General features: G+C 35.2%; 1 protein-coding gene across 1 annotated transcript; it reads left to right on the top strand.

Annotated features, from left to right (window-relative positions):
• Nucleotides 1-40,276: 40,276 nt before the first annotated feature.
• Nucleotides 40,277-104,673, top strand: LOC149545195 (26S proteasome regulatory subunit 8 homolog A-like). The gene is made up of 9 exons (XM_089790572.1): nucleotides 40,277-40,669; nucleotides 59,315-59,412; nucleotides 73,728-73,952; nucleotides 74,109-74,171; nucleotides 74,355-74,518; nucleotides 102,284-102,440; nucleotides 102,969-103,067; nucleotides 103,898-104,008; nucleotides 104,106-104,673. The coding sequence occupies exons 1-9, from the start codon at nucleotides 40,426-40,428 to the stop codon at nucleotides 104,244-104,246; spliced, it is 1,302 nt and encodes a 433-aa protein (XP_089646698.1). The 5' UTR covers nucleotides 40,277-40,425; the 3' UTR covers nucleotides 104,247-104,673.
• Nucleotides 104,674-144,179: the final 39,506 nt, after the last annotated feature.

Below are 144,179 nucleotides of genomic sequence, written 5' to 3'. Positions count from 1 at the left end.
ATTTTAATTTTCATAAACCCTAGTTTTACATTATGGCATCGAGTTCAAAGAAAGTAGAGGGAAAGGAAGTTTTGAATGTTTAGTTAGTAAGTAATGAAGTCAAGCAATTCATTTTCAAAGCTATCCCTGACATTTCTTATAAGAAAGACCCTTCTGGCACATTATTAATGATTTTGCTAAATGTAATAATGGTGCAAGATGTAAGAAAATGCTACAACTATAAGATAGGGAGCATTGGGGATATGGAAATTAGGGATGCATATGAAAAACTTTGTGACAATGGTGTTTTGAAAGAAGAATTCAAAATTGTTGAGAGAAAGGGGTTAACATGAGTCCTAGATTTTCCAAATGTATTTAAGATAGAATGGATAAGAATTGCGCTTAGCCAAATCCATGATGGTTCTTTATGGTTGGAGAACAAACCTATCAATATTACTAAGAGAATAATCCATACGGTTATTGGGTACCCAACCCTAGATTAGCCTAAGACACTGAGAAGTGATTCAAAGGAAATGATTGAAAAGAACATTGGAGCTATCTGGAACAAGAGAGGCATGACAAAAGATACAATCATTGATCCTCTAATAAACTTTTCTATATGGGTCATATCACACAAGTTCTATCAATCGAGTAGATTGAACAGTGTGCCCTATATAGCTGTGGATGTTAGATACAAGATTGTCAAGAAAGATCATACATATGATCTAGCAGAGCTACAATTGCAACAATTGATGTAAAACTTTGGAGCAATCAGGAAAACTAAGAGTGCACAATGCAAATTTGGGTCTATATTGATTTGTATATTATTTTATGTGCAAAACACATTCCCCTCATTTGGTACTGTGGGATGGAAAACAAATAGATCAGTAGTTGTATAGATTGGTGAGTTTATTGAGTAGTTAGGAGAGAATTTTGAATCCCTAATGACAAGTTACTTTGAAGATTTTAAGTAGTCAATGAAAAATAGACTAAGAATACTAGTATCCTTAGTTGAGAAACACTATGATGACATTTTTTTTCTTGTGGATGCTGATTCTACATTTGTACAAGCTACTACACCAAGGGTGAGATGGTTGAGACCCTTAGGTTATGAAATAAATGTGGATGAAGCCTTTGTAGCCATAATAGCTTAACTTGCAGAAGAGGTAGATAAAAGTGCAAAAATATTTGGAAATTATGAAGTGGCAAAGTCCAAGATCACCATGGAATTGAAGACTACTTCAGTTATCAAGAAGAAGGACAAGCTGGTGAAGAAGTTGAAAGCTAAGTTTGGAGAGGATGTCAGAGAGGAAGAAAAAGAAGAAGAAGAGGATGAAGATGAAGAAGAATCCCAAACATAAGAACCTTTAGCATTGACTTAGGTTATGGGAGAAGACAAAGAAGTGGAGGAGACTACAGGTGCCGAGGGAGAAGAAGCCGAGGAAGCACCTAATCCTATCAAGCCAAAGAAGAGGAAGGCCAAGGCACAACTTGTGGCAAGGCCTAAGAAAATCACCAAACCAAGTCATCCAAAGCCCACTACACCTATAACAAGAGTCAACACACGAGCAATCACAAAAAATGACAAGGAAAAGAAAAAGCAAATCGAACAAGGAGGTTAAGAGCAAAAGAAACCAAGAAGAAAGTATATTGCACAACTAGATTCTGAAGAGGGGAAAATAGAATCAGATGACATTAGCCAATTCAAGGTGGTGAGTCATAACCCTCTTTCATATCTTGAAAATTTATGTGAAAATGTTAAGAATAATGTAGATCTATCAAGATTCAGTCATATTGATTTTGATAAATTGGGTAAAGTGGAGAAAAATCAAGTGGAGGAGGCCCTATATGCCATGATGGAAAAATTCAATATAACACCATTAGGATTTGCCAACTCTGTACCTAAGAGTCTATATGACATAGTTGAGCAAAAATGGCATTATTTTCTAAATCTAGAAAAACAAATTAGGGAGACCACACTAGCCCAAGTGATGCCTAAATTAACTAAGGCACAAGTTGCTAAGGTTGTAAAGAAGTATGTTGTTAGGTTCACACCTAAATATCGAGCCTTTGGTATTTTGCAAAATAATATTGAAGATGTAGTAAAAAAGTCCACACAAATATGGAAAGTAACATATGGATTGACTACAGTAAAGAAAGGAGAACCTAAACTTATTGAGGTTGATGATGATGAAGAGAAAAATAACATAGTTAGAGGAGAAATAGAAATGGAATTAAATGACAAGGAAAAAGTTGAGCCTGAGTAGCTAGAATAACAGAGTGTGCAAGACACACAATTGCCAAGTGTTAACCCTCCACATGACACAACCAAGATAACTAGAACAATAACTATCAAAGATGTTTCTGATATATCAGCTCAGAACATCAATCAAAATATTAAAGAATATTTGAAGAAGATATTAGATCAATCTACACTACAAGCTAAACTTTGCAATAATCCTATTTTGATCAGTGTAGATGAGCTATAAAATTCAATGATTGATGTTGCAAGGGAAAAGGTGAATCCACAAAAACCACCTTCCATCATCCCTATAATCATTAATGTACAACCTTTGATCCAAATGCCAAAGGATACATCTATCAAGGTTGATACAATTACCAAAATTGATATTGATAAGAAGAAGATAGTAGAAGAACAAGCCACCACTATAGGACAACAGGAAACAGGTCAGATAGACCTATCTACACAAGGACAAGGTGTAAGTCAAGACATAGTGGAAAAATAGGCCAAGCCTGAAGAGAGAGAAATGACACCACAATTGAAGGATCAAACTACCATCCAAGCCCTGGTAACCTTACTAGTATCTGACACTCCTTCCACACAAACTCTTTAGAAGCTGAGCATGCTACTCCATTGCAGATCTCAATGCTAAGCCCAAGTTCATCAAAGGCTAAAAAGGTAATTCATTATCGAGATGCAAGCCTTGATGAAGAAATTATTATACCCAAATATGATTATGATACCATGACATTAGAAGAAATAGGCATATTACAACAGGCCCTAGAAAGGAAAAAGCATCAAGAAATGCTTAGGAGGAAACACAGACAGAAGCAGGCACTACAGGACATCAAAGACATCTTTTTAGATGAATTTAGTCTGCTAACTCTGGATGAGACCAAGCCACTACTAGAATAAATGTCAGATATAGTGGAGAATATCAGTAATGAAGACCTTGATACTAATGCTAAATTGTTAGAATGGTCAGAAAAGAAATTCCAAACCAAAGTAAATGAGAAAATATCTAGTGACATAGCACTCACACAAGTTGCATTGGCAACTAAGGTTGAGGATGTGAAGAAGGTACTTGAGAACATATTCTCATTGTACACTAAATTTTTCAACCCATCACTCTTCACCCAAGAGACCAAAAGTCATATTGTGAGTCTGGAAAGTCAAATTCTTGCATCATGTGCAAAACTACCAATGAATCTAGCTCAGAGCGAGAAGCATTTCAAGACATTGCTTCAAACATAAAGTCAGTTAGTTGTACTGATAGCAGATGAGGCCAACATAAGGGCCAAACTAACTAGCATCCAAGCAACCCTCAACCCCATATGAAAATATTGCACAAGGAGCTAGGCTATGTTGAAACTCTACAGAAGAAAGACCCTAATCTTTCTACCTTAGATGGTCTAGTTCACCTTGTTGCTGAGCTTGCCATCCAAATCAAGTCATTGGATGTTGAATGTGATAACTAGGATGCAGCCCTCAAGATGATATTAGATGTCCATAAATATTTTTTGGACAAACACACTATAAGTATAGAGTCCATTGACATAAGTGTCAAAAAGGGGTAGATATATTTTTGAAGGGGAGACTAAAGAAAAGGGGGAGATAATTTTTGGGGAGAAATTGAGAAAAATAGAGCAAACGGGGAGAATGACACAAGAAGATATCAGATGAAAGAGTATTAGCAAAATAGAGCATGAAGTCAAAGTGTATCAGTTGAGACACATTTACTCAACAAGAGTACAAAATTTTCATTTCATAATAGATATATCAGCTCGGGGGGAGTTATCAAATTTTGAGGTATCTAAGTTATTACAAAATTTTGAAATTTTGACGTTTTGTATATAAGTCAAGTTAAGATATGTTATGCTCGAGAGATCAAGGATATCAATGTATATTCAAGTGTTTTTGACACTCATGTCAAAGGGGGAGATTTTTTTTTATCTCAGATTGATTTTGACAAGTGAGTGTCAACACAATTAAGTTACTTAGTTCATGCTAAACTAGTAGTACATGTCGAGCACAACATGTAAATATTAGACCATGCCGAGTCATAGTGAGTGTCGAGTCACTCATGTGCTGAGTCACTCAAGTGTTTAGTAGATAGACTATGCCAAGTGACACAGGAGAAAAGTAAATAGTAAATTCCGAGCAATACAGATGTTGAGTCATAGTAAAAAGATTAGTGTATGCTGAGCATCAGAGACTTCAGATGCCAAGTGAAACAGTTTTTGACATATTTGTTTATAATGACACAAAAAACTATGTAAACCATTTTTGAGCTAACTTAAGATTAGATTTAGATATTTTGGAGATAAGAACCAATCTCTAGTTGGATTCCCTATGCAATTACATGTAGCCAATCAGAAAATGGGAAGGTTTAAGCGGAAAAATGGATGAATCTTAGCTGTAGATTCATACCTCACCCTAAGTTGCTAAAGTCTTCTTAAGGAGGACGAAATCCTAAACTCTCAAGGAGTGTGTAAGGAATTGAAGGAGCAAAGAGGATAGTTTACATTCACAAACAAAGCATTCATGGTGACTTAGAAATTTATGAAGTGAAATTACATTGCAGAATCAGTAGTCCTAACAAGCTGTACGAAATCCTTTAACAGGGTGCTTACTTAGTTGTAAGTTAAAGTCCTTTAACCAAGCACACTTCTAACATGGTGTTGAAATCCTCTAACAAGGTGAGACCTAACAATCTTTGTAAGCCTTTAAAAAGGCAGACCTTTCACAAGGTAGATCATGTTTCATGGTCAAAACATTGTAACCTTTATTGGATACACTTTATTGTTGTAGTAGTGAAGATTTATGGGTGTCATCCCCACCCTAGTTTTACCTTCTCACTTAGAGGGTTTTTGGGTAATCATGTCTGGTGTTGTGTGTGTGAATGCTTGCATGTTTACATTATTTAGATGTATATGCTTTACATATTATTTCGATTTATCTACTAAATGTATGAGATTGATTTATGGTGAAATTTTTATGGGTCCAAATTGTTAATTTGTGGTGACTGATCAGGGAAGTATTATACATACTTCATAAATTCTTTGGGGTATATGGCTAACATGTTGTAACCCTAAAGTAGCATAAAAATACCTATATAAAAGGGCTTAGGGTTAGGGATTATTTCATTTTGTAGTGATGTGAAATTGGTTCTTGTGGAAGTATTGAGTTGTAAGGGATTATGGATTGTAATCAGGTTGTAATCACTTTATCATAATAATATTGGACTTGCTGTTTGGTGGATGTAGCCTATGAATTGGGTGAACCACGTTAAATCTTGGTGTCTTAAAAAAATTTTGGTCATGGCTAATGTTGTGGTCGACATATGGTTGACATATGGCCGACATGTTGTAACCCTAAAGCAACATAAAGTACTTGTATAAAAGGGCTTAGGGTTAGGGATTATTTCATTTTGTAGTGATGCAAAATTGGCTCTTGCAGTGGTACTAAGCTATAAGGGATTTCGGATTGTAATCAGGTTGTAATCACTAGATCATAATAATATTGGACTTGTCATTTGGTGGACGTAGCCTAGGGATTGGGTGAACCATGTTAGTCTTGTGTTCTTTCTGTGTAATCTATTATTTTCTGATATTGGTTATATTTACATGTAATTTGTTATTTATGTCTGTGGTTTAATCCTAACAAGTGGTATAAGAGGCAGGTTATTTTTTCAGTTATCCTCTATAGGAAATTCTCACAGTTGAGTGGGAGTCTCACAGTTGAGTGGGAGCGATGGCAAACAAGGGTAAGCTAAGGGTTGACAGGTTTAATGGGTAGAACTTTCAGTTATGGAAGATGCAAATGGAAGACTATCTTTATTAGAAGGATTTATGGAAGCCGTTGGAAGGCAAAACCAAGAATCAGGGATCTATGTCAAATGATGAATGGGATCTTTTAGATAGAAAGACACTTGGAAGCATTTGATTATGCCTAGCACAATCTGTGGCATTTAATAATACAAAAGTAAAGACAAAAAAAGAGTTGATGAAAACCCTAGTGACACTATATGAAAAGCCCTTCGCTTCAAACAAGGTATTTCTCAAGAAGTGTTTATTTAATACGAAAATGGCAGAAGGTGAATCTATTGCAGATCATTTAAAATATTTTAACACTATTACTAGTCAGTTATCTTCTATGAGTATCAATTTTGAAGAAGGAATTAGGGCTCTCTTGATTTGTGTTCTTTGCCTGAAAGCTAGAATGGCTGTGAGTAAATATGTTCCTGGGTCTAGTACCCTAAAATATGATGATGTGATCGATGTTGTTTTGAGTGAGAAAACTCATAGGAAATCCTTAGGTGGATCTACATTAGGAAGTGCTTTGAACACACAAAGTAGAGGTAGAACGACTGAAAGATGAAGTAAATCTAAAAATTATGGAAAATTAAGAGGAAAGTCAAAGGGGAGGAGGTCTTAATCGAGAGGACCAAACAACTACTAGTACTGTGGGAAACTAGGTCATAAAAAGAAAGATTGTTGGAATCGAAAGAAAAATGAAGGAGATAAATGAGATGGAGACAAGGAGGCAAATGTGGTAAGTAACAAATTTGAAGAGGATGCTTTTCTTATGTCTTTAGAAAGTGTTGATGATTCATGGGTTTTAGATTCTAGTGCTTCATTTCATGCTACACCTCATAGAGGTTATTTCATTAATTATGTCCAAGGCTGAATAGGAATTTAATTTCAGTAGGGCAACTCGGTGATGAGGGTTGTGTAGTTATTTTTAATGATAAAAATTGGAAGATTCCCTTGTAGTAGTAAAAGGTGTGAAATTAGGCACCTTATATCTTTGTACAGGTCATATTGTTCCTTCTACTTTAATTGTTTCAGAGAAAAATGAATGTCCAGGAACAATTGTTGCAGTTGAGCAGGGAGAACAAATAGCTACTGTAGATTCTGATACAACATTGTGGCACAATAGACTTGGCCACATGAGTGAGAAATGTATGAAAGTACTTCATTCAAATAAATTTTTACCAAGTCTAAAATGTGTTAATATGAGTTTCTATGAAATTTGTGTTTATGGAAAACAAAAGAGAGTGAGTTTTGTGAAGACTAGGAAGGAAAACAAAAATGAGAAATTAGAGCTTGTGCATATCGATGTATGGGGACTGGCTCAGGTATCTTCCCTTGGAGGCTCTCATTATTATGTTACATTTATTGATGATGCAACAAGAAAGGTATGGGTTTATTTCCTTAGGCAGAAATCTAATGTATTTCAAACTTTTAAAAAATGGAAATGCTTGGTTGAAAATGAGACTAGCAAGAAATTAGAATGTCTTAGATCTAATAATGGTGGTGAGTATTGCAGTCATGAATTTGAAGATTATTGCTCCACTAATGGTATTTGTAGATAAAAAATTGGTCTAAAGATTCCACGGGAAAATGGAGTGGGTGAATGCATGAACAGGACTATAATGGAGCGTGCAAGGAGCATGAGGTTGCATGTTGGGTTGCCCTTACACATGTGGGTAGAGGCTGTCAATACTACTGTATATTTGATTAATAGAGGTCCCTTTACTCCTTTGGGTTGTGGTATTTTAGAGGAAGCATGGACTGGTAAGAAAGTGAGTTATTCTTTTCTCAAAAACTTTGGTTGTGAAGCATTTGCTCACATAGATTCTGAAAATAGAACCAAGCTGGAAGCTAAGTCAAACAAATGTGTATTTTTTGGATATGGCATTAATGATTTTGGTTATAGGCTTTGGGATTTTGAAAATCATAAAATTGTAAGAAGCGAGGATGTCATATTCAATGAGAAAGTGTTGTACAAAGTTTTGTTGCAGCAACATGAGAAGAAAGAAGATGATTATGTAGTGCTGGATGATACTCCACAAGATGATGTTTGAGCCATTCCTCATGATGTGCAACAATCGCAACAACAAATACCAGACACACCAATGAATGTTAGATGATCAACAAGGAAAATTAGACCTCCAAAAAGATTTTTTCCCTCTTTCTATTCAATTTTACTTACTAATGCTAGTGAACCTAAATGTTATGATGAAGCAATGTAGGTGGATACTAAGATTCAGTGGGAGTCTACAATGAAAGATGAAATGGACTCTTTGCTAAAGAATAAGACATGGGATTTATGTAAGTTGCATGTAGGTAAAAGAGTTTTATAGAATAAGTAGGTTTATAGGTTGAAAGAAGAGGAAGGAGGTAAGAAAAGATTTAAAGCCAGGTTAGTTGTCAAAAGATTTGCACAAAAAAAAGAAATTGATTTTGATGAGATATTTTCTCTTGTTGTTAAAATGACTTCTATCCGTATTGTTTTAAGTCTTGTGGCTACTAAATATTTTCATTTAGAGTAGCTTGATGTTAAAACAACCTTCCTTCATGGTGATTTGGATGAAGAGATATACATGGCTTAGCCACAGGGATTTCCGGTCAAAAGTAAGGAAAACTTAGTGTGCAAATTGAAGAAAAGTTTATATGGCTTGAAGCAAGCACCTCGGTAATGGTATCTAAAATTTGACAGTTTTATGCATGAGCATGGTTACAATAGGTGTCATTCAGATCATTGTGTCTACTTTAAGAAGTTGGATGATGATAGCTACATTATCTTATGCTTATATGTTGATGATATGCTTGTAGCTAGGTCTAACATAGATCACATTAAGGGGTTGAAACACCAATTAGCACATGCATTTGCTATGAAGGATTTGTGGGTAGCAAAACAAATCTTTCGCATGAAAATTTGTAGAGATAGGGAGAATAGGACATTGATACTATCTTAGGCTGATTATGTTAAGAAGATGTTGCAAAGTTTCTCCATGGAGAATGCTAAAGTTGTCAGCACACCTTTACCTAGTCATTTGAAGTTGACTAAGGAGATGTGTCCCAAGACACAAGAAGAGAAGGATAAGATGTCCAAGGTACCCTATGCTTCAGTTGTAGGAAGCTTGATGTATGCTAAGGTATGTACTAGGCCAGATATTGTACATGTAGTGGGATTCGTTACCATGTATATGAGTCATCCAGGAATTGAGCATTGGAATGTAGTCAAATGGATTCTTAGATATTTGAGAGGAACATCCAATAAGTGTTTACACTTTGGGGGCTCTACTCCTAATTTACAAGGCTATGTTGACTCAAATTTGGCCAAGGATATTTATATGAGGTGAAGTACTACAGGTTATGTCTTTACTATTGGTGGGGCAGCCGTGAGCTAGGTTTCTAGGTTACAAAAGGTTAATGTTTTATCCACTACAGACGCAGAGTATGTTGCTACTACAAAGGCATCCAAGGAGATGATATGGCTTCAACTCTCCTTGGAAGAATTGGGACACCCTCAGAGGGATAATTATTTGTTTACAGATAGTCAAAGTACTATTCATCTTGCAAAGAATTCTGCTCTACATTCAAAGACCAAACACATATAGTTGAGGTACCATTTCATTCAATCAGTTTTGGAGGATGGACAATTAAAGTTGGACAAGATACATACATATGACAATCCAACAGATATATTGATAAAGATAGTCACAAGGGAGAAGCTAAAATCCTCTTCAGCTTCGATTGGTCTTCTAGACTGAATAGGAATACAAGAACATTAGAGTCTAGGGGGTTTGGTCCATTGGGAACCTCCTGGCATAGCAGCATAGCTACATGATTAGTCTCCAAGTGGGAGATTGTTATCTAGTGTGGAGTCTGATTAGTCCCCAAGTGGGAGATTGTTAGTTTGTGGTGACTGATCAGGGAAGTTGGTTCTTGTAGCGGTATTGAGCTATAAGGGATTACAGATTGTAATCAGGTTGTAATCACTGGATCATAATAATATTGGACTTGCTATTTGGTGGACGTAGCCCAGGGATTGGGTGAACCATGTTAAATCTTGGTGTCTTGTGTTCTTTTCTGTGTGATCTATTATTTTTTGATATTGGTTGTATTTGCATGTAATTGTTATTTCTGTTTGTGGTTTAATCCTAACACAAGTTTGAACTACTGATTCACCGCCCCCCTCTCTTAGAAGTTCACCTTTCCTATTGCAATTCCAACATTATTATATAATATAATAATATATTATAACATATTACTTGTATGCTTAAAGATGATTAAATAATGGTTATTTATATTATTAATATATTAACTAATGATGATTAATTATAGAGACATGTCTCTTCATGAGACATGTCTCCTCCTCTCATATTCATGAGTCTTCAAATTTGCATTTGGAAGACATCAATCACATTAGCAATGTTAGTACATTTGCAGAAAATGATCCATGTTACTTAACATGGCTGACCTTGTTACTTAATAGGACCGACCTGGCCTTGTGGTCATAAATTTTGAAGTTTTTGCTGAGAATGTCCAATTTGGAGAGAAAATGTGAGGTCAAAATTTTGGTTTTGGGGAGATATTGGCTCGGAAGTCCACTAAATTAGGCAATTTCCAACAACTTGGGCTCTCTACATCACAACATCAAAGACTTATTTCTTTTGCAAAACATTGCAGATTTCTTCTTAATGCATTCTCCCTAGCCCATTGCCATTCATTTTGGCTTTGTTTTGATCATAACTTGGAGGATCAAAATCTCAGCTCCAAATGATTTTAAGGGTTGAAATCCTCTAAGAGGATTTCCACCAGTACTTGGCTCTTTCCTCATTACTCAAAACTCATCTTACTTGGTGCAAGTTTCCCTCATTTTTACTTTGCAACCCTTTGCTTGCTTAGTTCAATCAAACTTGGATCAATATAAGGGGCAAAATTCTTAAGATCATAGGATTTTGGTGGTAGGAATCCTATAATCAGAGGATTTTAACCATGCACTTGAATTCTCTTTTAATGTCCTTACAAAAATTCACTCCTCATGAACATTGTTGCCATAATTTCTTTGCTCCAACTTCTAGAATATTGAATTCATGCGTTGACTCTATTTGGAGGCCTTTTGAGGATGTTAGAATTTTGAACTTTGGAAGATAAATGTATTGGAAATTCTTTGATCAAAGGATTTTTTCTAAACCACATTGACTTATTGCATCTTAAGCAATCATTTCTTGACATCATTTTTCACTTTCTCCACTTTCATAGCCTCTTTGTTTCCTAGATTAGATTTGGATGAAGTGCAGGGGAGGGGGTAGAAGTCTAGATTTAAGAGGAATGAAGGGGTGGAAGTCCTTTGATTGAAGGATTCCCACCACCTTACACTTAGCCTTTACTCAACCTATTGATAATCTCTAAAACAATTTGGAGCAAAATTGTACCCTATCATCAACAAAGATTACTAAGAAACTCTATTGCGCAGGATCTCGTCCGGTTTACCTAAAGATATCAATGAAGTGGTCTACATAGTTGAGAATAATTTTTAAATAAACTGTCTTGTAGAATTTAATAATAATATAGTGGAATTCACGACCTAATTGTTGATTTCTCTATCATCTATGGTCTCCCAATCATATTAATGTTGACATGAAGTACATATAAAGTTGCTTCTTTTCTTTGTCGTGTTGATTTGTTTGATTCTTTCTTTCACAAAGTTAAACATTTCCATTAATTTTTTGTTTCAATTTTTTTGATATTTAAAAGAGAATCATTGATTCATTGTTCGAAGAATAAGTTCCATAGCAAGTAGATCCACAAATGAGATTGACTAGTTTCCTCAATGCCCTAGGATGGAAAGCTTATAGTCAGTACAAATAGAGGACCTATAACTTCGAAACCACTTCGCTCAAATTAATATTTCTTCATGTTGAAAGAAATTATTATATTCAAGTAATTGGTGATTTATCGAAAGAGAGATGGTGTCATTTATTGAAAAGTTTGAGAGTATTAGAACTCTCTTGGATATCATGGGAAACTTTACTTCAAAGAACTTTGGAATAATTTTACTTATGTCTGGGCATCTTTTTTAAATTAATAATTTCATTGCAAACCCTTTTTCTAACCCTTGACCTCTAACCAATTTAGTTATTCAAATATTTATATTGAACTCTTGTATTTGATCAATCAATCTACATCTTCTTCTTGTAGTCTTAGTTTTTCTGAAGATATCTTTAATTCTTGCATTGGGGACATATGCTATTACATTAGGGCCCACAAAGTATGGTCTAAGAGCTTTCACAACTTTCACCAAGGCATATGCTTGTTTCTCATTGATATCATAATCTAGTTTTGAGCTTTGTAGACTATTGCTAAAAAATGCAATAGGTTATTCATATCCTTCCCTATTCCGCTAAAGCATAACTTCAGCATTAGTTTAGTATGATGCTAAGGAAAATATCTGAAATGGCTTTGCAAAATCTGGAGCTTTAAGAACAAGGGCTTCTTTAATTTCTTTTTGTCTCTGAGCAAATGTTTTTAAGGCTTCATCATCCTGTTGTGGTGTCCACAACACATGCCCCATTCCTCAATAAGAATGGGGACCTCCTACCTTTGTCGACTCCTGGACTCACAGTTTGAGAGTTGGGAGAAGGTATTTGATTATAATTAGAGTGTCAAATTTTTTGAAAAAAACAAAACAAAAATAATATATTAAAAAAAAATCAAATTTCCCAACGCACACACGGGTCAGATGCACACTGCACCTTGGCGCTCGCACCATGGCCCGCCATGCACCCGGCTCGCCATAGGGATTATAAAACCCCCCCTTTCCTTTCATTTCATACTAAATTTCTCAACTACTAAAGTCTTGCAAGGTAACCATCGTGCCCGCTAACTCTTTGAGCGTGGCGCAATGCACGCCTATGCCCTCTAACTCTTTGAGAGTAGCGCAATGCACACCGATGCTCGCACTCTATTGCATCCTCCGTGGAGTAAATCTGCCCCCGCTCTCCTATGACTTGTGTGCCACCTTCCACCTATGCCTTCTTGCGCGCGGCGCAAACGCTCACCTAAACCACCTTCCACCCGTGCCGCCTATTTTTAGCGCCTCGCGCCCAAACCCGTGTGCCTTCGTAAATCAGTGTTGCGCACCTCCCGCCGCTATGCTAATGTGCCCGTGTGCAGTGCGCACTCACACCTGCACCCCACCATACCTCCATGCGCCCCACGCACATGCACACTCCAAACCTTCACACGTGACACTTAAAACAACACCTGCGCACTTCAACAAATGCGCCACCCCTTTCAAGCCCTCGCACGCCTACTTGAAACCCTTGCTCTGCACCTCTTGCGCACGAATCCACCTCATACCCCCACACCCCTTTTTTTTCTTTTTTTTTAAATGAAAAAATAATATATATATTATATAATATAAAAATATTCAAAATAACTAAAGGGGACTTTTTTTTTCCTATGCTTTTTTTTAAATGTTATATTTTACGCTTTATTTTTCAACTAATAATGTTTTTCTTGTGTCATCCAAATAATCAAATGGCATCCACATCTGGAGTAGCACCCAAGCCTGTAGTCTTCAAGTTCCAAGGCATACCATCCAAATCAAGATTTCACGATGATTATGTCGAGATCTAAGATACTAACCTGGGACACACTGATTTAGGGAAATTCTTGAAAACTTGTAATAAACCAATCGAGAGATTAGATCTGGTATCTGCTTTGATACATTTTGGGTTCGTGAATGTAGCGTCACATCCCATAGCAGTGCAATCAGCAAAACTAGTAATTATTATGGCACAACATTTTATTTATGAAGAGAGAGTGGTGAAAAGTGCGACAGGAGAAATGGTTCTTGATCTTCGACCTGAAAACATTGAGAGGGTCTTCCATCTCCCAAGAGCAAATCAATTCGTTAGGCTCTCTTACAAATTAGCAGAGAGATGGTATAGGGAACATACAAAGCAGGTGACAGATATTATACAATCATCTTATCTCATTGAGAGACCTCCTCAAGGAAGGATAACAGGCAAAGTGGATATGACTCGGGGATATATGAAAGAGGATATTGGTTACTCCATCATCCTTTTGAGCAGAGTCATGGGTTTATATGTAGCAAGCCACCTCAATACCTTCATGATCAACTTTATTGAGACCATCAAAACATCAAATATACCATTGGACTAGGCCACCACACTAAGTGAAAACTTGTGTGAGCAATTGAGGATGGTTAAGGACAAGAAGAAGTTTTATATGATGTCTTACATAGTGTACCTGCTTGTAGCAAGGGCAACAGATTATCATAGATTGTATAGAAAGGGCAACATGCAGGATCCTAATGCCTAGCCTTACATAGTCTACCCTCAACTGGTGAAGAAGAAACTATCTGCTCAAAGCAAGGAATATAGAATCGTGAATGATGCGTTCATTTTTGTGATCATTCAATTCATTGAAGGAGTATGGGAAGAGGCTATCTGATGAAGCAAAAGCATAGATAAAAACTCTCGAGACCTATTTCATTCAGTTTAAGACATTCACATACCTGCAGGTAGGTGGTGCCACTATCAACCCCAAAAAAACTCCCCAGATATCCGAGTGATAAGTTGGTGCTCTTGGAGATTTCCTGATAGATTGAATCTGCATATGAAAGGGTGAAGAGACAAAGAAGACCTTGTTGGACATGGCCTCTCATCATTGGACCATACCAAGTAAAGCGAAAGCAAGACATTCTAAATTTTGAATGGGAATGGGAAAATTATCCCCTTGAGGAGTATAATTCTCCTAGGATACATTTTGATAATGTTGGGAAAGTAGAGAGTATGGCTGGAAAAGAGTTTCATCATGAAAATGCTATTGAAGATCATTGGATGAACATGAAAAATGACTACGATATCCGCATATGGGATTATGGTAGGATGACTTTGTATCTGGTAGAGAAGACCCTCAATCTAAATATTCCAAAGGAAATAAGGCAACAAGATTCTAAGGAACTATTGGACCCCCTGTTCAACTTAGAAAAAATTAGAGAAAGACCCATTATGAATGCAAAAGTTGACAGGGAGGAGGGCGATGATATTAATCATTGGGCAAGACATGTGGTTAGAATGATGAAGGAATGGATCAAGCAACCTTTTTCACTTGATCCCATGCCTGACACTGTAGTCTTCCATGCTCAAGCCCACCTTGAGAAAGGTAGAGGAAGGAAAGTTACAGTTCCTACTTTTGCACTCCAATCTCCCATCAGGCCAGAGACAGTACACCAACTTGACCACCCAGTTGGATACTATCATCCTCTAGAGAGGATAGGAAAGAATAAAAAGGAAGAGGACTTCCCCGCAAAGAATTAAAGCAAAATAGCGTGAAGTGCAAGCACCTTCCCATCAGCAACAAGAAGAGGTACAAGGATCTGAGGATATCAGAGCTTCTCAAGTCCAGGATAATCATCCACTACCTCCCTTTGTGCCTACCCAATCAAAAGAGGAAGAGAGTCAGCAAGTTTCTATCCCTCTGGCGCAAGAAGAACAAGTTTCCCCTTCTGCCTCTATAAAACAAAAGAAGATTAAGATCCGAATGAAGAAAAGGCAAAGGGTGACTAAGAGAATGGTGCCTTTAACTTCTGTTCCTGAAACCATCCCAGAAGAAGAAGAGGAGGAAGAAGAGGAGACAGATGAAGAGGAAGAAGTGCCCATACAAAGAAGAACCTAGCTAGCTAGAGCCATGGAGGAAGAAAGGAGAAGGAGTACCTCGAGCATATCACCATCCACTCAAAAAATACCCTTACAAGTCTCTTCTTCGAAAGATGAAGTGCAACAATGGGTAGATGAGAAAAGTGAAGAAGGGGATGATGTATTTAAAATGTTTGATTTTGACTTCATGCCTATGGGAATGACGTTAATTGATGGCAAGATTAGGTGTACTCCTACTAGTCAATCTCAACAGGAAGGCTGGACGCAGATACCACCAGGTACACAAGGTCCCGATCCTGCTCACCCATCGTCACCACAAGCTACAGTGGTAGATAAAGGTTCGGTTACTCCTCCACTTCCAAAATCAGAGGAACAAGTTTAGAAGGAACTATGGCAAGAGGAGCAACTAGAACAAAGGGCAACTGATGAAGCGTCAAAGGAGGGACAAATAGCCGAGTATTCTCAATCATGTCCCCAAGATACTGAGGTGCAAGCTATTGGATCCATTGAGACCGAGCAAACAGAAGGAGAGCCCTCTTAGATAGAAACAACTCTAAGGAGGAGTGATAAGGGGAAGAAAGTTATAGAATATACTCCCTTGTCTTTAATAAGAAGACCTCCTGTTGAACACACTCGGCTGCAAAAGGAAGTGATAAGAAGCTCCAGACCCTGATTCCAAGCCTTGGAGGAAGACATTTATGAGATTGCAAAAAAATTGAATAAACCTGAGTCCCCGACACGTGAGGGAATACCATTGGCATTTGTTACAAGTACACGAAATAGCTCAGATTTGTTTGCACAGGTAGTTATTCCTCCTGGAGATACAGATGTAGAAAGCCTTGGTCCCAAGGATTATCAATTGGAAAATATCATGTTGGGAAAACCCACACAGGATGCATCCTGATTAATGGTGACCATGGGAATTAAGGAAATCATGAAGAATATGGGGGAGGATGAGATGGAAATCCAAGCACTTTGAAGGCAGGTTGAGATCCTAAAGGGATATTTGGCCGAATTCGTTGGCCCTCTTGATCCTGAGCGCCCTGAGAAGACCTTGAATATTATTCTTAGATAAGGAGGAGCAGTCCATATGGATCCATTTTTGAGATCCTGTCAGTAATGGCGGGAGAGTTTTGAGGAAAAAGGTGTCATGATTATCACAAAAAACCTAAAGATGCTACACGCTACATTAGAAAATATGAATAAAATGGTGGCAATTTTGAAGCAGGACTTCAGCATTATTGATGAAGTACGGGTCTGGAGCAAAGATTTACGGACTCTACAAACCATAAAGGGACAAAGGTACTGAGATTTGATTGATGTATATACGGGAGATGAATTAGATATGATTGATGACTAGATAGAAAAGATAGTAGATAGTAACAAGGTAATGGAAACATTACATGATGAAATTCATCGGCTCAACAATCAGGCTCGAGAGAAAATTTTGGAAGCAGATAGACACTATAGTGATGCCTATTTGGATATTTTTGAAGATAAGGAACACAAGAGATTGCTAACTGTAGATACAGTAGTGGAGAATTTTAAGATTTTTGTGGAGGTTGATGATGAGGAGGACATTCGACAGGCCTTCAAAACTGAGGAAGCATTGTTTGAGTTGGATACCAAACTTGGGGATTTTGTTGATACTCGAGTTGAGGTAGACAATTACAGATGAAAGGTCAAGGACAAATATGAGGCTTTGGATTTTTTGGATGCGGCTAAAATCACTAAGATTATAGAGAAATTCAAGCGCAAACATCCAAACATACCTTTGGGACGAAGAAGAACAAAACCCAGATGCCAGAATTTTAGTTTTGACACTTAATGAAATTTTGAGATTTTGACCTAGTCGAGGTCCGCAGCTCTGCAGATCCACAGGTACGCAGGTCCGTAGCTCCACAAATTCTAGAAGTGCGCTGACAGTTAACTATTAGTTCCAAAAATAGAGCTTTCCATGCATCGAAAATGCATTCTGATGGTAGTTTAGCTCTGACTAACGCCTTGTGAAGGATCAACTTCTAATTTTGGCATCTCCAAACACTTCCACTTCAACTCGGAGCTTTTGCATGCTTTTCTCTCATAATTTCTTTGTTTTTTTGACATGTAAAGGCTTGTGCATCTGATTAATGAATATAAAATGGATGGAGTTCTACTAAGCACCAGTTAGATAGGTAATTTGTATATAATTAGTTTATTTTATTAGTTTAAAAGCATCTTATTGCATGAAGATATCTCTCACTCTCAACACAAATTGAGGAGATGATTTCTTATAAATACCCTATTGTAATATGTAAAGAGGGCTGTCATTATTATGCAATAAAGTTATGCTTTTGGTGCTCGCATTTGGAGTGTAGTCATTCTTGCCTGAATATGTCATTGTTTTGTGAATTTTATTCATGAGATTGTGATTGAGCCAAAGGTTTATTGCATTGTTTCTGGTTGTGTGATCTTTTATTTATGGTGTTTGCGACAGATTTATGAATTTCGCTGACGTATTGAGCTCAAGAAGGAATCACCAAATTGTGCCTACATAACTCTCTGTCTCGCATGAGCGCACTTTTTGTGGCCTTGCGCTTTGATATAGAGTGAAACATCACTCAGTTATTGAAATTTCCCACCAACAATTGCATCAGTGGAATCTAGGAAGCGTTGTTCCTATTTTCATTGGTTACCTACTGGTTTCTTCAAAAGCTTAACTCATAGTGTGTTGTTTTCTATAGTTTATGTCCTTTAGGATTTCAATTTCAAGTTATTTGCGTTCAAAATTCAAGTTATTTGCTTTTAGTTCTCATTATTTTCTTTATTAACCCCCTTGTTAGAATAGGATTTCATACTAGTTGCACAGTTAGATTGCATTCATAAAAAATACAAAATAACAAAAACATAGTTCTTTTTAGTGTTATTTTTGAAACAGCATGCAGATTCTTCATTTATTCGAAGTCAGAATGAACCAGCAAACGCCTCCTCATGAACAATCACATTTATCTTCAACGAAGCGGATTTCAATGCGTCGTAAGACAACCCGAAACCTTGGAGTTGATTCACAAGATCGGCTTTTCAAGAGAGGAATTCAATTCCTTCCATTTAGCATCATGTAAAATGACATCTCAATACATCCCAAATTATTTTAGCTCCCTTTTAAGCATCTTGGATATGGGTTTAATTATTTCTGCAAAATTTGACACAATTTTTCTTAAAAAATTAATCTATCCAAAGAATGATTGAGTAGCTTTGATAGTTTTGGGAATTTTTATGCTATCAATAGTTGTAACTCTCTTAGAATCTATTCTTACTCCACTCTTTGAAAAAATATGTCCTAATGGTTTCCCTTTTGTGACCCCAAATTGGCATTTCTTAGGATTAAGAGATATCCCATATTCAAGAGCCATTTTAATGATCATTTCTAGATGTTTACCATGATCGTCAACCTTTCAAGAATAAGTAGTGAGATCATCTTGATAAACTACCAAGATCTTATCAATTAATCTTCCAAAGGTGACATCCATAGCTCTCTAAAATGTTTCCCCAACATTTGTCAGTCCAAAAGGCATTGTATTTTTCTTATTCATTGACCTTCACTTTGATGCAGAGCCACACCTTGGAAAACTCAGGAGGAATCAGTCACTCAACTGAGTTGCTTCAAGGGGCATCTACAACTTTCAAGATCGGACTAAAACCAAACTCAATAGTTGATCATCTGATTCTCCTTATACATATCAAAATGAGAACATGCGACATAAATCTCAAGAACCTATTGTCGCAATATTGGTATGGTATTCCACTCCATACAAACCAATCTAATTCTTCCACTCTGGTTATTTAAATGCATGCATGAAAACTATCCCCTTCAAAGGAAAGATTGAATATCAAAGCCACTACAAACTGATTTCCATCAAAAATCGATATTTACAACATCATGTCATATGTCGACATGCAAGATCAAACTTGAAATTCAAATCGGATGTCACCTTGAACCTCTCTGTTATGAATTTGGACTGCCATTTCATGTTTGATCAGATACTTATCACAATCATAAGTAATCCATCCCGGTGAATAGTTAAACAAATTCACCAATCTAACTCTTAGATTCCATGTGGCTGCATGTACTTCCTAATGTTGATAATAGAAAATCAAAATAAGGAAATAAAACCCTTTATAGATCCCCCAGTACTCTAGAACTGGTCGTAGAGAGTTATTAGTCTATCATTTGTAAGAACGACTGTCAAAACAGTTATAGCTCAAGCAAATGTTCCAATTCGATTCCTTTATTATGCCCCACAAAATCTACAAATTCTGAGAAGATTTTTGACAACAAAACTTGTACACGATCTTCATAACCAGTACTGGGGTGGTTTGACACAGGTACGGCTTCCAATCATTTATCAAACCAGAACATCGATTCTTTCCAGATTTCGAATTGCAAAAGATGGAGAATACGTAAAAACACACATCCAGCTAAAAGAAACTGAAAGTCCACATCAAAAATCAAAACTTTCCATCTCTATCTACTTTGAATCCTTTCAATGCCGACTAGAGAGAAGAAACCTGAAAAAAAAAGACAATAAAATTGATTTCCTTCCAACCTAAACGCAAGAAACTAATACAAAAGCTGAAACCTTTCCTTCCCCATGAATTCGATCTTCCTTCACATAAAAAAACTGTCTCCCCACAAACCAACTTTTTCTCTCTAGAAGAAGGAATCTGAAACGTTCTTTTCTTACCAATATTAGATAGTCGTTTTCTAAATTAGGAATATTCCAAAAAAATTGCCTACTACCTATTATTGGATTCTGAAAATCATTAAACACTCCACCTACGAATTAAAAACTATTCTAATTTAAGATCCACACACCTAGTCCTAGGTGGCTATATCTGGAGAGCTTATCGAACTGCTACTCTAGGTATGCCACCACATGTAGGACGTTACTACAAACTTCAAAAACTAAAAGCATTTAAAACATAACATTAAATTTCCTATTACATTTTCAACAATGTTGCCTCCTATAGCGTTTCTCTTCTCTGCCACTGTAGCACACTTGATTATACCCAAAAACATCGTCCATCATGGATAACAATCCATTCCCTATTACCTTTTCCAGTAGGGTCTCCATATTTGGGAAAGCATATTTGTCTTCTAATGATGAAATGTTTTAGTTTCTAAAATCCACACAAAGTCTTATATCTCCATTCTTCTTCCTAATAGTGATCAAGTTGGAGACCCAAGATGAATATCTAATAGGCTCAATTAGCAAGCATCTCTTGTTTTTATTAATTCTTCTTTCATTTTAGGAGCCAAAAGTGGATTTATTGGTCTTTATTTTTGTCTAAAAGGTTTCTCATCAGGTTTTAAAAGTATTTCATGCTGAGACAAATCTTCTTGGTATGCCTGTAACTCATCATAGGACCATGCAAACACATGCATGTACTTCCTTGAGTTATCAACACTGATCTTATTTTTGCTTGCATATTTTTTTCAATAGAAACCTCCCTTGGGGAATGTTCATTTCCAAGGTTAACTTTCTCAAGCTGTTCTTGCATAACAATGGGTGAATGCACCTTAAGATTTCTATGTTCATCAAATATATACTCTAAATTTGCCAACCCTTTTGGTATCTTATTTGTCTTAAGTTGCATAATTTCTTCTCCCGAAATAATATCCTTTCCCTCTCTCTTTTTTTCGATAAGCTCATTCCAATTGATACCAAAATCTTGATAATCCTTTTCACATGTCAAGAATTGTAACAAATCTTTGTCATTCTCAAAGACTTGTCAATTATGAATATTTTTTGGAATAGATGGTATATTCTTCATTTAAACCTCAACAACCTCTTGTAATGGGATATCAATCTGATTAATGACTAGATTGGCCATTATGTTAGCCAAAAAAAAAAATTCCTATCAATCCAATTATTTTAAAATGCATCAAAAAATTCTAGCAAATCCCACACATAATTCCAATATCTTTTCAACCTTGAATTTCTTATCATAAATTTATCTTGAACTTGATAGATTATTAATTCAAAGTCATCAAAAATTGAAAGTAACTTTATATTATGAAACTTGACAATATTCAACCCTAAAATCAATGCTTCATATTCAACAATATTGTTGGTACATTCAAAATTTACAAGAAAAGCATACTTGAATATCTTACCTAATGGTGATTTAAGAACAACAGCAACTTTGTTGCGCTCTTTACTACATGCTACATCAAAATGCATTTTCCATAATCCATCATCTTTTAATTGCATAGGATCTTTGCTCTTGCCTTCTATAACTTGACTAGGTTTATTCACATTCATCTCAAAATTATCCATATCCATTTGACAAAAATGTATTATGTTATCAGGTTGAAACATTTCCACAAGATATTCATATCTCAGCTCTTTATCAATTCTAATATTATGTCTATTAATAGGAATGGTTTCATAGGATATGTCTAATTGTATATGACCTTTGACTAAATTTGACCATTGTCTTGAAAGAAGCATACCATAATAGGTAGGAACTTTGACTACAGTAATATCTATTTTATAAGAGGTATCAAGGGAGGCAGGAAATCTAAAATCAACATTCTTAACAACTCCCACCATAGGGATAAATATGTTAGCCATAGCATATCACTTCACATAGGGGATGTATGTTTTTAATCCCATCTCTCTCATTACTTCAATATGCATTATATCCATAGCTCCTCTTGATTCTACCATATAGTTTCTTACCAATTTATTATTTATCAACAAAGTTGAGTAAAAAGGATCCACTTTTGGGGCACTCTCATTCATATTTGTCCCTACGTAGACAACGAGAGGTTCACTAGGATTAACACATCCTTCTTTGTTAGTCTTAGAAAAAATATTTAAGACTTCTTTTCCATATTAAGGAATTTTAACAATTTCTAAAAGTGGTAAAGAGATTTTAAACTAAGATAAAGCATTAGAAATAAATGAATTATTACTCACCAATTACTTACCTACTGTAGGGTGTGTTACTTATGTATCCACTTGTTGTTGATCATCATATGTTCCTTTTCCTTCATTATTTTTATGAAAAGGGGGCACTTCTACCTTTCTTGCTACATCTGGATTAGCAATCATGTTCCTTAGTTTATATATGCTTCTCACTTGTTCAACTACTTTAATTGTATGATAACTTCTTTCTTCTATATAGGATATCTAGAATATAGGTTTTTCATCATCATTAGTGAAAAATTGTTCAGTGTTTTGATACCTTATCCTTCTCGCATGAACATCAGCGATATATTCTTCCTCAAAAGAATCATCTTCTCCCCAAAAAGGTTTAGATGATAATGTATCAATAGTATGGTGGTTATTTTTGTGATGAGTTTCCTCTTCTAACACATTCATAGCTATCAAACATTGCTCTGACATATGAGGAAGTTTGCATACCTCACACTAATGACCATTTTCCACATAATTACTATTATTATTCAAAGGATTAGGTGTTTCATTATTTTTCATTGGCTTACCATCCTTCCAAGGTGTATTATAGGGCATATCCAGTCATCTATATTTTTTGGCCTTATAATAGGGTTTTTCATTCCTACTGAATCTTGTTCCTTCATTCTTATTGCATTTTACATGAAAATCTTTGATCATACCTAAAATATTTTCAATCAAGTCCTCATCTTTAGTTGGCTTTGGGTTTTCGAGATCAAAAAATCATGGATCATCTCTTTTGCCAACTCTTTCAATAGCTTTCCTGTCATTTTCAGTTGTCATCGCCTCCTTGGAAGCTTCTTACAAAGTGCAAGGTCTATGTGACCTTATCTCATAAAGAGTTTTACTTTCAAAAGAACTTGAACAAAAATTTATCAAGAATGAATCAACTAGTCTGATATCTTACAAAATTATATTTAACACCTTATTAAATCTTTTATTAAATTCAAAATTAGGTTCATTAGGATTCTTCTTTACGATGGCCAATTCATGTGAAGCAAAAGAAGTGTTTGTATGATCTCCAAATTATTTTAGAAACAAGTCTACAAATTCCTGCCAACTCAATATAGACCCATCAGGAAGTCCTCCATACTATTCATCTACATCACTAGTCAAGGATTGCACCAATAACTTCATAAAAACATCTTCATTATTTTTCTCAAATTCCTCCACTATATTTTTTAGATTGATAACATGTGTCTCAACAGATTGAGTTTCTTCCCCTAAAAATTTAGGTATGACATTAGTTCTCAAATCATTTGATATCATATTTGAGTATCCAACTATCCTTGTGAAATCTAATTGCTTATATCTTTCAATTATCATTCGGGCTCTTACCTAGTGATAATGGGAGTTTTGATGCCTTTGATTATTTTTCACATTGTTTTGATTATTATGATTATTTTTCTCCAATACTTTTCAGTCTTATCATTTTTATTCTTATTTTAATTGGGAATGCAACTAGTTTATCCACCCATTTATATAAAGGATTCCTCCTTAGAGTGTTAAATGAATAAATTTTAGTTTTGTGAGGAGTGTATTTAGCTGACTCACTTTTTCTCTCATAGTCTTTGGATCAATGATGTCATCATTCTTGATACCTGTTGAATAGAAAGAAATAACAAGAAAATATGTGGGGGTGTGATGTAAGAGGGAGAATATAGGACCTATCCTTGACCCAAATTCCCAAAAGGAAACATCCAAATTGATTAATTACAAAGAAGTGATCAATGCACAAATGAATCAAACAATGAAGAGTATGAAGAAAGGGGGCAATCCAATAATCTACTATAGAAAGTATGTACTTGAAACCTTGAATGAAATATAATGCAAATACTAACCTTAAAGTAGGGCAAAATTGGAAAATGTTGATTTTAGAAGTTTGCATATAGTTTTGGGAAATTTTGTGACTTACTCTAGATTGGAAATGCTAAGACAGAGAAAACCAAGAAAAAATGTGTCGTTCTAAAGTCAGGTTGACCTTTGCCTAGATAGTAGGGCACAATCTTACCCGTTTATTTCTGACCTTGACCTGCACTACTTCGACAAAAATTTTATTTGTGGATCTTGGTAGTTCGACGAAAAGGGTATCCAAATTTGCACTGATATTTGTTGTCTTGTATCTATACCTACAAGAAAAAAGGTTTTTTATTTGCATGGGGAGGTTTTCTTGGTCAAACCCTAGTTTGGAATCAACCTTGAAATGTAATAGAAATTGCAATATGTATAAACAAGTAAATGGATCTATTCACCTTACATATGTTAAAATTCTTGTGGAGGTTTTGATTCCTTAAAACCACAAGTATGGATGCTCCAAATTAATGTAGAATTGTTTAGGATGTCTCAAATCAATGGCATTAGATCTTCAACACCAATCTTGAATGTATCTTTGCATAGGAAGAGGCTTGAATGGAAATGGATAAAGAAATTTTCAACAAGAGGGCTCCATAGAGATTGAATCCTTCAATGGCTAACAATGGATCTCCTTGATGAATAGGATCTTGAATGATCAAATGCTTGATCATGAAAGTGTATATCTTCATTTCATCTCTTGGAATTGATCACTAGGTAGGTATGTCATAGAGAATGAATCTCAAAAAGAGAAAGAAAGGCTTCCTTATATAGTGATCTAGGGCACAAACTTATAGAGAAGTCGACATTGGAAACTTAAATCTTGATTAATCTTAACCCCTAGAAATGGATCTAGATTAAATGCAATTTAAGAGTTTACCATTCTGAAACCCAAAATAGCCAACCCAAAAGAGGGAAAATGAAACTTTCAAAGCTTGATATCTCGAAGCCTCCATAACTTGAAATTTAGACCTAGGGTCAAGGTCGAGGTCAACTCTACCCTAGGTTAGGTTTGAGATTGACTCTACCCTAGATTAGGGTTGAGGTCATCCTTGAACTAGGTCAAGGTTGAGGTTGACCTTGACCCTTCAAATCATCATTGACCAAAAAAGTCAAAGTCTTCAGTTTCTCAAAGAAAGTTGTCAAAAAGAGGCTGGAAACAAGGAAAGAAAAGAAAAACATGGGGGAACAACCAGATCCATACAAAGACCTAATCAAGGTGCTTAACATGACCCCAAACCACTTATTGGGAGGGCTAAGCTCTCTTAACATGGAAGTGCTTCCATTTTAAGATGATACATTAAGCCCCCACTTTAGCAAGAGTATGGACTTGATGCAAACTCTTGGTAAAGGAGATCATAATGAAAAGATCATCTTATTAAAATCAAAAGGACAAAGAAATCCTCAAGCCTCCAGGGACTCAAGTCTTCGTCAACTCTAAGATCACAATAAGAGAGACATCTCTAGAAAAAGAGAAAGAGAGAAAGAGTGTGATTATCTCGCCCAATGAGAACTTATGTCCCATTGTGAACCACACAAGGAAACAACGCAACTAGAAATATGGAATTGAACTGCCTAGTGAATGTGGCTACTTACTAGTCAACCCATCAAGGATTCACCCTCAAGAATAGTATATTCCATAAAAGTAAAACCAAAAACAAAAGAGATCCAATATTAAAGACACCTTCGACCTTAAGCGATCAAAAAATTTGAAATTGGAGGGATCAAGAGATCCTCAAATATAAATCCATACTTTAAGGATTAGTCATTGATCTAAAAAGGGAGAAAAGGTATAGTGAAAAATAATATATGTGTATCAAAAAGTTTGTGTGTGCAATAGGTGAGTAGAGTGTATGCCCCCATGTTAAAGTCATTGATAACACTTTAACAGGAGCAATGAATTTAATGAAACTAAACAACTATATTGATTACATTTCCACTATGAGATGCCCCCAGATGAAGACAAATCAAGGGAAATACTACATAAACATATAGAGAACACAAAAGAGATCTACCTACAATAGGATCAGTATGATCATAAGTTTATATATATATATATATATATATGGTACTATTGCAAATGAATTGACATCATTCCCCAAAGAAAGTAGAACTACAATCACAAAGGAGGAAAGATCACATAAGAGATACGAAGAAGAATCTTTTCAGATCATGACCTAGAGACCAAAAAGAATCAGTGCTACCAAGTCGCAGAGATTACAAAAGGAAACATGTACAAATAATAGCATAGGTATAAAATAACATGAAACAACATATGGAAGAATAGAGATACATATAGAGGAATGATACAACAAGTGTGATTCTTTTATAACCTTGCACCAAAAGAGAAACAAGGGTCGCATAAAATAATCTAACAAGATTTAGCAAACACATTATGGAAGAAGCGCAATAAAATAGACAAAAACACAAAAAGCTACCATAAAGGACAAGCCAATCAAGCATGCCACCTACTCTCCCCATCTCATTCTATATCATGTAGGGAAGGTGGGTAACTTGCAAGAGGGACTATATCCAATATAGTAGGAATGATAGCCAGTTCCAAACAAGGATCCTCTTGAGAATCATAATGTTCGATACTAGGTATAAGTGTCAATTATGATGAAAACATATTAAGTAAATCAATGTCAATGTCAATAGTTTCATATTCATCATTAACATCATCAAGAGTATCTTCTTCATCCAGATTAATCAAAATAAGATCTAAGATACAAATGGAATCATCATAATCATGCATCTCAATATCATTATTAGCAACAACTTCTTCTAATATATCATGCATAGTTTTATCTGAAGAAGGTAAAGATTTTGAAGAATAGAATTATGAGCTTTAGCTTGGGCATGACACTTCTTACGACATTCATTAGAAGATCGATTACATTTCGTCTTATTTTAAATTCATTGAGAACTAGGAGGAACAATTACTGGATCCTTCATAGGTTCTATAAGAGGATTAATAGGGTTATCAATAGACAAACAAGCAATAGTAGGAGTTTGATTAATAGATGTAGAAGCCATAGACAAAGGAGGTATGAGAGGTGTAGGAAAAAGACCATGATTAAGATCCATAGGAGGTAATCTTAAGATCCATAGGAAGTAAGCTTAACTCAAGAATCTTACGATGCTAATAGACTTGATATGAGCAAAAATGATGATCAGGTCAAGAAGGACATGAATTAGGTAATGAAGGCCAAAAGAAATCAAGAGAAATACAATCTCTTGGCCTAGAAGGTTGAAATAAACTATGATTGATTGTATTCACTTCTTCATCACGAACAAATTTGAGACATTTATGGATAGACGAAGCAACAACATGCATAGCATTTAACCATGGAAAACCAAGCTTAACTTGAAACTAATCCAAAGTAGGAACAACAACAAAGGTAGTGTTCACAATTTTACCAGAAAGCTCAACCGATAAATTAATAGAACCAAATGATGGATAAAGAAAACCATTACAAGTTTGAATCCACACAATAGATATATCACAATAATCACATTGCAAGCATTTCATAAAAATATTTTCTTTAGTAATAACATTGATTAAGGATGTAGGATAACCAAGAAAACCACGAGTAGGTATCTAAGTAATCCTAGCATAAATATGTGAGGATTAAACCACAGGCAGAAGTAACAATTACATGAAAATACAAACAATATCAGAAAATAATAGATCACACAGAAAAGAACACAAGACACCAAGATTTAACATGGTTCACCCAATCCCTAGGCTACGTCCACCAAACAACAAGTCCAATATTTTTACAATCCAGTGATTACAACCTGATTAAAATCCATAATCCCTTATAGCTCAATATCGCTGCAAGAACCAATTTTTGCATCACCTTATGAAACAATCCCTAACCCTAAGCCCTTTTATACAAGTATTTTTACTGCTTTAGGGTTATAATTAATAATTACATGTCGGCCCCAAATCTCGATAAAATAAGGCCAAAAATATTTTTTTCCAAAGAATTTATGATGTACAGTGATTCCCTGATCAGTCACCACAAACTAACAAAATATAAAGGGGACCATCAGGAGCTTTAATAGTCTCAAAATCATCAAAGGTAATCAAAAGTTCCTTTTACTCTTAGGTTGTTGTCGAGGTTTAGGCCGAGTCTTCAATTTAGGCTTAAGTTTTGGTTGAGGTTGAGGTGGAACTTGAGATTAAAGTTGAGTTTGAGGCTGAGGTGGAGATACATATCAAACAACATGGTCCACTTGATTAACAATGTGATTAAGATTATCCATCTTTGAATCATACACAATATCCATGAAGATGGTTGAGCAATGGTATTAGTATCATGTATAAGTAAATGATTCATATAGAGTTGGAGATTTTGATTAGGAGAAGAAATAGATTTGTTCCCACTACCATCAAAACTATCAATAGATAAGGCACTAGATTCAATTAAGTCTTGAACCTTATATTTTAAAGAATAACATATCTCAGTATCATGACCATTCGGACAATGATATTGATAAAAAACTTTAGGATCAAAAGATTTAGATGTAATCGTAGAAGGTAAAAGAGGATGAAAAGGAGGTAAAGTAATCATATCATTAGTTGACAACCTATTCATAATAGAATGTAAATATTTTGAAAGAGGAGTAAACATATGATTTAATCGAAAAGCAGTGGATCCAGAAGTGGCATTGTGAGATGCAACAACAACTTGATCAGCAACTGCATTTGCTTTTTTGGTTATCTTGACATAGTTGTTGAATTTTTGAAATTTGGTGGGATTAGGAGCAACATCACTTTTATCAATAGAAATAAAATCCATTGGAGTGTTTCTCTCAAATTGACTCACTTGTAATTCATAATGATGAAGCATTGCATAAAGTTGTTGAAAAGAGGTAAATTCAGTAAGCATAATCTTATCTTTAATATCCTTTTGTAAATTTGAAATAAACATACGTTGAATATCAATATCAAGAACAAGATAGGAAATCTAAGCATGTAAATGCTTAAATCTACCAATAAATTCAATCAATTTTTCTTTAGCACTTTGTTTATAATGCATCAAATCAATCAAAGACACTTGTGGGTCAATGTTGTTTTGAAATTGTTGAATAAAAGCACTAGAAAGTTGTGGAAATAAATCAATAGAATAAGAAGGCAAGGAACAAACCATTATAAGGCCTTGTCGTGAAAGGTTCTAGCAAACAACTTGGCTAAAATTCCTATGATCATGAGCATAATCACTACAAAGGATTTGAAATGTTTTAACATGATGACTAGGGCCTCCCTTACCATTGTAATTCTCAAGATGAGGCATATCAACTTGCTGAGGAACAAGAGTACAAATGATATTTTAGGACAAAGGACTTCCCATGTCACATGTAGGAGTAATAAACTTGTTTTGAGTCAAGGATGCAAGTTGTTGTTGTAAAAATGACATAGTCTGAGCCAAACTAGTAAGTGTTGAATCATTAGAAGAAATAAAAGGAATAACAACATTAGAAACACTTGGTAAAGTGTATAAAGCTGCAAGAATGGAAGACACAACTGGAGGAACACTTGGAACTATAGTTGGCAAAGGATTAGAATAAGTAAAAGGAACATTATGATAAGATGGTTGTGATGTATAAAGGGACATAGGAGGAACACTCATAGGAATAAAGGGAACCATCATAGTGACCAAAGAAGGAGTATAGGTAGGAATACTAGGTAAACGAATAGAAGAAGGTTCTACACTAGTGACAGGAGGAATCAACCCTAAATCTTGAGCTTCTTGAGCAAAAGTTTTAACATTTGAATGCACAAGGTGAGTAATACCATGCAAGAGGTTAACACCTTGATCACTATCATGAAGAACTTTCTTAAGAGCCTTTATAGCTTGAATAGAGTCTTGATTATGGTTTTCTTGTATGAGCCAATAACCCACTTTATCAAGTTCAGTTGAAAGTTTTTGGACTTATTTAGGAGGAACTCTTAAAGCATCATCCTCATCATGAGATGAGTGAGAAGAGTTTTTCTCCATAATAGGATTGAAGTAATGAATAATCAAATTATCATTTGAGATCCTAAGAAAAGGAGAAGAAGACTCGGGATCAAAGACACCCATAAGTCAATGACTTCATCTAGCTAGAATATTATAAGTAGGACTAGAAGTAGAAAAACTTATAAACCAATGCAATGCAAATGAACTAAACAAAGACATCATAAAGCATAAATATTTTTGTATTTTGAAAGAGATTTTGCAATTTTTTTTTGTATTTTTGAAATATAAATGAAAGAAATCTAATCTTATAAGCATGTAAATCTAACACAAAAAAGAAAGAGTTGTCATAAATGAGTTCACCAAAATGAATAGAAATAAATATGGAATGGAGGAAAATATCTAGGGATATGATGGAAGAAGCAGAATATAGTACCTATCCTTAACCCAAATTCCCAAAAGGAAAGATCCAAATTGATTAATGACAAAGAAGTGACCAATGCACAAATGAATCAAATAATGGACAATATGAAGAAATGAGGGAATCCAATAATCTACTATGGAAAGTACATACTTGAAACCTTGAATGAAATAGAATTCAAATACTAACCTTAAAGTAGGGTAAAATTGGGAAATGCTGATTTTTGATGTTTGCATGCAGTTTCAGGAAATTTTGTGACTTACTCTAGATTGGAAATGCCAAAATGGAGAAAACATAGAAAATTTGTGTCCTTCTAAAGTTAGGTTGACCTTGACCCAGACTGTGAGGCACAATCTTACCCCTTTATTTCTAACCTTGACTTGCATTGCTCCAACAAAAATTTTGTTCATAGATCTCAAAAGTTTTTCGAAAAGGGTATCCAAATCTTGCATTAATATTTGTTGTCCTATATTTGCACTTGCACTTGAAAAATAGTTTTTTTGTTTGGACAGGGAGGTTTTCCTTGGTCAAACCCCAGTTTGGAATCAACCTTGAAATGTAATTGAAATTGCAATATGTATAAACAAAGTAAATGTAACTATTCACCTTGCTTATGTTGAAATCCTTGTGGAGGATTTGAATCCTTGAATCCACAACTATGGGTGTTCCAAATGAATGTAGAATTGTGTAGGATGTCTCAAATCAATGGCATTAGATCTTCAACACCAATCTTGAATGGATCTTTGCATAGGAAGAGGCTTGAATGAAAATGGATAGAGAAATCTTCAACAAGAGGGCTCCATAGAGATTGAATCCTTCAATGGCTAATAATGGACCTCCTTGATGAATAGGATCTTGAATGCTTGAATTCTTGATCATGAAAGTGTATATCTTCATCTCATCTCCTGGAATTGATTGCTAGGTAGGTATGTCATAGAGAACATATCTCAAAATGAGAGAGAAAGACTTCCTTATATAGTGATTTAGGGAAAGAACTTCTAGAGAAGTTGACATTGAGAATTAAATCCCAATTAATCTCAACCCTTAGAAATGGACCTGGATTAAATGATTTTTAAGAGTCTACCATTTTGAAACCTGAAACAACTAACCTAGAAGCGGCAAAATAAAACTTTCCAAAGCCTGATATCTTGAAACCTCTCAAACTTAAAATTTGGACCTGGGGTCAAGTCGAGGTTGATTCTGCCCTAAGTTAGGGTTAAGGATGTCCTTAACCTAGGTCAAGGTCAAGGTCAACCTTGACCCTTCAGGTCATTATTGACCCAAAAAGTCAAAGTCTTTAGTTTCTTAGAGAAAGTTTTCATAGAGAGGCTGGAAATAAGGAGAAATAGCCATATCCATGCAAAGACCTAATCGAGGCACTTAACATGACCCCAGACCACTTACTTAAAGGGATAAACACTCTTAACATGGAAGTGCTTCCATTTTAAGATGACACACCTGCTCTTTACAATAATTCATGGGAAACCTTCTTCAGGACTTTAAGTGCTTTGCTAGGACATAATAAGATTGAAGAGCTTCAGTGAGTTTTTGTGAATCTTCATTTTTCTCATCCTCTTCTTCATTTATCTCATCATCTACATGATGAGTTTCATGTTGTTCTTGATTAAGAAATGAACCCACATCGTGAAACAAATTTTCCTCTTCTTGGTCATTATCCTCCTGATCATTAACATACAATTCCCTTTCTTTGTTAGCAAACTTCTTGTATCCTGTGAATGACATGTCAGCAATCTGCTTGCCCTTTTTGCTCCTTTTCTTGGGAGTGTATTTGAGGTATTCAATTCTAGAATGGATAGATCTCCTTCCCCACATCTATTTTAAGGGATAGACGTCTATCAGACTTATACTTCTCAACTACTAACAATTGATCATTCATACATGAATATATTATTTAATTGTAAAGCCACCACCTCACTTAAGAGGAAAGAATGAAAGATCTTTTGGGTTTCTTTCTCCAGTAGAGTATACTTCAAACAAGATATTATTCCTTCTCTGGTTTGTAAAACTAAAAATAATTTTATAGGTAACCTCGCAATGAAAATTGTGAGCAACTCTCCTCAACAGAGTTGCCAATTTGTTAGTTCTCAAAATTATTGGTTGAAAACCTACACTACTTGATATTGGGAAATCAACACAATTTTGGTCAATGAAGAAGGTTGAAAATATACTTACACAACCTTCACCCTTTAGGCTCTGCAAAACCTAGGTGGTTGTACCTTATTATCTCAACTCTTATAGAGGAGAAATTTGCTAATGCAGACTTAAAATTAATACTCTTGAGTAGGCAAGTGCTTTCTCAAGGATAAATCAGATGATAATATTCTTGAAAATTAAAATGTGAAGTGATATATAAAAGCAAGAGAATGAGACAAAGAATTTTACCTTCCATTGAATTGCACTTTTCCTTAGAAAGAATAAAAGACCAGTCCTTTCTTGATGAGAGAATAGAGTCAATAAAAATGTTTGTTATAATCATCCAATCACTTGGAGATAGGCACACATCTATCAATCACTGGACAAAAAACTTGAGATTATAAAACCCTACTTAATTGAATTTAACTTCAATAGTAGTGAAGACCAATTACACAAAACCCATGCATAGATTCTGCTTATCGAGGATTTTATTTCTTCAATTTTAGTCCATCAACTATAATATAAATCCAAAAAGATGACTTGCAAATGTCAACAATTATGATTTATTCCCAAACTTTAGAAGAGAAACATAGTATTTTTATTAATTATAAAAATAAGTACAATTTAGCAGTGACTGGTTATAAAGTCTATCCCTATACTGCATATTCATATATTTGTATCTCGATATATTTATCTATTTTCTTATATCTATTACATCTTGGTACCCTTTCTTATATAAAATGAAAGGGTCCAAGAAAGCTTTAGACCTTAATAGAAAAACTAACTAATAACTTGTTAATCCCAGATTGGTTTTAACATATGAGTGACAATATACTTAATTCATTTACTTAGTTCATGTGGAACAAGTAATACATGTCAAGAATAAGTTGTCGGATAGTATATGCCGAGAAAGATATATTCAGTAAGTGTTGAGTAACTAGTAAGTGCCAAGTCACTCGAGTGCCGAGAATATTGTAAGTGTCAAGTCATTCAGATGCCGAGTGATCAATGGATGTCAAGTCATTCAGAGACTAAGTTACAACATTGAAGTTGCAGTTGATGTCGAGCATCAAATACTTCAAGTGTCGAGTAATACAATTTTAGCATAGTTGTTTGTAATGGCACAAACTACTATGTAAACCATTTTTGAGCTAACTTGAGGATTTTTTTGCGATCCTCGATGATAAGGATGAATTTTTATTAAGAATCCCTATTTAATACATGCAACAAATCAAAAAAAGGGAAGGATTAAGTGACAATATGGTTGAATCACAACCATTGATTCATACCTAACCCTTAGTCACCTAGGTCTTCTTAAGGAGACAAACCTTACACTCTTTGTGAACGTGGAAGGAGAAAAAGAGTGAAGTTTTCATGTGCAAATAGAGCACTCATGGTGACTAAGGAATTGTGAATTGAGATACATTGCAGAATCAACTAGAGGAGAACAGACGGAAGGAATTAGAAGACAACAAAGATACATCTGATCAATAAGGATCAAGTATACATTAGGAGAGAGGTGATCTGTCACCAAGCAACAAAGTGCTAACCAAAGGATCATTGCTGAGACATTCTAACAGGTGAATCAATTAAATCTCTTAACAGAGTAGTCTTAATAGGCTATTGTAAATCCTTTAATAGGGTGCTTACTTCATTGTAAGTCAAAGTCCATACACACTTCTAACAATGTGTTGAAATCCTTTAACAAGGTAAGATCTAAGAATCTTGTAAAGCCTTTAACAGGGCAGACCTTTCATAAGGTAGATCATGTTTCATGATCAAAACATTGTAACCTTCATTGGATACACTTTATTATTGCAACAGTGGAGATTTGTGGGTGTCATCCCCACCCCACTTTTACCTTCTCCTTGGAGGGTTTATGGGTAATGTTTATTTACTTTTATGCTATGGATTTATATGCTTAATTTGGTATTTTAGTTCACATATATAGATTTTGAGATGGATGTATGGTGAATGATTTGAAGTTTGAAGTTTGAAGTGCTAATTCACACCACCCCCCCCCCCATCTCGAAGTTTACTTTCCCTATTGTATTTCCAACATAACTAATTGCATCCATTCACAATTTTTTACAATGATAAGATTTTTTAAGAAGCTTTTAAACAAACTATCATAATTCTCAAATCATATCAAGAATTTCTTCAAAGTATTGGTTCCCACGAAGGTCTTCAAAATTGGCCAAGATGGCTTTGACCTCGACTCTATCTTCTTCAAGCTCTAGCTCCTACACATTGCTAATGTAGCTAGCATAATTCTTCTACAAATCCCAAGCTATTATGTACATGTTGTTAAGAATATCAAGTTGGTCCTCCTCCACTAGTGACAAATCTAGCTGCATGAATGGTTTTGGATCGTCCTAATCATTTTATGCTTGAATGGGTAGTCTCATGGTGAAAAAGGCTTTAAAAACTACACAAGAACAAAACAACAAATTTGCAATACAAGGGCATTCCAAGAGAATGTTGCCCTATAATGTCCTTAGCCAACAACGATCAGTAAATGCATTAAACTCGAACCAACATATCACACACACAAATGCAAAGAAATTGTCACATCTAATTTTGTGCTAATTTAAGACATAATGCAAATGTACTTAGATTTAAATATTGATGTCCTTTTATTGGAGTTGAAAAAGATATCTTCAGAATGCAAATCTTCACCAATTCATCCTAATGAATAGACATAGTATGTGAAATCATGAAATTAGAATGCCAAGAAATCTAGTTTTGCGAATTGGCCACATCAGACAGAGAGAACCATCTTGAATGTGAAATCATGAAATCAGAACCCATTGAATCCTTATTGAGCAAAATTGTGAAATCAAAAATGCCTTGTGACATCATTCCCAAAATCAAAAATATAGAAGTGCTTTAGAACATCATTCTCAAAATTGCAAAATCGAAACCTTGTGTATCATCTCTTTGCAAAATTACAAAATTAGAAACTTTGACAAATGAACATAAAAATGTTTTTTTTTTATTGAAAGAATTTCAAGGCTCCATCAGGGTCATCTCAATGAAATGGGGAGTTTATTAAAATAGCTATCACAAGCACAAATAAATTCATAGCTTATCCAATAAAATAGTCTCGATGACAAAATTTTGGCCATGGGCTTTTTTTTCACACAAAGCATAACATGGAATTGGACAACTTCTTGACATCATGAGACAACATTTCAATGTTAGACCTAGGATTCAACAAGTTTCTAGCAATGGGAGACAATGTTTAGATGATAGCTAACATTCTAGTTCACATAAACACATAATCAAGCCATTCTTTGGGGACCAAAAAGTTATTGAATTACGACCATCAAAATTGTACAACTTTACAGTAATGTGAGACAATGATAGGGAGGTTGGATGAACCAATCACGAGTTTATGCTACTAGTCTTCTTGAAAGACTTCAGGGGTGTCTTCACCACACCACTTGAAACCTATAGGATCTTTACTGTCTATGGATCCTTGGTCTCTTTAGCCAACCCAACTACCAAGAAAGATTCACCAATCAAGCCAAAACTTGATGCATCCTTGTTTTACTAGCAATAGCCCTTAAACCTCCTTAAAGGCTTGTAACATCGATATTCTTGAATTAACCTTACAAAGGTGTGGAGATGTCTTTAAAGACTACAATACAACCAAATAGGGGTGTTAGAGAGTCCCACCTAGTTCAACTTTTCATTCGATTTCAACAACTTTTCATAAAACATGCTTAAAAGGGTACTAGCCCAATTAGGTCTCCTACTTTGAGAATATAGGGATCTTCTCCTAATTCTTCCAAAGAAACCCTATAACTTTTCTTGGGATTCTTGAATCATATGCCAACCCCCCAAGGATTTTTGGTGTCTTGGAATCACCACCTTCTATACAATACCCTAACTCAATTTGAGTGAAATTAAGGGTTTTTTTGGGCTCTCAGTTTCTCCTCTACAAGTTGGAGAGTTTTAAGCTAGTAAATGGATTTGTGTGACCACTCCCTCTTCACCAAATCTTGGAAAGAATCCTATCTTCAAATTCCTAAAGGAATTTTGGTTCTAGATATGTACCTTTGCAAGTTATGTTGTTTACAACTTAGTCTTCCCTGGTGGGCTCACCACAGACTTGCCAAGGGAAAGACATTAAAAATAACTCCTCTACATTTTAGGGCCCAAGCTTTTTCACCATATATGTACATGGAGTATACTTACTATTCCCAAGAGACTATTCTAAAAGGACAGTGGGAAAGTGAGTTAGAACTCCATCTTTGCAAACTGCCTGGATAGGACCAATGATAGTGCCAAAACAAAACAATTTACAAAAAGAAAGAAAATATCGACAAAAATCCTAATTAATGCTACATAGAATCAAGAAAAAATCTAAAATACTCCATACATGTGTTACAATGCCAACTTAATCCTCTAACTACCCACTATCATGAAATTACACATAAAATGCACACAAAACCAGTTCAAATCTTTATCGCTCAAACTTCTCTCCATACAATGGGTGTCCAACCCTGCACTTAGGTCAAGGCATGCCTTATTTAGGGTGGTTAGGTGTTTACTTACCCCTTAGGGCTCTTTATTAGTGAGTTGCAAGATTTGGACAATGTTGTTTGAGCAACATTTCAAAGTTGTAAAATTGCAAAATGCAACTTTTACATTTTTTTGGCAATTTCTTGAAAAAAACTAACCAAATAAGTTCAAATTCTAATTAAACTTTACCAAATACCTTAACCATGGTTTAAACATGGTTCTAACCCATCTTAGACCCCACTAACCTCATGCTGACATCATCATCAACTTTGTGCAAATCAGGAGGCTTTACAACTTGTTGATCCCTAATTGCACCTACAAGTGTCCTAAGACTCTTCAAACAAAACCCTATTGCACTCCTACCATGGTCCGCCTGACCTTAAACTAAAATACCTCCAAAATGCCCTAGGGGCACACACAAAAAACAAAAACAAAACTTGAATTGATTAAGCAACCCTTAGGTGCTCCTGTACTAGACAATTTTCCAACAAGAAAAAATTCTAACAATTATCCTATTGACTAAATAAATTAATTTATATGTTTTAAAATAAATTTGAATAAATTATAAAATTTAAGAAAATTAGTCAATATGCTGATTAATTGATACTTTTCTATGTAATAAATTTAAGTTGGATGCATAAGTATTATTAATACTAACAAAAAATATTACTTAACATAATTCATAGGTTCATTTTGTTATGTTTCAAACTTAAAAGAATGTTGAAAGTCATCATCTCAAAACATTACAAAGTAAGTTAAAAAAAAAAGAAAAAGAAAAAAATGACATTTTTTTGGGGCCTGTGAGAAAGCTTCAAATTCACAAAACACTATTGGGGAATTTATTTTGCGAGGGCTTCTCAACAATTTGCAATTATACTCGACAAACATTTGGGTAGATGAAGAGTTGGGAGCCACATTTTCGAGCACAAACAAGTTTCGATGGGTGACCTCCCCACAAGTTACCTTTGTGACCATCACCTAGATGCAATGAGTGCTAAGTGCTCAATTCATTCTCATGAGAGATGGGTTCTTGGGAACTACTACTCATGAAGCATGGGTCCATGAGTTTGACTCAAATTACTACATAGTTGAACCTAATAAAAACATCACAACTTGCCCAATCTATTGACATTGAGGCTACTAAGCATAGAATGACATGCTACATTGAGAAAGACTAGAAGCATTAAGCCATATAAATGAAACAAAGAGGATTGTTAAAATTAACAAAACATGCACAAATAAACTCATAGTTTACCCAACATCATTATTATTCGTAGTAACTTTAGATGACCCAAAATGGTATCATTTGCATAAACTATTTCCATCCAATTCTTAGGCAAGCAAGAGTTATATTCTTTTATACTCCTCTTGCAAATGTGATGAAATCCATTTAATTTCTTAACCTCAATACACTCCATTTAAAAAAAAAGCAATGTATTTGTATATCTTTCACCATGTCATGGATCTTTAATACGAGCCATAAACTGACACCTTAGAATGAGTCTGATTTGGAAACTAGGGAAATTGTTGAACTTAGGTAGTACACACATTTTTCCTTTAAGTTGGACAGTTTAAACCATTTTGACGAATAACAAAACACCATGAAAGTTAAAATAAATTCATGACCTATTGACATAAAAACACTAAGAATAAAGGAATATGTTAAATTGAAGAAGGCTTGAAGTATTGGACCATCTCAATGAAATAGAGAGAGTCTATTAAAATTAGCATAAAAAACACAATTGAACTCATAGCTTTCCAACACTAATCGTTATAATAAACTTAACCAATGGAAAATGAGCTCACTTGCATAAATTAGTTTCATCTAATACTTAGGCTATTAGAAAGTTATATTATTATCTCACTCTCTTGTCAATTCTATGGATAGCCATATCATGTAACTCTCTCTCTCTCTCTCTCTCTCTCTCTCTTTGAGGATCCATGTAGACTATACCCTATAAGACGTGACATTGCAAAGACTAGGGTTGAAACACACACACATATTACATTGATGAAGATTAAAAGTTTTGGGCCATCTCAATGAAAAATGAAGTCTATTTAAATAACCATCACAAGCACAAATAAACTCATAGCTAACCCAATACAAATCTTCCCACTCTCTTTTGGTTAGTTTCAATGACAAATTTCTGGCCCTAGACAATTTCTTCATACAAAATATACCATGGAATTAGACAACTTGTCGACATCACGAGACAACATTTCAATGTTAGACCTAGGATTCGACAAGTTTCTAATAATGTGAAACAACATTTAGACAATAGCAAACATTCTACACAATCAAACCATTCCTTAGAGACCAAAAAGTTGTTGAATTATGACCATCAAAATTACACAACTTTACAATAACATGAGATAATAGGAAAAATTCAAACAAATAACCTATTGACTAAATAAATCGATTTATATATTTTAAAATAAATTTGAATAAATTATAAACTTATAAAAAATTAATCAATATCATTTAATAAAATTTAAGATGAATGCATAACTATTAGTTTAAAATAAATTAGAATAAATTATAAACTTAAAAGAAAATTAATCAATATCATTTAATAAAATTTAAGATGAATGCAGGAAAGGAAGGATAATAATATATATATATTTTTATCGTACATAATTCCAGGTTCATTTTGTTATATTTCAAACTTAAAAAAAACTGTGAGAGTCGTCGTCTCAAAACATTAAGAAGATAAAACAGAAAAAGAAAAAGTGGGCATTTTTCTGGAACCTGTGAAAAAGCTTCAAATCCACGAAACACTGTTGGGGTATTTATTTTGCGAGGGCGTCTCAACAGTCTGCAATTATACTCGGCAAACATGCGGGTAGACGAAGAACTGTCAGCCATATTTCCGAGCAAAAACAGCACCAGTGCGATAACTTCTATGGAAACCCTGAAGGAAAAACAGCAGGACCAGATGAAAAACAAGAAAATGGTTAAGCAGGGCGAGGGTTTGCGTCAATATTATATGCAGCATATTCACGACCTTCAACTTCAGGTCCGGCAGAAGACGCACAATCTCAATCGCCTCGAGGCTCAGCGCAATGATCTTAATTCCAAAGGTAACAGAAATGATTCGCTTCAATTATCTTTGGCAGCGACATATTTTTACAAGGCATCTATTTTTCCTATTTATTTTGTATTTGGTGTTTTTTTAGTATATTAAATTAATTTTCCATATCGTTGATTCAATTTCAGTTTGGATTTGTACGTCACCTCTCTTCTGTCAAATTCACTCCGTAGTCGTTCCTGGACTTATCTGTTAAGCATACGAAGGGGTATATTTTCCTTTACTCACATGGAAATTATACAGGTGTCCTTGCTTAGGTACAGGGTATGAATTCTTTAAAATATTCGTGGCATTCGTACCTTTCCTTGGCCTTTGGTAAAAGGGTAGTATTTCTTTTGTTAAATTATCTAGTCGCCTCATTTGAGTACACGGTGTGAAAATTAACACTATTACAGCCACTGATTATTAATCTCCTAGCGTAAATGATTATTAAACTGCCGTAAATAAATTCACAGCTAATATTGAAAAATAACACAACTGCAACTTCACCAATAAAGTACGGAAAGAAATTCACAACACAAAGAATATAATATTTTTGGACAAATGGTCTTTGGAAAAATGCCTAAGGGAAAACCAGTTTTGAAGATAGAAAATATATTAACTTTAGCAAATCAAGAGATACAAAATTCCTTGCCTCTTCCTGGCAGAATTCAAACAACCTCCTAATTTCTCCTGCTGATATTCTCCATTGCTATCCTCAACGCTATCACTGCGCTCTTGCTAACACTGCAAGACTATATGTTATCACCGCAAACTCATTTGCTAACACTACAAATGCTTCTCCAACTCGTCGTGTTCCTCTGTTCCTCTGTTCTGTTCACCAAATGCCTCCCTTGACCCCCCTTTTATACCACCTAACCAAGAGGTTTCTAGTTGCTTCTTGATCAAGACAACCTAACCAAGAAGTTTCTAGTTACTTCTTGATAACAACCTAACCAAGAAGTTTCTAGTTGCTTCTCGATTAAAACAACCTAACCAATAGGTTACTAGTTGCTTCTAGGAGTCAATTAATTAACAAATATTGTCGTAGCTAACAATTATTTGCCAATTAATCATATATGGATGAACAACTATCCAAGCTACCTAAAACTAACACTCCCTCTTAGTGAGGAAGCTATTCTACATGACACCCAACTTATCTCTGAAGAAGATGAATTTCGCCTTCCCCAATGCCTTAGTCAGAATATCTGCTACCCGCTCCTCTGTAGGTATGTATTGTAGCTGAACAACCCCCATTGTACAAAATCTCTAATGTTTATATGTTTAGACCTATCATGAAATATTTAATTCTCAGACAACTTGATGCAATTCTGATTATCGCAATGCATCATAGTAGTCTCAACCTTTTGACCAAACAAGGCTACTAACAACTTCCGAAGCCATATAGCTTTACATGTCGCTATCCTAGCTGCTATGTATTCTACTTCTAGTGAACTTAGAGCCACAAATTTCTGCTGCCTACTGAACCAAGATAGAACTTCTGATCCTAAACTAAAACAATACCTTGAAATGCTCCTTTTGTCCGTTGCACTTCCTACCCAATTTGCATTAGTATAGCCCATCAACTTGATACCTTCACCTCGAACATATCTAATCCCATACTCAATTGTACCACGCAAGTAATGCAATACATGCTTGGCCGCTGTCTAATGCACTATCTTTGGTTCAACCATGAACTGACTAAGAGAGTTCACTGCAAATGCAATGTTTGGCTTGCTGTTGACCAAGTACATAAGCAAACCAATCAATTGTCTGTATAAGGTGGGATCTACATCCTTCTCCTTAGATGTATATGCCTTCCTCCAATTCGTGATCACGGGTGTAGACATGGCTTTACAATCCTCCATCTCGAATCTCTTCAAGATTTTAATGCGATATTTCCCTTGACCAAGGAAAATCTCTCCATCTATCTGCTGCACCTCCATGCCTAGAAAGTAGTGCATAAGTCCTAAGTCCTTCATCTCAAACTCTTCTACAAGGTCCCTCTTGCAGTCTTCTATGAGCCCTAGTGAACCTGTAAGAAACAAGTCATTCACATAAAGAACAAAAATGAGAATCTCACCACCAACCACCAAGTAGTAGAGTTTAGCATCCGCTTCACTCTACACAAAGCCCATTTTTCTTGCAAGTATGTGTCAATGCGCTCATACCATGCTTTGGGAGCCTGTTTGAGTCTGTACAATGCTTTCTTCAATCTGCAAATGTGGGTCTCTTTGCCGTGTGCTACAAAGCCTTGTGGTTGCTCTATGTATACCTCTTTCTTTAACTCACCATTAAGGAATGCTGTCTTGACATCCATTTGATGGATCTGCCATCTCATCTATGCTATAAATGCGATTACAGCTCGTATAGAAGTATATTTGGCCACTGGAGCAAATGTCTCCTTGTAATCTATTCCCTCCTTTTGAGAGAACCCCTTGGCCACGAACCTTGCCTTGTATTTCTTGATGCTACCATCTGCACCATGCTTTATCTTATAGATCTAGCGTAACTACTGCTCTATTTGTTGATCTAGGAACTACCTCCCACACATCATTTTGCATAAATGAGTTATACTCCTCAACCCTAGCATCTTGCCATATCTGACGCTCTGCAGCCTCTTGATAGTTGGAAGGTTCACTATCTACCAATTGACTAACTAATGCCATATAGTCGTTGGATTTGGTTGGTTGTCTCCGCTATCTAGTACTCTTCCTAGGAGCTCCCACAAACTCCTAAGTATCTCTTAGTGTCTCTTGAACCTCGCGGTTCCTGCTGCCAACTGTAGAGGATGAAATATCAACCTCTAAGTCTTCTAGATGCATTTCCCATTGCACTTGTTGCTCCATGCTTTGTGAATTTTCACCACTTGAGCCTACACTTGTACTGGTAACTATACTTGTGCTTTGCTACCCTTGACTAGGCTTTGGAGCTTATGTTGGCTGCTCACTCTGATCATTTGGTGGCAAATTTGTGGACCTTCTAAATGCCTTGTCCTCCACGAACTTAACATCATGTCTGACAATAATTCTTCTAGGCCCAGGGATAAAAATGCTATATGCTTTTGAGGTTTCACTGTACCTAACAAAGTACCCCCTCTCTGCAGTCTGATCTAACTTGGTACGTGTATCACTTGGAATATGACAATATGCCAAACTCCCAAATATTTTGAAATGGCTAACATCAGGCTTCTTTCCTGTGAAAGCTTCCTCTGGTGGCATCCTCCCTAGTACCTTGTGTGGAACCCTATTCTGAATGTAGACTGTTGTACTACATGTTTCTGCCCATAAGTAGTGGGGCATATCCTGGTCATGTAGCATGGCTCTTGCCGCCTCCGATATAGAACGGTTCTTCCTCTCAACAACTCCATTTTGCTGTGGATTGTAAGGAACAATCCACTCTCTTTTGATTCCTTACCTGGTATAGAACTCTTGGAAGTTATTTCCTTTATACTTGCCTCCATTGTATGACTGAAAATCCTTTTATCTTCCTTCCTGTTGAGTTCCCCACTAGAGCCTTGAACTCTTGGAATCGATTGAAAACCTCATCCTTAGTCTTCAAGAAGTATATCCAGGTCTTCTTAGAGAAATCATCTATAAAAGTAACATAGTACTCATATCCTTTGGTAGACTTTGTCGACATCGGTCCACATAGATTTGAATGTACTAGATCAAGAACACCTTTAGATCTGGTGTCACTCCTTGGAAAAGATGTTTGCAAATTTCCCCAACACGCATCCCTTACATACATCATCATGCTCTGTGCTCACCTTTGGAACACTTGTCACCATCTCACGAAGCAATTTGAGTGCTCCATGATGAATATGGCCCATCCTCTTATGCTATAGCTCTCCAAGATCTCTAGGATTACAGCTGCTCATGAGTGCCTTAGGAATAGCAAAATGCAACCTATAAAGATGACCATTCCTAACTCCAATAGTTATGGGTGATTTCCAATCCTTGTGCTTAATCAACACGTGTCCCTCTAAAGAGTACATTATACCCCCTATCCTAAAGAATAGATATAAAAATCAAATTCATACCTAATCCTGACACATGCAACACATCATGAACTGGAATTATCTTTCCATTATCCCTCTGAAACTGAACAGTCTTTTTCCCAACCAAGTTGAGTTTGGACAAGTTTCCCATAGAAATCTGGATATTGGTGTTCTCCTCCTTATAACTGGAGAAGTACTCTCTAACTCCTGTCATATGAAATGATGCCCCACTATCTATATACCAGATAGTTTGTGAGGTTGAGCTTACTATACAAGCTATAAGTGCAAGCTCATCTTCCAGTCTATTGGAGAGTTCTTTTGCACTTGCTGAAGCTGCTACCCGCTTCTTTGCCTTCTTCCTTTCTGGGCAATCACTGACATAGTGATCATACTCGTGACATCCAAAGCACTTGACCTTAGAAAGGTCTTTCTTCTTCTTCTCACTTTGTGAATTCGATCCTTTGCTAGATCCTTTCTTTGCTTTCCCTTTCCTTGCTAGGGCAACATTCTCTTGTTCCACCTCACTTTTCTGACTCTTGTTGGTCCCATTGACAAGACTTAGTCTAAACTCCTCCTGAGTGAAATCAGTCCATAGTCGATCCCAACTCGGTAAGGTATCTCATCCACTAATAACTTGAACAAAGACACTCCACTGCTTGGGAAACCCATTTAGGGCTATTCTCACTAGCTCATCATCACTGGGACTATCTCCAACAGCTGCTAACTTGTCCTTGACAAGTCTAAGCCTGGTGAGGTAACTTGTAACGTCTTTTCTCTGGTTCATCCGGGTATCCTTCAGCTTCTCTCTGAGAATCATCTTCCTATTGGTGGTAGCATTCTGGTACAGATTCAAAATGGCATCCCACATCTTCTTCGTCGTATCTAGCTTTGAGATATGTGGAACAATATAATCCTTGACACCATCAAGGATAATCCTCCTCGCCTTGGCATCGTCCTTATATGTTGCAATCTGTGTCGCATCCATTGGTATAGCTACAACACTGGTAACACAATCCTTGATACCATTCTCTTCCAACAATAAAGGAATTCTGACATTCTAGACACCAAAATTTGAGGCACCATCCAATCTGTCTTGATCTCTCAAACCAGTTGAAGCCATCTCAAGGGATCAAAGCAATAATAATTCTGAAGTGATCAACCCTTATTTCTTTCCTAGGGCAAAACACTTCTACCCTCAACACCGCTCTGATACCATGTGAAAATTAACACTTCTGCAACTCTTGATTATTAATCTCCTATTGTAAATGATTATTAAACTGCCGTAAATAAATTCACAACTAATATCAAAAAATAACACAACTGCATCTTCACCAATAAAATAGGGAAAGAAATTCACAACACAAAGAACATAATATTTTTGGACAAATCGTCCCTGGAAAAACCCCTAAGGGAAAACCAGTTCTGCAAATGGAAAATATATTAACTTTAGTAAATCAAGAGATACAAAATTCCTTGCCTCTTATTGGCAGAATTTAGACAACCTTCTAATTTCTCTTGTTGATATTCCCCACTGCTATCACCAATGCTATCACTGTGCTCTTTCTAACATTGCAAGACTGTTTGTTATCACTACAAACTCATTTGCTAACACTACAAATGCTTCTCCAACTCGTTGTGTTCCTCTGTTGCTTTGTTCAGTTCACCAAATGCCTCCTTTGACCCCCCTTTTATACTACCTAACCAAGAGGTTTCTAGTTGCTTCTTGATCAAGATAACCTAACTAAGAAGTTTCTAGTTACTTCTTGATAACAACCTAACTGTTATCATGCTTTTAACACCCACGTTCTAAACTCCCAAGCTAACTCTGCAAAGTCGATTTGGGTTGGTTTTTAATCGCTGATGATAGATTATGAACTCTAACCCATGAAGAAGATAGAGTTATGAAGCTATGCTGAGGTGGAACCATCAAATTCAGAACTTCAATTTTTTGCTTCATTTTAAGATTGGGTTTGCAAAAGGCTGAATTGTTAATACATTCCAAGGTGCAGCATATCTACTTCAACTTAGTGTTCGAGTCTGCAGAGTCAAAATTTTTGACAGCATTAAAATAACAGTAACAATGCGGGTGGCATAACTTTTAACTCCACCATTGGATCTGATCAAATTTTGGATATGTTGTTCAAAATCAAATTTTCTAAACGTCCACCAAGGCGATCTTCAAAATTTGGCCAAAGTCAAAAGTTATGATGGACTGAATGCAGGTCTGTCAACACATCAGCAAATACAGATATGCCACAGTCAGAAAAAAAAGTCATGTTTCGGGGCCCACAACTTTTAATCCGACCATTGGATTGAGCTGAATTTCGGATATGCTTGAGGAAACCTAATTATCTAAATTCTCTCCAAGCCGTTTTGCAAGATTCTTGACGGATCAAAAGTTATGACTATTTAAGTGCAGCAGTATATTACTAGTGACAGTTACAAAATCATGATAGCAATCTGTAACTAGCATATGCCACTTGTCCAAGAATGCATATGGGATTCATTTTAAATTTGGTAAAAGATTTGTTATAACTTATGAAACTTTAAAGTGGCTCAGCTATTAAAATTCCAAAGGGGCAAGAAGAAGATTATTCTTGAGAATAATTAAATTGATTTTTCAAGAAACGGTTATGGAAACCAAAAGACAACCCAAAGTTATTATTTATTGCAAGATTTAGATGTAAGAAAGGAGGGTTCCTCTTTTTGGAGGCAGAAGTTCTATAGCTGCTGCTACAGGGAGAAGAGATTTCTATTTTGTAACAGAGGGAGCAGTTTCATTTTATGCAGATTGATTGTAATAAGGGGATGGAACAGTACTATTATTGTTTTATCATGTTTCTGAAATAAAGAGGGACATTAGTGTGTTTGATTTTACAGTCATATACATTTGTGTTTCTGATCTGAAAGGATTTTGAAGTCCTTTTATTTCTATTTTAGATGTAGTTCTTTATTATTATGTTAGATGTGAGATATGTAATCTTATGGTTATGTATTCACACTTTTGCATAAAGATGTTTACAGCTATCTCTCTCTCAATTTTATCTGTAATATGGAAACATGGTAGATAGTCCTGTGGCTGTTTACTAGTTTTTCATTCATTTCAAGTTTAGCAATCTTTTAATCGCATTTATTCCATATTGATGGATGAATGTCTGAAAAACCCTTTGTGTCTTCAGGTTAAAGACATAACCAGATATCACATTTATTGAATATCTTTTAAGAGGGAGCTGTACCTCTCAGAGGAAAGCTATCAATATCATGATAGTATTTCCAATTGTTAGTGGCAATTGTTCTTCTATTTGGGCATCTTGAGTCATTCTTTGTATTTAATTCTGGAAGGATAAAACTGTTTACTAACAGTTTTTGGCAGCTCCGCTGGGGAAGAAAGCAAGCTCCAGTGCTTTTCTTTTCTTGGAAATCTGAAGGTTACCTCCTCGAGGACGGAGATTGGCGACTCTGTATTTCAAACCCGTTGAATCTTGATTTTGGAGTTCTAGTGTTTATTATGGCTGTGGTTGCCACTTAGCCATGGGGGGCTCAGATCAGACCGTTTGCCTTGGTCCAATATTTAGCCCTGCCTAAAAGATCATGGGAATACCTTCCCAAGTTTTCTGGAGATAAGACTCAGGATCCAAATGACCACATTAAAGCAGTCATTGTCGCATGTGGTATTCTTGCTGTGCAAGAAGAAAATGTATCCATCAGGCTGTTTGTTCAAAGCCTTGTGGGAAATGCTGCTGATTGGTTCCAGAATTTACCAGATAGTTGCATCACTTGCTGGAATGATCTTGAGGTAAAATTTTTATAGAGGTTTATGCCTGCGGTTGATGTTGTTAAGTTGCCATTAAATTTCTTTCAAATTTAGATCAAAGAAGGGGAAGCCATGAGAGATTTTGTTGATAGATTTAATAGAAGTGTTGGTAAGATTCCTCTAACTAGTGAGCCAAGTGAGAATAACCAGTTGTGTATATTCATTGGTGCCATGCAATCTGAAGTTAAATTCTTGCTTCTACGATTAAAGTTGCAGAGGTTGCAAGATGCACAAAGGGAGGCTATTAGTTTAGATGATGACATGTTTTAAAGTGGAATGAAGTGTAAAGAAATTGCACAGGCAGAAATTTGTCTCTATGCGCAGCAACAGTATCCAAAGGTAAAGCATAAGCAAAAAAGTTATGTTCTCAAAGCAGTAAAATTAACACCTAGTGTTTCAGTTTGTCAGAATCTAACGGTCTTTAATGATGAAGATTTCCTAACCTCTCCTGTGAGTGAAAGTACTCCTTGTAGTATAGCTGGAGCCTATCATTTACATGTTGAGCATAGTGATGAAGATTGTCATGAACCTACACTTGCTGAAAATGATTCTTTGGATATGGTAGAGGAACCTGTCTCGCATGCTGAAATTAATGATCAGCATCTTCCTCAGTCATCTGATATGATGACTTGCTTTGTTGGGCTTTCCATTGAAGGGGAACTTGGTGATAATCAGCTGCATGAAAGCTCATTACTGGCTATGCCCTTGCAGGAACTCGAATCTTTTTCTTTTGAAATATCTAATGCTGTCCCAGCCATTGGTGATAATAAGGAAAATGTGATAACTCAGCATGAACAACAAGGCAGCGATTATCTTGATACATGGAGGGAAAATAAAATTTGCCATCTTCATTATGCTTCTCAAGGAGAAAGATCAAATCTTGAATTACCATAGGAGCAAGAAGACCCCCTGGATGGCATTGTTGATGTTGAAACAAGTAAGAGCTTCCTGCCAGGTGTTTTCTTTTCTGAATTAGACTCTTTTGGATTTGATATTTCTGATGTATATTCAGCCGGCCTCTTTAATCAAGAAAGTGTAATGGATCATCAAGATCAAGAAAAACTTAAGGGTGGTAATGCTGAAACTGAATTTTTTTTGCATACTGCTTATGAATGCTTCTATTTTGGTTACATGGAGATCAGTGAAGAATTTCTACAGCCCAAAGCATCTCAAGATCTTGAGAGGACTAAAATGCAAGAATCATTTGATTTTGAAGTTGATACGAGTAATGAATTATTTGAATATGAGGTGTTTGATTTCTATGAAAGAGAAAATAAAGATTTCCTTGAAATTCTAGAAGATTGTGATCAGCCTATTCTAGAACATGTTTACTTTGAAAATAGGCTTGGTGTTGATATCAAAGAGAAATCAGATTTAAAAAGTTATTCTCATTCTGAAAATCTGATCAAAAGAGGAAGTTGTGAAATAAATTTTCAGCATCATGTCAGTCAAATCAAAATGTTGTAGCCATGTGGAGATCAAGCATTGAGGGAACACGAAAAATCAGAATTCTATGGGGTTGTATGGCTATTTGGAATTGGCATAGTCATTCAAAGGTTTTTCCAAAACATGATATTCAGATCCATGCTTTTATCAGCTGCTCGATGGTTGCTTGGAGTGGTGCATCTCATTTTCCAGCCACTTTTCCGCATATATTTTTCCGAACCAGTTAATGGTTTTTCATGAGCAGTCAGGTACATTTTTTTGAGTCTGGGCAGTTTGCCCAGTTCTTTGTACATAAATTTTTGGTTGTGCTTAGTTTTAGTTTGCTGGTTTTTGGCTTGCTGTTAGCTTTGTGCTTTGGTGTTCTCTGTGTCCTTCCCTTTCTCTGCAAATTTTCTCCTTTCTTTGTTCCCATGACTCTGTTGCCCAATTGCTAGACACTGGTCTCAACCAGAGATTGCTGGATTCTTTGTGTCCCTCACGGCCCACATCCCCAGTCAGAGCTAGTTGTTACCATGCTTTTAGCACCCACGTTCTAAACTCCCAAGCTAACTCTGCAAAGTCGATTTGGGTTGGTTTTTAATTGCTGATGATAGATTATGAACTCTAACTCGTGAAGAAGATAGAGTTATGAAGATATGCTGAGGTGGAACCATCAAATTCAGAACTTCAATTTTTTGCTTCATTTTAAGATTGGGTTTGCAAAAGGTTGAATTGTTAATACATGCCAAGGTGCAGCATATCTACTTCAACTTCGTGTTCGAGTCTGCAGAGTCAAAATTTTTGACAATTTTAAAATAACAGTAACAATGCGGGTGGCATAAATTTTTACTCCACCATTGGATCTGATCAAATTTTGGATATGTTGTTCAAAATCAAGTTTTCTAAAGGTCCATCAAGGCGATCTTCAAAATTTGGCCAAAGTCAAAAGTTATGATGGACTGAATGCAGGTCTGTCAACACATCAGCAAATACAAATATGCCACAGTCAGAAAAAACAGTCATGTTTCGGGGCCCACAACTTTTAATCCGACTATTGGATTGAGCTGAATTCTGGATATGTTTGAGGAAACCTAATTATCTAAATTCTCTCCAAGCCGTTTTGCAAGATTTTTGATGGATCAAAAGTTATGACTGTTTAAGTGCAGCAATATATTACCAGTGACAGTTACAAAATCATGATAGCAATCTGTAACCAGCATATGCCACTTGTCCAAGAATGCACATGGGATTCATTTTAAATTTGGTAAAAGATTTGTTATAATTTATGAAACTTTAAAGTAGCTCAGCTATTAAAATTCCAAAGGGGCAAGAAGAAGATTATTCTTGAGAATAATTAAATTGATTTTTCAAGAAATGGTTATGGAAACCAAAAGACAACCCAAAGTTATTATTTATTGTAAGATTCAGATGTAAGAAAGGAGGGTTCTTCTTTTTGGAGGCAGAAGTTCTATAGCTGCTGCTACAGGGAGAAGAGATTTCTATTTTGTAACAGAGAGAGCAGTTTCATTTTATGCAGATTGATTGTAATAAGGGGATGGAACAGTACTATTATTGTTTTATCATGTTTCTGAAATAAAGAGGGACATTAGTGTGTTTAATTTTACAGTCATAGATTTGTGTTTCTGATCTGAAAGGATTTTGAAGTCCTTTTATTTCTATTTTAGATGTAGTTCTTTATTATTATGTCAGATGTGATATATGTAATCTTATGGTTATGTATTCACACTTTTGCATAAAGATGTTTACACCTTTCTCTCTCTCAATTTTCTCTGTAATATGGAAACATGGTAGATAGTCCTGTGGCTGTTTACTAGTTTTTCATTCATTTCAACTTTAGCAATCTTTTAATCGCATTTATTCCATATTGATGGATGAATGTCTGAAAAACCTTTTGTGTCTTTAGGTTAAAGACATAACCAGATATCACATTTATTGAATATCTTTTAAGAGGGAGCTGTACCTCTCAATTTAGAGGAAAGCTATCAATATCATGATAGTATTTCCAATTGTTAGTGGCAATTGTTCTTCTATTTGGGCATCTTGAGTAATTCTTTGTATTTAATTCTGGAAGGACAAAACTGTTTACTAACACTAACCAAGAAGTTTCTAGTTGCTTCTCAATTAAAACAACCTAACCAATAGGTTACTAGTTGCTTCCAGAAGGAGTCGATTAATTAACAAATATTTGTCGTAACTCTAACAATTATTTGCCAATTAATCACATATGGATGAACAACTGTCCAAGCTACCTAAAACTAACACATAGAGGGACATTATTTTTCTTTAATCTCATTCGCGGGTCGGACTTAGCCTTGTTCAAGGTATTTTGAGAAAATTTTCTCTTGTGATAAGCCTAAGGGTATGCTATATATCAAATTCACCTGGACACAACTTGATCGAAACTAGGCATTTATATAGAGGGGCCTCTTTCCTCTAATTCAGTAGCCTTCACTGTGTGACAAACTTAGGAGTAAGTTTTTGGTCAAGTGTGCTTGAGTTCTTATGTTCAGATTCTTGAGGTATCCTCGAAGTAAGTTTTTTCTCAAATGCGCTTGGGTTCTCGTGTTCGGATTACTGAGGTATCCTCCTCGACATTCTCCTAGAATTGCACTCAACCTCATCAGATGGCTATTTCGGTTTCTTTTCTGTTGAAATTAACAAGGGCATGCATTTGGCCTCAATGCCAAAGGGTAAATCTCTTCTCAAATTGACTTGATTTGCATGTTGGTGTATGTCACACCCAACAAGTTGGATGTGATATTTTAGTCAATTTCAACATTTCTTTATAATCTTGAATTGAATACAAGCTCTGTTATTGAAGGTCGGTTATCTTAGCCATTTGGGCTCTTCCCCTTCAACAAGGCTTTTACAAACACCTTATTTATTTGACTTTCTTTGGAAGGAGGGGCTTAGTCCATTTTTTTAAAGCTTTGGTTTATGCATTTCTCTCTCCATTCTCCTAGGATTGCACCCAACTTCATTAGATGGGTATTTTGATTCCTTTCCGTTGAATTTAACAGGGTATGCATTTGGCCTTGATGCCAAGTGCAACTCTTTTTCCAAATTCTCTTGCCTCACTACCCCCAACAAGTTTGGTGTAGTATTATAGACAATTTCAACATTTTTAATTAATTTTATTATTGAATATGAGCTTTGTTATGGAAGGTCAAATATCTTAGCTTTTTGGACTTTTCCTTGTCAACAAGACATTCAAAAACACCTTATTATATGACTCCTTGAAAGAGGGTTTTACTTCTCAATTCTTAGCTTGCTTATTGTTGATGTGAGTACACTACAACATGCAAAATCAAATTTTCAATGTTTCAGAGTAAAACATCAAACATCTTATCTGTTTGGGCTCTTCCTTTTCAACAAGACATTTAGAAACACCTTATTTATATCACTCCTGGAAAGAGGGTTTTACTTCTCAATTCTTATCCCGCTTACTGTTGATCTGAGTTTTATTCCACTACAACATGCGAAATCAAATATTCAATGTTTCATAGTGAAACATCAAACACTCAATCCTCTCTTGATATAAGGTCATATCTCATGCTAAGCTTGCAAAGTAAGATCATTAACTGTGGATACTCGCTCAATAAAATAATGTGATTTATGGGTAATTACTTAGGGAACTCACACATTTATTCAATGGACATCAACTACTTGCTTCTCTAAAGATTTAGCTTCACAATGTGCAATGAAAATGTATTTTGAAATTTCAACTCTCCTCCCAAATTAAAACTCAAACTTGACTTCTAATTCTACTTCTACCTCAAACTAGGAATGCAAGGAGTTATTGATGACTTGGACTCTACTAGATGTAACTTAATCAACTCCACCCATCTAGTGCAAGCTTCTAAAGAACACTTAAATCAATATGATTTTCCAACCCCTTCAAATTGATGCAAACTGAAGAGGAATATCAATTGAAGTCAAGTGCTTTCATTCATCGACTTGCCACACAAGAAACTTCTACCATCAAGAAGAGGCTAGTCGCCTAGATTTGTTGACTTAATCAAGTAAACATCCACGATTAGTTCCATCCAACTATAGTACTTTTAAACAACATGAATTGAAATCTTGAACTAAGTGAAAGATTGAGGAAACCATGCAACACTTCAAATCAATATTAAGTAATTCACCATGAGGAATCAACAATGAACTATCCATTACTTCAAAAGCATCATAGCAACAATTTGATCAAGCCTCTCCCTTAGCTAACCTATTCTATTTCTGCTACCAGTTCTCTAATTTCTAATTCCTCTACTATTAGCTCTCCCTTTCTATCTTTTTAACCCCTTACAAATGAGAAGGCCTTCGCCTTTTATAGATGTCCAATTACAACAAAGGGCCAAGATGATTCAAGATCAAGGCCCATTGGCCAATATTTAACCCTGCCAAATTACAAACAATTACATTGACTGATGTATATGCCTTTCTTCATTTGCTGTCTTGAAGACTAATAAAGAATATGATTTCTCCTATCATTGACATTTCAAATTCCTTCCTCATCTCTTCCGCAAACGACTTGCTTAATGCTTCATTTCCACCTAATATTATGTCATCAGCAAAAAATCTGCAATCAATATCCAGTCTTTACTTTCAGATTTTAGATATACATTGCTATTGTCGCTAGTTCTTTTGAAACCTATTTGAATAAGATAAACATGCAGCCTTTCATACCGTACTCTTGGCGCTTGTTTCAGTCCACACAATGCTTTGTGCTCTTTGCATACCATGTCTTTACCTTTTTCGGTAGCAAAGCCTCCAGGCTGTTCAATGTATACTTCTTTTAAGTTTTTGACACACAAAAAAGCAAATTTCACATCCATTTATTAAACTTTAGAATCTTTACAAGCAGCATATGCGAAAAGCATCTTTAGACTTTCAAGTCTAGCAAAGGTCTAACCATAGTCCAATCCTTCTTTTTGTGCATTTCCTTTGCATACTAGCCTTGCCTTGTTTCTAATCACTTTTCCTTTCTCATTCAACTTATTCGTAAAAATCCATTATGTACCTATAACATTCTTTTCAGTAGGGCTGGGTATATGCCTTTCTTCATTTGCTGTCTTGAAGACCAATAAAGAACATGATTTCTCCTATCATTGACATTTCAAATTCCTTCCTCATCTCTTTTGGAAACAACCTGCTTAATGCTTCATTTCCACCTAATATTATGTCATCAACAAAAAATTCAGCAATCGATATCTTGTCTTCACTTTCAAATATACATTGCTATTGGCACTAGTTCTTATGAAACCTATTTGAATAAGATAAACATGCAGCCTTTCATACCATGCTCTTGGTGCTTGTTTTAGTCCATACAATGCTTTGTGCTCTTTGCATACCATGTCTTTACCTTTTTCAGTAGCAAAGCCTCCAGGCTGTTTACTGTATACTTCTTTTAACACAAAAAAGCAAATCTCACATCCATTTGATAAACCTTAAAATCTTTGTAAGCAGCACATGCCAAAAGTATCTTTACACTTTTAAGTCTAGCAACTGGTGCAAAGGTCTAACCATAGTCCAATCCTTCTTTTATTTTATTTCCTTTGCATACTAGCCTTGCCTTGTTTCTAATCACTTTTCCTTTCAAATTCAACTTATCTCTGAAAATCCATTATGTACCTATAACATTCTTGTCAGTTTCTTAACCCAATCATCATTTTTAACAATCTTGGGTTTGAATTCATATAGTATACAAGTTTTTTCCCTTACATTAGTCCTTGTTATCACTCTAACGCTTTTATCTCGAATAATCTTATCTTGAGAGTGGTTAAGTTTCACCTTGTTATATAGGCAACTTCAGGGACCAAAAGGCAGGAGGGCCGACCTGACCTTTTGGTCATAAATTTTGAAGTTTTTGCTGAGAATATCCATTTTGGAGGGAAAGTGTGAGGTCAGAATTTTTTCTTTTTGGGCGATATTGGCTTGGAAATCCACTAAATCAGGCGATTTCCAACAGCTTGGGCTCTCCAAATCACAACATCAAACACTTATTTCTTTTGCAATACTTCACGGATTTCTTCTTAATACTTTTTCCCCAGCTGATTGCCATTCATTTTGGATTTGTTTTGATCATAACTAGAAGGATCAAAATCTCAGCTCCAAATGATTTTAAGGGTTGAAATCGTCTGAGAGGATTTCCACCAGCTCTTGGCTCTTTCCTCATTACTCAAAACTTATCTTACTTGGTGCAAGTTTCCTTTTTTTAGTTCGCAGCCCTTTGCTTTCTTAATTCAATCAAACTTGGATCAATACAAGGGGCGAAATTCTTAAGATCATAGGATTTTGGTGGCAGGAATCCTGTGATCAGAGGATTTCAGTCACGCACTCGACTTCTCTTTTAATGTCCTTACAAAAATTCACTCCGCATAAACATTGCTTTCGTAATTTCTTTGCTCCAACTTCTAGAATATTGAACTCATGTGTTGGACTCTATCTGGAGAACTTTTGAGGATGTCGGAATTTTGGACTTGGGAAGATAAATGTGTTGGAAATGCTTTGGTCAGAGGATTTTTGCCAAACCACATTGACTTATTGCAGCTTAAGCAATCATTTCTTGACATCATTTTTCACTTTCTCCCCTTTCACAGCCTCTTTGTTACCTAGATTAGATTTGGATGAAATGCAGGGGAGGGGGCAGAAATCTGGATTTAAGGGTCCATTTGGTTCGTGGAATTTTAAAAATTGGGATTTCTACAAACCAAGGTTTAGCTAGATCAAGGTTTTGCAAATCTTCATTCTGATTTTTGGGATTTTACTTGAACCGTTTGTTTTACTCGGAAGATGCATGTGAAGACACATTTTTATGTGTAAGCTTGGAGTTGAAGGCAAATTTCAAAAAGTAGTCCAATCTATTGTTTTTACACTCCTTAAAAAACATAACCAGGTTTTGATTTTCAATTCCTACTTGCTAGTAGGAAGTTGGAAAACCTGGTTTTGAGGCAAAATTGGAAGTCCGGTATGCTAATTCCATTTTACCAATTTTGAAACAACCGCAAAAAGTTTCAAATCCGGATTTTGAAAAAGCCAATTCCTGTCATTTTCCAAGAACCAAATGGCCCCTATAAGAGAAATAAAGGGGCGGAAGTCCTTTGATTGGAGGATTTCCACCACCTTACATTTGGCCTCTACTCACCCACAATTTGCCCCTTAAAAAACTCATCACTTTGTTGCCGATTTTCGTCCTTTGCTTCTCCATCCAATCGATTTGTTGCCATTTAGAGGGGGCAGAATTCTTGACATGAGGAATTTGAGGGCAGAAATCCTTAGAAGAGGGGATTTCCACCACATTTTTAGTAGACAGTCAAATTTCCAACTCAAAAGGCGAGAGGATTTTATACATATATAAGTTATATTTGTATAAATACTGTTAGGATGTTTGAGATAGGTTTCAGCTTCATAGGAGTTAAAGTGCAGATTCTAGATTTTGAGTATCATTTCCAAAAAATGTCATGCCCAGTGTAATTTAGTTTTAGTATTAAGTGTTTATTAGTTAGTTTTATTTTTCTTTTGATAATTTAATTAATATGTTTTTAAGTATTTGTAAATTTAAAAGTATTACCTAAATTAAAGTTAGTAGTAAAGATTAATTAAATAGTTGATTTTAGTGTTAATAATTGTATTGTTTTAAATTATAAGTTAGTGTTATTTTGTTTTAAAATATTTGTAGATTAGTAGCAGCTATAAAGTTAAGTTAGATTTACGACTTGTTTTAATATGTAGGTTTAAGTTATGATTAGTTAATTTATTTAATGTTACAATAATTAGATTATTAGATTAAACTCAGAGTGTCGAATAGACAACTAAATTCAAATTTATATGTGATAATGTAGACAAGGTGTGTGTTAAAATCTGATAGACATTAGATAATGTAATTGGTTTAAATGATTGATTGGTATTATGTGTTGGGTCTAGTATACTATTGTTTTGTGAATGAAATATTTTAAAGGTATATAAAAGTAATAATGAGCTAGATCTTTTAATTAATTTAATTTGGATTGTTTAAATTAATTAATCGATTAAACAATGAAAGTTTAAATTTAACGATCTATTCCTACATGTTTTTAAAAATGAGATGTAGTCTTAAGGTATTGATAGGGGGACATTTTATCTGTATTGCAACATCCCCATAGTTTAACTGGTAAATCAAACATAGTAAACTTTATCAAAACCCCTTATCAACTTAGCAGTGTTATTAATCTTTAAAAAAAATAATTTTACGTGTGTTTTTTCCCTTGTATTTTGGGCATGACAAAAAAATCCAGACTAATATAAATTTCAGGATTCAACACACCCTCAGTGTTCTACCCTCTATAACCTCTATTGGCTTTCTAAGGGAAATTGAAGTTGGAATAAAGGTTTTGACTAGTTCTATCATACATCACTTGGTTATAAATTCCATACTCCTGACAGTCTTAGCTCAAGTCTTGCTCACACCCTAGACAAAGGTGACTTCCCAGCAATCCAAAATTGCCTAAGCTCACTCCCTTGACTTGGAGACTTGAAAATGTTGCCTCTCAAAGACCACCTAAGACTAGTACGACTACTTCTGCTAAAGAAAAAAAAGGGGGTTCTCATTTGCAATGGGGCAATGGTGTGAAAACCTCAAAGCACTTACCACTATTAGAATGAATGTGTGGAGAAGATGGATTAATTGGTGTAAGCTTTCACCTTCCTTGTATGCATTGTTATTTTGAAAGTTGATTTTGTAATATCTATTGTAACATTCGAAAGTAACCTATCCTAACCAAATCCATTAAGTGTTACTTCGTGTATACTAAATCTATAAGGTAATCATAAGTGTACAAAACATGTGATTACAGTTTTTACCTGGAAGTGTGTACAAATTTTTTGTGTTATTATTGTTTAAGCTTTTGCATAACTTTAAAGTATTCATAATTGCAATGGCATCCTGTACATCTTGTGTCTTTTTTAAAACCTAAATATTAATTAACATGCTTAGAATGCACAATATCCTGAAGTATGAAAACCATTGGTTGGAATGACTTAAGGCTTATTAGTAATATCTATCAAAGGGGCTGCTGTTGGGAAAAGCTGAGTTTCACACCATAAGACAAAATTCTGTTCCCATGGGTGAGCATTATTTTATACAACTTATGGCATCTTTAGTTATGTTTTTAAGCAGTATCTCAGATACATATTTATCTTTAATTGCTTTGTAGGTTTTTCTGTACCAGTGCAATTTTGTAGGTGGGAATGTGAAGTTATAGATGTTGAGCTTATTATGTTTTGAGTCCAATTTTTCTGTAATGAATTTATATCTTATTTTTCCCATTTCTTGTAGTTCTATACATTTGGTTGCCCTGGTTATCAATAGTTTAGATATGGAATAATATATAATTGCTCAATTTTTTTAATTGCTTGAGCAGTACGGGCATTGAGGGAAGAGTTGCAGTTGCTGCAGGAGCCAGGATCGTATGTAGGTGAAGTTGTTAAAGTTATGGGAAAGTCTAAAGTTTTGGTAAAGGTAATAAAATCTTTGGTTTTTGTTAACATTAGTTTTGATACATGCAATTGCAATGAATTGTTTAATGTTAATATTTGACGAATAATGAGATGTAATTAATAGTATGCTACTAGATTTTGAACTAGAGATTGCTTTATTGGAAACTTGCACCATTGATATCACACATTTTTACTTCAATCATATACAAGTTAACTGTAATTTCGCCATTTTTAGGTTCTGTTGTAATGCAATTGGTGCTGGCTTTCTGGCTTGGTATCAGCAGGCTCAGAGGAGTATTTCGATGTCACCAATGTGTTCAAACTTCGAATAGATTAATTGAAATGAACGACACTTGCTAGAAGGATTTCAGACAGTTTGTCTAGGATTTACTATCTTTAGTAAGTTAAATTTTTTAGCGAGTGTCAGGTTGAACATCGATTGATTAGTTGGAAATTTTGGTTGACTTACTATTTTTAGTAGTTACTATTTGTAGTAACTTCTACTTTTGGCGGCTTATCATAGCTTTGGTCATCTCTCAGCTTTAGTGTGCAATATCTTTAGTTTCTAGGTTTGATTTTGGATGATTATGGCTATTTTTAGTAAGTGCTATTTTGAACACTAAGTGTTGGCTTCTTTATCCTCTTAATCTAGAGTGCAATGCTTTTCCAATTTTGTGTGTTGGTTGTGAGACATTTTTTTTCATTTATGTCAAAGTTCAAACTTTGGAAATTAGAATTGGAATGAAATACTTGTAGCTGTATTCGTCAGATTCTAACCTGACCAGGTAAGTCGTCTACCTTTGTGCTTACTTGGTTGAACTGGCTGCCTGTGTGCATACTTGGTCGAGCTGGCTGCTTTTGTGTCTGCTTGTTTGAGCTGGTTGGTTGCTTGTTTGTGCTAAGTGTTAGTCAGATTATTAAATATTATGCCATGTTAGCTACTTAGTCAGCCTAAATGTGACGTCATTGTTTGAATAAGTCAAAGCAGTTTGATTTTCTCTGTGTAGTAAAAATAAATGCTTTCTCAGTTAGTGACAGAAAGGGTTTCTGGAATAAAAAGGGAGGAACCATTTTTATTTATGGAGTAAAGTCTATTAAATTGTGGTGGTTTTCTGATTAAAATGCTTTCATATGCATACCATGCTTTTAGACAGGTTTCAGAATAGTGACAACTGGGTGGTGCAAAAACATTGAGTATTGGCTGTAACGATATAATGCTAGAAAGACTTTGAGTTGAGCTAGTATTCACACGTTGGCTTTTGTTGCAACATTTTTGAGTGGGGTAGCTTATTATTTGCCTTTTTTTTTGACCCGACTAAGTAATCACCAATCACCTATATTCTGAAATTGTTATGTAAAGTTCTTGATTCTGGATGCTCATATGAAAACGTGAGTGGCTTTATGTCACATCCCCTATATTTATGCATGTAAGCTACATTTAAACCGTCTACAGCATAACAGAATATGAGTCTTGCAGCAAGTGGGCAATCTGTTCAGAGGCGACCCTCTTTCATGCATCTGTTACAAATATTTTCGATGTCTGATATTCTGGAAAGTGTTGGTTGTTTGGAAATGGTGGTATTCAAATTTTAAAAAAGGCTTAGTTTTGTGGTATGTTTAAAAAAAGTGCTATCGAGCTGTGACAGTGTACTGTGGGTGTGGAATGGACGCTGGGAACCACCGAGGTAAGACATTATCATTAAAAACCGTAATCTGTTTACAGGAGGTGTTGTTAAGTAATGAGAAGCCATTCTTATCAAATGTCACTGTGAAGTTGTTAATTTTTTTGTGAGCTGGTTTTGGCCAAAGGTTGATGCCTCTGAATCAGAATAGGTGTTCTGTGTTGTGTGGTTTTCACACCATTGCTGGATTGCAAATGTCGACCCCTTGTTTTTGCTTTAGCACGACCCATTGAAGCGTGTGGCCTTTTGGGGTCTATATTTGAATAAATCTTGGTGCAAAACTTGATGTAAAGATGCAAGCAAGTAATTAAATGCAATACTGGCAAATCGATGCAAGACTTCTATTGCAGATGAAAAATGAATTGAACACCAAGCTATTCAAGTTTGAGACAAATTTTGTTAGCTAATGATTTAAATGGTACAAACTTCGATTTCAAACCTTTGGTGATTCCAATTTTTGCCTCAAGTTTAACCATAGAGGCCATGCATTGAATTGCCATTTGTAATTGAGAGGAGGGGATCGAATTAAATGGCAAGGCTGTCAATTAAATGCCCAATGTAGCTGTAATTTAATGGCAAATTGCAAACCTTTTCCTACATAAATTGAATTGCTCAATGATTGAAGAAGCCATTTTCATTGCAAACACATGCAGATCAAGAGCTTAGTTTCGAATTGCAGGAGCCAATTGAAGATTTTTAACGTCTACTGTAGGGTCCAATCCACATTTTCATGCACGTCTGCAATAGAGAGGCAGCATGGAAACACATCTCAGTCGTTCAACAATCAGCTACAGGCAGCCTTCACCAAAGAAAGCTCCATTTCAAATCATTTAGAATTCTGATTATGATCAATTTGGTTAATTGCCGGTCTGATAGGAGTCTTGATTTAACATGATTTTATCTCGGTTCAGATTTAGGGGCTGTTTCTTCAATTTAAAATTGTTTCAGGCTTTAGGCCAGGGAGTTATATGATTCCCAGCCTGTCATCATGATTTTAGGCCCACTTTTTGAGGTCTATTTTCATTTCTAAGTTCTATATCAGACCTTTTTCGAAGTCTAATTATGTCATTTCGTTAAATAGGCATGCAACTAAAACAACATTGGCAATTGAACCCTTGACAAAATGCAAAATCAGGTCAGAAATCCTAAGATCTTAAGATTTGAGCGCTTGCAAAATCCCGGTTTTTCAAAATCTCTGCCCAACCAGATCCTATATATAGACAAAATATGTTCCAAGGTGAGGTCTTGAAACCAAATTGATGGAAGTGATAAGATTGTGGATGAAAAAATGGAAACCCATTGAAAACCTGGATTGATAAAATGAACATGCAAAGTGGAGGGTCAGAAATCCCAAGATCTTAGAACTTCCACCCTTGAAAAATTTGAAGGATTCAAAATTTCTGCCCAACTATTATAGACTTTCGATGGGATTTGAAGGGGAAGCCAAGTTTTTGACAAGAAATGAAAGGAATTCAAACCAAAGATCTTGGGGTTTCTGCCAAGTTTCCAATGAGGATATCAAGCGATAAACAAGTACTGGTTTCCTTTATAGGCTTGAAATGATGCACGAATGTCAACACAATCAAAGTTTCAAATGAAAGGTGATTGAATAAACACACATGGGTAAAATTTTCACAAAGATGGAATTTTTAATCCCAACAATAAAGAATCTCTGCCATAGGGAGGCTTGGGTGGATTTTTTCAAAACATGGGAGTTTTAATCCCGTTACAAGTTAAAGCCAAATAAAAGCAATGCAGAGATTGATTTTATTCAAAGTGATATGGGGCTGGGATGATTTAAGTCAATATGGGTGATCTGATGGCCGAAAAGATTAAACTTAATTAAATTTTTTGCCCATAGACAAGTTGGCCAATTGAGAGGAGTTCTAATTGTTGAAACAAATTAATTTGATTGGCCAACTATGGTGCTATTTGGCCCAACCAAAATACCTACCCCTTGGCCTTGAAATCGCCTATACAAGGGAGGAGAACATTCTATTTCATCACAAATTCAAACAGATTGAACTACCAAGTAAAGAGGGCAGCGCTATCATAATGAGGCGAGTGATTTCATGATCGAAAGGTTGATTTTGAGGAGGATTTCAAAAGAAATAAAATCTCGGACTTGCTAAATCAGAATTTGAAGGTTGTAAAAAAAACAAAATCTGGGCTTTAATGCAAAGGAAATTAGAATTGAATTAAAGGAGAGAGAAATCTGGAAAGAAGCTAAATATTAGACCTTCGGAAAGTCCACACTCTTGATCAAATTGTTATAGTAGAAAAGTAGATCGAGATGCAATTTTATGTAAGCTTGTCATTTATTCTTATCATTTTGTAAGCTTAGTTTGATTGCTGTTTTGTTTTTGCAAGATAAATTTTGGAAAAGGAGAAGCTTGGAGAGCAAGGAGATGATGGCTGGGCCAAGTTCAAGACTTCAAACAAGAAGAGAACAGATGGATGCTGCAGGAACAAGTTTGAGGATTCAAGTAAGCAAGGCAGTTGAAGAATAAAAGCTAAAAAGAACATTCTAAACCAAATACAATATCAAATCATGAAAGTGGATATCAATGAACGAGTCATGCAAGAAAAGGATCAAGGATACAAGTGAAAGAAAATTTATCCCAAGTTTGCTTTGAAAAGATCCAACTACATGAAAAAAATTCACCACTTCAAGGAGATCAAGGTCAAGGCATCGAAAGAGACATCAAGTTTGCAAATACAAACAAGTTTAGAAGCATGTCAATGAGAAAATTTCCAAGAACAAAGATGGAGATATTTTAGAAGATGAAGTAATTTGGGAGTATGCCATCACAATTGAAGGCTTGGTAATATTCATTGTTGAGTATGTAGAGATGTTTTCGCATAACCAAAGAATTGATTAAGTCTATGAGATAAGGATGTTGAGGTAGCACTCACTTGTCTCCAACCAATCAGAAGGATCGAGTTGCATGTGTTCAAGCACAATCAGTCTTATTTTATCAAGTGTACATGTGGATGGCATCTAGTGCTTCTATCTAATCTATTTTCGTATTAGCCCATGGAGGCAATGTAATTTTGTAGTCGGTCCACATGGTAGTGCCTAACTATAATTGGGTGGGCATTAAATAATTGCTAGCAATGGTTATGGAAACCTTCATTAGAGAAGTGTTTATGTGCCCTTGATCTGGAATTGATCTTGGCCCTTCATTGCAATTGAACAACTATGAAAGGCCAAGGCCTTCTCATTTCTAGGGGGTTAGAGATTAGATTCATTGAAGAGGAGATTAGTTAGAGAATAGGGTAGGAGAGGAGACTTGTGTTGAAATTGTTGCCATTTAGCTATCAAAGTAATTGTTGGTTCATTGTTTCATGGTGGATTACTTGTATTGCTTTCGAGTGTTGCATAAATTCTTCATTTCCTCATGTTAATTAGAAGTAGAGTTTAGTTGAATAAAAGTGATTTTGGATGTTTCTTTGGTGAGCTCGCATAGACCAAAGGCTGCTGGCCGCTTGTAAGTCCGCTTTGCATGGTCGAGTGGTATATTAATGAACTTACTTCGATTGTTGCTTGCACATTGACATGCTTTGGTGGATGGTGTTGATGGAATAGTGGTAGTTTGAACATCTTACATTTATGTTACGATATTGCACTAACTTGGTTGATATAGATGGCTGTGATTTTTTTTTTTTTTTGACGACACGACAAAGAATAATGCATATGTATCCTGTGCAATAGATATACTTAAATCAATGGCACAGAGATAGAAATCTATAACTCATTTCTTGTAGTACACTAGGGTATTACAAATGTGATTATGTGCCGGAATTTAAGCCTAGTGACTTCAAGGTACACTGATACTACCACATAGTCTTAGGTGTCAAGGTTAGCTATCTCCTTGCTTATCGTATTTGCTAGTGTTCCACTATGATACACTCAAAATATTTCCTTAGAGGCCACAAAAGGGTCATACAAGATTTATATCCCTTCCTATTATAGTTTTGAATACGAAATCATGACATCATGTCGATTACTTACTAGGCATTTATCTCGAGTATAGTTGTCCTACATACCCCTTAATTTATTTATTGATAAGATACATATCCTAACCTTAAACTTGGATGTGAAGAAGTAAGATGATGGAACGAGGTTGTTTACTCGAGATTTGGATTTCAAGTTCCCTATGAGGTGTTCACCTGGTTGCTAGTTATTGAATGCAAAACTACATTAAAGGTTATGGTTCTGAGTCCTTAATCTTTTGCACCTCAAGAAAAGGACACTTTGATGTGCAAGTAAGATTTCAATTGTGTCAAGTAGTGGTAAAAGATCTAAGGGTTGCAATGAGAAGATGTTAATTCAGTTAATCATTTTATTTCCATTAATATTAGAATTGTCATTATATTATTATTATTATTAATTAATTATTATTATAATTATAATTTTAAACCACCTTTACCATCTATTCTTAATATACATCATTTTTTAAAAATTGTTAACATTATCATTATTTAATACTAAACTGAGATTACTATATTTGCACATATTGTTTGATTAAATATCAAGTAAAACTTAAGCCTAGTCCTATACTACCTATTCAACCCTTAACAATTAATCTAAAAATAATATTTAATTCTATAATCAAAATATATTATATTCATAATATCTAAAAATAAACTAATATATAGCTATTACCCATAAAATTATTAATAAGCTTTATTTAAAATATACTCAAAATAAACTAAAATCTAAATATACATTACCTACTATCCAAGCATAATCAACATAACTTTAAACAAATATATACTATCGTAACCATACTATCTTAATACTAACTTTTAATCTAACCTTTTAGTCAAGACTAACCAATGCATACATCCTACCCTATGTGGTTACATAATAATCTCAATGATAAAATTAATGCACATACTTTTCTAATATGATCAGCCCCTAATTTCTAACCCCACGTGTACCTTCTCCTCAACTAGATGTGGTGGTTGGAGAATCTAAAAAAATATATTCATTTCTCCCTATGCACAAAACTTAGGCGCCTAGAAAGGCATGTGTTCAGGACAGGTCAAGGCAATTATTAAACTTTTTATACACTCCACATACTCCCTTACATGGCCGCCTACCCTTCATCTCCTTAACTCCCTCGCTGCTCATGTATTCCTAAGCAGGGTGGTTTGAGAAAAAGGAAGTGGTTTGACAAGATAGCCTTCTTTCCCATTTAATGTGATCTCCAAATTTTGAGGGGACTTATGATGAATAGTCCTAATTAGGACATGAATATATAAATTGTGTTTGACTTTTTTAAAACATCATGTCTTCCTTTGCAATTCGGCAAGTAGAGGGTGGGTAAGGATGTGACCCATCCCCTATTTGCAATGCAATATATATTGTTTTTAAAAAATTTTGAACCCTCCCACCCATTAAATGCTCTTGGACACCCTCTTATGGAAGGAATATTATATATGTATTTTTTTCATTTTTTTTTGTTTACTCTTTGAAGTTGCTGTCATAATCATGATAGTGACTTACACATTTTTTTTTCATATTGTAATAGGGAAAAGGAGGTTATTCCATTCTGATTTTAATATTTTATCATCTGCATCTTGGAGGAGTTTTTTTTTTTGTCGCCCATACATTTTCCAGAGAATTTTATGCATCTATAGGTCTTCTATTTTCTTTTTTTGGAGCCTATCTTGTTGTCTAGTTCTTTTCATGTATTCTCTAAGATGGTTTGGATTTGAGTTGATAATGTTTTAACATTGCATCATGCATTATAATTTCTATTTTAATAGGCAAATTTATCGTAAAACAACTATTGCATTACTAACAAAATCTACTTGCAAGTTACACTAACATGGAACTTAAATGAAATCCTTGAATTGTAATTTTCACGAACATCCAATATTCAATATACATCATTGACATCCAAATTTCACAATATAAACTATCTACAATTCCATTAACTATCAATTGTATATTCTACAACTAATTCGAAAGCAATACTAATCACCATTGCAACTAAATTATTCTTATGAAATTGAAGAGATAAGAATATCAAAATGATAATGTCCTATTCATTCTTCCGAGGTATATCATAATACAAATTCTTTTCTTCAACACATTCCAATTTTAAGTAATGATAAGGCAACATCAACTCAATATCAAGGAAGCAATGGGGTGGTGGAATCATCATATCAAGATACACAATGGAAGGACCACACAAACAAGATGTTTCCCATTCTCTCTATTTGGCATATGCATGAGATCAAATAACGACGCTCCTACAATACAATGAAACCACATAATAAGATGAAGTTGCCCTCCAATCCAATATCAAAACAATAGTATTCTCTTCCTTTATGCAAGGTAAGACTTCACAATCTCCAATGTCCAAGGTCTCAAGCAATAACCTGCAAATAAATAACAAATGTAGAACCATGGAGGCTCACCTCCCAACCTAGGCCTCAAGGAGGCCACCCACCGAGCTTGGGGAAACAAGGCACAAACGGTTGCATACTCCACATTTACATATCATGCATGATTACAACAATATAGCAAACACTACACAATGCATTACAAGACAACCCATCCCAAGGCTTGCACAAAGATTCAATAATTGAATCAAGCTATAGGGTGAAGGTGGGCTCTCTCCATGAGGAGGATTTCCAAAGCTATAATTCACAATATACACAAAATCTCATCTTCAACATGCCCTTTCGAGGCTTACAATAACTTCTCCTCCACATACCTCCTTATACCTCCCAAAATGCAAGTAAACAAGAAGATCACATTCCATTAAACATATAAAAATCATCTCCACACATGGAAGAGTTCCTCAACTACATTTGTGAGCCCAACTAACCCCTTCACCCAAGCATCTCTTCCCTCCCAAGGATGAGTGATGCTTCACACTCATTACACAAAACACACAACATGGAAGCAAAACAAGATTTAAGAAAGGATTTACACAAAACTTCTCACATGCAACACTCAAACAAAAGATCTTTTCCCACAAACCACATCTACAATACACCAAATTCATCATGAAATGAAGAACACCATATCTATTCTACATGCAAAATGAAGAACACTATGGATCATGGATACCAACCTCACTCCAAGCAATAGCAAATGAAAAGTTGTAGTAGAGCTCCTTATCCTCTTCCTCCAAACCCTAGTTGTCTCTAAAGATAGAGAGTGGCTAAGTGAGTTTCTAATTTGGCCAAGCCTCCATATAGCACTTTCATTTTCGGATTCAATAAAAAATGCATTCTTTTTGGGGTCTCCTAGCTCTACTAGGCACCCTAGAGATCATAATTAGCCCCCTAACTTAAAGTACTAACATGGGTAGGGTTTATTTTTGTCACAAATACACCTTAGAGTTACTTTATGGCCCTCACAATGCTAGGTAAGTCCAAATTCCAAATTTTCCATGGTGGTAACCTTTTCTCTTTACTAGTTTAAGGCAATAAGTCAATTTTTTTTTTCAATTTAGGTATTTAACTCGAGATAAGGTGGTCACATGATTCATCATCAAAGAACATGTCATTTTCACATAACGAGTACAAGTGTCAAGTGACACACACAAAATTCACTATACATCAAACTTGACACGTTCAGAATTTACACATGAAATACATACTACACACATACATCTCACGTTTATGAAATAAACACATCCCAACGAGGTTTACGAATCTTATAAAGATTCACCTTGGCAGAGTCATTTAAACATGTGTTTATACCTTGTTTCCCCGTTAAATTTTCATGGTTCCTTTTCCTGTACATCAAACTCGAGCATCAGTAGTCCAAGGGGGTCAAATAAACATATACAAGATAAGTGCATATAATAATAATATCCATATTAGCATAATTCGAATTAGATTTCCTTTCCTAGTCTTTTCAATTATTCCATTCGAAATGTTAAGATATCAAAATCTGCATGTCATAAGTCATCATTGTCAAATTAACATCTATCTACATATCCTAACCATTCATCTGCATGTCATAAAGCATCATAATCAAATTAACATTTATCTATAAATTAGAAATCACCAAAATCAAATTAACATTTCGCATTGCATCAAAATCTGATAATATCATGTCATAAAGCTGCACCCTTATATGTTCGAACATTTCTTACACAATAACAGGTTCTTAGTGCATATAACAATCTAAAACACTACTGAAGTATCAAAATCAATAGATAAAGCAATCCACTGTCCATCTAAGTCTCGAATAACTATCAAAATATCAAGGTCTCGAATATCAAAATGTAAATAAAATATCCATGCTATGACGGTTGGGGGTGAGGCCTCACACCAAAACCTCAAATTGGAAATTTAAGATCTTTGCCAATTCCCTAATAGTATTACTCAAATCAGTTTTGGCCAACTAACGGGAACAACCTCTTGATTTAATTCTCCTGTAGTTTAGGCTTCGCTAAACCTAGGCGGGTAAACCTTCCTTAGACCCCTATGATTTGGCTTAAAGCTTTTCTATAGTGAATTTAAATATTGTTTAAGCTGGCAAAATCCATAAACTCGATCAAAATAAAGTTATACGAATGCTTTGATAATTTTACTTGTGAAATGAATATTATTTAAATGAAGGCAATAGTGTTTATGAATTATTCACATGACAGAATATTGAACTTAAAGACCTTAGACATCAACTCACTGTCACAAAATAAATTGCACACCAGTCCCTTATCCAGCCTTGGGCAAATAGAGTCAAACTTCATCCACAGCCTTATATACAACCTTGAGAGACAATGCTACACCATTGACTACTTTATAGGCTGAAGCTTTAATTGGCAACACAACCCCTAGTGTAATTGAATTTAATTTCTTTGGAAAAATCAATTAGACAAAATTCACATAGGCAACATTTCATATGTAAGTTCTGATAATCAAAGACTTCTATTGAAATCAACTTCTACACCGTTAGTAGTAATTAATAATCACAAGGGATAAATCTGAAAAGTGCTTTGAACTTCGATTTTCAAGATGAATAAAGGGAACAGGGATCTTGCATTAAATTAGAAAAATGAGTACAAATAGTCTGCGCTTCATTTACACTATCCAATCTATCAAAGCTGCATAATACATCTATTCCTTTTCCCTTTTATCTTTTATGTTTCTACTTTTTGTACTTCTCTTGCTTCTTTTTGAAAATAAGACTCTCAGTATATATATCTTCTTCTTCCTAAAGATGCAACTTTTGAAATAGAAAAGTTATTCCTTTTCAATATTAAATCACACCTTTCCGTAAAATATTTAATTTGCACTTTAATGTTTTCCCAAAATTTCTTTAATGATCTGTCTGAAACAGATAATTACTTTATTAACTACCAACAGCATCATCTTCTTAACTGTTTGCAACTTATAATTTCTTCACGAAGGTTCTTTTTGTGAAGCGCTTGCTTTCTACAAATATCGAACATCTGCAAAATATTTTGAGTTTGTGTTAACCTGCCTCCTGATGTCCACAAACATCTTATACGATCGGCTTGAAGATTTTGAATGCTGGGCATGATTATCTTCAAGCTATGCAAGCCTGCCATTTTTTTTCTAAGACTGGTGCAAACACAGCGTTCGGTATGATAGCAGTTTATATCGATCTTCATTTGAAAACCAAGGACATCTACGATAAGCTCCTTGCTATACTCTCTTTGCTTTCTGAGATGAATGCAATTTGCCGCTCTTGTACACCGAGGACCCATGAAATAACAGCATGCTGTTTTGGTTTCGTGGATCTTCTTCAGAGGATCTCGATATTCCAACTACCCACTTATGATTCCTACTGTCATATAACTTCTGATGAAATCATAGTTTTTCTGAATGCAAGTCTTCCTTAAGCTTGCAAACAATCGTCATCCTCTGATGTATCTGTGATAGAAGGGTTCTGAAGATTGTGTCCATTTACATATATCATATCCATTGGTATTTTGTTAGCGCTATCAGAGGAGTCTGAAACATGGTTCTTAGGAGAGCTTCGTGACCATAGTATACGAGCAAGTATATTCATTTGCAGACCTCTTCCTTCCTTATCACTTGATTCCTCCATACTTTCCTTTTATCCCTGTTTGGTGTCTTGTAACTCATGAATTCCGTCAAACTTCAAAGTATACCTGCACTAGTAGTGATTTCTGTTGGAGGATCATTGTCTGCCAGTCACCAATGGCAATGATATCTAATTCCAGTTTGCTTTACCACTTTCAATCTCCAGTTTGCACCTTCCCTGTGAAAGACACAATTGCAGATGTTCAGTAATCACTGAGATTGAGATAGCGCGAGCTGTCTTTAATGTCAATATCAAATACATATCTGAGGTGTCCTATGTTTTCCTTTTGTTCTTCTCTGCATTGCCAACGTAATGTAATTACCGTCTTCTGTTTTTTCCTGCTGCAAGCCCCTCATCCTCCTTGCTCCATCTTAAGTATTCCTCTGTCAACATGCTTTATTAAGCAATATGGCCAGACTTCCCTTCCTTATTCTAACACACACTTATAAATATATATGTCAGATCTGTATATTTTCTTTAAGTCACCTCTCTTAAGTACTGCCACGTACATGCCTTTGACAATTTCCTTCGTTTGTCTTTATCTGTATATATAATTACCCTTGTTCTTCCAACATCATTCCACAGGTCTGGGCAGGTTTGCTTGTGTCAATTCATCTCAACTTTGACTAATCTCATCCACCTCTGTTTTTTTGTCTCTGCACGTTCAACATCATAATAGTTCTGTAATCTCTGGAATCCTGGATCTTAAGGCACAAATGAAAAGTATTTCCAAGTTGTGATTTTTACACATTTTAACCGTGAGTGTCCTCACAAGTTTCAGATTGAAATCATAATTTAGATAAAGATAATTCAAGTTCTTTCGATGATAAGAAGATTCAACATGTCACTTCCCTGTCCACAAACTTGAAATGCTACCTCTGCCCAGTCCAACTCAAATTTTTGGAAAAACTTAGCAGCTCGGTGAGAACAGAACTAATACTTCTTTTTCTGGCCTTTGATGGTCTACAATGCAATTCATTCAATGCATAACACGTCAACAGCTTTTGATAGCCCACTCAAACCCTTCACAATGCTCCCCTCCTCATATTTGATTCCATATAATCATTGGTATATGTTATGTAAACTCTTGTTTGAAAATGAAGCCTCTAAAATTAGAGCTCCATCAGGCTGAACAGAGTCTAGTAGAGTCACAAAGACATTCACTGTTTCTTACATTCTAGGAGTAGATTAGCTTTTTAAAACCTTTCCCTCAGGAGTAGTTGATATCCCATTGAATGCACAATATAAATCCCTTTGCGATAACCAACATATCACATTAGAAAACTGTGGAAGTCCACAGTAAGAAGGAATTTTGAGGTTATCTCATTTGATCACACAATTCATCTACATTGTTTAGCATAGAGTATTCTTATTCAAGAGAGAGTTGGAAACATGGAATATCAACTATTCATTCTTTATGTTGTAGTGGAACAAAACTCACATCAACTCTTTGTTAAATTTGTTTTCCTTTGAGTTGGTGCTCACCTTTGGGTTCGTGCCACTTCAATTTCTGAAAGATTCAGTTGAACTGTAGTTTTTTACCTGAAAGGGTTTTCCATGTGATAACTGTTGGTGTCACTTCCTTCATGCATACTTTTCTTCTAATTTCTAATTTTAAAGAATGAAATGTTCAATTACTGATGCTCCCAGTGTAAGATTCACAGATTGATATTTGATTTATTTCACTTTTAGTTTTCTAAATTAAGTTACTTCATAACTTCAGTGAAGGCCCTGAAGGGTGATCTGCTAACAAAGCGTTCCTGTTTTTCTATGCCTAATAATGTGGTCACTTCAAGATATAAAAACAAGTTAGACTTGAAGTATGATGTCAAGGCTTTGGATGATTAGCAGCTTTTAGAACTTAGTGAAATTGCTGCATACATGTTATACAACTATTCATTTTCATTTTATTTTGAACTCCCAGTGGTAAGTTGTTTCACTACACAAATCTTTCAAATATTCACTAGGGTTTAAATCTAGGATTTAAGATGTTCCATGGCAAATAAATTAATCAGCAGCTTTCCAATCCTACAACATTCAATGCAATGAAACTTCCAACTCAGGGTGTGAATGCAGCCCACTCTGCTCTGCAGCTTTGAATTCTGTGTGGCAGCGCATTGTTAAGCTGCCTCTGCCTCTCTAACTGGCTGAAGTAAATTCTTTTCTTCTAGCCCTCCACAAAAAACTGTCACATTACAATGAATGCACCAAAACCTTTACATGCACTGATTCCATTTTGAAAAATGGCAGAGCTATTCCAAATAGCCAACTTTAGAATTAGCAAACACCTAACCTTCAAATTGATTATTAACATTACTAATTTTTTTTATAACCTAAATTGAATGGGATGTAACAAATTAATTCTAAGATACTTGGGATTACAAAAGAAGGTTAATAAATTTCAAGGAATTGCTTTATAAAGCCAGTTTGCTGGTACAAAATACTTAACTGAGCAACTAGCAACTCATTTTTAATTTATTATTCCCTCACATACTGATATCATTCTAAGGATGCAATACTTTAACAAAACGTACATCAGGTTTGATAATTCTTTTTGAAAAGGCACAAAACATGGAAATTAATTTTAGTTATTGATATTGGCAGGTGCATCCAGAAGGAAAATATGTAGTTGATATTGATAAGAGTATTGACATAACAAAAATCACACCTTCCACCCGAGTTGCTCTTCGCAATGATAGTTATGTTCTTCACTTGATTTTGCCCAGCAAAGTAGATCCTTTAGTGAATCTGATGAAGGTGGAGAAAGTGCCAGATTCCACGTATGATATAATTGGAGGACTTGACCAACAGATTAAGGAAATCAAAGAGGTATAATATTTTTTATAGGTCCAATTATCTTCTGGACATCTATTTTTGTGCACAAAAGTAGGATGGTAAGGTACTAGTCAAGGCTGTGTTGAAATGCTATCTTGATTGTGTTCTGAAGATGGTTACAGATATGTGATATTTTGCATTGAAATACAGGTTATTGAACTTCCCATCAAGCATCCAGAACTATTTGAAAGTCTTGGAATTGCACAACCAAAGGTGTGTTTTACAAGTTTGCTGTTATTATTATACCTTCATGCCAGAGGTATTAGTTCATCTGTTAGGTGGAGCTTGTGAGTTTTATAATTTGTCTTGGATTTCATGGTGTGAATATAATATTTAGACATTCCAGTCTTTGGTCATAGAATTGATTTGATGTTTTTTGTCCTTTGCTCTTCTTAGGGCGTACTTCTATATGGACCTCCTGGAACAGGAAAAACTTTACTGGCAAGGGCAGTTGCTCATCATACAGACTGCACTTTTATCAGAGTATCTGGTTCTGAATTGGTTCAGAAATACATAGGGGAAGGATCGAGGATGGTTCGAGAGCTTTTTGTCATGGCAAGGTGCACATATGCTAAGCTTATGTACTAATTAACATGTTTTTGTACCTGTATGCGCTTCTGATGATTTCATCTTTCACCAGATTTCAAAAAAATACTGCTCTCTATAATGTGCTTGGGGTCTTACTTTGAAAGTTTATGAACTAAGTAGAACAATAGTTTGACTTTCAATCCACATATAAATGTTATCAAGTGCTCTATTGTAACAACCTCAAAATGGAACCCAAATTTTTTTATACTCATTTATTTTTTGAAATACAAATGTATTATATCGTAAGAATATTTTCATAAAACTTTACCAATTTATCTCAACAACAGGAATATTACAATTCACCATGGATTTTTCAGCACAACAAGTAGACCTCATAAAACATTAGAAACCTTCCCAATTGGCTAAATGTATTATACAGAACATTGAAGACAATGCATTAATCAAAACTAGTCAACACAAAAGGAGGTGTCATATTATATAAACATTCACACAAGACAACACCCATATTTGAAAAACTTGCACCCAACAGAACAAAAAGCTGGACTCAGACTCAGACTCGGACTCGACACGGGAAGGCACTCGGCAAAAGAAAATAACTGTAGTTCTACATAAAAACAAAAAGAAGTTAATGCATGTAGGGAACATTAGAGACATAATTTATACATTACACTTGTCATATGAATCTCAAACACTCAATATTTAAAATTTCATTGTAGTCGCAATCTTAAAATGCATAATAGCAGCATAATTTTAAAAATGTTTACAGGTTTGGATATAATGATATGTCCAAATGTGGAAAACAACAAACTAAAGACTACATCCTCTTACCTCTCCTAACATAACTCAAATTTATAGGCCTTGAACTAGGAGCTGTTGAGGCATCTAAATAAGGTGTTAATTCTTCTTCTTCGTCTTTGCCATCCTCCATCTTGTCTTCGTCTTCTTCAACAATAAGATTGGGCATTGTTTTTCAGCGTCGAGATTCTATCTGATAGACTCATGAGGCGCATTGGTGGACTAGAGCGATTTGAGGCAAAAAAATTGGGAGTCCAACTTGGAGGATTTGTCTGGACTTGACTCCCGAGTCCATGCGACTTGCCTTGCCATTGGACTCGCAAGTCTAGCCAAGTCCGCAGTGAGTCAGGTGAGTTTTTAAATTATGACAATAGCAATACATGTAAATGCAAATACGAATACACACCGAATCTCAAAACATGCATAACATTTTTATTGGATTTTTCATGTGCAACAGTCATCAAGCATACTGACACTAACACATATGGTGTTTATTGGTTCATCAAGAAAAATCAGTAGCAGAGAGAGAGTGCCCTTTGTATCGACTCATCAACTCGCTAAGTTCAAGTCTAGTAATTTAACACACTAGTTCTCATGCCCATTCCTGCTTCTAAGTTGCAAAGTGACACACATCAATGCAGAGATACCTAGCACAATATATCTATTTATTATCCACTTATTTGGGTAAAATGAATAACAATAAACTATTTATTACTTTCTGAGTACGCCTACCATTTCAAATGGATCCCTACCAACCTTGTGGGTAGACCCTCCACCATGTGGGAGAACCTTGGAATACCCTCCACAAGCTCTCATGTCATGGGATTTCATTAATTGGATATTTCCCAAGAGACAGTTTTAGTTGTATGTAGTTCTGAAAGATTTGTGCCTATTCCCTCTGTACTCTGCTATACTCCAGAGTCCATCCTAATGGGACGTTTTTATAGCAAGAGATAGAAACTCTAGCTACGAAGTCCATGGAGCATACCATTCTATGTTCAGATAATAACTATAAACATTGGCATTACTTTTTGTCTGCCATTTTCTTTGTGGATTTATTCTCATGGTATGCATTTTAGTTCTGGGATGAGATATTCATTGCTTTGTAGGCAAAATCATTGGGGAAAAATCAGGAAATTGTGTAGTATAAATATATAGTGATATAGAGAGCAAATAAAATTGACATCGTAGACTTGAATTGTGGAATATATATTTTTGACATTTATGTTTACATTGCTAATTACATTGCAGTGCACAATGCATACTGCAAGTGCACAACTGATAGCCAGATGCTAATAGCTTTTTCAGTGAATACAAAGTCAACCGAAAAACTAAGTACAAAGTTCTAAAAAATTAGATGTACCTAATGACTCTTCCTGTCATGAAGAGAGAGCTATCTTAGGGGCAATGTATGTTGATTATGAAGCTCTTGAGTTAGTCTCTTGAGTCATTTTACTACACCACCATCATAGTTGCACTCAAGGATAACATAATCATCACCACTATTGAGGACATTTGGGGTACAAAACATTTTCTTCATGCACTGGTAAGGCCTTTTGTGACTTGAGTATCGCTTTTGAATAAGGAGATATAGAACAATGATGGTTTTGGTATCCAATGGCATGCTCAAGGGGGTGAATTTGTCGATGTTTATTTCTCCATGCCTCTATTATTTTCCATCGTACCCCTCATTGTATCTTTTGTCCTATCCATTGCCTCGTACAAACAACCCATGGGGTATCATACAGTAGCCCAAAACTATTACTAGGGAAAAAACTTGATTGCCTATTTTGTTGCATCCTAAAAACTTGCCAAAACCTATTTCCCCACGGTCCCGTAGGCTAACTAGGACATTAAAGAGACTTAGAGGCCATTTGGCCTAGATAGTTTCAGTTGTAGGTCTTTCTAAGGGGTTTTGAGGCAACTTTGGGCATACTTACTATTTATAGTAAGTCATTTTGGACATGGTCGGACATCCAGGGGCAGCGGTATGTCAATGGTAATTGTTTAAAATCGACAGGAAGACTTGTTTATCATTGATAAGATTTGTTATGCATTGATAAAGCTATTTTATAAAGTTAAATTTAATATTTAACTTTATTAATGCATAGACTATAGTTTGTGGGAAATATTTAAATTAAAAGAGTCCCTTTTATTTTATAACACATTGGAGACATAAGTTACATAAAGGGAGTTATGTTTTATCCCACATTGAGAAAACGAAGGATTGAGCTCTTGTGAGAACATTATAAAAGAAATAGAAGAGCTTCTTTTTAGGAGGCTTGGATGAAGATTAATGTTATGTTGCTGGATATCTGATTATCGAGCTTGGAGGACGGAATCCCTCTTTGCTAGCATTCTCTTCGCTGTTGAAAGACACAGTCAGGAGGATTAACGGTGTTTTCAAACACACTGGGTTTCATTCAGTGTTTTGCTACAGTATGGATGAATAGTGTTTTGCTACAGTGCGTTGCTGAGATCTTGCCAGCCTGTTGAGATTTCAGCGTTGCATGTCAGTTTAGTGAGTTTGCATGTCAGTTTTGACAACTACCCAAATCTTGCATGTCCTAATTTATGGTTGCATGTTGCTTCTAATCAGCTGCATGTCAAAATTTATGGTTGCATGCTACTTCTAATCGTTTGCATGTTAGTTCTTGATGAATTTGGTGGTTGCATGTCAAAATTTATGGTTGCATGCTACTTCTAATCATTTGCATGTTAGTTCTTGGTGAATTTGGTGGTTGCATGTCAAAATAAAGGAAATCTATGCACAGATATAACACTAGAAGTAGATCTGGGCATCAAGAAGAATCAGAAATCAGACCAGCTGAAGTGTTTTGCTACAGTGCGAATGAATAGTGAATTTGCTACAGTGCGTGAACAGTATTTGCCACAAGTTTATTGTTTATTCTTGCTGTTTTGAGGGTTTGGAAGGCTGCCAACTACATCTGCAAAAATACTACAGCAACTAATTCCAGGTTTCTTCTGTCAAATTTTTATACTTTGCATTGTAGTTGTTAAATACGAGACTGATATTTGTTGCAGCATGTTAAACAATTGTATGAGCACATTGACATGGCAAAAATTAATATTTAATTAGCAAATAAGAAGTTTCAGATTTTCCTATATATTGTAGTATGTGTGCCAAGTGTTTGACAAAAATGCTATGTTGAGTTATTAAGCAAATCAATTGAAATCATAAAGTAGCTTGCAAGTTTCTTTATTTTGGGAAAAAAATAGGGGAGGATACTACAATTCCATCCACTCATTTGAAGCAAACATTCACTTCAAACTTATTAAATGTTGACCATCCACTCGTTTGAAACAAACATTCACTTCAAACTTCAATGCAAGAACGTGTGTATCATGCCTGGTTGAACTAGCTTCTTGTCCTTTATTCAAGAGAGCATGATATACAATATCCTTTGCCATTATAATTGGATTTGGTAATAGTGAAATTCTTTTGCAATACCTCCTTAACTTTTTCAAAAATTTCAAAATCTTTTAGTGTTAGATCAATGCAATGTAACATGGGATAAAAACATTAAGAGATACCTGTTGATCAAGAGTCTTCTAACAGTGACAAAAACTTGTTTTATTAATGCTGACAAGCAAATTTTCTATTCAAACTCGTCATTGAGTTTATAAAGAAAAAATAAATCACAAAGTTTTGTTGGGTCCTTTTCTCTTGTGAGCGATTGTAGGTTAGTAGATGCACACTAGAAAAGAAAGGCGAGAGATGTGCCCACCTTTTCCTTATGCACAATCTGAAAGTTGACCTATTAGGCTCAAGTAGGACTTGAGTACAATGACCCTTTGTTGTAATGATTAATGGGTTGGATTTGAGGTGATATGATAAGATGATGCAAAATGGGAGACTAAATAGGCTAACACGTTTTAGCATACATGGCCTGGCAAAAAAAATCAGGAACTTGTAGTGACTTGAAAAACCAACTAGATAGCACTATTAACCTGTATTTTCAATTTCAAGTTGATTTGCGGGGTGTAGATTGTCCTGGGTATAAATCGCAGAGTTGCTCTGTACCCTACAATTTCTTAGAATTTGTCAAATCCTGAATTAAGTCCTTATGCGTTCACCACTTCTCCTGTACACTAAAAATAACAGGGAAGAAGGTTGTATAGAGGGGGTTGCCTCTGTCAGACCCCTGTTTTGAATCAACCTTGAAATGAAAAAAAGTAAATGAAAGAGTGTTATACATTATAGGCTAGGTCTGAAAAATGAAGTACATCATACCTTGACAGTGCAACTGCATTCTTTGAATTTGATCAAGTATGTTGAAGCAATAACTTTGACTTAACACAAAAACCCAAAAGGAAATCATGAAAGTCAAAACCTTGTTTAATGGATGTTTTAGTTTGCTACAATGCTTGCTTATCTGAGAAGAAGAAAGGCTTGTAGAATTGAATGAATGTGGCTAAATGCTTGAACAATGATCTTCTTCGTTGATGAGAGACTCCTTTGCTTGGCCTTCAATGAGGCAAAGAAGCTTGAGCCATGGAGAAGGTTGCCTTGGATACGCCTTGGAATACTTGAGAATGTTTGGATGTGAAATCGTAGGAGAGCTCTTAAAAGTCTTGATTGTGCTTGTCCAAATGAGGAGAGATAGGTTGTTTTTACACCTCTCACAAAACATAGGAGGTTGACATGGGCTATAATAGCACACTTAAACACTGCAAAGGGTTCTCGGTTTGAATTTGGGCCCAAATCTCAAGGTACACATTACCCAGGGTGTTTTGTACCCATCAATCAGGTCCCCAGATTGGAACCACGAGTCCTGAATAATAAGGGATTGGAACCACGAGTCCTGAATAATAAGGGGACGCCAGATTACAAAGCATAGCTGATTTCTAGGTCTGGAAGAAGCACACAAACCACAAAATGGTATCATAGGGACATGTAGACTAATAAATGATTCAAACAGATAAATAATAAAGAAGCACGTCTAGAAATAGAGCTCCCATTGAGATTAGCGAGTTTGAAATAACATAGGACACATGTTTGTATTGAGGTGTTCATTAAGTACAGTATGAAGTCCTAGTATGCAAACAATCATGAAAGTGTATACACCAATAAGGTTCTTACAATTTACAATTGGACATTTGCCAAATTTTTAAATCATGATTGAAGGGTGTCTATGGTAGGTCATTGTATATAATTGAGCTAGGAAACTTAGAGAGTTAGCCAAATGACTTTGTGAGAGCTTTAAAGAAAGTTAAACGAAGGATGTCTACCCTAGCGATAGAAATCTCAAATATTGTATTATTCCCAAATAGAGATAATAGAAAAACATAACAATTTTAGCAAACTAGGTCATAAAAGTATGGAAATTTATTTACATTGAAATTTTCATTACAACCCAGAATTCTAATCAGATTTCTGCTCTGATTTTTGCTTCTAACAGATACAGACTTCAGATTATTTCCATAATTACACCACAAGTTGGGGATGGGGGTGATGAAGCCCAAAATTCTAGCCTCCATCTGGGCAAAATTTGCTACAAATCATTGCCAAGCATTGATTGATGTTTCTGTATGCCCCTGCATTCTCATGATGAGTGGATGTAATATATTCTTGCTAGAGAATCAGGAGATTGTGAGCTTGAAAATATTGTAAAAGTGGTTTAGATTATAGTCATAATAACAGCTGGCTGGAGAAGAAAATATAAACAGATTGCATGCATACATGGCAGTGAAGTACATGAAAATAAGACTATAAACACAGATCACTCTATAACGGTCCCATCAAGATTGATAATGTGTAAGGATTTAATCAGAAACTATACCTTCTTTTTCTCATGAAGTTGCTGGAAGGATAACACCAAGTATCTATGGTCAGCTGGTAATAACAGTGAATATCAGCTATGGCTTATACCACTATACTCTATTTCTTGTAAACCTGGAGGAGTGTACTTTTGTGAGGTTTACATTCAGTCTCATATCCAGAGAACATTACCATGGTCATCAAAAACATCTTACGTGGTTTAACATAGGATTAGTAATAATCTCAGCTGCTGTAACATTTTCAATGATATTTTGGGTCATATACAGCAAACAACGTAGACACAGAGAGCAGCATAAGAATCAAATCATTGAATAGAGAATGGATCAGGAGTAACTAAATCAAAGCGCAGAACTTCGTTCACATTGCCCATCATCTGGATAATATACACAGAGACGAATGCCTTTTCAATGGAACGTAGTTTCGAGAAGGATACACAGCAAGATGAGTAGGATCTCACTTCTTGCAGATGAGGGTGCTACATTTCCAGAACAGAAACATACAAACACGTGGATACCTTACGGTTGTCACAGGTTCAAGAAGTAGTCAGCCCCGCTGGTGAAATCAGTCAGTTGAAGGATCCGCAGCCATCAATGAGATTCTCAAACCAATGTATGCAACCAAATGAATGGGAAATACCGATATGAACAGAGTTGTGGAGGCTGTCAACAAGTCATTTCATGTCACTGGAGATCAGGAAGAAACAGAGAACAGTACTCGTGAAGCCTATGTGCAAACATTGTTGAATGTAAGAGGTCTCATATGTTACCAGATTCATATCAACACAGTCAACTGTGAAAAGAAACTACAATCCACAATAGCGACGTCCTACAGAATGCATTTGTGAGCGTGGGTAATAGAAACAAAATGGCAGTGAGTAAAATGGTGTTTATCAATTCCACAATATGGGAACTTCTTCTTGCTGGAAAATCAAAAATCCCATGTCATCTCTGTCAGGTAGTGAGTCTGTTCTCTTGCCAATCCTGATTCTGAACACTTAGTCAATTTTCATTCTACCAAAATATTAAGTTTGAGGATGTGTTTGAGAATGATGTTGATGCTAAAAATAATATTAACAACATTAAGAAGCTATTGCGAAAAGGGAATAGATTATTTTAAAGAAAGGGACTTAATAATTAAAAGGTGTAATTAATCTATGAATGGGTATAAGTTTCAAATTGAGAAGCCACATCTTTTAATATAAAAGATATAAATAAGAAGATATTTGAAACAAGATATTCGGAAGAGAAGTACAAATGAGATGTAATTTACTTGTATGGAGGAATATTAAATATTAAAGGATGACTTTAATATAACTTCAAATGTTATCTTTTAATAATAAAGAAAAGGTCCTTTTGTTTATTTTCAAGGCAAAGAGCTTGCAATTAAAATGTGGATTCATGCTTTATGATCAATAAATAGATTATTGAATTATTTTGACAAAGTTTTATTTTTGTATTGGATATTTTCTTGCATTCTTTGTTCTATAGTCACGATAGTGCGAAATATATATGTGTTTCCTCATCTTTGTCTAATCGGGCTTCCAGTCGAAGAAGTTGAAAACCCTTTTGGACTAACAGAGAATTGCACATAAGATTTGTCTCTTGCAGAGCTCAAGAGTGATTGATGATATTTGATGAAATATTATCTCATAGAGTTGTACGTAATAATCTCCATAATAGTAGACTCTATTGCTCGAATAAGAAAAGGTACTGGTCTTTTAAATCACTGAAGTTCAATTATTTGGATTTTGTTGCCCAAGTTTCAGTCTATATCTTTTGCCTTAAGATTTTGAGTCAAGTCAGGTGTCAAAGTCTTGAGTCTGAGTCTAGATTGCCTATAGGATGATCTTTCTTCTCATCATTCCTTTGAGTTAACCTAATGCGGGAATCATATGAGCAATGCATTAGTCCAAAGCTAGGTGATTAGGGTTTTGGAGGGTCTTTGTTATGCTTTATCCCGATGAGAAGAAGGTCTAGATATTCGACTAGTTTATATTTTCTTGTTCCTAATGATGCTGAAGACAAAGATTCATACTGTAAAGTAGTTCTTCATGAAAACATTCCTAATCTTTGAGAAACCCTAACTCTATGATCAAGTGTTCCATTAAAGACATAACATAGGTAGAATGAAGAAATTACAGGCATATAAAGAGCAAATATAGTAGAGAAACATCGAAGAATGAGGCTTAAAGACAAAATGCAGATCGTGAGAATGGGCTACAAAGAGAATCAGTTGAATTCAAATGTAGGAGAAGCAGATAAATCACTAGAAATGGTTAAAGAACTAGGTCAAAGGTGGCAAAGACCAAAGTTGAAATCAAATTGGCGAATCAAAATATGTCTGATCTTCCACATCATTAAGTTGAATAGTCAAGTCACCTTGGAAATAAGTCACGGTTGTCAGATGAAGACCAAATTGACGGATAATATTTTAAGATGGAATTATAAACTATCTAACAATGCATCTCGTTGACCGTCAAATCAAAGAAGATCTGAAGAGGTCATTATAAAATGATGCATGTTTGTTAATTCATGCGACATAGCAACTTGAAGGCATGTGTCCAGTGGGCCATCACATTTCATGAAGCATAGTCAGAATCTAGTCACTAAGTGCCACGAAGGAAAGAAAGTCAACGTCATATTCTCCAAGCAATGGAATGGTGCCAACTATTCGCTACGATGTGCCTGTACACTCGAAAGTGTCCCACTCTAAAACCTTCTATCCAAATGATTCCATGAGTTTGGAATGCCTGGATGTCGGCTTAGAGCTCCCTATCCACAGAGTGCAAGAGAGTATATTTCAAGAATAAGAAGGCTCTCAAATGAGCCTTAGAGATACTCTTCTTGCTAGTAAACCATGCAATGGGAGGTTCCAAAGACAAGATGCAAGAATGCAAATGTCCTAAGGAGTTCCTCAAGGATGCAATGCAAATAAAGATTACGCTAGAATGAATATGAAAAGTGCAGGTATCCTAAGCATGAATGAGAGTGTTACAATCCAAATATTAAGCTATGTGAGATAGATTATTGCAAAATAGAAGCTATAACTAACATGCACTCGAAAGTGTCCCACTCTAAACCCTTCTATCCAAACGATTCCATGAGTTTGGAATGCTTGGATGTCCTCTTAGAGCTCCCTACCCACGGAGTGCAAGAGAGTATATTTCAAGAATAAGAAGGCTCTCAGATGAGCCTTAGAGATACTCTTCTTGCTAGTAAACCATGCAATGGGAGGTTCCAAAGACAAGATGCAAGAATGCAAATGTCCCAAGGAGTTCCTTAAGGATGCAATGCAAATAAAGATTAAGCTAGAATGAATATGAAAAGTGCAGCCATCCTAAGCATGGATGAGAGTGTTACAATCCAAATATTAAGCTATGTGAAATAGATTATTGCAAAATAGAAGCTACAACTAACATGCAACATGAATCTAAGCTAAAATGCTATGGTATGAGGGAATGTAGACAAGAAATAGAAGTTTTCCATAAAGCTCCAAAGAAACCTGTTAAAAAACTTGCAGCATAACAATACTCAAAAGATGGATGATTTGAGGAGGAAGACTCTCTCCCTTTTAAAGTCGTACTGACGATGGAGATCAAGATGAAGATGGTGGATGATCAACGGTGGAATTCAAAAAGAGGAGTAATCCATGTGCACACACAAATTAATCAATAGAATATAAGTTGACTTGTCATATAAGACAAAAGTCACAAAGCTTTTTCTTTTAATTGCAAAATAGAAAAATGACTTTATGTGTGCACTTTAAATGGGTTAGAAGAATGGGGTCTTTTATTTAATTAAAAGGGGACATGTTCTTTTAATCAAATAATGAACTTAGGATAGCATAGTCAAACTATAGGTTATAATCAATTAAATTGATTATTAGCAATTTGGTCTAGGTAAATGATTAAATTAATTTAGCCAAAATGTTAAAAAGGGGGCTAATAGTCTAGATGACCATTTTTAGGTGATTACATTTGCCCCTTTGACTAATGCGTGATCGATCTGGAAACACATTATGTCAAAGAAAATAGAAAGCCAAGTAGGCGGTGATAGATATAGATATCTGGTTTTGAAGAACAAAATGTAGAAAAAGATAGCAAGTCCTGAATGTACAGCCTGATAGTGGTAATATTGATCACTAGGAAGAGATCAATGTTAGAATTCAAGAAGAATGTTAACACCTAGAAAAAACGGATAGAGTGAGAGCAAGTCAGAAGATCAAACAAATGCTCCTAAGTAGTGATAGAGTATTTCTGCCCCCTCGAGATCGAAATTGAAATGAGGTAAGGGGACGTAGAAACAAGCTAGATATGAGAAAATCAGAATATAGAAATGTCCAAGATGATAGATAGATGATTAGAACCAAAGAATGACTAGTAAAATGCCCTAGTTTGACTAGAATTGACCATGAAGGATACAGTGTAAAAATTAGGTAAAATCTAGTAGAAATATGATTTTAGACATGAAAAGGTTGAATTTGAGTAGAGATAAAGCATAGAAACGATGAAGACATGAAGATGCCCCAGTGATGATTCAGAGATTAGATCAAAGAGGTAGAATATTAAAATGTGATTTTGACTACCAAGATGAACTCAAATTTCGATTTTGATCCCGAAAATGAATCCAGGACATCAAAATTATGTAAGAGGTCAAAATGTTATATTATATGATGACAGGATAGAAAAGAGATGAAGCAAAAGATTAAGAAGGTGAAAAGACATGAACAAGAAGAAAGTAAAGAAATATATGAAAGGAGTTAGCCGATATGTCCACAAAAAGATGAAGAGAGAGCTCTCCCCATATGCAAGAATACAAGATTAAGCTAGAAAATGAACCTAAAATGCAAGCTAATATACAAAGTGGTTTACCAGCAAGAAGCGCATAACATTTAGACTCTTAATTTCATCATTGAGCATTTATTAGGGACATCATGAGATCATACAACCATCACTAGTATAACTATGAGGATATGAATATGATCGATATCAGATAGGTATGTGAAAATCCAATCTAAGCATCAGAGACATGTATGTCAAGATAACTACGCGATTAGATTCCCTAAGTTTAATTTAGCAAGATTACACCTGTATCAAGGCATAAGCGCCAGGATAAACCCCAAGTGCGGTCTTGCGAAATACTCAAGGATGATACATTTGTAAGTCAAAATGTTGAATAGGTCAAGTATGAATGCTTACAACACTATAGACAAACAAAGTATACCCACAAGCAGAAATCAAGAAAACATGCCCCATGGCCCATGCCCCCAGTCTTCTAGTCAATGACATCCTTGAAAGACTATTAGGGATGGAACATATAGTAAAGAAATCATCATAGACAGCACACAAAGTAGATAAAGATCAGCATAGCTCAGTTGTTTAAGTGTTAAAGTGCGTGTGTGAGTCACTTGGCCATTTCTTCAAGACTTGATTCTGATAGTGAGAAATATCGCGACATCAGAGATCGTAGGTAAACTATCTAAAAAGTGTTAAAAAACACTTGATGTCAAGGTGGGGGAAGTGTTGAGAAATACTTTTTTGTGAATTGTCAAAGAAACCCTAATGCATAAGAATATCCCAATAGGCGAAGCAGTTGTGCCCTCAAGACGAGGACAAGAAACAATTCCAAGCTAGGAAATGTGTAGCGAAATGGATGATTGAGACTGATAGACATAGCTACAAGGGTTTCAAGTAGTGCCTATTTCCAGGTTTTCACCATTTGACAGATTTTTTTAGGACTTTTTTTCAATTTTTTTTGTATTTTTTTGTTTTTGATTTTTTTGGTGATATATCAAAGCGCCTATTGCTAGGTTTTCACTAAGATGATCATTTTTTCACGACATTTTCTAATTTTTAGGATTTTTTCAGCATCATCTATGATTTTTTTGATTTTTTAGAAGGTTTTTAGAGATCACTAGTTCTCAAGAAATATCACATCATTTTCTCCCAATGTCTAGCAAGGTATAGGACACGATGGAGAAACAAGCCAGTGGATAAACAGAGATGGATAAGAAAGGAGTATGAAGCAAGTAAAAGTGATCCTCAAGGATTGACTCTTCAAGAGCCAAGCTAGGGAAAGAGGTGAAATAGTCATATGAAGCATGTTTTGGATAAGCAATGGAAGTAATGAGCAAAATAGTATGTAGGATAAGCGGTGAAGCCAACAAGTGCGATAGCATATAAGATAAGTGATGGAAGCCAATGAGTAAGATAGCATGAAAGCGTGCAATCCAAGAGAGTAGATATGTCAAGAGGCCTATGAGAACCATGTTTTATTTATTGTGATCAAGACTCATGGGGTCAACTAGATAGGATAGTGATGGGATAGAGCAATAAGAATAAAACTCAAGATGGAGGCTATGAGTGAATGAGAAAGCACAACAGAGAATATCATGGATAAGATAGCCAATATGCAAAGGTAGCGCAACATTGTCAAGATCAAAGAGAGAAGAGGGGATAGATGGATGACGGAAGAATTACACATGATGCCTATTTACCAGGTTTTCATCATGGTACTTATCCAAGGTACCACAAGATGTAGTTTTCACCATAGGATGCATTTATTTCTCTTTACTTTTGCTACCAAGGTGCCACAAGAAGGAGTTTTCACCAAGGCACATTTTCATTTATTTATTTTTTTGCTTTTTTTTTCTTTTTCTATTTTTTTTTTTGAATTTTTAGAAAGAGCTCAAGTTGTTTGAATGTAGATAGTGCTCCTATAGAAAAGATAAGTCATGATAAGCCAAGACCATAGAAAGGTATGCTCAAAGATGTTGATAGGGTGATGAAAGAGAAATGGTAGTAGGAAGAGTATATGGAGGATAATAGTTCATGTATAGAAAGTAAGTGTAAGCTTTAGAGGATTTCATGAGGGTAGTTGAAATATTGGACAAGATCAACATTGACACACACCTTGAAGGGTATTGGAATGATGGAGGAATTATGGATGAAGTAGCTTGAGGTTTAGATGTATGAGGTGGTAGAAGAGATTTGGAAAAAAGTGGAGTGGAAGGCTTTGGAATATTTTTAGAAAGATTTTTGGAAGAAGATGGAATGGAAGCCTTTGGAAGCTTGAATGTCAACTTTGAAGTATTTTCAATATTCAAGTCTTTTAAAAGAGACTTGGGAATCCATATAGCTTTAGATTTTCCTTTGAATACTTCAAAACACATTTTTTCAATAATGGGTTTAGAAACCCATATTTTCTTTGATTTAGCTTTTTTAATAGTGGACCTTTGTGGTCTCTTTTGTGCATTCTCCTTCTTAGCATTCACATGTTGATTAGATGGGACATAGTGATCTTTCTTTTTCAATGGATTCTTATGTTTATTCTCACTTCCAAAGGGCTTGGGATTTGTGGATGAATAAGGATGATATGACTGGTTTAGATGTATAGATGGGTGAAAATTCATCAAGGATGAGTGTCTTTGTTGATCTTGAGGTATTATAGGAGAGCTAGGGAATGAGCTAGGAGTGAATGTAGGAGATGGAGGAACATAAGGCCCCAATATGGATGGAAGATTTCAATGCTTTAGCTTAGATGGATAAGGACCAAGGATAGATTTAGAAGACGCAAAGGGATAGTGGGAAGGGATATCAACATCTTTAGAGTGAGCAACATGGTCAAAGCCATCAATAGACTCATGAGTACCTTTGATAGGAACAACATTTTTAATAGAAGCACTTGAAGCTTGAGCACAATTTTGAAGTAGATGTGGAGAAGTAGAACATGAGGGGACACTTTGATTTTGACAAGTACCTTTGGATAGCATAGGAAGAGAACTTTTCTCATAATTTTTAGTAAGCTCAAGGGAGATAATGGAAGTGGTATCTTCATCATACTTAGGAGTTGGACAAGATATAGGATATGGAGGGGAAAAATCTTGAAAGAGATGAAAGGGTGCTTGATCTTGATCTTTCTTGACATTTATAGCTTTTTCTTTTTGAGAGTCCTCTTGACATGGAGCCACTTCTAAGGACAAGGGAGAATTAAGAGTGAATGGAGTAGTGCTTGGATTAGGCATAGTAGTGCATGAAGGTTGAGGATGTTTAGGATTAGTAGCATGGAAAAGGTTTGCCACCAAGTGAAGGTTAGCTTGAGTTTCTTTTAGAGGTAGCCCTTGAGGATACACGTAGTCAATGTGGAAAGCATTAGGTTCTTTATTTGATGGAGGCATGTTGGAAAGCTTTGAAGTGTTGGGAGATGCACGAGTGTTGGAAGAAGTGGAGGTATCAAGGAAACCATCACTAGACATAGGTTCATTAATATGATCTTTCTCAAGAAAAGTATCCTCGTCACATGAATCATTAGAGGTATCAATAATTCCATTATCAATAAGATCTTGGATTTTATGTTTTAGCTCAATGCAATCCGAAGTACTATGCTCATTATGTTGATGATAAGCACAATAGATATCCAAGAATGGGTTTTCATATGAGCTAGACTTAGGTAACATGATGATCTTATTGCCAAGAAGTTTTTGCAAAGTGTCATCATAAGAATTTTCCAAGGGAGCAAAAGTTCTATTAGAAGTATGTCTAGAGTCCTTTTGTTGTTTCTCAAGTGAATGGTATGCATCCATGTCTTCATCATTGTCTTGGTCAAAGATAGGTCCATCATGATATCTTGGAATAGGCTCAAAGTAGCTATCACTTTCTTTCTCTCTAAGGAGGTCTTTAGATCTAGAAGATGAAGACATTTGATGTCTTGGAGTAGAATATGTAGACCTTGAAGAAGATGAACCATGTGTATGTAAAGGTCTTAAGGGAGAATTATTTAAGAATGCAATCTTCTCCTCTAACCTTTTCTCAAGTTTAGAGTTCATTTCTATCATGCGCTTAGAGAAATGAAGGTAAGAAAGATCATTTGTCTCTTCTAGTTCTTTGTATTGTGCATATAGATCTTGAAACTCTTTAGTGGCATTGAGGATATCATGATCATCTAGATTTGGTTGAGGTTTGGTAGCACAAGCTTTGAATTCCATAGTGGTAGATAGATAATCAAGCATAAGGAGACTAGAGGAAGCTAACAAGGTGACACAAGATAACTTGATGTCCAAACTAGAGAGATAGATTATTCACTTGCCAATATAGTAAAGATAGAGTAAAGTGACTTGTCAAGAAAGTGTCCAATTTACTTATGACACTAGTGACTCAAGTCAAGAGCTAGGCAAGAAGCCAAATAGCCAAGTAGATAGAGCAAGTGGGGTAACAAGTGAACAACTTTCCCAACCCAAGAGTGTAGTCAAGAAATCAAGGTAACCATTTTAGCAAAAGGATAACTAGCAAGCATGCATAGATCATGAAGACAAAAAGACCAAGAGCACTAAGACCAAAGAGCCACTTTAAGCATGTTTAAGCACTAGAGACATTACAAATCACAGCCAAATGATGAAACCCCCCTTAGTAACACAAGAAAATGTTTGCACTTGACATTTTGACTTGGTTGACAAAGTTTGACAATAATTGATAGCATAGCAAATTTGATGTTCAAAAGCAATTTCTTTCCAAGCAAGATAGTGACACATGGAGTATTCTTCAAACAATCAAGCAAGGGACAAAGCAACCTTGCATGATACAAGCATATGTGAGGTCTCAAAAGAAATCCCTAGAACTATCATCATGTGTATGTTCCAAAGATTTCCACAGGTCTAGCACATTCAAGAACACATCAAGCAATATCTACCTAAAAGTCATGGTTCATTACTCAACAACTTGGCCCACACTTGATGCTTTTTTGCCTCACACCAAGTGGTTTCCCACAAGAGATATTGGCTTTGTCATGGAAGTGCCATAAGCACAACCAAGGGAACACATATGGTGAGTGTAAATCTTGGGGTGATCCGAGTAGTCCATTAGGATCGGTTCTTGCACCAAAAAGTTGAGCGGCTAAAAAGGGTAGTTACTAACTTAGGGTGTTTAGATAGGGCTTCCGTTCATAGTGTTCCTCTTGCTCCCAATTACGAGACACCTCACCTTGTGATGAGTAACCAATCTCACGACCACAAGAGTACCTTAAGCATTCTTGCCTAGTGATCTCCCTATGGTCAAAATCCCATAAGCGATCACACTAGGTGAAGACAAACACTATGTCTACCAAGGTTTTGTGTCCTTGATAGCCTTGAGTTTATAGTGGGTTGGAAGAGCCGGGTAATCTGCTTGTCCCCACTTGGGTCGTTCCTCTCAGGTTGTCCGAGAGCAGGCCCTCTAAAGGATTCGAAACTACACAAAGAGTGGATCAACTTTTGGAAGTCAAGATTTCTGATTCACCACAACGGTGAAGAGCATACTCTCCTATTCCAATCGTTTTCTCCCAAACATGCCAAAAAGATTCAATTGCCGCTTACTCTTGAAACCAAATGGTAAGTCAAGATTTCTGATTCACCACAAGGGTGAAGAGCATACTCTCTTATCACCAAAAGATCCCAATTGTAAGTTTTAATGTGCCTAAAAATAAACAACTAGTATATGCCACACATGTAAAAGTAAAGAATAAGAGAAATTGGGTTTTATGCGTTGGGCAGCCCTGCAAACAATCGTTAGTAGCCCTTGTGCATTTGAAGCTTTGACATGCGTTCTTTTTATGCAATGTTTCAATTTATTCACAAGGATGGCAACCTGCAATCACAACTTGTTAGCATCACAAGTTGGTGTGAAATAACATAAAAAACTACAATAAAAAGTGGTTAGTTGCATCAAATATCCAAGTTATCTTCCAACCAAGTCTATGCAAAGAAAGTGCAAATAATCACAAATGCTCTCATTTTTACTCTTTGCTTTTAACCTAGTCAACGTGATTAGATTTTTTTTGCTATGATTTCGAACCCAAAAATAGAAATGGAAAGAAGAGACCCCTACTAAAAACCAGAGAGCTTTCCAAAAATACAAGAAATTCTAAAAAATCTCTTCATTTGTGCCCTAGGGACCCATTTTGTTAAAACATGCTAGATTTATCAAATCGGGTTTTTGATCCCTAATACGACTTCAAAAGTCAAAACACAAAGAAAGTACCCCCTTAGAATTCAAAAAACTTTCTGAAAATGTAAGTTTTTCCGAAAAATATGCTGATTTGTGATCAAAAACAACTTTTTATGAAAAATAAAGAAAAAATCATAACTCCCGTAAATCATGTCAAAATTATCTAAAAATCGGATTGAGATATGTTGGACACATACTCAACCTAGAAAAAAATTTCAGAACCAAACTCCAAGCGGTTTAAAAGATATGATCAAATCTTTAAACCAACTAGATTTTTGGCCGTTAAACCAATCTACATATGGGTTAGCCTTAAAACCAAAGTGAGATTTTTAAAAAACCACTTGATTAGATTCAATATGTTGCTGTAAAAAACTAGAGATAAGAAATGAAAGCAAATGGAGCTAGAAACTTGATTCAAACCCCACAGTGGGCGCCAAAAATGTACACTCGAAAGTGTCCCACTCTAAACCTTTCTATCCAAATGATTCCATGAGTTTGAAATGCTTGGATGTCAGCTTAGAGCTCCCTATCCATGGAGTACAAGAGAGTATATTTCAAGAATAAGAAGGCTCTCAGATGAGCCTTAGAGATACTCTTCTTGCTAGTAAACCATGCAATGGGAGGTTCCAAAGACAAGATGCAAGAATGCAAATGTCCCAAGGAGTTCTTCAAGGATGCAATGCAAATAAAGATTAAGCTAGAATGAATATTAAAAGTGCAGCTATCCTAAGCATGGATGAGAGTGTTACAATCCAAATATTAAGCTATGTGAGATAGATTATTGCAAAATAGAAGCTACAACTAACATGCAACATGAATCTAAGCTAAAATGGTATGGTATGAGAGAATGTAGACAAGAAATAGAAGTCCTCCACAAAGCTCCAAAGAAACTGTTATAAAACTTACAGCATAACAATACTCAAAAGATGGATGATTTGAGGGGGAAAACTCTCTCCCTTTTAAAGTCGTACGGACGATAGAGATCAAGATGAAGATGGTGGATGATCAACGGTGGAATTCAAAAAGAGGAGTAATCCATGTGCACACACAAATTAACCAATAGAATATAAGTTGACTTGTCATATAAGGCAAAAGTCACAAAGCCTTTTCTTTTAATTGCAAAATAGAAAAATGACTTTATGTGTGCACTTTAAGTGGGTTAGAAGAATGGGGTCTTTTATTTAAATAAAAGGGGACATGTTCTTTTAATCAAATAATGAACTTAGGATAGCATAGTCAAACTATAGGTTATAATCAAATAAATTGATTATTAGCAATTTGGTCTAGGTAAATGATTAAATTAATTTAGCCAAAATGTTAAAAAGGGGGCTAATAGTCTAGATGACCATTTTTAGGTGATTACAGTGCCTAGTTGGAAAAAGGGACCCCCACTGTGAAAACAAAGAAACCTAACATCGTTTTGTTACCACAGTCAGATCAGAAAGAGATCCATGGATGTCGCTATCTCGCTATATGAAGTTGCTCGATCGTTATTCTATGTGACAAAGCGACAAGAGGGACCCATGGAGGAAGTTATAAAGGAAGTCATAATGTTTTAATCTCGACCGTCAATTTGAGATCAATGATGGGAATTCGAAAATGCAGTGACCGTTGGAATATGAAATATATGGATTTGGCATGAAACAATAGAAAATAGATGAAACACAGGATTTTCTGAAGATTATAGGAAGTCGAATGATCATTGTGTGTTTTAGAAACATAATGGATTCAGAATCAGCAGTGGAGAAGATGTCACGTGTTCGTATGATTGGACAGTTTTATATTTGATTTTCTTTTTATTCTGTGACTGTTGCTTTGCCAGAATTAAGAAATGATAGAGAACTATAGATGTAACTTCATTTAACCTAACAAGGGTCGACAAAGTGGAGAGGGAATGGTTCTGTAATTCCATTTACAATATTTTCTTTTCATATTTTGTAGTCCATGCATTAGATGGCTTTGCACATAGAGTAGAAAGACAATTGTGTATGATCCTGTAAACAATCAGATGGATTCCACTTCATTTTGATAATTGCAGTATAGTAAATCCATTTGTTGCTTCATATATGGTTCTGTTTCTTCTCTTGATAGTTTCATACATGTTATGCACTTCATTGGGAATTAAAGGATAATGTGTGTGAATCTATTGGATACTTGTTGAATTCCATTTCAATCAAGGCTAATAGCCAAAACAATTCCACTTGGCCTCATATGTATAATCTTTTCTTTCCTACTTCTACATTTAGATGAGTAATTTGCATTTAGAATAGAATTAGGAGTCATAAAATATCAAGATAATCTACTGCAATCATTCCATTGAGTGTGATAGGTTATTCATATACATCTTGCTTGAGCTGTTTGTGCCTACAAACAACTTGGTTATCCTTTATTGCTCTCAGGTTAAGAGCTTATAATATCAATAATTTTTGATCACATAAAGACATTCATTGCATATTATTGCAAGAATCATAGGGAGCTATACCTAATAAATTCGGAGGGCAGTGATAAAGTATATACATTGACCCAGTTATTGGTAAACATCCTTTTGTTTCTCCAAACATTGGATATCAAAGAGTCAAGATTATCAAATCTAATAGGAGGACAAACTGTTAACCAACAAATTTATAGATGAAGTCAGAAATCTACATATTTCCTTCATGCAAGCATCAAATTGATTATTGATAAAGCTTACACAAACATTCAATCAATTCAAACATTCAACATTCAACTTTATTTTGATCAAGTTTGAGGACCTTGCCAACCAGAGAACTCATAAAGCTTAAATTTTCTATAGAAGAGTTTTGAACTAGGTGATTAGGTTCAAAGTGAAAGTTTATCTGCCTAGATGTAGCGAAACTTGAAGTGCAGGGGTATTTGAATTATTCCCATTTGTTGGCCAGAACTGATTGGGTTATCCTAGTGGAGAATTGGCAAGCTCTTGGATTTCCAATATGTGGTTTTGGGAACCTACAGGAGGGACACTTGAATGGGGGTATAAAGGGGCCTCAATTTGGGGATGCTAGAGGGACAAAATAGGGGGAGCGGGTGTATGTGCTATATAAATATACATATGGTACTTAAAATGCTAGTTATTTAAAGATGTATAAGACTATTGAGAAGGAAAATAGAAAAATTGCAAACGCCAAATACTAAATTGTAAATACTTGAACATTGAACAATTAACATAGAAGTTTTCAATATCGAATTACTAATTAGAAATTAGAATGCTTAATACTCAAGACCCCTAAGAGTAGCAAATTTTATAGTTTTGTGGGATAGTTTCCCAAGTAGTCTTAGGTAAGTGGTGATTTTCAAGTCTCCGAGTCTTAGATATGAGTTTGAGCAACTTTGGCTCGCTTGGTAATCAAGTTAGTCAGGGATATGGGCGAAAGCTCAAGAAGAGGTCAAGATGGAGGCACAAAGTTCAAGAAGTTATTTCTTGATCATAAGATTTGAACTGGTTATGAGGCCAACTTATGGAAACATGTCTAGAGTTTTTCCACTGCCTTAAAGGACAGTATAAAAGTGATGTTAGATTAGTGTGCGATGAGAGTTGATAATATGATATGCGAAGTTTGTGAAGGATATATAAAGTGCAGTGTGTTTACGTTGATCTGGAGTAGAGAATTGAATAGGAGCATAAAGGATCTGTCATGCAATAAGTGCAACTTTCAGATCAAGCCTACCTGTTGATTTTAACAATTTGACAAGCAAAATCCTCTAACAAGGTTGCTTTTAACAGGGTGTGCAAGATCCTAATAGGTCTGAAGAAGAAATGCTTTAACCAGGTGACCTTTACAAGGAGTTCTAAATCCCTTAGCAGGGTAGATCTTAACAGATCGCTTAACACTCTTAATTGGGTGAAACCCTATCTGGGTTGATGTAAATGCTCCTAATAGGGCAGTTTCATTACTGCAGTAGTGAAAGAGTTGTTGGTAACAATTTCCACTGTGGGTTTTCCCTCTAACCAAGTGTTTCTATGTGAAACTACTGGTGTCAAAATGTTTCAATGTGTGAATTACTTTGCTATTACTTGTTTATTTCATTTGCATGTTTCATATTAAGCAATTTGGTGGTGAAATTGGTTAAATCTGTAGCAACACTGATTTACCACCACCACCCCCTGCTCCTTCCCCCCCGCCCCACTCTGTGTTTCCTCATGGTTACACTAGTGATGCCACATTTTTAAGGGACCTCAAATTCTGTTCACCTACATTAGCATCTAGTACTGCTAAGCAGAATCAACCAGTAGCATGACACACCCTTATCTCTTCATTACCTTTATGATGCTCTGCTCCACCTTATCTCTTCATACTCGTAAGCACTCTGCCCTTTCTCTTCGTCAGCACCAGTCTCTGTCTCATCCCTCCATGGTGCTATCAGTCAAGTGCTGGTCAAACATCATGCTAGCCTCCTTCACTGCTTTTCCTTCCGCCAGCAGGTGAAGCAGGTTTAAGTGGTTCTGAATGACAACTCAGCTGCATCCTATTTGGTCCATCGCATATGCCTGGGCCCCATTAACAGCAGCTTGTGCATGTGCAACATCAGTGGTCCTTCCAAGCAGCATCCTCTAATCGCCAGGTTGTGGCAGGTTTTGAACTGGTGAATGCCCCAGTCATAACAGGGCTTGTGACAACCATTGCACTGTGGGACCATTCCCCAATATTTCATTTATTTTTGATAACTTAATAAAAATCAATTTGATTAATGTTACCTAAAAAACTGGGGACATTAAAGTCCTGGCCCAAACATTGCTTGTCCTTAAGCAATTCTCTACTGTACCATTAAGATTCCAAACCAATTGTGGATGTCAGAATGAATACTTGCTGGAAGCAATGAATACTTGCCGGAAGCCCTATGCTGCACCATGGTTGTAAGTACTTGCTTATTATCTCTCTTGGACGCATGCTGAAAGGTCCTCTGAATGACATCAGGAAACTTGCCAATACAAATCTGACTAATTTTAATTCAGCTCATCAACATTTGTGTTGAGCTGAATTAAAATTGTTGATGCTTGGTAGCTTTAGTCAGAGAAACTTATGAGACTGAACTATTGAAGATATTATATATCAAATTTTATGCTTCTAGATTCGTTTGTGTGATAATCACACAATCGAATTTAGAAGCATAAAATTTGATAGTTTCATATGGATCGTGTAAATCTTCTAGTTTTGATATTATATATATCAAGAGAGTAAAATAATCATAGCAAAAAAAAAAAAAAAAAAAAAAAATATATATATATATATATATAATAAATTTATAAATATATGCATACATATATATATTATATATAATTATAATTAGGATTATCATTATATTAATGAATAGACATGTCTCTTCTTGGCTTATTCTCAAATATAAATATAAGAGATTGCTGCCTTTGGAAAACACATACCGTACAGGTAGTGTTAATACATTTGCAACAATCTTCTTAAAACATCATGCTGTCAGAGCCATATTGCAAATGTAGAAAAAGAGATGAAAATAACATATATTGAAATTGTCTGAGCAACTTTAAGAAAATATTTGGAGAAGATAAGTTATATAAACAAACAAATTTCGAGGGTAGAGCCTACATCATCGAGCGATATATAAGTAAATTACTCAATTATTTGAAGTTTCAAGCCCTTCATTCAATTAATAAAAAATGGCACAGTGTGGGGAAGCAATTTATATTGTCAATAACAATGAGGCAGAGGATGATAACGATCTTTATTATTGGACAAGCTCTTAGGTAGCGTTTTTTATTATCAGGAGAGAGTTTCAATACCACACGATACTTAAAATTCTTAAATGCTCGTGCTTGTGCATTGAAAAATGGTTTTATAAGAGAAAAATTAGCTTACGAAGCAAATCTCAAAATTGACTTGATAATTTCGCTTTACACATTCACCTCTTCAACATTGTTCTCTATCCAAATTAAACTAGGGACCGACACAAAAGGAGGAAAAGAAATCGTAAAGATGGTTAGTTAAAAAGGGCAACTATTGGTTTGACATGTCAATAAGATATAGAACATAGAAACAAAAGAAGAGATAACCTTAATGATGGGACAATGGAAGTACATGTTCACAAATGTCGAACACGGACATGGCACTTGGATGAATGGGCATCAATCATTGGAAAAAGGGAACCCCAAAAGACATATGGTAGGGAAGATGCCCGTTTATTGGCTCAAACCATCCAATGCACTAACATGGATTCCACCACGTAGGGCGTCTAAACAGACTAGATCCCTTACAAACCCATATGACGTAAGAGGGAAGAGTCAAATAATATCTCTGTAATATGCGAGGCAAAGACATAGGAAATAGGTTTATAAAACAAGGAAATAAAGAAGAGGGAGGACCACTCTTTATTGACTTGACTCATCTAAAATGGTGTACATCTCTAAAGTATTGATTGTTAGCAAAGGTGATATAAAGGACAAAAGGGACATGTCAACGGTTGACCCTTTAATAAAGGAGAAGGTTCAACGAATACAACAAGAGCCCTCATGCGCAATGTCCCATGTCACCAACAAGAGCCCTTGTGAGCAGTGTCCCATGTCACATGGGTACAGAGGACCCACCACAAATTGAATAGAGATTAAAGGGAGAAGATTTTATATAAGAAGCCAATTGGAATATGTGGAGATATAACAAAATTAAATTTAGATTAATAGAATCAAATTTCTAACATTACCATTAAAATTATTAAAATTTTTAATTATTGTATTCCTAATATAATAAATCTCTCTTGTATTTATTTGTATTTCTATACGTATTATAAGAGCTATTTGCCTTGATCTTTTCCTTTCTCTCCAAGTATGTTCTTGCAAGAAAAGGAAAATTGATATCAGATTCAGAGGGGCTCTGCCACTTCATCAAAGGCACCAAGATTATATATATAACTTTAAGCCCATGTTTGCGATTGAAAGATGGTTGGAGGGTCATCACAAGAAGGTTGAAACAGAGAAGGTCGTGAAGACTATTGTATTATAGATTTGCCAAATTCATTGAGGAGATGATCTATGTAAGTTTCAAACTTTGATTTCTTATTGATTTTTACTTTTTCCAATATTACAATTTTCTGGCCTTCATAAATTTTGATATTTAGCCTTTAGGTGTTAGAAATGATGGACAGGGTTCTATAATTAGTGGATGGGAATCAAAACCCCATTGGTTATCTATATGAGGCCATGGACAACGTTAGAGAAATGACTCAAATTTATTGTGGGTCAAACAAGACCAAATATGAACCCATATGTTGCATAATTGATTGGAGGTGGAACCGATAACTCCACCAGCATATTCATCCTGTGACCTACTATTTTAACCCCATTTTTCTATTTCTCCACTACTTTGAAAGTAGATGGAGAGATTTTTCTCAGCCTCAACACATGTATTGAGAGATTGCTTGATTATGACAATCTTCTAGACCTCATACTTGATGAGACAAAGAGTTATAGGCTGGGAGCATTTTTTCATATTTTCTTTTGCATCTGCAGGAGAGCCACTTTGCAGCTAGGTAAAAAACATATTTAATTTTTATTTTACTATATATATATATATATATATATATGATCGGTAAGAGGCTGAAGCCAAGATTAATTATGTGTTGTGAGCGCAAGTGGATTCGAACCCAAGACCTCTTCGATAAGAGGCTCACAATTTACCATTTTGTTGTAGGCTCTTGCCTTGTTTTACTATATATTATTAATTGTTATGTTTATTAAAATTCTAAACCTTGGAGTGCTTTTGGTTGTGAGTGCAAATGGAGTGTTTTTGTGGCCAATCACACAAAAAAATAAAGCAGTAATGCTTCAACGACTCACTGAGTGTCTGCTGATATGTGAGGTGAGCGCATTATAATAACCCCTTTCCTAAAGGATTTGAACAATTAAATTTTATTAAATAAAGAATAGCAATGAAAGAGAACCTAGCTAATAAATAATAATATTAACGCATAAAAACATATAAATAATATGGGGAACATATGGTAGTGCAACGGTAAGTTGGTAGCCTCTCATTTAGGAGTTCTTGGGTTTGATTCTACTCGATTGATACTGGCTTTCGCCCTTTTACCAGTCCAAAAGAAAAAAAGATGAATAATATAATATTTTTATTTGAAATAATTATAATATAAATACAATATAATGATAAATAACTATAGTTATATGATTTCAAATAAAAAGATAAATAATAAATAATAATTGATTTATTATACATTTTTAACGCTCATCTAATTATTGAAATATTAATAATTTAATATTTAATCGTCCTAACCAAATAAAACAATATTGAATGTATTGAAAACATAGCTGATGTTGAGCCTTGCTCAAACAGCATGTCTCTTTGAAGAAGCACTACATGAATATTAATTGGGATAGAATACCCATTCCCAAGGGGGATTTATGATATATAACTCTGCAACTGGAGATTTGAAGAAGGGTCATCATCAGAGAAATATGGAAAGCAATATACAAGGCATGGGAATATTCACAGCAAGTAAAAGACGACAAAAAAACATCTCACGCCCGACCAGTAATAATTAGATACTGTGTTGAATGACATCCCTGGAGATGTGATTGGTCCCTATGAATAAGTTGTGCCCTGCAACTTCCACCACAGGCACTAGACCATAATATCGGCTCCTTGAGCAAACCCCAGCAGCTGTGATATTCCATACAGTTGCTTACCAATTTGATTCTAAGCAACACTACAATGATGCGAATAAGGTGCTATATATTCGGTATTGGAGGAATCATTGATAATATTGTTTCTTCATTTGTTCTCATTGCAGAACAAACATAGCTTTTTCTGGATATTAGTGTTATTCATTTCTGATTACAGTTATAAGGGAAATAAGGAGGCATAACATATTTATATATTGTTGTTTCTGAAACATTTTAACTCCAGCAAATGCTACCCCTTGTTCATATTGAATGCTTGAATGGCAAAATCTGGAATTCTAATACATGCAATTGGTGAACTGAAACTTAATATTGAGTTAGGTTGTGCCAAATTAGAGTGCAGTATTCAAGGGACATTACATGCCCGCTGCGTAGACATCTCTGTGTCCTAGGTTGACGGGGCTGCATGGCTAAGAATCTAAGTGGTTGGTTCACAAGGTAAAGCAGAGGGATGGGGGATTTCATGCTTATCTAAGGTGTGAACATTATTCAACAGTAGTTACACTGGCGTGCAAATTTATGAAGTGACATTGTCACAATAATATGAAATCTTACTATGTAACCAGATGGCTGGCAAATCTTATGGTCTGAATTTAAGTGGCACTGGGATCCCAACACTGTTAATTTGAATAGGAATTTGATCAGTGGCAATTCCAGACAAATACTGTATTTCAAGCAAGAAAGTCTGTTTCAAACATTCAAGATCTGCACATAGGAAATTCAGTTTAAATCTTTGTAGATCAGAATCAATTCAATTTATTTTTCATGTGTGAAACTAAAGTTTGGAATTCTTTGAGGCAGACATATAGAGTGATCCGTTTGATCTCTTAATTTACTGAGAAGAGCTAGAAGCCTCTCGTATTGATGTATATGGTGATGTGATTTAATCAATATTGGATCAGTTTGAATGATTGTAAGCTCTGTAGGAACATAAGTTATCAAACCCTAGGCAATAACAACAGATTATAAATTGCCTTAATTTATGCTCCAGATCTTGTGCAGGAAACTGTCTTCAACTCTACCCGAGGGATGTTATATAGATGTTTGTTGTAGAAATTAGTTAGTTGGCAATATTAGGCAGGGTAGCTTATTGGAGTATCAATCCTTTATTCATTGGAAGTATGGTGTCCTTTTATAAGTGAACTCTCATATTTTTTTGTTTTCGATCTTTTCTTGTTTTGTTTGCAATCCTGTTAGTCTCTGGTCATTGAAATAAATTGTTTATCTTGATTATATGAGCTTATACTTCAATAGTATACTTGGTTCCGTTGTTTACTACAATGGACCTCATTACAACTTGGGTACAATAGGAATGAAGAACAGAGGCACCAAGTTTCTACAGTCCATTTTAATATTTTAAGGCCTCTGGATAGAAAGATAGGAGAGCTAGGATTAGAAATGAAGAAGCTTGAAAGAACAGATGCATGAATCCTGAATTATCTTTTTGATTTTTACTTGACTTCTGAAGATCATAATTTAAGGACTGGACATGGCACAACCTCAATTGTTTCTCATAACGTTTGCAGAGAACATGCCCCATCCATAATCTTTATGGATGAGATTGACAGTATAGGGTCTACTCGTATGGAGTCTGGATCTGGCAATGGTGACAGTGAAGTCCAGAGAACTATGCTTGAGCTACTTAATCAACTTGATGGGTTTGAGGCATCTAACAAGATCAAGGTATAGCTATTAACATTATTGCAAAGTGTTTTACATGTAAAATATTTGTTGAACTTGAGGTTAATCTATTGTTTGGTAGTACACATATATTACCCGATTGATTTGAGGGCAGTACAAACTGGTTTTCTTTGGCTAATATTGTTTATATAGGTGAATATTTGCTTTTATTTATTGAATACAAATTTGGCTACTTAGTCTTCACTTTTTAGGATGCCAGTGGTATCACGACTCATGCTTTGCATTTTTTTGATTAAAACACATCCACTACAGAGTGCCCTTTGTTTATGAAAATCATCGTAGTCATTTACCTATTTTCTAATTTAAAATGTTGTATTAATTTTGTTTAGTGACAACATATCTTATTCTCAACTATGCCTGTGGTGGGTGTTTTTTTGTTCATTTACAGGAGATGCTTATGATTAATCATCCATTTCATGTTTTTGTGTTTGAATGGCACTTTAATTGCAGAAATACATGAACAGCAGCTTCTGGTATGGATCATTGACTATTTTGCCCTGTACTTGACAGGTTCTGATGGCTACCAACAGAATAGACATTCTTGATCAAGCTCTGCTTCGACCTGGTCGAATCGACAGGAAAATTGAGTTTCCTAATCCTAATGAAGAGGTGTATGCCCTGCACTTGAATCAAAACCAACAGAAATGTTGTAATGAGAAAAAGTGTCATGAAACATAATATTATGTCTTGGGTCGTGAAAGAACAAAAGAAAGAAACATAGTCAGTCAAATCAATAATTTGATGAATCTTATAAATTTTCTGACTAGTTTCCTTTAAGCAGCTGATCCCTATTTTTGAATTCCATAGTCTTGAATATTTGGATCTAGGGTGTCTTGAAAACTTAAAACTAGTGTCGGGCATGTTAATTGTTTGGAAAGCTGTTATTCGCAATTATCTGCCGAAGTTTTGGATAATTAAATTTCTCTAAACCCATAATTATTCTGAAGTTTGAATAATCTTGTCTTGTTATTTATGGTCATTATGTCTGGAAAATCTTTTGTTGACCATTTGTAATTTGATTGTAGGATCTGCTTTAATTAAACATTCAATAGAAAGTACTCGGAAAGCTATTATAACAGGGCTTGCATCAAAGTTGTCACTTTTGGCATGGTGTGATGGTTAAGTTTTGTTGGTGTTGTTTTTGCCATCGAGTTTCAAACTCCGCAGGGGTGTTAGTTTTGTATGTTTTAATGGGGACGTGTTCCCCTGTTTATGGCCTCATCGGTTAATAGCTCGGGTAACAAATGAGCGTTTACCCCTTAAAAACGCTTTTATCAAAGCTTAATATTTGGAGTTACCTTTGGACTATTCTCTGAGAATGAATAATCTGTATAGTTTGATTAGCTGTAGAATTCCAAGTTCAGTTTGAGGCATTGGTTTTAGACACAGGCATTTGAAGCACTCTTCTAACTAATCATGGCATTTCTTATGCACTGCAGTCTCGCTGGGATATTTTGAAAATCCATTCAAGAAAAATGAACCTGATGCGTGGCATTGATTTAAAGAAAATTGCAGAAAAGATGAATGGTGCATCTGGTGCGGAGCTTAAGGTATAGTCAACACATGTACCTGTACTTGTAAACCAGACTTATCATATTTCTTGTTCTATGTTCAAGTTCAGTTATTATGTATTTTGCTTTATGGCAGGCTGTCTGCACAGAAGCAGGAATGTTTGCACTGCGAGAAAGACGGGTGCATGTAACGCAGGAAGATTTTGAAATGGCCGTTGCCAAGGTTATGAAAAAGGAAACAGAGAAGAACATGTCTTTGAGAAAATTATGGAAATAAGGAATTGAAGAATCATTTATCTCAGTTCAATGTTGCAGTCATTGGTTCCATATTTCAAGTTAAAAATATATTTCACTGTGAATCATCGAAGATGCACAATAATTATCATATTTTCCAGGGAACATGGAAAATATTGAATAGTTTTCACTGTTAAAGTAATTTAAGTGATTTGAATATGTTATCTGAACTGCAGGGAAATGCATCTGGAAAGCTATTTTTGAGAGGATGTTTTCACGCTAAAAGGTATAAGATATCTGATATCAATAACATTTGTTGCATATTTTTTCTGAACTTTTTTGGCATTTAGCATGCCTAAAGAAATCAGCAGCATTGCCTTGAATGGGCTCCTTAGTCTTTTTGACTGTTGTGAAGGTATCCTGCTTTTAAAGAAAATGATAATGGGAGGTAATGCATCTTTTACTGTTTAGCGCATCAAGCAATCAAAATGTGTTCTAGAGGGCCACTTATTTGAAATACTAATTTGAGATTGGGCTTGTTTTTTACTAAGCATTTGTGTTTTTATTAATCCACAACTCTAATGTAGTCATGTTAGCTAAAGTGGGCTATGAAAAATATAGAAACAATTATGGCACCCACTGGATTTGTGCCATAGCTGGGAATAGTCTAATTTGTGTGATCTATTTCTAGATCACGAATGTATGTTGAGAAGTGTTGGTATTGGATTTGTGCCATAACTGGGAGTAGTCTAATTTGTTTGATCTATTTCTAGATCACGAATGCATGTTAGAAAGTGTTGGTTTTTCTCTGCTTTTGGATGCTGGAAAATATTGTTGATTAGATTTTTTTAGTAACAGTTGGAGGTCTGCTTAAACTCAAATTGACTTGTACAAAGTTTGGGACGTGAAACACTTGGCTGTGATAGTTGTAAAGATTAAATTTTAATATTTCAGGAAGAATCATTTAAAATAAAATGAGATTGAAGTTTCAAGATATTTTAGAAAAAGCCCACAAATGAAATTAAAAAATTTACAATATTTCGAGTAGTCTTAATAAATGACGGGGCCGATATTAGATAAACACACTATTGTTGAAGTATATTTAGTAGGAAATTAAATTGTGATACAGAGGTAGATTAATAGTGGGAGTTCCCCTACCCCTACTCCTGCACACCCCCTACTATTAAAGGGAGGAGAATTGTAGGGGGCTGGGACAAAACAGCGGATAATTGAAGGCCCTTTAGAATAGTAGGGCGGCAGAATAATTAGAAAGAGGGGCCATTGTTATTAGTTCCGCTCCATTGATCCATTTTTCACGAGTATTTATTAGATTTTTTGAGGAGTAAGTGGAGCATAATTCAAATGTTGTTGTCAATAATTTTATAATTTATGACTAAAATGTTATAATTTTTAAAAACATTTATAGAGTTTATGTTAATTTGTAGCATTTAGGGTAAACTTTAAGCAATCCCCATCCAGATATAAAAGTATTGGCGAATCTTACAATATTTTGAAAAATAAAATAATTTCTATTATGTAATTAAGGATTTTTTACATTATTTAAATATTTTTAGAACTAAATTTTATAAAAATGTGACTTAAAATATTTTTAAGCGCTGAATTATTAGCTAAAATTTTCTAAAATTAGCCAATTGAAAAATATTAGCCACTAAAAAATATCTTGTGGCATTGTTGTCATGATTCAAATATATGATTGTTAACTTGAATAGTCAAATCTTGATAGTAGTATCATAGATTAACTTGCTATAGAAGAATAACTCCTTCATAACTTGTTTAGATAGTATAAAAGTTTTTTTAAATATTAGCAAGAAATGTTTGATTGAATGGATGAGTGAAGAATTTTAATGATGTTTACGAGACTAAACAATCAAAGGGACTGTGGGACTTCTTGCTATGTAACTTTGCGTTCAAATTTGTTGATCTTATCCTATTCGAACAATATTGTTTGCCCTCTGTTGATTTTGTATTGAGCCCTAATGTCATCATATGTTGAGCACTCTATAACAAAGTGCTACTTAGTCTCAATAGCCAATGTCTTATAGAACCTGTGAATCTTTTCTTCCCACTCCTCTTTGGGCCTTTACCATCCACCTATCTTGCATCAAAGATGATGAGAATTTGTCTAGCTATTCCCTTAACCTAGATAAGCCTTATCGTCATGTTTTCAGGTTGGGTTGAAAAGTTTGATGTTGTGAGCCTTTTTCAACCTATGTTATTAGTCCTTATGGTAGGTAGTCCAAAATTTCTCTTTGACAAACTTTTTTATTTATGTATTTAGAATTAGGGCGATCTTGTAACCTATGTCCCATTTCTCAATTACTTTATGTATTATTTCATCCTTGTTTTCCTTTTGATAGCAATCTTAGGCCATTTTTGGTTATTCATGTTAAATTCTTTGAATGTTTAGATTCTCTACCATATCAAACAAAATTTCCAATAGAATTGAACTACAATTGTAGCTATATTTGGAGATGATACTCTTGCATAAAGCCAAAAGATACCTTATATATCATAAAATTATTCTTTAAATTTGACAATTGCCTCTAGGAATTTTTTTTAATGAAACATGTGCTTAAATGATCTCAAATTATTTATCAAAGATAGGTCAACAAAATATCACTCGAATGCATGCATTTTGAACTTCAAATCTATAAAAATAAGTCATGTACAATTGGGTTGCATTAAAAAAAATTCTAGTGAAAAAGTAAGAAATGTTTGTGGAGATAGATGGGTGAGATTGTGCCACAACTAAAAGTGTACCAAATTAGTTGTTTCAAAATAGAACATAGAACATCTTAGATATAAAAGTACATACAATATTTTTTCATTTGTAATTTTATTTGTTATGAAAGAAATGTATAGGATGTATATTTGAATAAAGTAAACGAAATAGAACATCTTAGATATAAAAATACCATATTTTTCCCTTTGTAATTCTATTTGTTATGAAAGAAACGTATAAGATGAATATTTTGAAAATTTGAATAAAGCAAACGAAATACTAAAAACTAAAATAAAAATATATATTTTGAAATATGAATAAATAATTATTTTAGTTGATTGGGTTTCAAAAATTTAATGGGAAATGAGCCAAAGTTGAGATTAATTAATTATATCATTATTTTGTTGAGATTAAAATTAATTACAATTTTTTAAACTCGACTAAATTCAAATTTATATAACTTAAAATAGAATTTAAATTATTAAGAACACTTTTATTAATGATGCACTCTCTTTTGTAAGGTGTGTGCAAATCTCAATGCACCCAAAGAAACAAAAAAAATAAGTTGATTTTTTTTCTATTTTTTCTATTTTTTTTCTATGACATTGAAAATTTTGTAAAAATTCATTGTGTTTACATTTTTTTAATCTAAGTTTGATGAATAATGCATTTTGTATAGGTCTCTTTTGGAATTCATGTGATACTACAAGGATACCCTTAAAGTGGGAAAAAAAGAAGTTTAAAAAAAGGTAGTGAACTTTAACTATCTAATAGTTTTAACCTTAGAATCAAGTCTAAGTCTTAGTATGTGATGTTTAAACTATCCCCTTAAATGATGTAGTTGAGAACTTAAAATTCTTCAATCTTAGAGATCTCATTTATTGGCAACCTTCTCCACAAGTTATGATGTAGTTGAGAACTTAAAAAGCTGCTTGGCATGAGGCTTATCAAAAATTTAGATAGGTTCAAAAACAAGATAGATTCATAAAATTCAAGATATTTAGATTTTCATTGGTGGGATAAATAAGATAGGTGTTGTAAAATATGACCTAGATAGGCTTGCCTAGTCCAAAATACTAAAATCATTAAATTATCATTTCACAAAACCAAATAAAATATGAAAAAACTACGATGATTGCATTGCCCAAATTGAAATAAGGTGGTGGGGTTCAATTTTCATATCGAAAAAAAGTAAATGCTATAAAATTGACAAAGGTTGGTCGACCATTTTAATAAATATTATGGGTGTTACAATTTTAACGCATGTTTAGATGTAGTTGACATATCAAATTACGTTAAATTTATTGTAAATTTGACAAAATGTGACCTAAAATTAAACAACTCTATTAATTGATGTTTATGATATTAGAAAGCAACAAAAAATGGGGGTTGACTTGTTAACCTCATAATGGTTTTTAACACTTGAGTGCCAACACACTTAATCACATTCCACATTAGAGCCGAGTACACCATGCATGCCGAGCCACAACAAATGCCGAGTTAGGAAAGACTTCAGGTGCCGAGTGATCTTCATGTGCCAAGTAGTTTTTAGATGTCGAGTGAAGATCAGATACTGAGTGTTAACAAGTGCCGAGCAACATAAGGTGCCGAGTGTTAACAAGTGCCGAGCAACATAAGGTGCCGAGTGATACAATTTTGTTTAGGTGCCGAGCTATCCAGGAAACAGCATGTGCCGAGTATCAGTAATACTTCAGGAGCTGAGTAACTCAGAATATCAGCATAAGAGTTTGTAATTGCACAAATTATGATGTAAACCATTTTTACAGCCGGCATAAGGTAAATCTCGAAGGATTTAATGATTGGATCGAATCTTTTATCTTTCCTATGCAATCTACATGCAGCCAATAAGAAAAATGATAAAGGCATGCAACCAATAGAAGAAATGCAAATAATAAGCGAAAAATGGAGATTGAATATGGATTGTAGATCCATACCTAACCCTAAATCCTCAAATGTCTTTATAAGGAAGACGAAATTTCATTGTAAATGTATGAGTGGACATACAAGGGTGCACAAGGAAATCTATTTTCAGAAGCGAGGGTTATCAGATCACAAAAGGATCAAGATCAGAGAAAGCGGAAAAGGTGCCTGCATTCAACAATCAAGGATTGTAATATATCAGGTTCATTATACCTAATACTTTCTAGCAATTGTATTAGAATGAAAATCCTATGGTAATAGGTTAGCTTAACAGCTATTTCGTAGATCTTTTAAATAGGTGATTAAATCCTTTAATAGGGTGACACTTCATGTTAAGTGTTTGTAAAGCCTCTAACCAGGTCACTATTGATACAGTGTAAAGCCTTTAACAGGGCAGACCATCAGAAGCGGTTGAACAATATTGCTGCAGTAATTTTTGTGGGTATCATCCCCACCCTAGTTTTACCTTCTTATTCCTGGAGGCTTTCTGGGTTACCAAATTCCAGTGTTATGAATTGTTAATGCATGTGTTTAGTTTCATGTTTACTTGATGTATTTACATGCATGCAATTTACTTTCAGTTAAAAGTTTTATTGGCTAAAGTGTGATACTTCTGATTCACCCCCCCCCCCCCCCCCTCTCATAAGTATTCTTTCCATATTTGAATATTCCAACAATTGGTATCAGAGCGTCCAGATTCTTACAAGGAAAAGCCTAACAGCTTGGAGGAAAAGATCTAAAGATGGAAGCTTTCAAACTTGGAAAGATCATTGAAAATCAGGCGATAGATGTGCAACTTGCTCTACATAGCTTGGAGGAATTTAGAAACAAGTTGAGAAACTCATTAAAAAAAAGGAAGGATCTAGTCATAGCTGAAAATGATATACACTACAAGGAGATTAATACCACCAACATATTTTCCAACGGAGATACAAAAGAGTTTGATGCAACAATAGCAGAACTGATGGAGAAAAACAAAGTTCAAGCAGAGGAGATAAGATCTCTCAAGATGGAACATGAATCATAGGCCATAATGATATGTGAAATTATTGAACACAAGAAAAGAGCAGTTGATGATAAAGCCATGATGGAAAATGACAAAAGAAATCTTGCAAACAGACTTGAAGAAAAATGTACTAAATTGACAAGGATCTCAAACATGCAGATGGATACACTTGCCCAAATGATGAACCTTCATCATGAACTCAATGTAAAAGATATTGAGATCTCTACTTTGAAGATGCAGAATGAACAAATGCAGAATGAATTGAACAGAGAAAAAGAGGTAGCAGAGAATCTCAACAAGTCAAGTGAAGCCATCAAGTATTTTGAATAGTTGCTAAAATCCCCAAAATCTGCCCATGATACATCAGGACTAGGATACAATAGCACTGAAGTTGGGGAATCATCAAAGAATGCTGAACAAAGAAGTGACAAAGGTAAGAATTCAAAACCCACTCTGTAATAAGAAGGGGCATACAGCTAATGTGTGTAGGAGTAGAAGATTCAATCGATCAAACATACCCAAAAATAAAAGTTTCTATCACAAGTGCAACATGCAAGGACATATGACACAAAATTGCAGATCCAATGTCATAAGGACTCAGAGATTTGATGGACATTGTAATAATAGCAAAAGGTATGGACATAGGGCATTTGAATGCAGATCAAAACCTATGAGGACATCAAATCAACCAGCAAAAATAGAAGGGAATGAAAGTCATTATCATTGGGATTACAATACCAGATATAACTGTCATTATTGTCAAGAATATGGACATATATCACAGAACTGCATAAGAACACATTTCAGAGGAAACTACAAAAGATGGTTGAATCAAACTACATGTTTCAGTTGTTTGAAAATTGGTCCTATCAGCAGAAATTGTCCTACAAGATCAAAGGCACCCAAGATTGAAGGAAACAAAGGAAAACAAAAGATTGATGTCGAAAAGATAAGGGGGCAAATGAACAAGAGTTGGAAAAAGAAAGATGAGTGCAACATATCAAGTGGAGGGATCACTTCACCCAATGGGTCAAGTGATCACACTTCATCAAACTAAGCATGAGAAGTACACAAGACTGATATACAAAGCTATATCACACATCAATCCCAAGACAAAGAAGCTAAGCAAAGTATAAACCTACATGAAACAAGATGTCAAGACAAAAACTAAATGTTGTTGCCGAGCTGTCTTTGGATACCGAGTTAAACTCCAACAGATGCCAAGCTCCCAACAGAGACCGAGCTGATAACTGATGCCGAGTTGGTTAACTTGAATTGAAGCCGAGTAAAGTGGAAATATAGTGCAAGCCGAGTTAGGTTAAAATTTCTTCAGAAGCCGAGTTGGCAGTTGAGCATTTAATGCGATGGAAATAGGGTATATTATCGCGATTTCAATCAGTTTTACTCATCGCGATCAAGAAGCAAAGAAGAAGAAAGAGAGCTGAGCGACTTCATAGCAAGAAGCTAGTGTATCAAGCAGATTGCAATCGCATTCAACACGTTTTTCATCGATCTTGAGGTATTTTCATTTGTGCCGAGCTACGTAGTTTCGTATCCTTTTGTTGTGAAAACCGTAGTTTGCATAAATGGCGTCAAGCTTGAAGAAAATCGAGGTAAAAGAGTCTTTTGAAGTGCAGTTAGTTTCAAATGAGGTCAAGCAACCTGATTTCCGTCCTATACCCGAAGTTGCCTACAAAAATGACCCAGCCGGAGCTCTCTCCCATATTCCCCCAAAAGTTGTAATGGTCCAAGACGTGAGAAAATGTTACAACTGTAAGATAGGAGCCCTAGGAGACATGGAAATAAGACAAGCCTATGAGAAACTGTGTGTAGATGGAGTCTTGAAAGAAGAATTCAAAATCGTTGAAAGAAAGGGTTTGACCCGAGTTTTAAGCTTTCCCACTGTATTCAAAACAGAATGGGTTAGACTTGTACTGAGCAGAATTCATTGTGGAAATTTGTGGTTAGAAGATATTCCCATCAAATTGACCAAAGAAATCATACATAGAGTAACAGGGTACCCAACCCTAGATCAGTACAAAACCCTGAGAAGTGAATCAAAGGAGGTTATTGAAAAGAATACTGGTGCCCAGTGGAACAAAAGAGGAATGACAATTCACACCATACAGGATCCTCTAGTTGAGTTTGCTATTAGAGTCATTGCCCATAAATTCTACCAATCCACTAGACTCAATAGTGTACCATGTATTGCAGTAGATGTAGGCTACAAATTGGTGAAAAAGGATCATACTTATGATCTTGTAGAACTGCAACTACAACAGATCAATGAAAACCTAGTTGCCATAAGAAGAACAAAGGGCACTCAATGCAAATTTGGAGCAATCCTAGTTTGCATATTCTTTTATGTTCATAATGAGTTTCCTTCTTTTGACAAAGTGGCATGGAGGAATGACAGAACCATCATTGCCCAAATCAATGAATACATAGAGCAAATGGGAGAAAATTTTGATACCTTGATGACAAGCTATTTTGAGGATTTCAAGAAATCCATGAAGCAAAGATCAAGGATACCAGTTTCCTTAGTAGAAAAATATACTAGTGATATATGTTTCTTAGTTGACATTGATTTTACCTATATCAAAGCAGTAATACTAAGAGTGAGATGGCTAAGGCCATTTGGATATGAAATTAATATTGATGAGACATTTGCAACAATAACTACAATATTGGCAGAAGAAACAGATAAAAATGCTCCACATTTTGGCACTTATGATGTGGTAAGATCAAAGATAAACATGGAATTAAAAACTGCTTCCACATTGAAGAAGAAAGACAAATTATTAAAGAAAATTAAGAAGAAATTTGGTAAAGAAATTGAGGCTGAAGTAGAAGAAGAAGAAGATGGCAGTGATGATGAAGATGAGAAAGAACAAGGGCCAATGGAATTAACTCAAGGTCTTGGAGAAGACAAGGAGGAAGGTGCAGAGGAAGAAGAAGCCAAGGAAGCAACAACTGAAGCTAAGCCAAAGAAGAGAAAGGCAACAGAACAGCCTTCAGCTAAGCCCAGATCAAAGAAAGCTGCCACACCATCACCTCAAAAGCCAACAACATGAGCAGCAGCAAGGGCCTCCACTCAAAAGGCTAAAGAAGAAGTTACAAAGAAGGAACAAATCAAGGAAACACAGGAAGAGCCGAAGAAAAGAAGAAGATATGTGGCTCAACCTGACACTGATGAAGAAGACCAATCTGAAAAGGTAAGCTATTCTTCAGTTGATACCTTATGTAAAAAGATTGGAAATGGTGACTTAAGTAATTTAAATAAAGTTGATTTCAGTAAATTTACTAAAGAAGAACAAAATAAGATAGAAGAAATAGTTTATGGAATGATGGCACAGTTCAAGTACACTCCACTTGAATTAGATGGACAATTGCCAAAAGAACTGTCAAAAATTGTAGAAGACAGATGGCATTTCTGTTTGAAAATGGAGAAGGAGATGAGGGTATCAACCCTAGCAAGTGTATTGCCGAATTTGACTAGGGAACAAGTAAAGAATGTAGTCAAAAGGCATAATAATAGGTTTACACCTAAATACAGGGCATTCTTCATACTCCAAAACAAGATGGAAGAAATTGTTCAAAGAACAATGAAATCATGGAAAAACTTGTACAAAAAGATTGAGGATTTTCTTGAAGAAGAATACAAGGAAGAAGCTGCTGTACCAATAGAGGAGAGGAGAAAAAGGAAAGAAGATGAAGAAAAGAAAAGAGAAGAAGAGAGGAAAGAAAAAGAACAAAAGAAAAGAGAAGAAGAGAAGAAGGAAGAAGAAAAGAAAGATGGAGAGGAGGAATAGACACAAAAACATGATATAATGGGAACAACTGAGCAAGAGCAGCAACCAGATCAGAGTGTGCAAGACACACAATTGCCACCCCCTAGCCCTCCTCAAGCATGCATCTCACCTGCAGACACTATAACTATTACTGATGTTCCTGATACTTCTGGTCAGAATATCAATCCATTAACTGCAGAAGATCTTAAAAGAATTCTTGACCAATCTACACAACAAGCAATATTATGTACAGATCCAATATTGGTCAGTATAGATGAATTGCAAAAACTAGTAGAAAGTACAATCAAAGATAAGGTGAATCCACAAGAACCACCTTCTATCATCTCTACAACTACTACTAGTCAATTTCAAATGCCAACAAGCATAGTTGATGCTGCAATACAGAAGCCAAGTGCAGCTGTAGAAAAAGGAACAAAACAAACAGGATAGACTATTACATCTAATCCTACAGCACAAACACAAGGTGCACTTCCCAAGATTACAATAATTGATCATGGTAGATAGAAGGAGGAGGAAACAGTGAAAACCCCTAAAGAACAGGAGGCAATACAAACATTAATAGATTTTTCTACCTCGGGAACTCCTTCACACCAGCCATTGCAAATATCTGTACCAACATCTAGTACTACCAAAGTTGCAAGGGTACTTCACTATGGAGACCCTGAATTAGATGAGGAGATAGTCATACCGAGCTATGACTCAAAATCAATAACCATTGATCAAATCAATGAGGTGCAGGATGCATTGAATAGGAGGAAAAGACAGGAGATGCTCAGGAAGGAGTATAAACATAAGCAAACACTATATGAGATTAGGACATCTTTATGGAAGCCTTCAGTGTGCAATCACCAGATGAGTCAAAGCATATCACGGAGCAATTAACAGATATTGTTGACCAGGTGACAAATGAAGATCTAGAAACAAATGCAAAACTTATGGAATGGTCAGAAAGAAAATTTCAGGGGAAAGTGAATGAGAAAATATCAAGTCAAATTGCACTTTCACAAGTTGGATTGGCAAAGCTTATTGACAAAGTGAAAAAGGTACTTGAGAATATATTCTCATTGTACAAAAAGCTGTGTGATTTTTCATACTTCACACAAGAAACAAGCCAAAAGATACTGAGCCTGGAAAGAAATTTAAACATTTCAAGCATGCAACTACCAAATGATCCAGCTCAAAGTGAGAAGCATTTTGCTCAATCGCTTCACACTCACAAAGAAATAGCTGTATTAACAGCAGATGAGGCTAATATCAAGGCCAAATTAATTCAGCTCCAATCCTCCATTACCCCACATTTAGAGATACTCCATAAAGAGCAAGTATATGCTAAAACCATTCTCAAGAAAGACCCAAATCTTTCTACAATATATGGACTTATTCATCTTGCTACCGAGACTGCCATCCAACATAAGTCACTGGAAATTGCTTTGAACAATTGGGATGCAGCTCTTAGGATGATCATGGAAGTAAACAACACATTTTTGGCTAAATATGGTCTTAACCCTTAAACATTCTTTGACATAAGTGTCAAAAAAGGGGGAGAAAAGAGACATAATAGGGGGAGATACATATATTATGAGATGAATTAATGGGTGAGAAAAGATACAAAGGAGGAGCTTGATATACAGATAAGGCACAATCAACTCAAGGGGAGTTACAAAATTTTTGAGGTATATATATTGTAAGCTACAAATTTTGATCAAGTTTTCTTTAAATTCTGTATATACCAATCAGATTAGTAAATGTACTCATAAGGTTAGGTAAGTGTTTTTGTCACTCATGTCAAAGGGGGAGATTGTTAACCTCATAATGGTTTTTGACACTTGAGTGCCAACACACTTAATCACATTCCACATTGGAGCCGAGTACACCATGCATGCCGAGCCACAACAAATGCTGAGTTAGGAAAGACTTCAGGTGCCGAGTGATCTTCATATGCCGAGTAGTTTTCAGATGCCGAGTGAAGATCAGATACCGAGTGTTAACAAGTGCCGAGCAACATAAGGTGCCGAGTGTTAACAAGTGCCGAGCAACATAAGGTGCCGAGTGTTAACAAGTGTCGAGCAACATAAGGTGCCGAGTGTTAACAAGTGCCGAGCAACATAAGGTGCCGAGTGATACAGTTTTTTTTAGGTGTCGAGCTATCCAGGAAACAACATGTGCTGAGTATCAGCAATACTTCAGGAGCTGAGTAACTTAGAATGTCAGCATAAGATTTTGTAATTGCACAAATTATGATGTAAATCATTTTTATAGCCGAAATAAGGTAAATCTCGAAGGATTTAATGATGAGATCAAATATTTTATCTTTCCTATGCAATCTACATGCAGCCAATAAGAAAAATGATAAAGGCATGCAACCAATAGAAGAAATGCAAATAATAAGCGGAAAATGGAGATTGAATATGGATCGTAGATCTATACCTAACCCTAAATCCTCAAATGTCTTTATAAGGAAGACAAAATTTCATTGTAAATGTATGAGTGGACATACAAGGGTGCACAAGGAAATCTATTTTCAGAAGCGAGGGTTATCAGATCACAAAAGGATCAAGATCAGAGAAAGCGGAAAAGGTGCCTGCATTCAACAATCAAGGATTGTAATCTATCAGGTTCATTATACCTAATACTTTCTAGCAATTGTATTAGAATGAAAATCCTATGGTAATAGGTTAGCTTAACAGCTATTTCGTAGATCCTTTAAATAGGTGATTAAATCCTTTAACAAGGTGAAACTTCATGTTAAGTGTTTGTAAAGCCTCTAACTAGGTCACTATTGATACAGTGTAAAGCCTTTAACAGGGCAGACCATCAGAAGTGGTTGAACAATATTACTGCAGTAATTTTTGTGGGTATCATCCCCACCCTAGTTTTACCTTCTTATTCCTGGAGGGTTTCTGGGTTACCAAATTCTAGTGTTATGAGTTGTTAATGCATGTGTTTAGTTTCATGTTTACTTGATGTATTTACATGCATGCAATTTACTTTCAGTTAAAAGTTTTATTGGCTAAAGTATGATACTTTTGATTCACCCCCCCCACCCCCCCCCCTCTAATAAGTATTCTTTCCATATTTGAATATTCCAACATGACCTAAAGAACAAAATGTTGTAAAACAACTGAAAGTCAGAAACAACACATTCTTAACCTACCCCCTTTCTTAATATCAAAAACCTAAAACTGTAGTATCCCATAATCTATGTCTAATACTAGTAGTAACCATGATTGTAAACATATACAAAATACCAATACAAATATAAAGTCCTAATGAGCACCATAAACAAAGTCCTCTTGGGTCGAGTGCATAAGCTTAAAAAAAAAAAATTGAGACTAAAAAATATATAGCTAACTCTCTCTTTCCTCCCCCCCCACTTCGATTTGTCCAACAATAGCTAGAGCCAATCATTCACCAGAAACTTGTACAACAAGCGAGTATTATCCACCCCCCTCATAATAGCCAGTCCCCTCTTCTTAGCATAAAGCAAGTGCATGGTAGAAGCTACAAAGTGCATAACTTTAACTGCAAATTTGGCAACCTCATCGAACCTTTGTTCCACAATATCCTACCTCTCCTAGAGTTTCTTGATACTCTTATATAGTGTAGCGAAATCCTCCTTTCAACTATGAGTATCACCACCAGGGGCCAATTGGGGGTTGGTACCCATCTTCTACCTATCCTTATCATGTTGATGGGTAGAGGAGGTGATAAAACCCTTGTCCTCCTCAACATTGGTCTTCATAGTGGTATCAACCTCATTCTTGAGGGTATCTGAGACACTGGATGACATGGGGCTCACTTGACTATCCATAGGGCTCTGCCCCACATTTTTTTGTTCCTCACTGATAGTGTCCTCATCTTCTATATAATTTTTTCTTCCAGCCTTATTTTTTTGCCTTTCCTAGGGAGGCCTACTCTAATCGTTGCATGTTGAATCCGAGCTTGCAGGGCAGTCTTGTTTAGCTTGCGATTCTTCCAGTGCAAGATTTGTCTTAGTTATACAAGACCTTCTCCTAACCTCTATTTTAGCATTTGTGTTTACCTATTGATTACACATTTGGAAAACAATGACTACTTGTTTTAGACTATCCTTAATTTAATTTGGCAAAAAATAAAATTTTGATGACATAGGATTGATTTATCTACATCATGTTGTAGAGCTCTTCAATATCTTTCCAACACATTTTGAATAGACTCAATCGAACCTCAGATGTGAAAGTTATGGCTTCTAGAGTAAAGCCTATTTTTATTTCTTCAAAACTCAAACAGGTTTTTTTTTTAATGTATCTTGGCTAGGCTTGGTAACCAAGGCAAGCCTGGCCACTTTTTGAAATTTCAAACAACCCGATCGAGTAATTCATAACCTGACCAGGTTATTAACATTTTTGGGTTTTTCTTGTGTGGTGCCCACTAAATTGTACACTATCTTGGTGAACACCCCCCCACCCAAAAGGTGGTCATGATAATAATGACCCAAAAGGGTCCCATTTATAATATTGATACCATGACATCGTGAGAGATTAATTTAAATTTTTTTCTAGGAGGGACTTTGTATGAGTTGGCAGCTTGTCAACATTAAACCAGTTTCGCAAACCAATCATCTCCTGTCTTAAAGCTGCAAGTGCGTACACCACCTAGTTACCTTCATGATTGATGTGCTAAATGGACACTTCCCAAAATCATAAAATAAGGACTTGGGAGTCGTTGATAATCAAGGAGACTTTCCAATTTATTTTACTATTCCTTTTAACTACCTCAATGATGAGCTACGATCACCCTCAACTATCAAATGGGGAATCCCCATTGATTTGACAACCTTAAGTCCCCAGAGTAGCTCCATAGCCTCCACAACATTTCTAGTATTTTCTTCACAATTGCTAGCATAAGCCACCACAAGTCTACTAGTGTTATCTTGAATTAGACCTCCAACAATAACACTGCCTCTTTGTACCAAACAATCAAAACTGAGTTTAAGTTAGGAGGTGAGGGGAGATTTCTCTTTGATCTTCTGTTTAGTAATAATTTTAGAATTATAATATTTAGAAATCATATCCATAAGGTTCCGTCATTCAACTAGAAATTGATCACTATTGGAAGGGGGTGGGGTGGTGGGGGTGGGGGGGAGTGTTGGGGGGTTGGGTGGTTCTCCATCTCTAGATAGGAACACTTTCCCTAAGGAGGCTTGTTGTGATTTGCTAAGTGATCGTCATGTGGGGGGGGGGGGGGGGAGAAATTTTGTCTCTAAAGATGTAATTTTTTTGCTCCTTCTATAAATGCCAACAAACATACGAGGGTATAACCTTCCATAATTTCTTGATGAGGGGGTGAGAGGACAGTGCCTCCCGAGGATTGTTTCCCACCCACTTATCCTCCCAAGATATAATTTTGTTTCTTTACCCAATCACCCATTTCACTCCCTTCTTGAGCAACCTCCAATTGTTGACAATGTTAGTCCAGATTCTAGAACCACCTGGGAGCTCATTAGTGAACAACCTATATTGAGAAAGAGTTCCTCCAAGGTATTTGGCCTTGTTAGAAACTAATTGAAATAATTTTTATTTTGTCATTGATGTCGAACCTTATTGGTAAGACATTTGTTAATAGTGTTGAGTGCTATACTAGTTGATTGATGAAGATAATTTAAAAGAAGAAATACCTAGATGAACTAGTGAAGTTGATGAGAAATGGGAATTTGATTAGTTAGTTCTTGACAAGATGATGTGCTGTTTAATAATTATATGAAGTGGAGAAGACAATTGAATTGATGCTTAGAAGTGTAGACAAGCAATTGAGTAAAACACTAAACTTGACCAAGTGATAATTTCACAAAGTCAATGAGGTCGATGAAGTAGAAGATTAAGAAACTTAAGAGATAGTTGAGCAAACAATATAAGCCAAGTGTCAACTATGATCGAGCAAGAGGAAGGTAATATGGAGTAGCAAATGAGCATAGTGAAGACTGAGTGATCCAGTGATGATCGAGCAAAATAACACAATGATGATCAAGTGTTAGAAAAATAATAGTTTGTGAAAGAATCGAGTTGTGAGACCGACATAGTTAAAATTTTGAGATGGTAAAAATATTTGAAAGATAAGAATTGATGAGGTAACATATTTAATGAAAGTATTGAGTTTGTTATGTAATCAAAGGCAAGCATTTGATGAGAAGTTCGAGGAGCATCAAGAAAGAAGAGTAAGAACAAAATGATGATCATATTTGATGAATCTAATCAAACCCTAAGATTTATGTTGTTTTTTAAGTGGAAAAAGAGCAAAGATACCTATTTAAGGAGGCATACAAGATGTTTTAGGTTGGGTTGTTGGTTCGATTAATTAGAAAATTTGTGAAGAACCTGTGAAGAATAGAGTAATAGAGGTAAAGTGAGAAGCTTGGTGAAGTGTGATTGCTTGAAGGGTTTCAAAGTTGATCATATAAAGAGAGCATGACAAAGTATAGTCAATGAACCAACATGATTTGAATGGAGATCTGAATTTGCAAAATGAGTTTTATTTTATAGATCAAACCTTCTTTTATATTCTAACCATTGTGGTAGTCATTAATCAAGGTGACATTCTAATGGAAAGATCTAAAGTCCTTTAACCAAGCCACTCCTAAAAGGATGATTAAATCTGTTAACAAGGTCAAACCTAACAATGTATTTTGTTTCATTTAAAAGGGTTGACTCTTAACTGAACTCACTTCCAAAAAGTGAAAAATTGGTAGCATGTTATTGATGTTTTTTCCCAAATTGAATTTCCACATTAAATTTTAGTGTCATTTACTTGTGTGAATGCTATGTTATGCATGTTATTTTACAATTATCTATTTTTCTGTTAGTTGACACATACATAGAACTAAGAGTTAAGTAGTGAACAAAATGTTAAGTTGCTAATATGATACTATATATGTAGAAAACAGATTGATACAAGTATGAGAATGTATTTCAATCATTGTTTTATCACTGATGTCAAACCTACTACTTGTTGGTAAGACAATCGTTTAGTTGATTTGAGTACTATCAGTTATTTGATTGATGAGGAGGTTTTGATTAAATGAGATAACAAAAGCACCTAGAGAAAAGGTTGAGTTATGGTATATAAAAAGGAGTACAAAGATCAGTTAAGACAGTGATGATATAGTACATTGATTATCTACTTAAGGTTGTAAAGGTTGGATACATTGACTAAGTCTAGAAGAACAAGTAAGAAGAATTGAATCTACCAAGCTTAACTGAGTGGATAGTAGGTGCCGAGAAAATTTAGTGCAAGCCGAGCAGAGAATTAGTTGGAGCCAAGAAAAGTCAAAGTTCAGTGTATGCCGAGTGATATAGTGTAAGCCAAGTAAAGTTTAGTTGATGCCAAGTACCAGTAAACTTTAGTGTTTGCCGAGTTATCTAGTGGATGATGAGTGGAAGAATAGTATGGAAGCTAAGTGACAACATATTGATGCCGAGTGCTAGTATTCATGTCAAATCTTATATTTGAGGAATTTGAGTTGACTATTTTATTTTTTTGAATTTTGTGAAGTGTGTGAAAGATAACTATGATGAGTTGGTGGCACAAAATTCATAGTAAACCATTTTTAGACAAATTCAAAGAGAATTGAAGGAGAAGTTTTTAAAATGGACTAAAATGAAAAGATGGGTAGATTCATTGAATCCTACTTAATCCTACCTAACCTTAAAATGGACAATAGAGGATGAACAAAAAAAGATCTTAATTTTCTATTTATAGATATGGTTGGTCAGAAGAAAAGGTTGCCATGTGCGAGAACCTAAGGAATACAAGGAGGCTAGGGTATTGCTTCATTTAGTGGCCGAATAAAAGAGACTACTATTGGCAAGCAAAGCAAGAAGGCTTAAGAGTATGAATGCTTGAAGGGTGAACAAGCTAGCAGAGCTGAAGTGTGTAAAAGCCAAGCAGAATGAATGACTAAAACAAAGATTTGTAATATGCAATTGAGTTGTAAGTTGTTATTAGATCAAAGCCTTACTGTTACTTTCTAATCATTGTACCAACCTAGGGTAAATCCTTTGGATTAAGGTTGACCTAATAGTCATTTGTAAATATTTTAATTGGGTGACATTCCAAGTGAATGATCTAAAGTCCTCTAACAAGGCTCACTCATAATAGGGTGATTGAAATCCTCTAACTAGGTCATATTTAATAGTGTGTATTGTAACCTTTAATAGGGTTGGCCATTCATAGGGCATCACTTGAGAAGAGTGAGAATGAGTAGCATGTTACTAGTGATTTTTCCCAAATTGGGTTTCCACGTAAAATCATTGTGTCAAATGTGTTCTTGAATCTATTATGTTTCATGCTTACATTTCTACAAAATTGATTTGACAGTAACCTACAAAGTTTAAGTGATTGTATGATCTAATGGATGCATGCATAAATATGATTTATGAATATGGGTTTACTAAGTTGTTGAAAGTTTTATTTGTACATCTAGACCTTGGAGAACTGACTCACCTCTTAGTTATTCTAAAGAATTCCAACAATATGGACTGAGTGGTTTAATGAGGTTGTTTAAGTTGTTTAAAGTTAGTAAATCTTGAATTGGTACATATGGATTTGAAGATAATTGATTCAGCCCCCCCCTCAGTAATTCTAATCATTCTAACAATTGATATTGGAGCATTTGATGCTTGTAGGAAAGTTTAAAGGGACTCAAGTCAAAGATCAAGATATACAAGAGAGAGGTGGCTAAGTTGAACAAGGAGAAATTTCCAAGATGGCAATGTCTTGTGAAATTGCATCTATCTAGAGTTAGAGATTCTACAGTTACTATTTGGAGTATTCTAGCAGCTAGTTTGACTCCAAAGGAGATTGAGGAGATATTGAATAGTCATGTTGGAAAAAGTATAAGGAAAGAATCCTATGAAGAGACCTGGTCAAATGGAAAAGGAGGCCAGTATAAGATTCGTTATGGCTAGAGAAGGAGGAGGTGAGTTCTGTCTTGGTAAGAGAAATCTTGCATCACCCAAAATACTTCATTTTTGAATAAGGGTTGTCTCAGTGTAGAGTTGTTGTTTTTGGAGGCTTGTTACTTAGTAAGACAATCATATGAGCTCAAAATGTCCTAATTTCAGAGGTGGATGTTCATCATGGATATATCAGGCTACCAGTTGAGGGTTAGTGCCATATCATGAGTATTCATGGAGTTAATTGCAGATTTTTGGTGTGCAAGTTTGGTATAAAAACTTCAAGCTTAGTTTTGAAGGCCTTACAAGCCTTAGATGGGCTCCAAAATGGGGTCAACTAGAGCTTATGTGATTCAGGCCCCATAAATTAGAAGTTATAGATTCCAAAAAGGGGTTATAATAGCCAATCAGAGCAACGATTTGAAAGTTATGGCTTTCCAAAGTTGGGTCGACTAAAATTTCAAACATAAGTGTCAAAGGGGTATTAGGCCAACTCTATGGTTTGATGTCTAGAAACTTCTCGAGCGGTGTAAAAATTCCTATTTAAGGAATTCCCATACATTATCTAAGACAACTCTAGGTGATAGTTCATGGCTTTGTGTTGCAAATTATTGTAAGGAAAGCAACCATATGGCTTCGCATATTGTATTTCAAAATTTAGTAATTCCACATTTGTGCTAATAATAAGAAGCACATATTTTGTTCTTGTAAATTGTTGTTATTTCTTTGTTTTTGTTATGTGTTTGTGGTATTAAGGGGATAACACTTCATCAAGAAGTTGTTGGTTCTATCAAGACTACCATAGATTAGTTGGGCCAGATTTAAAAGGAATTCATTAATCACATGTGATATGATAGGAACACTATTATTTAGGTTGACAAATCTTCAATAGGGAAGCTTGAGAAGGTAATGAAAAAAAAGATGAAATACAAAATGAAATGGAGATAACAATTCTTATGTTGAATAAGAAACTAAATGAAAGGAAAAACAAGAGAAACTTGAAAATACCTTAAAATCAAATGAATATCACAAATTGTGTGCCCAGATTGGGCAAATGAAACTTGATCTAGGTGAAATAAAGAATAATGAGAAAGAACATGAGAAAGTGAATCAAATGTTAAGGAATAATATATCCAAATGAATGAAATTCAAGGAAAGATTCAAATTAAGCATTGAAAACCTTGACGAGTTGTTAAAGAGGCAAAACTTGATTAAAGATAAGAAAAATTTGGTTTATAAATAAGTAGAATGTTATGAAAAATTGAATTTAGAGAAGAATACTAAGAAGTGCAAAAAATGATGATAAAGGAAAGAAAATGGATATAATTATTTTAGAGATGAAATGAAGAAGGCATGGGTTAGGCAAGGATAGACTGACTCAACTTGGAAAGTAAAACCAACCCCCAGTGTGAATTGTTCATAATCAACTTAATTTGGTTAAAGGCCTAATGTGAAAAATGTAATAGAAAATATGAATACCATGGGAGATGGGTTCACTTCTTGATGCACTGTTAGACATAGTTATAGTTTGTTATGAAAATGCTCTATATTAAGTTGTAGGTAGAGATCTTGACGCAATACTGGAGAGGGAAAACTCAAAGGAGAATGCCCTAACCAAGATTCTAGAGTGAACAAACAAATGAAGAACACAATAGAGAAAGGAAATGATAGAATTGAATTGATTTTATGAATATCTAATGGAATTTTACAACAATCTTCTAGACATAAGGCATTCCTGGTTGCAACCTTCTATCTACAAGATTATAAAGGTGCAATATGGTATTTGAATATTAAATATGAAATTTATTAAAGAGGACTCACTTAAGTATACATGAGATTAGAAAGATGATATATGGAATTTGACTACGAAGCCATATGCATTTAAATCATCTGTTTAAAGATTGTGTAACAAAAAAATAGAAGATAGATTCGAAATTTTTGTAGCATTATATCATCTAGGGCATCCTTAGGCAAGGGTCTTGTGGAAGCTTACATGTTTATGTTCAAGGAACAGGAGGTCCCATGAATTTTTTTAATGGTATGGGATTATTTGAATTTTCTTCCTAGAAAACACAAGTTCCTACTTTTTCACTTTCATATTTGAGTTTGTGAAAATGGTGCGGAGATAGAAATGTTAGGCATGTTATTTAACACTTGTCAAACATTAAAGTCCATATTTTTGTAAAGAATAACTTAGGAGGAGACAATATTTTTTAACATGATTTTATCATAGCATAGATTATAGAAGATAAATATTTCATTCATTAGACCACAAGCTCTCATAAATTTTGGAGCTTAAATTTTTAAGCTAAATTAGACTACAAAATTTTCGGAACCAACTACTTAAAATAATCTTAAAAAATTACAAGCAACTCTAGCTTTATATTTTAGGAAGCCCACTTCTATAGGACCCCAACCTTATTCATTATGGAAAAAAAGGCAATTGATAATCTCAATCTACTATCACTTTTTTGATATCCTTGATCATAGATAAATATATGAGATGGATACTTGTATGTGTATACTAGGAAAAATGTTTATGGATTAAAGACACTTGAGATGAACCATATGTGTCAAGATTCCTATGGTTTTTAGTGCAAGTAGTAAAACTAGTTGCAATTTGACATGCAATATAAAACCAAAGAATGATGTATGCATATGATCAAATTATAAAACATATATGATGAATAAAACTTGGCGCATATGAAAAATTCTAAACCTACATCATTTCCTTGTGCCTTGTGTGTATGTGATAAAGATGAAGCCTCAAAATAGTGTATGGATAATCCTCAAAGCACAATGTGATGCAGTAAGGCTTCAGATGTCCTTCCAAACTCCAAAAATGGAGTTATTAGGGTTATCTCAATCCTCCAAGGATTGATTGGGTAGGTTATTCCAAAGACTCCCTCCCTTGGTTCTCTCTCTCCTAGAGACAAGAGCTCTTCAATTTAACCCTCAACTCAATCTAGTCTATAGGGCTCTCCAGATACCCTAGTGTCTCACAACACCCCACACCCCTGCTACATGATATTTACAATTCAAGCTATTCAACACCTCCTACAAACATAAATAGACTTTCTTGTCCATTCCCCAACTTGGGTTTCACTCTTTTTTCCTTATTCTTGCTCAACAATTCTAGGCTTTATCCAAAATAGACCTAGTTGAATTAGCCCTACAAATAAGGAATTTTGCAAATGGTTCAAATTTGACTTGAAAAAGGCCCCCCAAAAAAATGATATTTGGATACCCTTTTGGAAGAACTATCAAATTCAAAAGAATCCTATTTGGGTTTCATACATAGATGCTGTAATCATAAAAGCCTCCTTTTTAGGCTTAAATCTAGGGTTTAAACTTAATTCACTTTGTTTCATAGTGAAAAATATTAAAAAAACTTCCAAACCAAGCTAAAGTATTCCATAGTAGTTTGTATTGTTCATTTAAGGTGCCAAACCTTGTATACCAACTCACAAGGTTACCCTAGGCACATTTTTCCTTCTTGCAATGATTCAACACTACACTTGTTCAGCCAAAAACTCACCATTTTGGCATCAAAACCAAGGAAGAAAGGTTGGAGCACTTATTTATAGAAATTTTACTCCTACTCCTAGCCACCCACAAAGCCATAACCAATTAGAGGCCATGGATTGCTAGGAACACATTAGAGACTTCAAAACCCTAGTTGCTAAGGAAGCACAAAAAATGAAGGAAATGAAAGAAACCAATTGATATAAAATACTATAATGATTGAAATTAATGCCTTGAATGTAAGGAATACAAGGACTGGATTCAATCAGTTCATCACACAAACTAGAAAATTGCTTGGAAAAGTACAAATCAACAATCTTAGAAAGCACATAAATTGCTCCAAAACTTGTCTTCTTGATTCCAACCCAAAAATTTGGTGATATCAAAAATATATAAATTAATCTAGACCATTTTTTCATTTACCAACCAAATTTTTCATTTGATTATGCATTCTTGACAACTTTGGCAAGAAATTGCAAAAATTGCACTTTTGCAACTTTTGAGCAACTTTTTGCACTATTATGCAATTTGACTTTAACAAGGTATAAAGTGATCCTAAGTCATGTCCAAAGACTAAATATGAAAAAAATGGTCGAATCCATCCTTGATTCAAACTTTGACCAAGTGTTGACTATGTTTGACCAACCTAGAACAACCTAGACAAATAAGCACTAGGTGATCTTTTGGCCTCCAAATGAGTTCACCAAACTATCAAACATCACCACTAAGGTCTCTAGGCTCAACCTATCCAAATTTATTTCCCTTAGAGTTTATTACATAGAAAAATTAATAAATTCACTAACTAAACCCCTTATCTACCTTGTGCTGCTTCACCATGCTCCTGGGGTACAAAAGAACTCATGTCTCATGAGTTGTTAGATCAAAAAATGTCTTGCCATGCTTGATGATGTCCCTACATTGGATGATGTTCCTTTTCCCTTTTGAAAGATTCCACATTGTACCACAAAATTCCTAACATCTTGGTACATTTTTGGCCAAAAATATGTCCTATTTACCTGTTTCAATGTCTTGTCATATCCAAAGTGTCCTCCAAGACTACCCTGGTATTTTTCATTGATAATGTTGGTCATCATTGTTAGAATCTAAAAAGATTAATAACCCAGAAAACTAGTGCAAAGAGTAAATATCTAAACTATGAATGCAAATGATACAAAATCAAAATAGCATCATAGAGTTAGTCTCCAAGAGAGTAATACAAATGTTGGAAGCAAAATAACATTAAGAGGATGCAAAAACAAGAGATGCAAATACAAGCCAGGTAGCATGCTTATATAGGCTAGGAAGAGGGAGGAGGTGGTAACACCAACCAATGAGGAGCAACCATCTATCGGACTAAAGATAGCAAAGTATCTTCCCAAGATAGCTAATGGATGCTCACATGTAGGAAGGTGACACCTCACAACCATTCACCTAATAAGACATGCTTTATTAACCTAAGCGAGATTATTAAAAGTGTAGGAAAAACCTAGCAAAATAGGAAAAATAAAAAATTACACTAACACCCCCCATAAGTGAAGCTTAGGTGGATGCTAACCTAGCAAAGCTATGAAAGTAAAATTGGGTCTCGGCAACAAGGCCTGATCAGGTACCCAATACAAGAAAAAGAACTAGATGAAGGAAACTAAGCCTCCAATCTAGGAAATGTCCCAAAGAGAGGAAAAAAAAAGAGCATGAAGCATCTCCGAAGCATGAAGCTGCAAACACTGTCAGAAGAAACTGCTGGAACCCCCACTGAAATAGTGCATGACCAGGTAGAGAAGACAAAGTCTGAAAAGCTGATCAATCGAAGAGTTGACCTCCAAAGGTAGGAATGAATGAGTGTCTATATAGTAGATGAACCATCTCACCGAAATGCATAGGTGCCTAGCCACTACATCCGCCTAGCACATAGGAACAAAAACTAAATACGTAGATCACTCAACCGAACCAAAGAAGCAATAGAGCCAATAGGTGAACCTGCCCATAATGCTGAATAGGGAGAGGGGTGACAAGAGCACTGAAATGAAATGCCAAAAAACATCTGCAAGAAGAAGAATCAGGAAGACCAACAGTGCAATAGAAGTACAAGCACAGGATAAAGGGCGGTGTCACCGACACACTGCACGGGCTAATGTCGTGGAAAAAAAATTCACTTGACAAAGGTGGATGAGCACAAAATGGCAAAACATCATGACCCCCCATGGCACTTTATAACTGAGTACAAGTACAAACAAACACAAGGTGTACAAGATCCCATATATGCAAAAGTAGGCACTTTATCTCAGTGCGTTTACAGGAAAAGGAATGCAATAGAATAGAAGCATACAATGCTCAGAAGTCAGAAAGAAGAGTGAGCCAAAAGAACAGAAGAAGAGATTCCAAGACTTGTAGAATCCAAGTAATCCACCAGAGTGCAAAAGTGCAAAACTCAAAGGAGAAAGAACCTAGAGTAGAATTTGGATAAAAGACCTCTGCAAGTGAATAACTCATAGAACCAACTTTCCAACGATATCTGGTGAGCCCAGAAAAGAGTCTGAATGAGCGAGATATGGCTCCCGGAAGGCAAAATAGAACATCTGGCTTTGACTGCCAAAATAGGCAACTAGACTGTAGAAAAAATAAAAAAAACTTGTACCATCATCTCTGTCTTAAAACCAGCTTTCTGACGCATTTTTTGGATCAAAAAAATACGTCCATATGCTCAAGTTACAGAAAAAAAATTGACAAGACCTCCTCATGAAGAGAATATGCTAAAAGTGAAACTTGGGCACAATAATCAAGGAAAAAAATAGCACCATTGTGATCTACTCAAAAAATCATGCACTTTCAAAAAAAGAATCACCTCGATACGAGGTCGTATGAGAAAGTTATGATCGTCCGAAGTTTCCAAAATGAGAACTGTGCATAGTCACGGCTGAGAATTTGCAATTTCTGAAGAATTCATGCATGAAAATCAAAAAACAACTCCACTAATGGATAGAACACAAAAAAATAGCCAAGTTCATAATAAGAATCATCAAAATCAGAGTCCGTATGAGCAAGAATGAGATATTTGGAAACTGTGTTCAAATTTGCGACTGCCAACAGAGAGGGGTATGGCTGTAGCTTTGCATGCTTGATTTTGCAAAATATACAGCTTGCATGCAAAATCTAAAAGATATCCAGATGGTTTTTCATGGCTGCAAACAAAACCCAGAAAGCGTTTTTCTTTCTGATGTACAGAAGATGTTGCTGTAGTGTAAATCAAACACTTTTAACAGTAAAAAATGGCTCCAAAAATCAAAAAATGACTCCAACAACCAGAATATGACATGCAAATGCTGGATCAGCTTCCTAAGTCCATCAATGGCATGCTGGAAACTGCAATACTGATTGAAAACTCCAAATATGCAAGTTGGTTGTCAGATTTGAGATTGAAACCTCAGAGAAAAACTGTTTTTGTCAAAACTTTTCTGATTCTCAGGATCATCCAAAGATGCAAGAGAAGAGTATACTTCGTTTTTCAAAAAACTACAATAAAGTTTATTAGCCCCCCCCTGAATCTCTCAAATAAGGAAACTAAAATCTACTCTTGCACATAGAAAAGCTCTGATACCATGTTAGAATCTGAAAAGATTAATAACCCAGAAAACTAGTGCAAAGAGTAAATATCTAAACTATGAATGCAAATGATACAAAATCAAAATAGCATCATAGAGTTAGTCTCCAAGAGAGTAATGCAAACGCTGGAAGAAAAATAACATTAAGAGGATGCAAAAACAAGAGATGCAAATACAAGCCAGGTAGCATGCTTATATAGGCTAGGAAGAGGGAGGAGGTGGCAACACCAACCAATGAGGAGCAACCATCTATCGGACTAAAGATAGCAAAGTATCTTCCCAAGATAGCTAATGGATGCTCACATGTGAGAAGGTGACACCTCACAACCATTCACCTAATAAGACATGCTTTATTAACCTAAGCGAGATTATTAAAAGTGTAGGAAAAACCTAGCAAAATAGGAAAAATAAAAAACTACACTAACACTCATAGACCCTTGAGGAATACATAATTATGACCCTTTAAATAGTAGTCTATCTTGCAATAAATAGGCAACATAATCCACATGGAATTCACTAGAAAAGTCAGAGCAAACCTTATGTGCTTCTACAAAGTCCTTATCTATATCATATTGCCCCTTTAGTGCTTCTAAGTGCACACTTTATAATTGGAATTATTGGATTTCCAACACTCTTGTACAAAGGGCATCGACTACCTTGTTTGAAGTACCCTCCTTTGGATTTAGGATGAACGTATAGGCTTGTAAATACTCAACCCATTTGAGATGTTTCTAATTCATCTTGTCCTTCATATTAAGAAAACTTAAGGTATGATTGTGTTAAAAACATATTGATACAAGTATGAATATGTGTTTCAATCATTGTTTTGTCACTAATGTCAAACCTACTACTTGCTACTAAGACAATTGCCTATATGATTTGAGTGTTGGAAATATAAGAGGAGTAACTGAGAGGGGAGGGGTGAATCAATTACCACCAAAATAATTCCTAGATCCCTTAGATGTTAGTACAAAACAAACTCTATAAAAATTCAACTATGTTGGAACTTGGTAAACACATAGAAAAATGCTATAACTCGGTAAACACTAAAATAGCTCGGCAAATGGTTAACATGAAAATATTTAAGATATTATTTGTGATTAATATTACTTTAACTTAGTTGCATACACATAACAGAAATTGTTATGATTAAACCTTAGATAGAAATAACAAGTACATGCAAAGATAAACAATATTAGAAAATAATAGATCGCACAGAAGAGAACACAAGACACCAATATTTAACATGGCTCACCCAAACCCTAGGCTATGTCCACCAAACAACATGTCCAATATACGATCCAATGATTATAATCTGTAATCCCTTACAGTTCAATACTGCTACAAGAAGCAATTTTTACATCACACATTATGAAAACCCCTAACCCTAAGCTCTTTTATACAAGTATTTTTACCGTTTTAAGATTATAATTAATTATTACATGTCAACCCAAAATCTTGATAAAACAGGGCCCAATTTTTTTTCTAGGGTGATGCCCTGAGCCCTAAAGAATTATGAAGTATGTATAGTACTTCCCTGATCAGTCACCACAAACTAATGATCTCCCACTTGGGGACTGATTAGGCTCCACACTAGACAACAATCTCCCACTTGGAGATTGATCCTATAGCTATGTCGCTATTCCATGAGGCTTCCACTGGATCAAACCACTCTGGACTTTGCTATTCTTTTGTTCTGCTCAGTTTAGAAGACCAACTGAAGCTAAAGAGGAATTCAAATTCTCCCTTGCCACTACCTTTGTAAACATATTTGCTGGATTGTCATCTATATGTATCTTGTCTAGCTTTAACTGTCCATCATCCAAAACTAATTGAATGAAATGGTACCACAATTAAATGTGTTTTGTCTTTGAATGTAGAGCAGAATTCTTTGCAAGATGAACGACACTCTGAATATCAGTAAACAAATAATTATCTCCTGAGGGCGTCTGAATTCTTCCAAGAAGAACTAAAGCCATATCATCTCCTTGGCTGCCTCTGTAGTAGCAACATAGTCTACCTCTGTAGTGGATAAGGCATTAACCTTCTGTAACCTAGAAACCCAGCTCACGGCTGCCCCACCAATAATAAATACATAACCTATAGTAATTCTCTTGGTATCAATGTCCCCTACCAAATCTGAATCAACATAGCCTTATAAGTCAGTAGTAGAGCCCCTAAAGTGTAAACATTTGCTAGATGTTCCTCTCAAATATCTAAGAATCTATTTGACTACATTCCAATGCTCAATGCTTGGATGACTCATATACCTGCTAACAAATCCCATTGCATGTGCAATATCTGGCCTTGTACATACCATAGCATACATCAAGCTTCCCATAACTGAATCATAGGGTACTTGGGATATCTTATCCTCCTCTTCTTGTGTATTGGGACACATCTCCTTAGTCAACTTCAAATGACTAGGTAAAGGTGTGATGATAGCTTTAGCATTCTCCATAGAGAAACATTACAACACTTTCTCAACATAATTAGCCTAAGATAATACTAATTTCTTGTTCTTTCTATCTCTACAAATCTTCATACCAAGGATTTGTTTTGCTACCTCCAAATCCTACATAGAAAATGCATCTGGTAACTGACGTTTTAGCCTCTTAATGTGATCCATGTTAGACCCATTTACAATAATATCATCAATATATAAACATTAAATAATGTAGCTCTCATTATTAAACCTCTTAAAGTAAACACAATGATTTGAATAACACTTACTATATCCATGCTCATGCATAAAACTATCAAATTTCATATGCCATTGCCAAGGTGCTTGTTTCAAGCCATATAAACTTTTCTTCAATTTGCACACTAAGTTCACCTTACCGTTGACCTCAAATCCCTATGGCCAAGCCATATATATCTCTTCATCCAAATCACTATGAAGAAATGCTATTCTAACATCAAGCTACTCCAAATGAAAATCTTCAGTAGCCACAATACTTAAAACAATACAGATAGAAGTCATTTTAACAACAAGAGAGAAGATCTCATCAAAATCAATGCCTTTTTTCTATGTAAATCCTTTTACCACTAACCTAGCTTTTAATATTTTCTTACTTCCATCTTCTTCTTTCAACTTATAAATCCACTTATTCTGTAAAGCCCTTGTACCTATAGATAACTTGAATAAATCCCAAGCCTTATTTTTCAAAAAAGAGTTCATTTCATCTTTCATTGCAGACTCCCATTGAATATTAATATCCACCTACACAACATCATAACATTCAGGTTCATCAGCATTTGTTAGTAAAATAGAGTACAATGAAGGAGAAAATCTTTTTGGAGGTATACTTAGCCTTGTTGATTGTCTGACATTCACTAGAGTATGTGGTATTTGTTGTTGTGGTTGTTGCATATCATGAGGGATTGCTAGAACATCACCTTTTGGAGTATCATCCAACACTACATAATCATCTTCTTTCTTCTCATGTTGCTGCAACATATCTTTGTACAACACTTTCTCATTGAATATGACATCCCTACTTCTTACAATTTTACAATTTTCAAAATCCCAAACCTTATAACCAAATTTATTAATGCCATATCCAACAAATACACATTTTTTCAACTTAGCTTCTAGCTTGGTTCTATTTTCATAATCTATATGAGAAAATGCTTCACAACTGAAGGTTCTTAGAAAAGAATATTTCACCTTCTTACCAGTCCATGCTTCTTCTAGAATACCACAACCTAAAATAGTAGAGAGACCTATATTAATCAAATATACACTAGTATTAACAACCTCTACCCACATGTTTAAGGGCAATCCAACATGCAACCTCATGCTCCTTGCATGCTCCATTATAGTCCTATTCATGCGTTCAACCACTCCATTTTTGTGTGGAGTCCTTGGAACAATTTTCTGTCTATGAATAACATTAGTGCAACAATGATATTTAAATTCATGAATGCAATACTCACCACCATTATTAGATCTAAGACATTTAAATTTCTTACCAGTCTCATTTTCAACTAAGCATTTCCATTTCTTAAAAGTTTGAAATATGTCATATTTTTGTCCAAGAAAATAAACCCATACTTTTCTAGTTGCATCATTAATAAATGTAACATAATAATGAGAGCCACCAAGGGAAGATACTTGAGCTAGTCCCCATACATCTCTATGCACAAGTTCTATTTTCTCACTTTTATTTTCCTTCCCACTCTTCACAGAACTCACTCTCTTTTGTTTTCCATACACATAACTTTCACAGAAATCCATCTTAACACATTTCATACCTAGTAAATTTTTTTTTGAATGAAGTAATTTCATACCTTTCTCACTCATGTTTCCAAGTCTATTGTGCCATAGTGCTATATTAGAATCTACAACATTTGTTTGTTCTCCTTGCTCAATTGCAACAACTATTCCTGAACATTCATTTTTCTTTGAAACAATCAAAGTAGAAGGAACAATATGACTTGTACAAAGATATAAGGTGCCTACTTTCACACCTTTTTCTACTACAAGGAAACCTTTTGAAACCTTCCAATTTTTATCATTAAAGGTAACCACACAACCCTCATCACCGAGTTTCCTTGCTGAAATTAAATTCCTACTCAACCTTGGAACATGTCTTACCTTATGTAGTAGCTAATGATTTCAATTTTGCAACTTAATCTTAACTTTTCTCTTTCCAAAAATTTGATAGGGTTCATTATCCCCCAAATAAATAAGCCCAAAATCTTCTTGGACATAATCAATGAAATAACCTCTATGAGGTGTAGTATGAAATGAAGCACTAGAATCTAAAACCCACGAATCATCAATAATTTTTTAAAGGTAGAAGCAAAGCATCCTCTTTGGATTTGTTACTTACCACATTTGCCTCCTTGTTCTCTTCTGGTTTATCTCCTTCATTGTTCTTTTGAGTCTAGCAATCTTTCTTTGTATGCCCTATTTTACTATAGTACCAGTAGTCATTTGGTCCTCTCAATTAATACCTCCTCCCCTTTGACTTTCCTCTTGATCTCCCACGATTTCTTGAATTACTTCCTCTCTCAGTCATTCTACCTCGACTTTGTGCATTCAAAGAACTTCCTAATATAGATCGACCTAAGGTTTTCCTATGAGTTTCCTCACTCAAAATAACACCGATCACATCATCATATTTTAAGGTATTAGATCCAGAAACAAAATTACTCACAGTGATTACCATGCCATTCTAGCTTTCAAGCAAAGAACACAAAATCAAGAGAGCCCTAATTTCTTCATCAAAATTAATACCCACAAAAGATAACTGACTAGTAATGGCATTAAACTCATTTAAATGATCCGCAACAAATCCACCTTCTTCCATTTTCATATTAAATAAACACTTCATGAGAAATGCCTTGTTTGAAGCGGAGGGCTTTTCATATAATTTCACTAGGGTTTTCATCAACTCTTCCATTGTCTTTTTTTTTTTGTAATATTAAATGCCACTAATGGTGCCAGGCATAATCGAATGCTTCCAGGTGCCTTTCTGTCTAAAAGATCCCAGTCGTCATTTGTCATAGATCCCTAATTCTTGGTTTTTCCTTCCAATATCTTTTATAAATCCTTCTGATAAAGATAGTCCTCCATTTGCATCTTCCATAACTGAATGTTTTGTCCATTAAACTTGTCAACCCTCATCTTACCCTTATCTTCCATCCCTCCCAGTCAACCATGAGACTCCTACTCAACTGTGAGACCTTCCTGTAGAGGATAACTGAAAAAAAAACTAGGCTCTAATACCACTTGTTAGGATTAAAACTTAGACATAAATAATAATTATATAAAAATATAAACAATATCAAAAAATAATAGATTGCATAAAAGAGAACACAAGACACCAAGATTTAACATGGTTCATCCAAACCCTAGGCTACATCCATCAAATAACAAGTCCAATACTATTACGATCCAATGATTACAACCTAATTACAATTTGTAAACTCTTATCACAAGAAGAAATTTTTGCATCACACATTAAGAAAACCCCTAACTCTAAGCTCTTTTATACAAGTATTTTTATCGCTTTAGGGTTATAATTAATTATTACATGTTAGCCCAAAATCTCGATAAAATAGGGCCCACAATTTTTTTCTTGGGGTGATGCCTTGAGCCTCAAAGAATTATGAAGTATGTACAATACTTCCTTGATCAATCACCACAAACTAATAGAAATAACATGAACACACTTGACATCAAGATTTAACTTCGAAACTCAATTTGAGAAAAACCACCAATTGTAACTAGTTATTGATTTTCACTCTTTCGAAGTGAGCCCTGTTACGATCCAACCCTATTAAAGGTTACAAAACACATTGTTAGGTGTTACCCTATTAGAGGATTTAATCATCCTATTAGGATTTGTTTTGTTAGAAGTATTTAGACAATTCAATAGATATGCCACCTTGTTAGGGGATTTACAAATAGTTGTTAAGCCAACTTTGTTAAGAGATTTAGATCACTGCTACAATGGTTATTTTACATTTTTTGGAAAATTTTAAAGGATCGTTCCGTGTAGTTCATAATATCAGTCTTAGATGAAGCAATAATTTAATACAAAGATACTTCATTTTGAAAACATATCTTTTTCCAGGTTAGATCTTTTAGAATCCTTCAATCTTAACACCATTTTTTTTTTCTTTTTTCTTTTCTTCTTCTTCTGTATCCTGACTACGCTTAGACTATGTAGCCATGACATCAGTGTTATTTCTTGAATTTGATCTTTTGTGAACATCCCTTGCATTCCTCTTTTAGAACTTTAGAAACTCTCACACCAAATAATGATCCTAGTAACCTTTGGAGAAGACCCCTCCCATTTAAACCAATAGGGTTTGGACTATCCCTTGCTACCTTCAACTTTGGTTTGAAACACCTGAGATAATTGATCTTTAAATTTGCAAAAGTATTGAGAACTTTTCAATTTGCAATTTTGAATTCAAGACTGAAAGCCCTCTAATACTGTAAGTAACATCTATTCCTCAGTTGGTATAAGAAACAAAATATTAGAACATTTTGACAAAGAAATACCTCTTCCTAAAAGTGGAAACCACAAGGAGTGATTTATGAAATACGTCAAGAATGAGTCTTGATTGCACCTAACCCCCAAATTGACATGACTAAAAAAGAAAAAGAAACAAACATAAATAAAACCTAAATAAAGAGATTGGACTCAAAGCAAAGTAACACCTAACTTAAAAAAGCTAAAAAAGACTAAGAAAAACAAAAACAAAAACTTATATATGGAAAACCTTGAATAAAAAGAATATGGGGTAGTTGTCAGTAAATTTCTCATTATGTGCAATAGTAATGAACCATCCCATATAGTTCTCAAAAATTCTGACTTGTTTTTGTACTCATAAAAATAAAGTTTGGACAATCTTGGTTCAAATTCTAGGCAGAAATCACACAAAATTAGAAGTTGTGGTAACTCTTTATGACCATGATTAATCCACAAACAAGTTCTCTTACCTTTAGCATCATATTCAAATTGAAAATCATCAAACTAAGAGAGATAATGGAAAGATATCACCCAATCTAGTGAGTCCCCCAACACAGGGGTACACTCACACCTTGTCATTTCTCCTTTTGGTAGTCTTATCTCATGGTACACAACTTCATGTGTGCATGGAAACACTTTAGGTTCCTTCAGACTAGAAAAATTAATGATTAGCTCTTCATCAATATCATTGATCAAGATGTTTTCTGCTTCATATCCCAATGAAGCCTATTCAAAAACATACTTTCCCTCCATTGCAATCTCCTGACCTAACAAGAAATTAGGACAACTTTCTTCTGAATGGAACCCAAGTGGATGGATTCTACATGACTCACTTATTGCATGGTTTGATATGTTTGTAGAATACCTGCAAATAGACATTTCCTCAGTCAAGCTTGAGACCAAACTGAGCACTCTATCCATCTCTTCTAATGACATATCTTGCTTTGAAGGAGGTAGCTTATCATTATTCAACAGGAAATAAATGTCACAATAGAAAGCATTGGTATCTTCATCTTGATGACTTTCTAAAAAATTCTCACCAATCTTAGAATCTTTTGCATTTTCATCACTTTTTGCAACTTCATGTAGTTTTGGAACTTTAAAATTTACCATGTCCTCAAAATTTCTTGGCATATCCACACTTATGGAAATATTAAAACTTGGAAGAATTTCTTCATTGAATGGGAACAAAAAATCCTCTTGATCATCTTCATCATTTTGTCCTCCTATTGATTTATCATATGATTCAAACATCATTGCACTAAACTACAAAGGTTGTTCCTCCATGATTTGGGGAGGCTGATCCAAAACATCATTGTACCCATATCCATTTTCACTTAGTCTCGTACCTACAATACCATTATTCTTACTATTGATGTTACTGTAAAGGCCAAAATTTATGCTCTAATTTTGAGAATGATTATTCTAGGCAGCAAGTTGCCTTGGATGATCGCCTTGATTCTTTGAGGAATTTGACTTTATTTTGATGAGTTCATTGGATAAAAGAGACATTGTCTCCTTCATGGTCTTTAATTCTCTAGCCATATTATTTTTTGCTTTAGTGGATGCAATTGCCTTCTGCTCAAAGAAAGCGGTCTTTTGAGACTCATACCTTGAATATGTAATTATTGGTATTGGAGTAGTAGTAACTTGCTTTGTGAATGCAATAGCTTCTTTGAAGACCTTTTCAATGGTATCAATGTCTCTGGGTGGGAGCCTTCTTAGAAAAATAGAAGTTAATGAATCCATTGTTCCAAAATAGATATGGATGGCAGCCTCTTGTGGTATAATGTAAGGAAACTCCATTTTTTGATACACCCTGTAGAAATGGTCTCATAGGGATCCCTCTTAATTGAGATGAACTGATGATATAGGAGAGCTAGATCAACATAGATCTTGAATTGGTCTAAAAAATTGCTTTCAAAGGAGTTCCAATCCCTTATTGATGTCAGTGGAAGATTGAGGTACCAATTGAACTTCATTTCCCCCAAAGTGTAAGTAAAAAGGCGACATACAACATCGATATGCTGAACTGGTTTCAATTATAGATCTCCTTGAAAATTTTAATATGATCTTCTACTGTTCATGATTCTCCATAGATGGACCATGGGAAAAACGTTTCAAGATTTTTGGGCAAGTCATGCAATGGACTAGTTAGATTCAAAGGTGAACTTTGGGCATTGAAGAAAGACATCATGCATAATGATGGGAATGTGTGAAGTAGAATGTAGAGCGAATGATGATGATGAAATGTGCAATGTGAATGGGTTGAGTTTTTGGTATCTCTTTATCATTGTGATGCTTGTGAAAGTGACTGACTTCTAGGAACTTGTAAGCTCAAGAAACTCGTGTGCACTTGGTGAAGATCTCAATGCTCACTGAAATGGGGATTCTGGATCAAGATCCTCTAGTTTGCATCAACTCTAGAAAAAGTGCACCTCTGCAGAAGCACAGTTTCTCACAAATTAGGCACATCATAGAGTTTTGCACACTTGTGCACCTACACAACTGCAAATCTGTGGACCTACAAATCTGCGGACCTGTGCACCTAAATTTCTCAAAAACTCAAATTTTTTTTTGAACTTTTAGGAAATGTAGATTTTTGCAAGAGTGTAGAATTTCAAAACTTTGGCAATTTTTCTTTCTTTTCTAGGAATCAAAAGTGTAGCCCTCCTTCTAGCGCTATTTCTATTGAGCTATTGTTTTACATGATGTTAAACGGTAGGAATTCTTGTAAATTCCTCTCTTGAAAAGCTAATTTTGTAAATTGACTCCAAAGTTCTGGGCAATCTTGTGACCTACTAGAATCCCCTTAGTTGAAGATAAATGTGAATTTTCACAAGGAGGCCTTTGTTGGTTCATTTTGATTTTAGATGAAATGAATAATCTGCACACTATTTCAAATATAATACTAAAAAAAGAACTATGTTTTTGTATTTTTATGTTTTTTATAAATGCAATCTAACAGTGCAGCTAGTATGAAATCTTATTCTAACAAGGGGGTTAATAAAGAAAATAACAAGAAGTTTAGAGCAAATAACATGAATTTCAAAGAAAATAATGTGAAATTGAAATCCTAACAGACATAAGCTACAAAAAAAAACACATTTGCGAGTTAAGCTTTCAGAGAGATCGGTAGGTAACCAATGAAAGTAGGAGCAGTGCTTCCTCAATTCCACAGATGCAATTGTTGGTGAGAAACTTAGTAATGATCGTATGATATTTCACTCTTCATCAAATTGCAAGGCCATAGAAAGTGCGCTCATGTGAGACGGAAAATTATGTAGGCACAATTCAATGATTTTTTCTCAAGCTAGATATGTTAGTGAAATTTGTCAAACCGTAGCAAACACTAGAACCAAAAGATTGCACAACTAGAAACAAAGCAATAAACTTTTGGCTCAATCACAATTCCATGAACAAAATCCACAAAATATGACACATTCAGGTAAGAATTACTACACTCCAAATGTGAGCACCAAAAGCACAATTTTATTGCAAAATAATAGTGGCCCCAATTACGTATTACAATGGAGTATTTATAAGAAATCATCTCCTCAATTTGTGTTGAGAGTGAGAGATATTCTTCATGCAATAAAATGCTTTTAAAAGATAAAATAAACTAATTATATACAAACTAATAATCTAACTGGTGCTAAACAAGACTCCATCCATATTTTATTCATTAATTGGATGCATAAGCCTTTACATGTTAAAAAACAAAGAATTATGAGAGAAGAAAGGATGAGAAAGCTTTGAGTCAAAGTGGAAGTGTCTGGAAGTGCCAATATTGGAAGCTGATCCTTCACAAGGCATTTGTCATTGTTAAACTACTATCAAAATGCATTTTCGATGCATGGAAAGCTCTATTTTTTGAACTAGCAGTTAACTATCGATAAAACTTTAAAAAATGTGCACCTGCAAAGCTGCGTACCTGTGCACCTATGTACCTTCCAACTTGCGGAGCTACGCACCTCAAAAATGGTCCAAAATCTCAAAATTTTACTAAGTGTCAAAATTGAAATTCTAGCATCTAGGTTTTGTTCTTCTTCATCCCAAAGCTATGTTTGGATGTTTGCCCTTGAATTTCTCTATAATTTTAGTAATTTTAGCCACATCCAATAAATTTAAAGCCTCATATTTGTCCATGACATTTTTTCTGTAATTGTCTACCTCAATTTGGGTATCAACAAAATCCTTGAGTTTGGTATCCAATTCTAACAAAGCTTCTTTAGTCTTGAAGGCTTGCCCGATATCTTCATTATCAACAACATCCACAAAAATCTTCTTAAAATTCTCTACCACTGTCCCTACAAGCAACAAAATGTTGAGCTAGTGTCATAATCAATTCTACTAATTACACTAATACTAGATGTGAAGCTACACTTACCAACCCAGAACGGATCAAGGAAAAGACCAAAGCTGACCTTTTAGTAGGTTTGTTACAGATTCTAAGGAACTCTCCCAAGTCCGTATGCCCCAAATCATCTTTGATTTTTGCATGATCATCCTGAAACTTGGACTTCGATGGCACTCCTTGGAATTTGAACACAACAAGCTTTGGTGCCATTTTATCTTTGAATGTGGATGCCATTTAATCTACACGATACAAGAAAAGGTGTTTATTAGTTGAGAATAATAAAAACCTAAAAAATGCAAAGAAAAACATTCAATTACTCCCTAATTAATTATTGACGAAACATAAAGATGAAAAGAAGGTTTGTCCTTTTTAATTTTTTTTAATTTTTTAAAATTTTAAATTGGAGGTATAATGGGGCACTTGTGGCATGTGGTACACTACGCATTATGTGCATTGAATGAGCGCGTGACATGGTTTTGGAGGCACGGTGCATGGTAGGTTTTCGAGGTGTGGCACTGCATGACATGGAAAGGGTGCGCGACAGAGGTGTGCATGTAGAAGGTGAAGCACATGGCAGTGCATGGTGGCACGTGTAGTGGCTTGTGATGTGACAGTGGATAGCACTCATGCGATGGATGCATGTGGTGCACACTACGCATGAGGGGTGGTGTGAAGGAGATGTTGTATGGTGCGACGCAGATGTTGGACACATGGCACACAACAAAGTTTTGGCACTGCGTGCATGGTGCTTATGGTATGTAGTGTGAGATGTAGATGGGATTTGGAGGCATGCGCAGGTCACATTTGATGTGGAGCACACGCAGTGGACAAAGGCATAGTGGGAGCAGAGCACAAAGCACCAAAATGATGAATTATGCTCACCTAATGCAGTGAATCGGTGCACAAAGTGCAAAAGGAAGAAGTTTGGGGTTTTGGGGGGCGGTGGTGGGTTTTATAACCCTGCCCACTCATGAGGTATGCAGTGCGCCCTTGCGCAGGTGTGCAGGTGCGCAACGCAGACCTTGTAGGTGGTGCACGCCCCGCGCTTTACATGTGGTGCATTTTTTTTGAAAATTTTACAATTTTACAATTTTTGAATTTTATATATTTTTTATATCTTTTTCAATTTTTCCTTTTTTTTTTTTTTTGGGTTTTATAAACTTTTGACCTTTAAAATTTCCCGAATCTTGAATGATGAATTTAGGGACTTGAAAAAAGTAGGGGGCCCTTATTCCTAGTAGGGAATGGGGCGTGTGTTGTGGGACCACAACAAATACATGGTTATGGATGCTTTTGGAGGCTGGGTTTTTCCATCAGTGGGGGTTTCGTAGGTATATCTTGTCTCACATTTTGTGGGTATGTCTATTCTCTTGCATGTGGATTTTAATTCTGTGTTTATTTCAGATCTATTATGGGTTATGTTGAAATAATTATATTCTTTCTGCGAGTTTCCTTACAAGTGGCATCAAAGCCAGGTTTTATTATTGTAACCCTAGATTGAATCCATGGGAAAGCATGAGAAGATAAAAGAAAGAGAAATATATATGAGTTGTTTATTGGAGATTTGAGGGTTTTGGATTTGTTGTTATGATAAGATGTTGGTAGATTTTTGGCATGTGAAATTGTTGGAAAAAGGATTTTTTGGATGTTTAATTTAAATGAGGGTTTTAGGGGGAGCTTACAGAAATGACCTCCTAGGTAAAAACATACCTCACCATTGGATCTGGATCGACATTTATAATATGGCCTAGTTTGGCCATATTCAAAGGAAATGAAAGAGTTCTTTGGTTTCAGCCCATGATGGCCATCAAATTTAATCTTGTCAAAATTTTTATCACAAAAAAATCTCACAGTGAAAATGGTAAAAAGACTATCTAAGTAAAATGACCATAATTTTTTCTAAAGATATCGGATTTTAGACTCCTTATAGGCGTTGGAAAGATAATTCACAACACTACAACTTGGTCTAGGTTTGGTTCTATGATTTTGAACTTTTGTCAGGTTTTAAGAGCTTGAACGTTAGATGTTGTTTATTTTAAGCACAAATCAGGGCATAACTTGGGCATATAGAGTCAAATTTTGCACTTCGAGTAGTCAACTAAAAGCTCTTAGAGAGCTCTACACATTGGCTTAGATTTGTGCAGGTTTGGCATGATTTATTTGGTGATAAATTAATCTAAATAGTTTATAGTATATATTGACTATGGTAGCATTGTGATTTTATGAAATTGTATATTTTGGAGATTTAAGATTTTATGTCATTGTATACTCAGTTCAAATTTTAGGTTGGTCTTATGATGATATGGTTATCAATATTTGATTTGGATATTTATATTGACTTGTTGGATCTACAAGTTGTGCAGTGTTTCTATACTTACAGGTTGCATTTATAGCTTGGTTATGGGTTGTCTTTGCCCATTGATCTTTCATTACTGATGCACATCCAGATTGGTGGCTTGGATTTGGGTTGTTTATGCCCCAAGTCACATGATTTTCTAATTTTTTCTTTATATAGAAGGGATGAGATGTTGTTACCAGGTACATTCATGGTGGAGGATTGTGGTTGACTATTTTATGTTGATAGGTTGGACATATTGAGATTTATTTGCTTGATTCATGGATGTGATCATGGTGTCATAGATTCTAGCATGACATGATTGGATATACAGGTACATCCTTGATATTTATTGATTTGGATTCCTGATTTGGTTATGGTGGTATATCTTTTTGGTTGAGGATCATGGTTATTTGGTTTCTTTTAAGGAGCTCATGATGTGCATTTTGAATTCTTTGATGATTTTGATGCCTTGGTTGATTCTCATGGTTGGAGGATACTTTTTCATCATGATGTCATGGATAGCTTGGACACATGGTTTAGTAGAAGCTTGTGGTAGTGATGGGGTGATAGTACGAGATTAGTTCATTGTTTCATTTGTATTTTTTTGATTTGGAGATATTGGTTTCACTTGGTGCTGACACTTTGGTTGTGTGGGTGTAGAACTGGAGGATCTTCATGTAGGAGATAGATTTTATGATGCCATGGGTGATTCAACACCATGGTTGAGTGG

The sequence above is a fragment of the Cupressus sempervirens genome, chromosome 7 (genome assembly GCF_028749045.1).
Source record: "Cupressus sempervirens isolate cs-2001-9-10 chromosome 7, ASM2874904v1, whole genome shotgun sequence".
NCBI classification, from domain to species: Eukaryota; Viridiplantae; Streptophyta; class Pinopsida; order Cupressales; family Cupressaceae; genus Cupressus; species Cupressus sempervirens.
The sequence above is the reverse complement of the archived record's forward strand: the minus strand, read 5'-3'. Positions and strand labels throughout refer to the sequence as shown.

Excerpts from the sequence above, each read along its gene's own strand:
- LOC149545195 (XM_089790572.1), top strand. The coding sequence starts at position 40,426 with ATGCGGGTAGACGAAGAACTGTCAGCCATATTTCCGAGCAAAAACAGC. Across the intron at positions 74,519-102,283 it reads GAGCTTTTTGTCATGGCAAG|AGAACATGCCCCATCCATAA; the intron begins GTGCACATATGC and ends TAACGTTTGCAG. Across the intron at positions 103,068-103,897 it reads TTCCTAATCCTAATGAAGAG|TCTCGCTGGGATATTTTGAA; the intron begins GTGTATGCCCTG and ends TATGCACTGCAG.